Source organism: Xenopus tropicalis, chromosome 2, assembly GCF_000004195.4.
Source record: "Xenopus tropicalis strain Nigerian chromosome 2, UCB_Xtro_10.0, whole genome shotgun sequence".
NCBI lineage: Eukaryota > Metazoa > Chordata > Amphibia > Anura > Pipidae > Xenopus > Xenopus tropicalis.
This window is the reverse complement of record NC_030678.2, coordinates 90,349,783-90,466,804: the sequence shown is the minus strand read 5'-3', so window position 1 is coordinate 90,466,804 and position 117,022 is coordinate 90,349,783. Positions and strand designations below refer to the sequence as shown.

At 40.0% G+C, this 117,022-nt stretch overlaps 5 protein-coding genes across 10 annotated transcripts; 1 reads left to right on the top strand and 4 right to left on the bottom strand.

Moving 5' to 3' along the window:
- Positions 1-3,993: 3,993 nt before the first annotated feature.
- On the bottom strand, positions 3,994-8,812 carry ndufs5 (NADH:ubiquinone oxidoreductase subunit S5). 2 transcript variants are annotated; one of them, XM_012957036.3, is made up of 3 exons: positions 8,707-8,812; positions 4,741-4,958; positions 3,994-4,230 (listed from the first exon to the last, which is right to left on the bottom strand). In XM_012957036.3, the coding sequence occupies exons 1-3, from the start codon at positions 8,792-8,794 to the stop codon at positions 4,132-4,134; spliced, it is 405 nt and encodes a 134-aa protein (XP_012812490.1). In that variant the 5' UTR covers positions 8,795-8,812; the 3' UTR covers positions 3,994-4,131.
- Positions 8,813-12,694: 3,882 nt separating this feature from the next.
- On the bottom strand, positions 12,695-32,780 carry LOC100498433 (ornithine decarboxylase-like). Of its 3 annotated transcripts, none has more exons than XM_031896931.1 (9): positions 32,585-32,780; positions 30,827-30,960; positions 29,481-29,654; positions 29,199-29,371; positions 21,872-22,006; positions 18,727-18,793; positions 16,528-16,675; positions 15,755-15,873; positions 12,695-13,526 (listed from the first exon to the last, which is right to left on the bottom strand). In XM_031896931.1, the coding sequence occupies exons 1-9, from the start codon at positions 32,607-32,609 to the stop codon at positions 13,308-13,310; spliced, it is 1,194 nt and encodes a 397-aa protein (XP_031752791.1). In that variant the 5' UTR covers positions 32,610-32,780; the 3' UTR covers positions 12,695-13,307. The 3 variants fall into 3 exon arrangements, with proteins under 3 accessions (XP_031752791.1, XP_031752790.1, XP_031752792.1); XM_031896930.1 differs by having other exon boundaries at positions 18,628-18,793; positions 32,585-32,776; XM_031896932.1 differs by lacking the exon at positions 32,585-32,780 and having other exon boundaries at positions 18,628-18,793; positions 29,481-29,626; positions 30,827-30,916.
- A 1,219-nt stretch (positions 32,781-33,999) lies between these two features.
- LOC100498594 (ornithine decarboxylase) lies at positions 34,000-60,596 on the bottom strand. Of its 2 annotated transcripts, XM_031896929.1 has the most exons (10): positions 60,475-60,596; positions 58,086-58,247; positions 52,312-52,472; positions 49,998-50,171; positions 49,350-49,522; positions 47,724-47,858; positions 46,316-46,481; positions 37,616-37,763; positions 35,881-35,987; positions 34,000-34,922 (listed from the first exon to the last, which is right to left on the bottom strand). In XM_031896929.1, exons 1-10 carry the CDS (start codon positions 60,491-60,493, stop codon positions 34,644-34,646), a joined length of 1,524 nt encoding a protein of 507 aa, XP_031752789.1. In that variant the 5' UTR covers positions 60,494-60,596; the 3' UTR covers positions 34,000-34,643. The 2 variants fall into 2 exon arrangements, with proteins under 2 accessions (XP_031752789.1, XP_012813617.2); XM_012958163.3 differs by lacking the exon at positions 58,086-58,247 and having other exon boundaries at positions 60,475-60,594.
- A 10,963-nt stretch (positions 60,597-71,559) lies between these two features.
- On the bottom strand, positions 71,560-77,789 carry azin2 (antizyme inhibitor 2). Its single transcript, NM_001015993.3, has 11 exons — positions 77,666-77,789; positions 77,445-77,543; positions 76,404-76,559; positions 75,206-75,379; positions 74,876-75,048; positions 74,619-74,753; positions 74,186-74,351; positions 73,815-73,977; positions 73,605-73,717; positions 72,180-72,394; positions 71,560-72,016 (listed from the first exon to the last, which is right to left on the bottom strand). Exons 3-11 carry the CDS (start codon positions 76,500-76,502, stop codon positions 71,878-71,880), a joined length of 1,377 nt encoding a protein of 458 aa, NP_001015993.2. The 5' UTR covers positions 76,503-76,559; positions 77,445-77,543; positions 77,666-77,789; the 3' UTR covers positions 71,560-71,877.
- A 21,902-nt stretch (positions 77,790-99,691) lies between these two features.
- On the top strand, positions 99,692-112,108 carry ak2 (adenylate kinase 2). 2 transcript variants are annotated; one of them, NM_001004791.1, is given in 7 exon segments: positions 99,813-99,946; positions 108,499-108,624; positions 108,705-108,815; positions 109,646-109,740; positions 109,954-110,026; positions 110,785-110,980; positions 111,592-112,108. In NM_001004791.1, coding segments are annotated over 7 exon segments (708 nt in total). In that variant the 5' UTR covers positions 99,813-99,847; the 3' UTR covers positions 111,600-112,108.
- The last annotated feature ends 4,914 nt before the right edge of the window (positions 112,109-117,022 follow it).

The window sequence follows — 117,022 nt, the reverse complement described above, 5'->3', positions numbered from 1 at the left end:
GAGCAGCTTCCCAGGGTCTGGTTGAAGTTCATGTAACACTGGGAAAACGTGTAAAACTTGTTTTCTGCTTCAATGACTTCTAGGTGTTTTTGAGAGAGAAATAAATGGTCTTTTATTTTTGTATGAATTTCTGAATACTAGCTGGGATGCCTTTCTCTTTTCATAAGACACAAACAACTATTTTTGAAGTTATACATTAACTCATTTCCCAGCTAACCTGCAGCAATAACAAACTGGAAAATGTTAAGGTTAGTGTCACAAAGGTCAAATATGGCACCACAATAATTCATAACAGAATAACAGATCTCTAGTGAAATTTAAGACATGTGGTTTTCTGTAAAGTTGGCAGGAAAGAAACAGTATTCCACAATACACAGTCTTCACTAGTCTTTAAGCACACACAGAATATAACCTTTGTGAACCAGAAAAATATACATTTTCAATGGCCAGAAGGCCCACCATCACAGGGGGTTACATAGTTAAATATGGCTATAAAAGACCAAAGTCCAAGAAGTTCAAACCCCCCCAAATAAAACCCAGCACACATATATACACACACTCCTACTAATCCATCTATATACTCTATAACCTATATATACCAATATTTGTACTAACTGTATATTACCAATAGCCTTCGGTATTATGCTTGTTCAATAAATCATCCAAGCCACAATGCATTATTTCACCCAACCATCAACTTTGTCCCATCAGTCTTACCAACTGCTACAATGTTTGAACTATGCATCTCTGCCTCAAAGGACAGACCTCTTATTTTAATGAGATGGGAGAACTTTAACAGGACTTTTTTGTCCAAAAAAAGATACATTATTTCATGTAGTAGAAGTGCAGTTCATCATGTAGGGTACAGACACTACATACTGTAGCACTATGAACAAGAAGCCCTAATAAAAATAGAATCTTTATGTACCTTTTAAGATACAGCACCTACTGGTCAGGGTGAACTCATTCATATTTCAAATATTATATTTTATTTACACAGCTCTTAGGCTAATGCTGCACAAATACACTATATGGCCAAAAAGTATCGGTATTGCTGCTGGTCCAACATCTCTTTCTTAAAGGAAATGAATATAAATTTGGTACTCCTTTGTTGCTATAACAGCATTTACTTTTCTAATGTCTTTTCATTAGATTTGCTGCCATTCAGCCACAAAAGCATGGGTGAGGTTGGGCACTGGGTTTGTGGATCAGGCCAGGTCACAGTACGTGTTTCAGTTTGCTGCACAAGCGTTCATTTGGGTCGAGGTCAGGACTATGTGCAGGCCAGTCAAGGTCCTCCACCGTATTTCAGTAATTTTTTTTATGAACATGAGAATTATTGTGCTTAGAAAAGGAAAGAGCCTTCCACAAAGAGCCACAAAGTGTGAAGGACAGAATTGTAATGTATGCCATTTTAAACAGTAGCCTTAAGATTAGCTTTTTACTGGATGAAGAGGACCTAGCTCAACATATGGAAAACATCCCCCCCCCCGCCAGATAATTAACCCCAGTCCACCAAAACTCGTAAATGCCAGAAGTACTACGTCTATGAAGATTCTCATTCATCCTGGTCGTGATAACAATATCTATTAGAATTAAGCCTAAAACAACTGGACTTTTCAGAGTTTTTCTTGAAAAAAAGTTTTTCCAGTTGTTTTAGACTTAATTCCACTAGATACTGCCTGAGGTGCTGTTGTAAGATTCCATAGACCAGGGATCCCCAACATTTTTTACTCATGAGCCACACTCACATGTAATAAGTGCTGGGGAGCCACACAAGCATAAAAACAGTTCATTGAGGATGCCAAATAAGGACTGTGATTGGCTATTTGGTAGTCCCATGTGGACTGCTAGCTTGCAGGAGGCTCTGCTTGGAGTAACACTGAATCTGTGTTTCTAAAACACAGCCAGAAACCAGAACGGGCACCTGCTTTAAGGCCACTGGCAGCAACATCAGAGGGGGTAGTAAGCAACATGTAGCTCAGGAGCCACTGGTTGAGGATCATTGCCATAGACATTCCGCTGTTTGGGCTTTTGTATACTTGAAATGCCAGGGCCTGTTTTGAATCCCAGTCCAGATCTGTAGTACACTTCTCCTGGCATCCCACAAACCCAGATTGTGACCATTACATCACTCCAGCTAGGAAACCCTATTGGGCATGGTCATTTTAGGCTTGTTAGTGCTGCACTTTTTGTTCCCATGTTGCTTTCAGAGGTAGGTTAAAACTGAGAACTTGCTATTTAAAGAAGACATGTTGGATAAATGGAAAAAAAAACTAATTTTGTAGGCAGTTATGAATAACATATGGTGCTGGTTTCACTTTGGGCTAAAAATGAATCCTATCTGTAAAATGGCCCCTTATAGATCCTATAGGTCCTATCAGTTCTCTGTCTGTGTTTCAAATGAAGGGTGGGCGTGCCAATCACAGCTCTGCAGTCACACAAGCAAAGACAAGCTTCTGTTCTCTATCTGGTCAGCCTAGCTGCTGAGAATTCAGCCAGCATGAAGTGGAACAGATGGGCGGGACTAGTGGGGTTTTGGTGGAATTTTTCAATAAATCAGTCCAAAACACAACTTTTTTTTTTAAGCACAATCCTTCTATATCTTAAAGAGTATAATTCACTGGTACATTCTTAATTATTATATATGTTAACTTTAAATGTAGTGTCGGAATACTTTTGGCCACATTCCCTAGATTAGTATTTTAGATTTTATTGTTTCCCAGGAAGCAAAACTGAAACCTGTTATATAAGCCACCTACAAGCAGGACTGCTATTCTTTTGTGATAAGACTGTATGGCCTTATTTATTGCTTGTACAAAGTATGTTCAACACAAGCCCTATTTGTAAAACTAACAATAAAAAGAACATACAGTATAATGCCCTAATTATTTAGAATTGGCTGTTCTGTATCTTTTCAAAAGAAATTCACTGATAAGGTTCTCAACAAAAGATTCCCAGCAATACCAGTATGCAAAAAAACTGAAATGGATGTGAGGTGAAATCGATTTTTTAACAATGATGCACAAAAAGCTATAGTTTCAACGCATGACATCTGCCACTGCACCCACCAGGACAACCAAATACTATATGATCCTTCTGGGCTGTATAGAGTTTGTAGAAATGTCACACTGCTACTTCTTATGCACAAATCTACCCTTATTACTAGATTCTGTATTTCTAAGTTAGTATAGATACTGTGCATCCACATAACCCAGCCAGCTTCAAAATGTATAGTAAAGGACAGGCCTGGTTCAAAAAACTTTCTGCCTAAGTCAATTAGTCTATGAAGATTCATCCAGGTCATGATATACAGTATCTAGTGGAATTAAGTCTAACATCTGACTTTTTTCTTTTACCACTCACCCGAATGGCTTTTTCAGTTTGAACTGAAGAAGCCACTTGGATAAGTGGTGAAACGTTCTCAAGAAAACTCAGAAAAGTCCAGTTGTTTTAGACTTAATTCTACTAGATACTGTCTAATTCAATTAGATTTCCCCAATGGCTTTAGTGGAGGTTTCATTTTACACCCTAAATCCGTCCCATTATTTCTTACACTGGATAGTTCATCAACAGCTGAAGAACATACATGGCCAGAAATCAGTATAAAATGGGGTATTTTGATCAAATATGAATAGATAATCCCACCAGATCTATCTAACTACGCAGCTATGTTCACCTGTATTTAATGTTGCAAGGGAAATTCAAATTTAGTTTTTTTGGTTCGTCATATTAAGAATAAAATTAACATTGTGTAGTATGCATTCAGCCTAATACCAAAAAACACAATGTACCAGTGTTAATTTTGTCTCTCAAATTTAAGTTGGCCTCTATAGGCAGAAATGCTATTTCATACAAAATTAATTACAGTAGAACCCCGATTTCATGTTTCCCATGGGACAGCATCAAAACTGCATTGAACACAGAAAATAGTGAGATAGAAAGTACTGAAAATTCCCCATCCACATGCTGAAATAGTTCAAACAACACATGGACCAGTAAGGATCAATTTAATAATTTCAAAATGTAATGCAAGTTTTGGGATTCACAACATAGAGTGAGTAATTGCTTTAAAGCGCTGTGTAACTTGTTGGTGCTGTAATGAACAAAAATTGATGGCTTTTTTACGGATTAAGGACTGTTGTCATCTTTGCTGAAATCTGGTGCCTTATATTTTCCTTCTTTCTCCAGCTTCTTCTTTTGTTCTTGGATTGCCTGCAATCTCTGTCTCTGTAAGAGTAACAAAATAAAGTAAGAAGGCTTTTTAAAGGCCAGGGACACTCTTGGGTAATTTGGAACTTCTGCTTGGATTCTGAGTGATTATTTATACAACACTATCTGTCATATTATGTTTGGGAGTATACCCATTTGGGATTTTATTTTTTATTAAAAATATATACTTCACTATCCAGTTCTGCTGTTTTATTCTGAACATTTTGGAGACTTCATGTATTTGTTTGGCGCATATAACTTGTACATCTTGTGAAAGATTTATTATCTTAGAAATTCTGCCCAGGAAAATTATTTTGCTCTTAAACACTCTTAACATCTTTTGGGAAAGTGAAGTATGGGAGCCAAAAGTGAGCTTTACCTCACTGCTGGCTTAGCGCTAATCTCCACACTACAATTATGTGAAAGCATTAACATTATCTTTCATCTAACCTTAATCAGCATACTGGATATGGATACTACAGACACACAAGCTCAACAACTCAAACAGTATAATAAACACCTACTCACCAATTTGTTTCTGCTCATGCACTCATAGAAGTCTTCATATTCCAACCTGCATTCCTTTCGTGCTCGGATCTGTCCAATTCCATGGGAGCATTCCACCCACTCTTTCTCAAATGCCTGGCATGAAGAAACCCAGCGATATGGTTGCTGTGAGCTCTGCAGTAACATCCATTTATCTATGTTGATTCCAAGTTTACTCTGGACGTCAATAAACGGCATGCCTATAGGGAAAGATCAGCTGGAATTAGCAAATTTGTAATGAATACCAACTATTTCTTGCCCAGAATAACAGATTTGTTTACCTGTTGTTACACCCTTTCCCCTTCCAGAGCCAGACACACTGCATCTTCTCTACAGTGTTAGTGAAATATCATATATGGCTATACCTTTGCATACATAACTAAGACTTGTGACTAATTTCATGAAAGCAAATGTCAGCTAAAAAAAAATGCTTCTTCATGTTGCTGGCTAGCTCTTCTTGGTGTTCCTTAAATGTTGCTAAAGAATTTCTAGTTTCTAGTTGCTGGTAAAAATGTTTTACAAAACTTTCCGTGAAGCAGGTACAATAAGGCCAGCTGATGTACTGTAAATTCAACTATCAGTAACAAGATCCTGGAATTTACCCAGAGAAAGTCAACTCCCAGGGTCCAACTGCATGCTGACTATATGAACTGATGTAAAGCAGAATATACAGCACTGGTGTGCAAGTCAGTACTGATGTTCCAACTATAACACAACAAAAGAATGGACAGGTAATAACAAGCACACTCATTTTCTGTTTTCAAAACAAATCAGAAGTCCACTGAAAAGCCCTCTGTATAAACAAACCCCTGTCTTTCCCCAACAGCAGCATGTTGGGCAACGCAATAGAGTTACATTCAACACTAATAAAAACAGATCATCATGCATCTAAAAGTTGCGACATTTTGCGAAACAGTCGTAATGGCTACGAAAAAGTCGCGTCAATTTACGAAAAAATCGCAAAATACCGATCATTACGAAAAAAACGCATTCGGACGGTTCGTGGATTAGTAAATCAGCCCCTAAGTGTCTCTTTAATCATTTATTTAAACTGCACAATATCATACACACAAATATCTTGTATATTACAAAAACCCATCAACAAAAATAAATATTAGAAACATGTATTGTACATATAAATATATAATGTAGGAGACAATTCATTTGTGAAGGAAGGCTTGGTTATTGGGTATATTACTTAATATAAGCAGTTGAATAGAATGCAAATTCAGTTAAAAAGAAAAAGCATCTGCATAACCTGCAAGCTTAGTATGTAGTGACAGTCTAATAGTTTGCTAGTGGACAACCTTTAGTTTGCTTGTAGCCCCTGTAGACTTATTACATTACCAGCAACAACAGTCATTTGCAGACTATTATCAAAGCACAGATCAACCAGGGCTGCGTGCATCTCTCCATCTCTCAAATGAGCATTATGCGACTGTGCTTGACCTGGGAAACATTAATCCACTGCGATGCATGTAAAGACATTGAGATGCCTGTATTCTTGCGACTCTGTTTAACTAATCATACAGCATTCACCTCCATCACTTGCTGCAAATCACAACCATACTTTCAAACCAACGTGCTTCACTGTCCACACCGCTCCACCAAGGAGTCACAGGAATGCCATTATACAATAACCAAGCCTTGTTTCACTGATTTTTTTTTTGTTTATTTTTTTTTATTGTTTATGGGGTTTTGTAAATGATGTGACAGCCAACATAACTGTTTGTTTATAATATGATATATTTTCTAAACTAGTGCAGTTTTATAAATCAATAAATAATAAAATAATTCAGGGATTAAATGGGATTTTTGCAGTTCTGCTTCGGTGTGACTATGCACTACATTTAGGTTTTTGTATCATTGAAATGACAGCTTTAGATAATACAAAGTAATGGGCAACACAGACATTACTGAACACCTTTTTTACTTTAAAGTAGAACTTTCCTAAACATGGCCCTACTCAGCCAAAAATCAATTGTGGAGGAGTATTACTTCAATTAAAGGGCAATCACTGTCTTGCCCTACTATAACTGCTATCCACCATTCTGCCACCTCCTGGTAGTGTCACTATGCAGGGAACACATATTGGCAGCTTCTGCTCCTTGTGGTATTCTGCAGCTGCGGTACAATATGCTAAATACTGGCACCCTCTGAGTGTGCCTCTTGCATTGCCAGCGCTCTTTAAAGTGGACCTGTCACCCAGGCATAAAAAGCTGTATAATAAAAGCCCCTATCAAAACCCAAACTCATCTTTTTATTAACACACCCATACCCATTATAAAAGCAATTAAAAATCATAACTGTCAATCATTGCCTGCCCAGTCTCCATGGCTTAGGCCAGGGATCCCCAACCTTTTTTACCTGTGAGCCACATTCAAATGTAAATAGAGTTGGGGAGCAACACAAGCATTAAAAATGTTCCTGGGGTTAAAAATAGGGGCTCTGATTAGCAATTTGGCTGCTCCTATGTGGACTGGCAGCCTACATGAGGCTCTGTTTGGCAGTACACATGGTTTCTATGCAACCAAAACCTGCCCAAAAGCCAGGAATCCAAAAACTAGCAACTGCTTTGAGGCCACTGGGAGCGACATCCAAGGGGTTGGGGAGCAACATGTTACTCACAAGCCACTGGTTGGCGAACACTGTTAGGCATAGGGGTGGGGCAGACAGTTACTTTCACTTTCAGTTCAGAACTTCTTAGATGTTGCTGCACTCCTCACTATCTCATTTTGTACCCAGTGCATGGACATGGGTATATGGTCCCCTCATACTGGCACAGAAACAAGATTTTGGCATGATGTAAAGCTTGCCTTAAAGAAGAAGGAAAGGCTAAGTCACTTGGGGGTGCCAAAATGTTAGGCACCCCCAAGTGACTTAGATCGCTTACCTTCTATCCCGGGCTGGTGCCCCTGTATGGAGAAAACAGCACCAGCCCGGGGTAGCAGCGATCGTTTCCTCCTTCCTCTCTCGCCACGCGTGCATGCGCAGTAGAGTGAAAAGCCGAACTTTGACAGAGAAGTCGGCCTTTTTACTCTACTGCGCATGCGCCGGACTCGGAGTCTAGGGGAAAGGAAGGCGGAAGCGCATCGCCCCAGGTGCCCTGGGCTGGTGCTGTTTTCTCCTAACAGGGGCACCAGCCCGGGGTACGAGTTAAGCGATGCAGGTCACTTGGGGGTGCTTAAAATTTTAGCACCCCCAAGTGACTTAGCCTTTCCTTCCCCTTTAATAACAGTGTCCACAAAATGGTGCCTGCCTGCTTGCTGCAGTTGTGAATTCCAAGGCTGAAGGAAATAAGATAAATAATTTATATAGTGTAAGTGAAGTTTATTTTGCTTGACAATAAAAATTCTGTCTTCTGTTTTTTTCCAGTCCAGTCAGGCGCACATGCTGAAGGCAAAAGCCGGCTTTTTCCCTCTACCTGCTCAGGGCTGGAGAAGACCTAACAGGAAGAAGTTAGTGGCAAATTAGCTTCTATGGAGCAACCCTGGGCCAGTGGTGTTCTGCTAACAGGAGCACAGGACCAGGGTATCTTATAAGTACTTAACATTTTGGCACCCCTCAGTAATTATTGCTTTAGTTCGCCTTAAATATGTGAAGGCTGGTAACTAATGCGCCTGGAAGTCCCAATTAGAATTGAAAATTTTCATGTTCATAATATACTGAAAAAGTCGGCAACATGTAAGAAAAGTTTTTGTAGCGAAGCACACCGGTAAACACAACTCACGCACGAATTATGAAAGTGTTCACTACATAATCGTACAGTTTGTAGGACACAAGGTGCCCTCTGCCTCAGTGCACTACAGACAGACCCATGCATATATACAGCTGAATCACATATCCATATATTCTCACAACTGCGAGCACTCGAGTATAAACAAGACACGTGCGCCGATAAACAAGCGAATGAAATGTAGGGATTCGGCTGCCAATTTAAGCTCTCACCTGCACAGATTCGGACGTCCTCTACACAGAAACTACTTCCTGTGGCGCACGCTGACGCGCTCCTATCAGCGGTGCCGTGCTGCAGCATGTGACCAGTGCGACAGTAACACGGAAGTACTGCTAATTCGCACGGGAACTGAAGCAAACCGGTAGGCGGCAGATTTGATTAATGGATAGCTTTTAGGTAACAATTTTGTAGCAAGACAGATGTCAGACAGGTTTTCTTGAGGCTACTGATACGCAAGGGACATTTTCTCCACTCTGTTTTTTTTCTATAGTTCTGATATATTTTGCTGCGCTTTGCAGGGATTACACGCCGCTCGCATAAGCAATGTTCACTATACTTCCTTCTCGGATATGTGCACAAAATAAATTCTTTTGAGCGTATGTTTTAAACTTGTGTGCAGATTTGTAAAAATGGTGTGCTCAGTTAAGAATAAATGCAAAATGTTGTTTTTTCATGTAGAATTCTTCTTGTGTACAACAATTTGTGTGTGCTTGCCTAAAGATTTGTGTGTGCGCACAATAGCTTGCAGTTTCGGAGGGACATTGCAAGTGCAGCACCTGCTTACTATATGCCCACATAACATGGCGATATCCGGCTAATTTGATTGTTTTGCCCTAGGGCCAAACGATCAAATTACAACGACGGGCATAGGAGCCGTCGGACCGAAGACCATATCAGTGAGCTAATGTGGTCCCCAATCCGATGGCAAAATCAAACTTTACCGATTGTCGCCCAGATATCAATTGGGGAGGCCTGCCGGGGCCCCCATAGACAGGCCTAATTGATCTAAAGGACTTGAATCGGCAGTTTAAATCTGCCTGTGTATGGCCACCTTAAAGGTCCCCATACACGAGGTGATTTCACTCGTTGTGCGACGAACGATTATATCGACAAACAATCGTATGGCGATCAGGTTTTCATACGATATGCCATCCACGGGCAACGATAATTTGCAAAAGATTTCATCGTATCATTATAGTAAAATATGTACAATCGTACATCTACGTACGATCCAATGTTGTGGCGGAAGCAGTATTTATTTATTTATTTATGTTCGTTGACTTCCGCTGCTGGCAATCATGGCATGCGCAGAGAACAATCGTTCGAAGACAAATGTCTGACACTCATACCAACTGGCAGATTTTATCGTTAAACGACTAAAATTTTTAAACCTGGCCAATCGATTTTAGGGACAATAATGTCGGGTCGATTAGTGGGCTGACGATCGTTCGCACACCATCAACTATACGATAACTTAACGATAGTATCGGATCGTTCGGGAATCGGTCGTTTGACAGTAAAAAATCGGCCCGTGTATGGGGGCCTTAAGGCTTTTTTTTATTGTCCATCTTTTTACCTAGAACCTCTCCTATTTATCTTCCAGTCTGTTTACAGGGTAACCCTTTTGAAATAAAAAAATAACAAAAATGGTATAAAGGTGATACCTTTATTGGCTAACTAAGATAATCATAGCAAGCTTTCAGAACATTTTAGTTCCCATTTCAAGCTTAAAAAAGGAACTAAAATGTTCTGAAAGCTTTCTATGATTATGTTACTGTAGCAGCTCTAGCAGCCGCTGTAAAGGGCGAGCTACCCAGCTACAGGTCTGCCCTAAGGAGCAAATTCTGAGTTTATGACCCTCTCGGGTCTTTTTTGGTATCTTTGGCTCCTAACTCTCGCTGCCGCGGCGCTGTAAAGGGAGCAATATCTTTTATATACTAATAGCCAGTGTTGCTACGGTACCGACCCTAGTTACCCGTGATGACCTACGGTGCATCGCACCAAATTGAGGCGCACTGAGCTGATGTTGCATTGCACAGTTGACTCCGCTCTGGGATACAAAGGATTAATCATCTGAACCCAGCACCCTGATGAGCAAGGCTACCATTTATGGCTACCAGATTCGTACAGCAGAGCGTGCAAATTACCGCTGCCACAGCCGCCACCTCACCGATGGGTGTCACAGGTCTTACCTACTTTTTTATTTATTTTTATTTACTTTTTGGGCAAGGGAGTTTGTGATGCACTACATCCTGGCAGGTTGGGGGTAAGTAAAACATTCCTGCAATAACCACTTATTTCCCCGCATGGTCCTGGGCTCTGTTTTGGTTGATGTTCGCTTCACTGGTGGTGGTCCTTGACATCTAGTTTTCTAGTTCTTCTCTCTTTTTCTCTTTTTCTCTTTCTTTCTTACACTCATTTCTCCTCCTTCTTATTGTGTACACTTATTTTATGTTATGAGGTTTTTCTGGAACATCATAAATCCCTGCTATTTGTGGTGTTTCCGGTAATTCTTTATTTAACATACAGGATTTCACGCAAATCAGCACCAGTGACACTGAAATTTCAGTTACTAAGAATTGATTTATTGATTTATTTATTTTCCGTGTTTATGCTTGTATAAAGGAACACACCTGTTGGCTTGTCGACACACTTAATATCACCTTGTAGACAGGAAACGGTATAATGTTTCTTATTATATGTTACCTTTATTTATGTGCTTAATGTAATGACAAAAAGTGTCTACATGATGTTTGATTTTTTTGTTCTTTTTATTTATTTGTTTTTGATATGTCTAAGGGGATATATATATATTAGTAAATTAGAAAACATGTAACAAAAGGTCATGGGCAAGTAAACACTTATATATAGTATAAAATAGTATAAACATTTAATGGATAACACAGGACATGACATAATTAACGATTAGTTTAAAATACTGATTTTAACCCCTTTTTGTTTCTTGAACAAAAATACCCAGAAGCAAATTATCTGTTATATGCCTCAGAAATGTCCTCACTTTCCTTCCCAAAGCTAGAGGTTAAAAATCAGAATAAAAACAGTGGAACTGTAAATTAAAATATTTAATAAGAAAACATACAGGTCTTAGTCTTTATTAAGACTATGAAGGGCCACTGTATTTAACTGGTGAATCCATCACACTTTTTTTCCTCATCTAGATGGGGGGGGCACATTCCAGCATCATATATTTTAGATCAGTGCTGTACAACTGGCAGCCCGCAACCCCCCACCTGGCTGGCTGTTATGACTGCTTACCTTTGTATAAGGTTTAAATGGACCAGTACTAGATCAACTGGCCCCCTGCATTGCTCACACCTTTAAGCCCCTGTAATTGTTCACATCTTTAAGCCCCATATTGTTCATAAGTCAGTATGTGTATGCCCAGTATGTACTGTCTATACTGTGTGTGCCATACTCTGCCTGCCCTACCTTGCCTCTGTGTGCCATACTCTGTCTGCCCTTCCCTGCCTGTGTGTGCCATACTCTACCTACCCCATGCTCCTTGTGTGCGCCATATTCATTCTGCCTGCCCCATGCCCTCTGTGTTTGTCATATGCTGTCTGCCTTATGCTGCCTCTGTGTGTCATACTTTGCCTGCCCTATGCTCCTGTGTATGCCATACTCTGCCTGCCCTATGCTGCCTGTGTGTGCCATACTATGCCTGCCCTCTGCTGCCTGTGTGTGCCATACTCTGCCTGCCCTATGCTACCAAATAATGTGTATATGTATTTATATACTATACTGTATTTGTAATAATGTGAGCTAATGGCCCTGGCCCAAGAGTTAGGCTTCAAAAATGCTCATAAGGGAGAGAAGATGTGGCATTTTCAAGTCTTGCCCAAGGACCCCTGTTAAAGCATTTATTAAAAGTCCTGTACAGTTAAATAAAAAAAAATAGCGATGAAGACCAATTTTACAAGAGCCAGATTTAGGGGCTGATTTACTAACCCACGAATCCGACCCGAATTGGAAAAGTTCCGACTTGAAAATGAACATTTTGCGATTTTTTCGTATGTTTTGCGATTTTTTCGGATTCTTTACGAATTTTTCGTTACCAATACGATTTTTGCGTAAAAACGCGAGTTTTTCGTATCCATTACGAAAGTTGCGTAAAAAGTTGCGCATTTTTCGTAGCGTTAAAACTTACGCGAAAAGTTGCGCATTTTACGTAGCGTTAAAACTTACGCAAAAAAACGCAATCGGACTCATTTCGACCCGTTCGTGGGTAAGTAAATCAGCCCCTTAGTGTTTTTTAGATAGAATGTTGGGCACTTCTATTATTGTAGGTTAAGAAACAGAATATTAAATTTGTCATTAGGAGTATTTGTTTTATATTTATAGTTCCAATATATTCTGCAGCACTTTACAGAGGTTATGCATCATTTACAGCAGACAAAGGTAAATTAACAGCAGTAACCATAACTTTTGGTTATATATTACAATAAAAAAGCAGTATTTTTCGTGGTTTCAGGCACTGGTAAACTGATAATCAACCATTCAGAATAGATGTAAACGTAAATGGGTTTTGCTAGACTGGGATTAAAAAATGTAATTGAATAGTAGTTTCTCCTTAGCCTTGATTACCACCTTATGCTCTTTATTAGTCAAAAGACTAGAACTAGAAGCCATATCAAATAAAAATCCTGGAAATGCTATTTTCTTTATTTTCTTATGTTTCTCCTTTCTTGCACTGTACATCTACTGTCTTAATCTGTATTCCCGATGGTGATTCTGTAGCAGTTTATTGAGCTGTGCACATTTTTCTTTTTTTAGCTAATTCCTGTGCAGTAGTTCACTCATCCCCCTTGCTTAGCACAAAGTACACCTTTGGTTGGGGAAACCCATTGAATGTAGTGCTCATGGAGATGGAGTAAGCCCCCATGTTTGGAAATATAACCCAGTCTCCTGTTTCTAACTCTGGAAGATAAAATTCATTCACTAGTTTATCCACATTCGTACAGGTGGGACCCCAGAGATTGCTGGGAAAGAGCTCTTGTTCAGTGGCAAAATCCTTACAGAAAAAAAACAAACAAAAACACATTATTGTTGAATATTCAGATGAACTGTAAAGGATATAACAATATTTTAATTTTCACTTTAGCATACTTTTGCCATTGCATAACTGATCTATGTTTTCATATTAGTGTTACTAGACACATCTCATGTTCTAAAGAGCATTTTGTATGTGTTTATATGTGATATATTTAACAAGTCTGAAATAACTTCCCGGTGCAGGCCCAATGTTTCCTACTTTTTATAAGACGAAAATCTTCCTCCTGTACTGTAAAACATATCTTAAAATGACACAATAAGGTTTGGTTATAGTCTGAATTAAAACAGTGTATAATGAATAGCTTTTAACAGTAATATATCGGTACTTCCAGACTTCTTAAATGGCAAATAAAGTCCATTAAGTTTAGTATAGAAATTATGCATCTTATGTAAGGTAGTTTTGTAACAGGGGCAATGCCAAACTCTGAAGTAGTTGATTCTAGCTTGCCATTTATCTGATTCTGGTCAGCTGTTCCCTTAGGGCTCGTACAGACAAGCGCTTTCTCCTACATTTCACTGCAGGGCAGTGCAGTACAAACACAGGTGGAACACTGCATGTTGTGAGTACATAAGAAAGAAGGGGATTGCGTCTTGTCCTGCTGTCCCCTGCTGTGGAATGCAGGAGACCATCCCCACAGGGGAACGCAGGAGGAAATGCTGGTCTGTACAAGCCCTAAGGGTGAAAACACATGGAGCTACTAGTAGCAGCTACTTGTCACAGCTACTAAAATAGACAATGATGATCATTTACTGATAATTTTCCCTAAGTGTGTTTTAGCAGAGGCAATTCTCAGTATTGTCTATGGCAGGGTATTTTCTGGAGTTGAGTAGCCACAAAAAAGTAGCAGCTACTAGTAGCTCAGTGTGTCTTCACCCTAAGTGAAAGAGGCACAAGCTCATGATTAGCATGGTCTGGGTTGCTGCAGGTAAGTAAAGCTGAACAGAAAGTTACATTTACTTGTCAAATACATCTACCCTAAACAAATAAGCAATATGCAAAGCAGTGTGAGTTAATATTAGATCCTATCTTAATTAGTCTAGAGAAACTTTTTCTGCATGTAAAGATTCTTATCAGTTTTGTATAGATAAGCACATGAAAACTGCTGTTGGCTGATCATAATTGTTTTAATTTGATCACTAATAAATTCAGTAGCATGTGGATTTAATAGTAATGAGTTTCTTCTAATGGACAATAACCAGTTAAAGTAAAAATATCTCAGGTGTATTAAAGACCAGTGCTATCTAAATTAATTTCTCGGGAGCTGAATGTAAACTGCTCCATTCTTCAACTATCTTGCAAGAAGTAAAAGAGCAGACAGTACACTGGAAACTGCTATATGAGAAACCCTTTTAACCTACATATTTTTTTCTTGACTGATTTATACAACACAACCTAAAAAAGAAGTAAATAAGAAATACACAACTATGTATGTCTTTAAAAAATACAGTGTGGAACATAAGTATTTGGACACCCTGCGATTTTGCAAGTTCTCCCACTTAGAAATCATGGAGGGGTCTGAAATTCACATTGTAGGTGCATTCCCACTGTGAGACACAGCATTTTTTTAAAAAAAATCAGGAAATCACATTTTAAAGAATGCAAAAATTGCACAAATACTTATGTTCCTCACTGTATATTCTAGTTTTATATTCCTTGTGTAGACAATTTGGACCTGGTAGAGAAACATTTAAAACAGTAACACCAAAAATTAAGGTTTTTAAAATTCATGAAAATATAATTTGCTGTTGCCTGCAATGATAAAACTGAAGTGTCTGCTTATAAAAACATTACTATGGCTATGCAGTGGCATTTGTATATACCTGTACTATACTAATACTCTACTTTAAGAACTAACTCATTTTGATTAAAATCAAAATGTGAGATTAGTTTACCACAGAAAAACTCACCCACTTTCTACTCATTCTTATGGGATTTTTAGAATTGTATTCATCAACAGGTGAAAGATAGAATTCACCATTTGATAAATATGCTTCTAAAAGTCCCATAGGAATGAATAGAAAGTGGGTGAGTTTTTCTGTTGTAAACTCTAATCTAACATTTTGATAAATCTGCATGTGTGTGTAGAACACTAATGCCTTGAACCACATTCTTGTCTGGATAATGATTATTAAAGTTTATTCGTTTATTGTAATTTTGCAAAGTGGGAAATTACTTTGATCACATACCTTGCCCAATAATGGCTTCAGTTTTTGTTTTTCTTTTACTAAATAAAAGTCAAGAAAAGTTCCATACACCCCATCATTTAGTATATAGGAGAATTTCCTTCTGCTGTTTCCATCTGCACCTGTAGAGTAAAGGAAAAACTATGGCTTTTTGGGCATTAATGTATGAGGAAATGCTAAAAGGGTCATTGAATTGCTTTGTTGAGCAGTGTTGGACTGGGGGAAACCTAACCGCAAGGGCCCCTGTCCTTCCCCCTCCCCCCACGAAGCATACAGGGCCAAACGATCGAATTTAGCCTATCAAATTTAGCGATCTCGCCAAGCAAGTTAATCTTGACGTGTATGGGGACCTTAAGTCGATAGGACAGGTTACAAAATTTCAGTCGGATAACGATAAAATCTGCACATGTATTGTGTATCTGATGATATCCTTGGGGGTCCAGGAAGTCACTTTTGTACAATTGGTGTCTGACAACTATTTCATGTTCAAAACATCCTCCGATTTGTTATTTTTAGGGCTTTATCATACAATTTCAGTCTAAATGTTAATTTTGGATTGAACAATAGAGCAATACCTACAATCAACATCCAAACGTTTGTTGGAAGAAGACTATAATCTGGACATGTATATTGTTCCAACAGCCCAACTGTTCTAAATTGCTTTAAATCCTGATCAAGTATAAAACTAAGCATCTCTAGTGACCAGTGTTCTAAATAATATTGTGGCAAACACAAATACACAGAAGCCTTAATATTTAGTACATGAAATTGTAGACCTTTTTCATACACCTCTTTCTTGGTTATAATATTCAAAGCAACAGTGAAAGCCGATTCCACATAATATCTTCCAGGTTCTGAAATAATCTCTACTTCCTTATTATTAGGAAAGTACTGGTTCAGAGATTGACGGATGACATCTGCAAACTAAGAACAAATAGATTAAGTTTTAGTATATCTTGCAAGGAGCAAGTAAGACCAAAACACAAGATGCAATGGCTTTCATATTCCATTTGCATAGTTTTTGTAGTGCTTGCCATGATAATGTGAGAAAAAATGTTGTGAATATATTCATATACATTAATTTAATTTCAAACATACAAACCAAAACAATCATCCTAACAGCTTTCATATATTTTACTTTAAACTTAAAACAGTGATAGTCTTATAATGTGTTGTACATTTTTTTAATTGTTGTGGGTCACTAGACTTGGGTAGAATTTGGTTAAATATTACCATTTAACCAAGTTAAGGTGCCCATATACCTTCAGATCCGCTCGCTTGGCGATGTCGCCAAGCGAGCAGATCTAATCCCGATATCCCCCACCTACGGGTGGACGGTATCGGGAGAATCCAGGCTAATTTGATCGTTTGGCCCTGGGGCCAAATGATCGTATTATATTGACGAGTATAGGCAAAGTCGGTCCGGAGACTGCATCAGCGAGCCGATGCGGTTCCCGATCCAACTAGATTTTTTAACCTGGTCGATTTCAGGCCAGATATTGGTCGGGCAGGCCAGACGGCAGTGCCCATACACGGCCAATTAGCTGCCGAAACGGTCTAAGGGACCCATATCGGCAGCTAGAATCGCCCGTGTATGGGGAACGTTAAGGTTGAATGTGTTTATGCAGTATTCTGTACAGTCCTAGCATGCAGCAGAAATAACACATTCATATTTAACTTAGAGCTAAACAATAAAAAAGATGTCTAGAAATGCAATATTCAATATTCCTTGCTTACCTTATGACCCCAGAGATAATTATGCATGTCTTTAAATTGTCCACAGCAGCTCTCCATCTTATATCTTTTTAGATCATTGTTTGCACATGCGCAGTGTGCCTTGAACTGCTGTTAAGAACCCGAGTCAGAGAAGCTGGTGCTATACAGCTGATTACTAATAAAATCTAATACCAAATCCACTGGTTCCATCCTGGGATGGAAACCAAAAACTCTGGGGGTGTTATTAAAACTGTGTAAACAAACTAAAGTGAATACATCAACCATTTAGATTTGTCATTATTTTATTTGAATGTGTAACAAGTGTATACATTTACCACTCCTGGTAAAAATATGTGAGCCATTAGCTGTAATAGATTATATATGTAATGGTTGGAAACTTTTTGCCTAGAGAGAAAAGAGCACTAATAGGCCTTTAAAGGAGAAGAAAGGTAAAAAGCAAGTAAGCTTTAACAGAAAGGTCTATGTAAATACAGCCATAAGTACTCACAGAAACACTGCACTGACTTCTCTGTCAAAAGATTTATTGTGTCTGTTTTCCTGTGCCAGAGACACACAGCTCTCTCCTCTCACTCCTCTCCTGCTCCCCCTCCCTCAAGAATGCTAAGAACTCACTCCCCCCCTTATGAATGTGGATCTGAGCCAATTAGCAGGAAGCTTCCTAATAGTCTTACAAACTGAGCATGTACACTTGGTCTGGGTCTCGGTGCAGTAGTGAGGCATTGTGGAAACTTTCTTTACACAGCTCAGTGTTTTTTCTTCCTGTTTGACTTCTGATAATCTGAACGGGAGAAATATGGGGAGACTTAAGGGCACTATTGAGACAACTGAAGGTATGCCTGCAGCTTGAGATTAACTCTTTTATTAGCCTTTCCTTCTCCTTTAAGCAGCAATGCTGACCCACACTCATTACAATTTTTACTACACTACATTTGGCATAAAATAGACTACATAACTGTTTAAATTTGCCCCTGGTGTATTACTGTGTCCTTGGTTGCAGTTGAGTCAAAAACAGAGCACCCGGTCTATTTTACGTTTTAACTGCAAACATACATGTACTTGTCATATGTGCTATCACCTGTCTAGTAGCATAGTTAAAGTAATTTGGTAAAAATGTTATTGTCTTTCCTAGTACGTCTCACCTCTTCAAATGTTGGTCGAAATTCAGAGTTCCCAGAAAACCCCCCTCCAATATCCAGGAGTCTCATTTGATATCCTAACTTCTTCCCAATTTCAAATACCTTTCTAGCATCTTCAATGGCTTTGCAAAAGGAATGAGTGTTCTTGCATCCAGAGCCAGTGTGAAAACTGCAGCAGGCAGAATAAATAACATTCATGAGAATAAATTAATGATATATATTACATATTTGTACCACCTATACTCTTCAGATAAACTGAACAGCAGAATGTGAAGTCAACATTTTACCATTTAAAAATATTGATCTCTACATGCCAGAAACCCATTCTATTTTGGTTATTTGTATTAGTAAAAATGTATTTTTTAAGTATTTTGCTTCTCCGCATACAGTCAACTGATTTAATTATCAGATGACATTAAGGTGAGTGCTAAAATCAGCAAGTATGACTATGACTAAAACTGGGTGCAAACCACTGTGTATTTTTGCATCCTGCCCTGCAGAGCTCCTTATGGGAACAGTGTATTTCCTGTTTAAATCCTCAGTTATATATCAAGGAGGTAGCTTATGGAAGCTTATCGGAACAGCAGTGTTCACCTCAAGAACCTCCACCAATCAGCAGAAATGCCAACTTACAGACCCAAAATGGGAATATCTCCCATAGAAACTTTACATATGTATATGTGATTGGCTCCTAAAAACAAAAAATGCAATATCAGCCTTTGTTAAATCTACCCCTTAGAATGGAAAAATGGAGGTCTACACATTCTTGCAGAGCTTAGTAACAACTTTATTCACAGTCTATACCACAGCTTTTCCAGGTCTCAGTAGTTTGGGTTGCCACCTTTTAGAAATAAACCTACCAACCAGGGATCGCTGGTGGGCAGACCAGTATTGTAGGGGTTAGGGCCAGTGACATAAAGGAGTAGGACTTGTCAATGATTCTGGACCATTCTGACACAAAAGAGATAATCAGAGTTTATGTAGGCAGGCCAGGGGCAGAACAAGAGTATTACAAATTTATAGGCAAGTACATTACTGGTAAGTCTGTAATACTGGCCTTGGCTTTGGCTGGTGTTTTACCAGCTAGGCCAGTGAAACGCCGGCCAGTTGGCAACCCTATCAGTAGTTCATACAGCTCACAATATTAACAATAGAAAAACAATACAATAATGCTTGGCCCTTTCCTTCTGTATTCCTTTTTGATGTGTTTCCTCAGATCAGGTTGCTCTAATGGAACTTAGGTTTCTGGCACATGCTTACAAGCTTACATTTGCCAATAAAGAAATGTCCCACTGGGTTCCCTCTTATATAGACCACTTTTGGAAGGGGTAATAAGGGATAGGATACTTGATTACATTGCAAAACACAATACTACGAGTTTGTGCATGGTTTTATGCATAACAAATCTTGCCAGACTAATTTAATTTCCTTTTATAAGGAGGTGAGCAGTAACCTTAATGCTGGAATGGCAGCAGATGACATCTACTTGGACTTTGCTAAATACAGACACTTAATGATAAAATTGAGAAATATTGGCCTGGAACATAATTTTTGTACTTGGATAGAAAACTGGCTGAAGGATAGTTTACAAAGAGTGGTGGTAAATGGAACATTTTCTAATTGGACCAGTGTTGTTAGTGGAGTACTGCAGGGGTCTGTCCTTGGTCCTTTGCTTTTTAACTTGTTTATTAATGACCTGGAGGTGGGCATAGAAAGTACAGTTTCTATTTTTGCTGATCATACTAAATTGTGCAAAACTATAAGTTCCATGCAGGATGCTGCAACTTTGCAGAGAGATTTAACAAAATTGGAAAACTGGGCAGCAAAATGGAAAATGAGGTTCAATGTTGATAAGTGCAAAGTTATGCACTTGGTAGAAATAATATAAATGTGAGTTATACATTAAATGGTAGTGGTTTGGGAGCATCCTTAATTAAAAAGGATATGGGGATTTGTGTAGGTAACAAGTTGTCTAATTCCAGGCAGTGTCATTCTGTGGCTACTAAAGCAAATAAAGTGCTGCCTTGCATAAAAAAGGGCATTGACTCAAGGGATGAAAAAATCCATTTGAAGCAGCGTAGGTTGTTTTTCACGTTGAGGGCAGTGAGGTTGTGGAATGCCTTTCCTAGTAACGTTGTGATGGCAGATTCTGTTAATGCCTTTAAGAGAGGGGCTTGGATGATTTCTTGAACAAACATACTGTATATACTCTAGTATAAGCCTAGTTTTTCAGCACCAAAAATGTGCTGAAAAAGTCACCCTTCGGCTTATACTTGAGTCGGGTGCCATGGGTCCTTTCAGATGAAAATTCATCTTCACCTACCATCCTCACCTTTCCTATTCTGCACTAGACACTGCACTTTATATTCTATATAAACTATATATAGTTTTAAAGGATCGTGTTTTAGCTTGGTTGCTGATTGAGCTAAGGGGGTAGTACTCTTACAGTATTATTGTTGATACGATATTGTTTTTGTTGACCCTCTTCTCCACTTACAGAGCTAGTTAACTGTTTTTCTTTGAAATAAATCTTTAAAAACATATACCCCACTGATGCCTCATTTAATGTAATTTTATTGGTATTTATTTTAATTATTGAAACTTAACAGTAGCTGCTGCATTTCCCACCCTAGGCTTATACTCGAGTCAATAAGTTTTTCCAGTTTTCTTAGGTAAAATTAGGTACCTTGGCTTATATTCGGATCGGCTTATACTCGAGTATATACGGTAATATCCAAGGCTATTGTGATGCTCAAATCTACAATTAGTATTGATGTTGATATATATGGTTTATTTATGTGCTGAGCATGTCTATGGTTATTGTTATTCCTTGCACTAAACCAGAAGTTTAAATCAGTTTCACTTAGCATGTACTGGTCCTACAGCGCACAGGAAGAGCTGATAAACTAATTACATGTCCTCTGAGAAGCCGGAAAATCGCCCCGCCGCGTCTGCCATCCCGCCGGCGACTTACATGTTCGCCGGTGGGATGGCAGGGGTAGGCAACTCGGGGAGATTAGTCGCCCGCGAACAGGGAGTTAATCGCGGGCGACTAATCTCCCCCGTGTGCCAGAGCCCTTAGATGTAGATTGAGCTACAAGGATGAATCAAGAGATGGGAAGGGCTGGAAGTTATGAGAGGAAACTGGGACAGGATTAGGTCAAACTAGGAGGAAAATATCAGGGACAGTGGAGAAATCAGAAAGGACATTAGAAAACTGGAAATGATTCTGTTATAATGTAAATACCTCACGCCAATTACTTGGATATTGAGGTTCTTTGCTGTCTTTAGAAGATCCTCACATTGCTCCACAAGAGCACCGTATTTAGAACTGAGGGCACACCAAGCGTCTCTGTCATCTGTTGCAATGCGGAGAATCATCCTGCATTTAAATGAAATTGGTTGTTGAATACAACAGTAGAGAGGCACTCAATTGCATTTTTTTCAGTAGGAGAAATCTAGGGATTTTATTGGTGGATTGTATACAAAGGACCACGATGAACAGCATACAGCAACTTAATATCATGAGAAAGCCTTTATTAAAGGACATGTCAACCCCAAAAATAATTTTTTGCCTAATGCCACATGGCTGGACCTCAGATACAGCAATGTTTCAGGCCCCGCTTGGCCTTTTATCAAGCTTACCAACCACGGAGTAAGCAAGCTTTTTATAGACAACATTATTTCGCCATCTACTGGCCACATGTAATGCAAACTTTAGAGGGGATATCCAAATAGTCTGTTACAGAGACAAAGAGAACAAATTAAGAGAAAAGAAAGATCATATATGATGCCGAATAAAGATACAGAGTAACCATGTTCCCTTTGTAACACGCTACAATGTTTTGAGCCATCACATGGCCAACGTTGTTTGAAGACACTGGGGTTTATGAGAGATGGTATACCAGGGGTTACCAGTTTTAGGGAACCTCCACTTATTTACATAGATAGTTACATAGTTACATAGGGTTGAAAAAAGACCAGAGTCCATCAAGTTCAACCCATCCAAGTAAACCCAGCACACACAACCCACACCTACCAATCTATACACTCACATACATAAACTATATATACAACCACTAGTACTAACTGTAGATATTAGTACAGGTATCGGACCCCTTATCCGGAAACCCGTTATCCAGAAAGCTCCGAATTACGGAATGCCCGTCTCCCATAGACTCCATTTTAATCAAATAATTCAAAATTTTAAAACTGATTTCCTTTTTCTATGTAGAAATAAAACAGAACCTTTTAATTGATCCCAACTAAGATATAATTAATCCTTATTGGATGCAAAACAATACTATTGGGTTTAATTAATGTTTTATTGATTTTTTTTAGTAGACTTAAGGTACTGAGATCCAAATTACGGAAAGACCCCTTATCCGGAATACCCTTGGTCCCGAGCATTCTGGATAATGGGTCCCATACCTGTACCACAATAGCCTTGGATATTCTGATTGTTCAAGAACTCATCCAGGCCCCTCTTAAAGGCATTAACAGAATCTGCCATTACCACATCTCTAGGAAGGGCATTCCACAACCTCACTGGCCTAACCGTGAAAAACCACCTACGCTGCTTCAAATAGAAGCTCCGTTTCTCTAATCTAAAGGGGTGACCTCTGGTGCGTTGATTGTTTTTATGGGAAAAAAGAACATCCCCCAACTGCCTATAATCCCCTCTAATGTACTTGTACAGAGTAATCATGTCCCCTCGCAAGCGCCTCTTTTCCAGAGAAAACAACCCCAACCTCGACAGTCTAACCTCATAGTTTAACTCTTCCATCCCCTTAACCAGTTTAGTTGCACGTCTCTGCACTTTCTCCAGCTCATTAATATCCTTCTTAAGGACTGGAGCCCAAAACTGCACTGCATACTCAAGGTGAGGCCTTACCAGGGACCTATAAAGAGGCAAAATTATGTTCTCATCCCTTCAGTCAATGCCTTTTTTTATACAAGACAGCACTTTATTTGCTTTAGTAGCCACAGAATGACACTGCCTGGAATTAGACAACTTGTTATCTACAAAAACCCCTAGATCCTTCTCCATTAAGGATGCCCCCAACACACTACCATTCAGTAGATAGTTCGCGTTTATATTATTTCTACCAAAATGCATAACTTTGCACTTATCAACATTGAACCTCATTTTCCAGTTTGCTGGCCAGTTATTTAAGGAGAATCGAACAATAGGCTCGAGTCAGACTTGGGGACTGGAAAAGGTGGTCAAAGGGTATTGAGTACTGTGAAACATGGCACATTTCCATGTTTGAGCTGCAACTGCTGTTCATATTACCAAAATGGAGGGGTGGTGTACCACCCCTGAAAGGGTACACCTATAAAAATTCAGGGTTATTATACATGTGCAACAGCATTTGTGGTATATGTGATAAAATGCCCCTGTGGTGCCGTCCAGTATGTGAAAGAATTAGAGAATATTAATCAGCGATAAAAACAGAGAAAATCTAACAAGCAGCTGTGGCTCATTTTGTGGAGATGTGCCATGGCGTCCAACAATTAAAATATCAGGTAGTGGAGGGGGTGGAGACATGACCAAGGTTTTGTTGAGAAAACAAGCAATGTGGATGAGGAGACTAGAGACCAGAGACCTTAAACCCTTGGTATGAATAGGGAATATGATTTGCAGGCCGTTTTCCAAGTTTAGTTGATTTTAATGAGGTTTTTAATGTTTTATATTTTACAGTGATTTTGTTAACATTGTATAAAGTTTGCATAACATGTGCCCAGTAGATGGCGAAATAATGTTGTCTATAAAGCTTTCAGCGGGACAGTCCCGATATTTATAGCACTTCCCTCTGTCCCGGATTCATTGATAGATGTCCCACTTGTCAGCATTGCCATTTAATTGATTTCTGTGCCTGCTCTGCTCTGGGGAATAAAGCCCGCCCCCTTAACTCTTGAATCTCCCCTGCTACACTCAAGCTCACAGGTTTACCTTGATGTTTAATCGTCCTTGGAGGAGCATTTGTGACAGGCAAGGGTCAACTATCGGCATTGGCTCGCATTCCTCTCCTTGGTCTTGCTCACCCGGGTCAGGGCCTGAGGGTGTGCTCTGTTTTTTATCAGGCAGAAGAGGCTGCTGTCTTTATTTTTGTGCTGGACAGTTTCACCTTTCCACCCCTAACATATATCTCTCACTCCTGGGAATCTCTGGCAGAGCATAGCATGCAGGAAAAGACAGAGGTATCGCTGATCCATTAATAAAATTTTGCAGACATTTAAAAGGGGCCCTTATAAGTTTGGGAACCTTAGGCTGGCCTTGTTAATATGGCTAGAAATTCTACTGGTACATTACTATTGTTTTCTTTCAACTGATTAAGAATGGAATGAAATGACATAGATTTATGTACCACTGGAATTGGCCCTGTTTATAACTTTGGAAAATGCACAGAACTGTTGGCATGTCTGAAGTTGATATGCCCTTTATCAGTTTCATTTAGTAATTTTACTGGCATGTCTGGGGTTAAAGGGAAAGGAAAGGCTAAGTCACTTGGGGGTGCTAAAACGTTAAGCACCCCCAAGTGACTTGAATCGCTTACCTCGTGCCCCGGGCTGGTGCCCCTGTTAGGAGAAAACCGCACCAGCCCGGGGCACCTGGGGCGATGCGCTTCCTCCTTCTGCCTTCCTTAAGCCCTGACTTGGAGTCTGGCGCATGCGCAGTAGAGTGAAAAAGACGACTTCTCTGTCAAAGTTCGGCTTTTCACTCTACTGCGCATGCGCGCGCGGCGAAGGAAGGAGGAAGAGCTACAGGTACCCCGGGCTGGTGCTGTTTTCTCCATACAGGGGCACCAGCCCGGGGTAGGAGGTAAGCGGTCTAAGTCACTTGGGGGTGCCTAACATTTTGGCACCCCCAAGTGACTTAGCCTTTCCTTCTTCTTTAATATGCCTTTATCAAATTAATGTAGTCATACTGGCACGTTTGAAGTTAATATGTCCTTTATTCTTTTTATTTAGTGATTATACTGGCACATCTGGGGCATGTAAAGTGGGTGTGGCATGTGGGGCGTGGTCACAAAGCAGGCGTGGCCAAAACATTTTTTGCCGCACTACTCGCGTCACATATTTTTGTCCCTCTTTCTCTCAATGAAATGTTGGGAGGTATGAAAAAGGGCTTGCTTACTTAGTGGTTGGTAAGCTTGATAAAAGTCCAAGTGGGGCCTGAAACCTTGCTGTATCTGAGGTCAAACCATGTGTACTTTATAATATGATATTAAGGTGCTGTATGCTGTTCATTGTGTGGCCATTGAAGTTACGTGCACCTGCCATTGCCATTGAAGGGAGACAGAGGAGCTGATTATATGAAATTGTATACCAGAACACACTAAACTAACTTTTTAGTTTATGAGGCACAAAACAGACCCTTTTTCCAGGACAGAATGTATCTGAATCCCAGTGACTTTGCCTTACCCAACTGGCAAGTGAGGCCATAGATCAGGGGTAGCAAAATGTGTTTCTCTGTGTCAGTATGGGTTTCACATGGGCAGGACATACTTGCTTGCTTTTCAGTTCTTAGGTACAAAAATAGAGAAAAATGTATTTGTAAAAATACAATTCATTTTAGTGCGTGCACTTTTTCAGACTAAGAATGTATTAATCCTAATGCTGCAGGTGCTCACTCACTGAGGAGTTCTATAGCCATATAAAACCACGAGGCTGTTAGATATGTTAAAAATGTTAGTAATGTTCTGTGCACACAAGCTTTACCATCATACTACGCAGGTTAACAAATGCAGCATAGTAGCTCCCACCCATATGCAAATACCTACAGTGTACAGACTACTCTGCTTTTGTTGTCCAGTTATTCCCTGTGCAGGCTATTTTGGCCCAATCATATCTGACATCTGTGACCACACCAGTGGCAATATTGAACTCCAGTTGAGAAAAAAACTGCAGAGTGGTGTAACTTCTGCTACATGATTCACTGAAACATGCATATTATAATACATAATGTATCCTCAATTGTAAAATATGATATTAGAAGTCACCTCTGAAATCCATGACCTGTATAAAAGCACTTGGCCTTGGACCTTTATATGGCTGGTGATTATTATTATTATCCTTGTATTTTACAACAGGGGGTACCCTATTCACTATATTATCTATATTTTTTTTACCAGCAGGGCGTAGATGTTGCACCAAAGTGGGGGGCTGAGTAGATGTGGCAGCCAGGGCCGGATTTCCAAATTGGCCGCCCCGAGGCCGCCCCCGGTCGAACGCCCCCCCCCCCCAGTGCGCATGCGCGATACAGGGGGAGAGGGGTTTCCGTGCGCATGCGCGAACAGGGGGGCGGGGCGCCTTGCACGCACATGCGCAGTGGGCCAAACTTGGATACGGAGCAGTGGGGAGAAGTCCCCCCATTGCTCCGTATGGGTAAAAAACTTTTTAGATTTTGGTGCGGCGGGGCGGCATGCCGTCCCCAGGTTTCTGCCGCCCTAGGCCCGGGCCTTTGTGGCCTCTCCACAAATCCGGCCCTGGTGGCAGCCAGGGGTAGTAGTGCCATGACCAAAGCAGGACCAGACTGAGATTTAAAGAACCCAAAAGCCCAAATAACCCCCCACAGGCACAGTAAATAGTGACTATCTATGGCATCTTACAGCAACCCCTCTGGCAATTGCTAGAATCCATAGATTGCCTGAATCCATTGTCTGGGCCTAAGTAATAATCATAATAGTATAGCAAAATATAGCATAATAGGTCTCTTTTATGGTGCATTCTGATGTCAGAACATTTATAAGGATATAATACATACAGTCTATAAATACAAGCATTTATAAGGATATAATACATACAATCCATGTAATGTCACCAGTTATAATCCATGCTTAGTGATGTAATTTCTGTCACATGACTCACTGTGTCAAACTTGTGTATTATAAGACATAAAGTACCACCTTTATAGTGAATAAAGTACCCCTCGTTGAAAAAATATGAGGATATTAGAAGTTACCTCGGAGTCCTATGACCTGTATAAAAGCACTTGGCCTTTGGCCTCCTGCTTTTATATGGTCAAGGAATTTATCAATGAGTTATAATATACTTATATTTTACAATAGGGGGTACTTTATATACAATATAATTACCAGTATGGGTCACTGTAAAAAAAAAAAAAATAGGTAATATAGTGAATAGTGTAACCACTTTTGTACAATACAAGTAATAATCACGGAGGAGTTCCATGACCATATAAAAGTACAAGGCCAAAGGTCAACTGCTTTTATACAGGTCATGGAACTCCAAGGTGACTTCTAATATCATATTTTACAATATAGGATACATTTTATAATACACAGGTTTCAGTGAATTATGTAACAGAAGTTACATCACTAAGTGCTGAATATACCTGATGACATTGCTAAGCAATGCTTATATGGATATAATTTACAGAATATTAATAACTCTTGTGTATTATATATACATATATTTTTTTCCTGGGGTGATGGACATAGAAGTCCAATGTCCAATTTCAGTATCCCTAGGTAGTGGCTGAAATGTTGCAATACATAACACAATGTCAGACCCTGTGGGCCCAATTTGGTGAAGTTTATATTTACTGGATGCCTACTTTTCAGTTGCTTTAAATATATCATATTATTACCATATTGCTACTATTTACCAACATTTTCCTGTCAGAATGATTATCCTGATAAACCAAAAAGTATTAAGGATTTGATACATTTCCCAAAACCAGTGTGTTAATTTGTCTGAGCAGCAGCATTGAGTACTTACAGTATAAGTAAAAATAAAAATGAAATAAATATCTTTGCATTGTGCTTTGCTAAGCTATGGTGCAGCAAATGTCAGTGGTTAGTAATCACTGCTGCTCACATTGACAGCAGTAGCCATGCTTTGCTTAGACCTACTCATATATATATATTATTATTATTTTTTTTTTTTGTATATTAAGATGATCCCTGGCCTTTTGGTCACTGCAACACATTTAAAATAAAAATGCCCTTTTTTACTGTAGCCTTAAATTAGACACAAAATAACATCCAAACTTACTAATTTCCACTTATGCTGCCTTAGTTATTTACTTAATGATATCCTCCTCCCAGGAAACTGCAATATTTCTGGTTTATGTTAGTGTTTTTGTGTATATTACTGTGAGTGCTGTCAGGATCAGATATGGCTTACAGCAGCGTTTTTCAACCACTGTTCCGCGGCACACTAGTGTGCCGCGAGATGTTGCCTGGTGTGCCGTAGGCAGGGCACCAATGTACTAGGGGGGCACTGCTCTTGGCACCAATGTACTAGGGGGGCACTGCTGCTGGGCACCAATGTACTAGGGGGGCACTGCTCTTGGCACCAATGTACTAGGGGGGCACTGCTGCTGGGCACCAATGTACTAGGGGGGCACTGCTGCTGGGCACAGAGTTAAATTTTTTAACATTTTCTAATGGTGGTGTGCCTCGTGATTTTTTTCATGAAACAAGTGTGCCTTTGCCCAAAAAAGGTTGAAAAACACTGGCTTACAGGACACCATGGCCAAGATGGCCTCCTTAAACACAAGGACATGGAAAATGAAATGTAGGCTACACTTGCTGTTAACTTACTCTGCTTTTGGGTGAAAGGCTGCTATCTTAAACAGTTCAGCTTCACAGTCAAATGTCATTTTGCACACACCATGCGCAGCAGCATATTTGATATGCGATACCTGCTTACAGGGGTTGGCATAGACAATGTCAGCAGCTGGCACTCCCATTCTCAGCACCATATCTATTTCACCCTGAAAGAAAAGACAACAATGTCTTCTAATATGGATTTGAAAATGTCTGCATATGAACCAGATAATTAAAGCCTGCTATGAAATCAGAATGTTTAACAAAGTATATTACCATACTGGCGCAATCAAATCCTGTACCCAGAGTTGCCAGCATTTGAAGCACCTCATTTGTGCTATTGCACTTCACTGCATAGAAAGGCTTAACTCGAGGTAGCTCCTTCATAAAACGCCAGTGTTTCTGTTTTATATCTCCAAGGTCTGCAACATAAAAGGCATCTTGATGTCCCTGCAGAGCAAAAATTAGGCCCTTTAATACTTTTGACACTACACACTTGGGGTCATTTATCAATATTAAGCAGATTTGCATCTGGGCAGTAACTCATAGTGACCAATCAGCAATTAGCTTTACTCAGCCAGCTCCAGGTAGAGCAATGAAGGCAAACATCATGTTTACTGCTACTTAGCAACCCATGGCAGCCAATTAGATGTTTGCCTTTATTGTTCTACCTAGAGCTGGCTGAGTAACGCTAATTGCTCATTGGTCACTATAAGTTACGCTCAGGTGCAAATTTGTCTAGTACTGATAAATGGGCTCTACTATGTCTGTTGTTATTTGCCATCATACACAAACAGAAAACAAGTAGAACAGCAACCATAGTAAACGAGTGAGAATGCATAGAGACCTGTACTTTAGGCAAACATTTACTTTTCTGCTAGTAATTTGAGTGTTCATATTTCTTATCACAGAATTTTGGCATACTTTTAATTAATGAATCCGCATGTGGCTTAATTGATGAAATTTGATTGATTTGATGAAATAGAACTTGATTGGATATTAGGGATTGTTGGGATTTGTGGTTTAGATCAATTTTAGGGCTTAGGGCCGCAGCCTCCAGGGGGCAGCAGTGCACATGGTATTTTTTTTTTTTTTTTGTGAGTGTGGTCTACCCTGCTGACTTTAGAGGTAAAACTGGTTACAGACTAGGGGGTGTTCCTGCAAACAACTTGCCAAGTTTCATCCCTTCGCTTTAACTTTCAATTTGAAATGCCATAAAAAGTCCCCTTCCTGCCCTTTGTACTGACTGAGGAGAAGCAGCCGTTCTGTCTCCTGTGCTGTTATTCTCCTGCTGTTTGCAGCCAGCTGAAGGCTGCCTATTAGGAGAATCCTGTGCCGCAATTCTTGCAATTGCAATTGCTGTTTGCAGCCAGCTGAAGGCTGCCTATTAGGAGAATCCTGTGCTGCAATTCTTCCCCCCCATCCCCAAATTTCACTCTGGTGACATTATTATAGGTTCATAAATAAAAACAATGTCAAACTAGGGGGCTGTTGAGGTTGTTATCAATCAAGAGTCAGCACAAACTGTAAATACACCCCTGTATTTGCAGGGCCCCATGCTTGATACCTATTAAACATAACTACACACTGCTGTAGGAATAGGTAAGAGTACTGTTACCCACCTGTGCTATGTTATTGCTGATTTTCTGCTGGAGGAACTGCTCTGCTGATGTTCCAGTGTCTAGTAACGTCAGATTGTTCCTATTTAAAAGGGTGACAGGATGCAATCCATTTCTTGTGTCTGGATGAATGTCTCCTTTCATCAAGAAAATGGGTTTTATCGTTTGAAAAACCGCCATAAATAAATAGCATAGTAAATAATAGAATTAGCTAGAAATTCACATGTAAGTGGCAGGGATATGTGGGCTTGATACAGCCATGGTCTTTGTGCCCCCTTCCCATTAATAGTACTCTGCTGTTCCCCCACCGATGTGGGCTGCATGCCCTCCCTAGGCCCCACAGTTTGGGAACCACTACAGTAAAGCCTACTGTAAATAATACTTCTTTGTATGTCAAGTCTCATGCTGGACATTTACATCAGTCAGATTCCAAATATGTTATTTGTCAGCTAACTTACACAACAACAGTGATCAGATTCCAGTTAAAGTGCTCTAAGACCAGTTGTGCATCTAAATTATCCAGACGCTATTTTTTTTTTTTTTTTTACAATTGGTATGTGTTATGTGTTAGTTTGCATGCTTGACATCAATCTAGATCTATCTATCTATCTATCTATCTATCTATCTATCTTGAAAAAACATTGCACTATATAATTTTATATCAAAAGAAGGTATGTTTATTGCTGGCTGTCTGGGAGAAAACATTTGTTGCCAGATTATTAGATTAGATTATTATTGTGCAGTCACAGAAGAAGGAATATGACAAGTGCTATAAAGACACAGGACACTCCTCTCACATTGAAGGAGGCAGAAGGGACATAGACAGTAGAAAACAATTGACAACAAAGACAAACCTCAATTGCCATGACATTTATTGCTACAACAGACCATGATAACATTGGTAATGTTTTACAAGGCTACTAAATTAGACAAAACCTTTTGAACACTGGGCAAGTTTGCACCACTACACTAGATATAGCCAATTGCACAATAAAAGCTAAATAGTGGCTGGATGCTATGGGTTTCTTGTCCACTGAATCTCCGGTGACTCCCACAGGACAAGGAACAGCCAGTGACTAATGCAGAAATATATGCTTATATAATAATAATACTGAGAATACTGCATTCCTTAAAGCATATTTTCCCATTAAACTTAAAGGGAAAGAATACCTACTTGTTCAACATATAATTATTTATATTAGATATAGATTATAATTAGATTACCAGTATACGAATAAACAGAAGTCCATTAAGCAGGAAGTTTATCTGTGCACTGGCCAAACCAAATAGCTTACCATAGCTATATATAGAGATAGAGGTTTACCAGCAATTCAGTATACTACAGTTTTTACACAGCAAACTTCTATACCATAATATAGGATTATTGTTAAATAAATATCCCATAGTAAAGTTGCTACTTGTAACATTAACTTTTATAATAAAATAATATTCTGAAAAAGTGTCTTTAGTTCCCACACCTTGATATATAGACAAATGTGTTATTCAGCTCTTAGAGTTGGCACAGTTAATTTAATAGTACTGAACCCATAGCTAATACAAAATAATTCCTCCTGTGAAGGTGAACTAACTAGAAGGATACACAGGATTATCACTTGTAAAAAAACAAAGCGTTATCATCTTGTAATACTGACCAATTATGTAAATATATATTGCATTGATTTATAAAATAATAAGTCCTAACAATCATAAAAGTATCTTATAGCTATTGAGCTATATAAAAACAGACAATGTGATACCCACTGGCTGGTGACTGTAGCTTTTCCATAAGAAGAAGATCTGTGTATGCTGCAGGCAAAAGAAGAGTAACTAGAAAGTAGAGGGCAGCACAAGCATTTAAAATAGGGCTCACAGCAGACAGCCAGTCAAGAAAGGTAAAAAAAAATCTGCCCAATCAGCTTGGCGTATTTGAATTTATACAAATAAAAAATACTGCATATGCATTTACAGTTTCTGATTTTATCTGATCTTGTCATGCAACAGCACGTAACACTGTGCAACAACGCAAGATTTTGTAGGATCCTACAAAATGTAATCTCCACAGATAAAGTAAGATGTCAGATGGAGTGTTGTTCCGCCATTTACATCCGACAGTCACTCTATTTCAATGAGAAAAAAAAGTCTTTCAGACACCATTACATTTTGTCTTGTCAGTGTTCCCTTCCAACGGGTGCATCATGTTGGAAGGCAATCCTTTCATGTAGTTTACACATTCAATTTTTGTATTAGTCCCATTATATTTAAACCCATACAACTACTTCCTGATTGTAGGATGCTTTTGGCTAACGCCATCCCACAAAATGTCCCATGGAGTTTAGCCCTTAATGATTAATTACACTTCATAGTGTACTCATTCAAAATATTCATGTTTGTCTATTGTTATGCTGTCTATAACTTGCCAGAGAAAGAATGCCAACAGCACTCTGATTCTAGTTTAGTTTATTGAACAATAGGATTATTAGGATGCTTGTTGCAAGAACTCACATTTCTTGCAGCCCTACTGGCAGGTGTAGCCTGGCCTTTTTTATTTAGAGTTTTTGTAGCATGTCAGTTTTATCCTCAACAACAGGAAAAGACAGTGGCAATTGCCTCATGGCGGGAGTGAGTGGCCCTGGGAAAAGAGCACTCTGACCAGATTAAGACTGGGGACCAGATCCCTTCTCTGGGCCGCTGATCTTCCTACCCTAAAGCTTCCGAAGGTAACTATATTGTATGTGTGCTTAGGGGAGGGTGTTGGTCGGGCAGCACCTGGGGGTGTGTGGGGGTATGGTGGGCTGTGCACCCCCCAGTCTGACCGTGCCTCTGACCCAGGACAGTCACTACAGAAGGGACATTACAGATCCTACATTACAGATTCATGACCTATTGGTCATGCAGCCCTACTGCTACTCAGGCATTACATGGGTAAATCTTGCAAGGCTGTGGGGTGCTGAGCCAGGACACTACCTGCAAGAAGTTTATTTGTTCTCCCTGTGTCTGCATAGGTTTCCCCTGTGATAGGAACCTCAGATTGTAAGATACAGTGAGGCAGGGACTAAAGTGAATGATGTATATTCTTTGTAAAGCACTGCAGAATATGTCAGCGCTATATATAAGGTAATAATGAAACCATTCTGATATTTAACAACTTTACCACAGACAGAAAAGCAGAGAGTAGCAAAATATAGACCTTTAAAGAAATATCTGAGGGACCCCAGTGCAGAGATTGAAGAAGGAGGTCCTGCATGAAGGCTAAAGGTACACCTATATTTTTCTGATGGCAGAAAAGCACCAGGCATCTGTGGATGAGTTGATCCATCAATGTGGCAGAGAAAGTAAATGCTCTAAAGACGTAGAGGGTGTCAGCTTTTAATGCATAAATAACTCATTCCGTGGGGATTATGTAATATAAGTTTGCTACAGTTCTTATCACCTATAGTTACTAATTAAAAGGTACTATTTCATTGGTTACTAATAGTTAATGTACCTGGACAAACGCTGTGCTATTTATTACATATAGGAATGTTGTATGTTATAAGCCAAAATCTTAACCATTATATAAACTGAAAATCTATATTTTCGTAATGTTTTCAGACAAACAAATACAATATTTTTAGGAAGATTTTCTCACATTCAGCCCACTACTATTACTTTGCAAAACGAAAATAGCACAAGAACTGATAAAAGAAGCTTTAACCTAGTATTTTTTTATTTTTAAAATTACTACTTATTTGCAATGCCTAAATATTTTAAACAATTGCGTACTCTGCAGTCAAGCATTTAGTAAATAGCTCAGTAAAATAAATTGCTGGTTCTTATTGTATTACAAATTATTCTGAGGGTGATTCTGCAGTAACTTTTCTTTTTTTAGGATCTGTCCAACAGTCCACATTTTCCTGGTGAACACAAAATATATTTTGGGTGTAGAAAATGCATTGAAATTGGAAGTCATTGACATGGAGTAAGCCCCCATGTTTGGGAAAATGATCCAGTCTCCCATTTCCAATTCTGGGAGATCTATATCCTTCACAATTTTATCTTCACTTGCACATGTTGGTCCCCAAAGTATACTGGGAAAGAGCTCCTGTGCAGTGTCAAAGTCCTAAATGGAGAAAGATATACTATTTTAGAAACTGTGTAACAAGACCAAAACTTGTCTGTAGCTGTAGCTTATTAGTAAGAGATAACTGAACAAATACAGGGCAGTTATGTTGCACTACATATGGCTAGATGAAGAATGAGATTGTGTAGTTCAGGACATTGTTGTAGTTTATTGAATAAGTAAATAAATAATATAAGGGTTAAATGTGTGTTGGAATTTTAAAACAAAAGAAATGGAAATGTAAAATATGTATGCAGCTGATCTAGGTAAGCATCAGTTTTGTGGTTATTGCCTAAAAATTAAAAATTGTAAGCAACTTTCACAGGATTGCTGTTTTGTATACAAAGATGATGGAGTTGCTTTTAACGTTAGAAATGTGATGTTCTTCAGGTACAGGTTTGTTTAAATAAAAGGGATAATATTCGTCTATTCTAGTAACTCATAAAACCATTCCGTCTAAGAAGTAAGAACAATAAAAGCAAATATTTGATTTGATGTTGTCCTTACCCCCCTTTTCCCACCTTTACATTCTCTACCAAGGGCCACTAATTCATTAATAGCTATCACCTTGTTCCCTCCTTTTTTCCAATATATCCCCTTTTCCTTTCAGCACTAGGTCCCCCATGTGCCAATCTGTTTCCCTTCTGCTTTCCTGTTATGCAGCACACTCCCTAGTACCTGCTACCTGCCATAACCTTATTGCTAAGCTGTAAAGTCTAAGTGGGAGAGCAAGCTAGTATAACTCTGAAACAACTATATTTCATGCACCTCCACTGACACACTTTGCACCTTTTTTCTGTAATGATATTACAGAAAGTTAGGCCAATACATTTAAAAGAAAAAATGTTTCTGTATTCCCTCAGGCTTTAGGATACATAGCCCCTGACATTAGTAACCGCTGAGGGTGGCCCTGTTTATTTCTTTTTTAAAAGAAAGTAATTCTCATCAAATCATTTACCTTCCCTACAACTGGCCATGTCTCTTCCATTTGCATATAATTAAGAAAAAATGACCCAAAAATTCCATCATTTAGGACATAGGAGAATTGTCTTCTTTCCTCTCCATCTGCAAATAAGAGAAAACATTTAATGATCTATAGTGTAATAGTAGTCCTCGTGTAGTACTAGAGGCAAAAGAACCTTCTTTTCTCATTTTTTTCGTTTTCTAAAACTTTCATTAAAAATTTAGATTTTTTTTTTAAAAAAATGTATAAATTCATTTCCATGAATGTCTGATATTTATCAAAAAGTCTGAACTGAAAAAGCGGTGAATTATTTTACTTGTCACACGATAACGAGACACAAGACCTTTGTTGAACTGACGCACAAAAACTAGTGCCAGCAATCACAAAACCTCTAAAGTTTCAAAGCAAAGAAAGATCTTTCAGGAAAAGGGTAGGGAGATCTGCCACTGACTTCTACATGATCTCGACAAGTTTTACATGGCGTATTTTCAGATTCTAGTGCTAGAGAGACCACACTAAAAGTACTCCAATGAATAAGGCAAAGAAATTTAAGAAATTGATTTGCGGAATGGTTTATTACCCAACTGAGAAGAGTTCCAAAGGAACCAGGGTTTTTGTTTTTGTACTGGCTACATTGGAGCAAATGCCACTCTACAAGAAAAAATGATTTCCTGGCGCCTCCACTGTTGCATTGGGCCTATTTTATGCTTATTTAGCTTTGGAACTAGACACAAGCTGGGAATCCCCCCTTCCCAACCACTATCTGGTCCCCAAGCTATACAAGAATTATGCTCTAAAAAGTTATATATCTTTAGTGGGCACCCTTTCCCTGACACCCCCAGCAGTTATAAAGTCTTCTCTTTCTGCTTACATCAATAGAAGTAACTCTGAAGAATATAACACTACTTTTTGCAAGATTAAAACTAAATGCAATGCAGTCAGGAGTCATTTAAGGGGATTTTTATAAAATGTCATACCTCCCACCATTTAAAAAATGCAAAAAGGGACAAAAAGAAATGCTGTGTATAGCGCAACAAAAGTTTTGTTGATCACAACCATTTTTGTAACCACATGCACTAAATGCCACCCCTATTTTACAAAATTTGGCAGGTTATGTAAAGTTTGATCACATTTATGGGGATTTTGAGGTTTTGTTTTATCTTATTAGTTACAATTGTATCTATGTGCAGGTGTCAAGTATTCTGGGCTCTCTGACAAAAGCCTGCTTATCTAATTAAGGTTGAGAAACCTTGTATCTTTTTTAGCGTTCAGGGCAGGAGATCACAGGGAAACTTTTCATCAAGAATCAGGGACTGCGTGCTGAGCTGTTAAAATTGGGACTGTCCCATGAAAATTGTGACATTGTGACACCTTTAAAGTGTTGATGATTTTTTGTTAATTTGGGGTGTATCTGACATAATCACAAATAGTGAACCTCTCCCTGCTTTGAAATAAAAGCATATTGAAACATGCTCTCATGAAACTCTTTTTTTCCAAGCACCTTACCTTTGGGTCAAGCTAAAAGAGTTTGTGGTTCCTTTTTAAACATTTTTGCCTTAGTGTGATCAATGAGTATGCTGTATAATCACTCTCCTTACTATTGTGTTTTTGGTGTGTGCATCAGGTAACTGAAACAAAAACATAAACCTATCTAGCACAAATCCCAAATTATTTTTTATGGTCCCAGGCTGATGCATAATTACATAGCATAAAGAATCTTATTAAGGACCTTTCTTAGTCACCACCTTCTTAGTAACAATATTAAGAGCAGCTGTGAAAGCAGATGTCACATAAAATCTTCCAGGTTCTGCGATAATCTGAACATCCTCATTGCAGGGAAAGCTTTGGTCCAGAGATATGCGGATGACTTCTGCAAACTAAGAACAAAAAGGTTTAAACTTATGTAGGATGCAGTGAATCAACCAAACCCTTAACACCACGTGACTTTAAAATATTGGATAACAGAAGGTAACACATTTAGGTTAACATTAGGTTACTGATTCCATTTAGTATTTAGTATTCAGCCAAATCCAAAAATTATGAATTGAACTATGTTTCTGTTGTACAATTTCTTCAACGAATCTGTGAGAACCATGGGTTTTACAAATAACAAAAAAAAAAATGTTAAATATATCCTTAAATACTGCAGTCCTTATATCTTAGCTCATAGCCGATAGCATTTCAGAAATAAGATGTTCCTGTAGTAGTAAATACTAGCTGGCTTGTACCAAGGCTTCCTTTACTTTTGAAAAGATGAGAGTCTATTAAAATCAAATGTATCAAGGACATAAAAAGAAAAACTTATAGTCATAGGAGTGCAGTACACATTCTATTACAGTTATACTACACAATCAACTCATTAGAACATTTAAACTCTATTTTCTTTTCTTTTAAATACAATAGAATATGTGGTGTTTAGCAATTGTTTTTGCTTTTCTTAAAAACAAACACATCAACAAAGTACTCTCACTATACTTCAGCAACCTCATACAGAAGCCCAGAGCCAAAATGTATTTAACCTGGCCTTGGGGAAGTGTGGACATTTCAGGAACACATTTTGGACCTGAACAACAGAGAGTACACTGAGTTGGGCTAAGATTCCCATTACTCTTTACCCATACCCTCTTTGTGTAGATAGTAATTGTGTATTTATTTAAATTATTTATAGCTGTCAGGAGGTCTGGACTAGGATTTAACATAGGCCCTGGCATTACAAATACACAGAGGCCCAAACAGCCCCCACCAGCCTGCTAAATAGTTACTGCCTATGGCTTCATTTTCATCTAATAGCAGCCCTTTTGGCATTTGCCAGAATCCACAGATTGCCAATCCAGGCCTGGCTGTTAGCACACCATCTTCAAGCAGAGAGTTGAACAACAGTTAAAATAGGTTAGCAACAATATCCTACTGAGGAACATGCCCAGGGCTAGTTCTTGTGTAATTTACAATTGCTAATATCCGCATCACGCATAGTTATGCAAACAGGTTTTTTTGTGTAAATTTTAAATGACCCAAGCCAATTATTAGGAATAATACTGTTAGTGATTGTTTATATAACTGAGATTAGAATTATAAATAGTGAAGAAGCAGGATGTACTGCCAAGCTTGCATCTGCTGGTGTTGATTTAAAAGGTTCTTATGACTTTCCATCAGATGGTTGATGGTAATGTACAGGTATTGGATCTCTTATCCAGAAATCTATTATCCTGAAAGCCCATTCTAAGCAGGTAATTTCACTTTTTTTTCATTTTACTCTGTAAAAATAAAACAGTACCTTGTACTTGATTTCAACTAAAAGATCATTAATCAATACAGCGGGTTTGTTTGATGTTTAAATTATTTTTTAGTAGATTTAAGGCAGTGATCCCCAACCAGTGGGTCGTGAGCAACATGTTACTCCCCAACCCTTTGGCTGTTGCTCCCAGTGGCCTCAAAGCAGGTGCTTATTTTTGAATTTCTGTTTAGGAGGCAGGTTTTGGTTGCATTAAAACCAAATATAAGCCAAACAGAGCCTCCTGTAAGCTGCCAGTCCACATAGGGGCTGCCAAATTGCCATTCAGATCCTTTATTTGTAACTCCAGGAACTTTTTTTCATGCTTGTGTTGCTCTTCAGAACTTTTTCCATTTGAATTTGGCTCACTCGTATAAAAGGTTGGGGATCCCTGATTTAAGGTATGATAAACTACATTCCAGGTCCCAAGCATTCTGGATAATAGAGTCCAAGATAAATTATTTATTCATATTCCGGTATCTAGACTAAAACTGCATATTAATATTATTCATAAATTATTTCTTCCATAACCCTTTGCCTTAGGTCACTTAGTAAACCAGCATTAGGGTTAGGTTAATAAGTTACATAGTTACATAGTTACATAGGGTTGAAAAAAGACCTGTGTCCATCAAGTTCACCCCATGCAAGTAAACCCAGCACACCTAACCCACACCTACCAATCTATACACTCACATACATAAACTATAAATACAACCACTAGTACTAACTGTAGATATTAGTATCACAATAGCCTTGGATATTCTGATTGATCAAGAACTCATCCAGGCCCCTCTTAAAGGCATTAACAGAATCTGCCATTACCACCTCACTAGGAAGGGCATTCCATAACCTCACTGCCCTCACCGTGAAAAACCACCTACGCTGCTTCAAATGGAAGCTCCTTTCCTCTAATCTAAAGGGGTGACCTCTGGTGCGTTGATTGTTTTTATGGGAAAAAAGAACATCCCCCAACTGCCTATAATCCCCTCTAATGTACTTGTACAGAGTAATCATGTCCCCTCGCAAGCGCCTCTTTTCCAGAGAAAACAACCCCAACCTCGACAGTCTCACCTCATAGTTTAAATCTTCCATCCCCTTAACCAGTTTAGTTGCACGTCTCTGTACTTTCTCCAGCTCATTAATATCCTTCTTAAGGACTGGAGCCCAAAACTGCACTGCATACTCAAGGTGAGGCCTTACCAGGGACCTATAAAGGGGCAAAATTATGTTCTCATCCCTTGAGTCAATGCCCTTTTTTATACAAGACAGCACTTTATTTGCTTTAGTAGCCACAGAATGACACTGCCTGGCATTAGACAACTTGTTATCAACAAAAACCCCTAGATCCTTCTCCATTAAGGATGCCCCCAACACACTACCATTCAGTAGATAGTTTGCGTTTATATTATTTCTACCAAAGTGCATAACTTTGCACTTATCAACATTGAACCTCATTTTCCAGTTTGCTGCCCAGTTATCTAATTTTGTCAAATTGCTCTGCAAAGCGGCAGCATCCTGCATGGAACTTATAGTTTTGCACAATTTAGTGTCATCAGCAAAAATAGAAACAGTACTGTCTATGCCCACCTCCAGGTCATTAATAAACAAGTTAAACAGCAAAGGCCCAAGGACTGACCCCTGCGGTACTCCACTAACCACACTGGTCCAATTAGAAAATGTTCCATTTACAACCACTCTTTGTACTCTATCCTTCAGCCAGTTCTCTATCCAATTACAAATATTATGTTCTAGGCCAATATTCCTTAATTTGATCATTAACCTTCTGTGAGGTACTGTATCAAACGCTTTAGCAAAGTCCAAGTAGATGACATCAACTGCCATTCCAGCATCAAGGTTCCTACTCACCTCCTCATAAAAGGCAACTAAATTAGTCTGGCAAGATCTGTTACGCATAAAACCATGCTGGCACAAACTAATAGTATTGTGAACTGCAATGTATTCAAGTACCCTATCCCTTATTACCCCTTCCAAAAGTTTTCCTACTACTGATGTCAGACTAACAGGCCTATAGTTTTCAGGCTGAGAACGGGATCCCCTTTTAAATAACGGCACCACATTAGCAATCCGCCAGTCTCTTGGCACCATGCCAGACCTCAATGAATCCTGAAAAATTAAGTGAAGAGGTTTGGCAATCACAGCGCTCAGCTCATTTAATACCCTGGGATGAATCCCATCCGGCCCTGGACCTTTGTTTACCTTTACATGTTCAAGTCTCTTTTGAATTTTCTCCCGAGTGACCCATGCGTCAGTAGCTAAATTACTAGAACTGGGCATATTACAAGGGAAGCCTTCATTATCTGGCTCCTCAGATGTATAGACAGATGAAAAATAAGAGTTCAAAATTTCAGCTTTTTCCCCGTTTTCATCAACCAACGTACCCCCCCGTGATAATAAAGTTCCCACCCCTTCTTGCTTCATTTTTTTACTATTCACATAATTAAAAAATAATTTTGGATTCTTTTTACTCCTAGCTGCAATATCCCTTTCCATCTCTATTTTAGCTTGCCTGATAGCTTTTTTGCATGCTTTATTTGCTTCCTTGTACCTGATGAAAGTTTCCGCTGTCCCAGCTAACTTGAATGCCCTAAAAGCACGTTTTTTCTTACCAACCTCGACAATAACACTTTTATTCAGCCATAAAGGTTTCGCTTTGCGATGCCTCTCCTTGCTTACTAGGGGGATATACTGTTGTGTATACCTACAAAGCAATGTTTTAAAGATGTTCCATTTTCCTTCTGTGTCTAACCCCATGAAAAGCCTTTCCCAGTTGACACATTGCAGAGATGCCCTTATACTGGCAAAGTCTGCACGTCTAAAATTGAGTGTTTTAGTTACTCCCTTATAGCGCTGTCTCTGCAGCATTATCTCAAAGGAGACCATGTTGTGATCACTGTTCCCCAAATGCTCGCCCACACAAATGTTAGAGATAAGTTCATTATTATTAGAAATCACCAGGTCCAAAATAGCGTCATTCCTAGTGGGTTCTTGAACTGCCTGAAATAAAAAGTTGTCATTTAGCATATTTACAAACCTACTAGCTTTTTCTGACTTAGCCACCCCATTACTCCAGTCAATGTCCGGATAATTAAAGTCCCCCATAACAACAACTTGACCCAGTTTTGAAGCCTCCTCCATTTGCAACAATAGCTGGGCCTCATCCCCCTCATCTATACGGGGTGGTTTATAACATACACCAATGATCATTTTCTTTGTGACCTTCAGCCTTACTGAAATTTCTACCCAAAGAGATTCGACGTTTTCATTGGTAAAAGTGATGGAAAACCCATTTTTATACTGAAGCCAAGCCCAAGTACTTAAAAATCCACAAAAAAAAACATGCAAAAAGTTCAAAGGCTGCAATAGAGGAATAAATAACTAAAATAAAAGCTGATAAAAAAAGGGTCCCTGTCCACTCCCAGCCTAATGTCTGAATTATAAAAGTTCTAATTGCTTTAGCCAGAAGGCCTGGCCAAAAGAGCTAAGTGCAGCAGTGCCAAAGAAAATGTGCACAGTGCTGTCTGTTCACAGTGTGCCTATTCACATTGATTTTGGGCACTGCTGGGGGCCTAACATTTTGATATCCCATTAAACTAGCCTTTTCTTATCCATCATACCAACTGGATTTGCTATAATGCTGTAGAAAAGGGCCTTATACCCAGGGGTGTATGTCTAGAGCCGCCCTAGGCACCTGACCTAAATACGCCCCTACATCGTGCACGTGACGTCACACACACCAATATAGCAGTGACAGCAGAGGGGTTATCAAATGCAGGCCTGGATTTGTGAGAAGGCCACAAAGGCCCGGGCCTAGGGTGGCGCGATTTTAGTGGCGGCATGATGACCAGCCTCATTTGTTTTTTGCCAGAGCACTGGGGAAATAGGTGAACAGGAGATTTGTTTAATTCTCCTGCATGTAAATTCCTCAGTACTCCGGGTCCAGAGGAGAAGCGAAGGGGGCAATGGTGGAGTGGTAGAGGAGCGGGTAGGATTGCCACCTTTTGGCAACAATAATAATGGCTGGGATGAGGGCAGGATTGTGAGGGGACGTGACTGTAATGTGGGGCGTGGGGTTATGACTCAAATGGGGTAAAGTCGATTTGTCACCAGCCGGATCGCAGAAGACCTTCATGAGTAGAGCAGGCTTCTGAGGGATAGAGAGGACACTGGGTGAGGGGATTTGGGGCAGCTCAGAGGCATGGCTGGGGTGAAGAACTAGTCATTAAAAAGATTTACCGGCAATTTGTAGTACTTGCCCTGGTCTTGGCTAGTATTTTACCAGCTATACCAGTGCAACATTAGGGTGCAGTGTAAGGTGGCCAGCCTAGGGGCACGCAAACTGGAAATCAGGGGCTGATCAAATGTATGGTGGCACATAGGCATTTGTATTTAATTGCTTGTAATCTGGGTAATTTTGAGTATTTTGTATTTTTCATTCACTATTGGGCAATTTTATATCAATTATTATTAAATTACGTTTTAATTTCCTTCCACAAGCACCACAAGGTTTTAATAGTGTCTGAATGGCAGCAATTTAAATTTCCCCACTAAAAGTCAAAGATTGGCATCTGATTGGCAGTTGGTGGCTCCACCCACTTTTTCTGGTTGGTGGATGTGCCCACTTTTTCTAACCCTGAATACGTAGTCAGCCAGTGACTGACTGTGCAAAGTTTGGGAACCCTTACATAAATAGTGTGAGAAAGGCAGCATTTTAAATATAAACCAAAAAATTTCAATAGGTAAAGTCTGATTGGCTGTTGGTGGCTCCACCCACTCTTTAAAACCTAAAAATGCAGCCCCCTAGTGACCCTGGTGTTAATACTGTGAAAATGGCAGCAGGTTGAATTTCCCCGTTGAAAATCAATAGTTAAAATCTGATTGGCTGTTGGTGGCTCCACCCATTTTTTCTAACTCTGAACCACAGTTACCTGGTGACTAGCTCTGCAAAGTTTGGAGACCTTAGTTTTAATGTTTAAAGAATGGCAGCAGTTTAAATTTAAACATATTAAGTCTATAAGTGAAATCTGATTGGCTGTTGTTGGCCCCACCCACGTTTCTAAACTTGGAACATAGTCACCCAGTGACAAACTGTGCAAAGTTTGGGGACCCTGACATTAAACATGTGAGAATGGCAGCAGTTAAAATTTCCCCACTGAAAACAATGAAAGAAATGTGACTGACTGTGCAAAGTTTGGGAACCCTGGCATCAAACCAATAATATTCAATAGGTGGATGTTGGCTCCGCCCACTTTTCAAAACTAAAACTGTTGTCCCCTAGTGACCAACTGTGAAAAGTTTGGGGACCCTGGGGTTAATACTGTGAGAGTGGAAGCAGGTTGAATTTCCCCATTGAAAGTCAATAGGTAAAATCTGATTGGCTGTTGGTGGCTCCGCCCACCTTTTCTAACCTTGAACTGCAGTTACCTGGTGCCCAACCCTGCAAAGTTTGGGGACCCCGGTGTTATTACTGTGAGAATGGCAGCAGGTTGGATTTCTGCCAAGTCAATAGGTAAAATCTGATTGGCTGTTCACAGCTCCACCCACTTTTGGGCATCCAACAATCATAATATTTTAATTCAGACCCCATGACTATGTTATTCAAGTTTGGGGAGTGCAGCCTCAAAGCTGTAAGATTGGCAGCAGTTTCAATTTCCCCATTAAAGTCAATGGGTGACATTTGATTGGCTGTTGTTAGCCCCTTCCACTTTGGGTCATCCAACAAATGTCGCTGTTTCATTCGGGGTGACCCCATTATTATGTTATTCAAGTTTGGGGGGTGTAGCTTCAAAGCTGTAAGAGTGGCAGCAGTTTGAAAATCTTCCCTGTCAAAGTCAATGGGAAAATTGGGGTGTTCGGAGCGGCGCCACAAAAAGACAGGGGGCAGGATCGCTTAGAAAAGCACAAACAACCTGCTCCGCTATAGGGCGAAGAAGTATGGATAGTTTGGGTGTTGTACCCCTAAAACTGTAGGAGGAGTAGCGTTTAGAAAATGGGGGGAAGAAGAAGAAGAAGTGGAAGAATAAGCTAAAGTCGAAGAACAGTATGTTGGGGTTTTCATCCCAACACAATTAGAGGAATCAGAGTGGGCGGGAGCCAAGGACAGATTTTTAGCTCCATCCTGTCCAAAACCCAGTATTGTCATTGCTATTAATATGTGCCAAGAACACTGGGTTGTATACAACCCTCCCAACAATTTTTGTACTTGATCAACAATATGTTGAACGTGAGCATTTTATAGACAATATGAAACACTGGCCCTGACTTGCAATCTGTAGATTCTGGCAAATCCCAGAGGGCTAAATAACAACCTCTGTGTACCTGATCGCAAACCAGGGCCTGTTATGAATCTCAGTCCAGACCTGAACACACCTACCTTCTTACTGTTACATAGTCCATCACCACTAGTACTTGTCTAGGCCTCCTGCTATTGAGATTCCTTACTGAACTGAGGACAGTACCATCTTACATTCGTAAGGCATCTCTCAGATCTAATAAAACATGTAAATCCATCAGAGCCATTACAGGACTGATAACTGGCCAACTGGGCATCTCTAATTCCTCCATTATCCCAGCTACACGACACTGACAACAATAAATGAGCAGACTCTTTGATTTAAGTAAGTATTGCTTGATGTTACCAATTACACATTTAGGTCCACAATCTTACAGGTTACAACTCAAGTTCAGAGATTTGGGCTTTGTACTTTGTAAGTAGAATGGTTATTTCTAAATACTTTCCTTTTTTCTGTGATAAAATATGTATCGCAGTTATTTTAGTAACATGTGTTTCTGGTAAACTCTCAGGGTCGGACTGGGGTGACCAGGGCCCACCAGGGCTACCACCCCAGGGCCCCCCCACACCCCCCTAGGGGACCCCACTGCCTACACACACCCCACCCCTCAGCAGGGGAGTGCCGGCAGGGGTCAGCCTGGGTCTGCGGGGGTCACAATGGCCAGGGCCCACCAGGTTTTTCCCAGTGTCCTGCCTGCCCAGTCCAACCCTGGAAACTCTTTAATGTGTTTCAGATGATAATAATAATTTTTGTATAGAAAAACAGAAATTAAAGAAAACCTAACAAACAGCTCTACAGCACCTGCTACAGATACACTAATAGACCACTGTTCTTGAGTAAGTCTCACCTTCTCAAATGTTGGTCGGGACTCAGAGTCCCCAGGAAAACCCCCTCCAATATCCAGGAGTCTCATTTGATGTCCCAAGTTTTTCCCAATATCAAATACCTTTCTGGCATCTTCAATGGCTTTGTGAAAGGAATGAGTGTCCTTGCATCGAGAGCCAGTATGAAAACTGCAGTGGACAGAATAAAAGACATTTTACCTTCGTAATAAGCAAAAGGAAAGGAAATTTCTATCTTCCACAAATAATTTATGCACTAAACCATATATGTCAAACATAAGGCCCGGGGGCCAAATACGGCCCCCCTGGCTGTTTTATGTGGCCCTTGGTGAGTGTGTCTGACCATCCAGCCTGATCAATTTCCATTTTCCTCACATAGTAACTAAGACTAAGGGGTATATTTATCATGCTGTGTAAAAAGTGGAGTGAAGCATTACCAGTAATGTTGCCCAAGGCATCCAATCAGTAATCAGATTTCAACAGTAGCAAAGCATCTATTGGCTGCTATGAGCAACATCACCGGTAATGTCTTACTTCACTTTTTACACATTGTGATAAATATACCCCTTGGTATCTTACTAGCATATGAATAAAAAATTTGGTCCGCGACTTAGCCTGTGTTTTAGATTTCAGCCCCCTTATGTGATTGAGTTTGACACCCCTGCACTAAACAGTAGTATGGAAAAAGTCAGTTTCATGTAAAATGCTTAGGGTTATGTAATTAAAGGCACAATTTTTCTCAGGTGCAGTAACCCATAGCAACCAATAAAATATGTGGTTTCAAACAGGTAATCATTAAATGTCATCTGCTGATTGGTTGCTATGGGTATTGGGGAGGCAATTACATGTAAACATTAAAGGAATACTGTCATGGGAAAACATGCTTTTTTCAAAAGCCATCAGTTAATAGAGCTTCTCCAGCAGAATCCTACATTGAAATCTATTTTTCAAAAACACAAAGAGATTTTTATATATTTAATTTTGAATTTTCACAATCTGGGGGAGCTTGTGAGTGACAGGTGGCAGGGGGGTTAACACTAGGGGCAGGAAGGCTGCGTGTTGGGTCTTGGGTGTAGGGATGTTCCTCACCCCCTGGCCACCCCAGGTGTGGGCTAGGCCGACCAGGCACCATAGGAAACCCGGTCGGCCACATTGCCCCTGCAAAAAAAAACACCCCACATGTGTGCATGAAGCAGCTTTTTGCCACCTCTTAGTAACTTGCTAGAAGTGAGTTTATCAGCTGCCTTCCCATGGGCAATTGAGTGAATCACTGGTGGGAAGGCATAAAAACGATATACATTGCTTCGTTTTTATGAAGTTGCATGCAGTACAAATTTTATGTAACTGTACCACTATCATAATAAAATGTTACATGTTCCCAGAAACTCATTTTGTAATTTATTTAGTATATACCTCACACCAAATACATCCATGTTAAGGCTTTTTGCTTTCTTCAGAAGATTCTCACACTCACTGATGTAGACACCACAAATGCCACTGAGGGTGTGCCAAGGCTCTTTGTTGTCAGTTACAATTTGAAGAATCATCCTGCATAAAAAGGAAAGTGTCCACTGAAAAGCATATCATTCCAGTGCAATGGTGATCTTTCTGCAAAACTTCTTTTCCTTGTTTGGGCTGATCCAACATTCATTATTATTAATTCACAAAATTAAAAGATGGATATCAATGAAGAGCATATTATATATTTCCGTTCTTCTGCAGCAGAATGCAGAATCTCAAATGATATGGCCAATCAGATTGCCATATCTAGAAAGTGATACAAGATGGCCAGATTGCTCCCATTAATTATGTTATAGAAAGTTTAATATTTTAAAGGGGACCTGTCACCCAAACATAAGAAACTGTATAATAAAAGTAATTTTCAAATTAAACATTAAACCCAAAGCACGTGGATGCCCTGATAAGTTCGAGGTCATCTGGGGAGCATGACTTGAGGCAAATGAACCATACTAATTGTGTTTCAGACACTAGAAAGGAACCTCTAGTCAGTGACGTAATTGCTTTAATGTATTTATGTATGTATGTATATCTTTATTTATAAAGCGCTACTTATGTGTGCAGCGCTGTACAGTAGAAATGCTGACAACCCTGATATCTTCCCCCTCAGCTCACCCCTTTCTCTCCCTTCTATCTTCTTCCTCTTGTTTTCCAAAGGGGATACTCCCCCCTTAAAAATTCCAGCTGTTGATCATATATTGCCTTCCTCACCTTAGGCATAGAGGCAGGGCAGACAATAACTTTCACTTTCCATTCAGCACTCACATTCCCCCCCACCCTCCTCACCATCTAATTGTGTATCTAGTGCATGGATGTGTGCATCAGGTCCCCCATTCTGGCACATAAACAAGATTTTGAGGTGATACAAAGCTTGCCTCAATAACACAAAATGGTGCCTGCCTGCTTGCTGTGATTGTGTAATTTCAAGACTGAAGGAAACAAGGTTTATATTATTTAAATAGTGTAAGTAAGTTTATTTTGCTTGACAAACACAATAGAAAAGGTTTTGGAATGACAGGTCCCCTTTAATCTCTTTCTCCACTCAGCGTAAGAGGTAATGTTTATATATATATATATATATATATATCTATATCTCAAACTCAACAGTAGAAAGCACTCACAGCTACAGCATCAATCAGGTCAGTGATTTATTTCAGCATACCATCTATGCGTTTCGATCACCACAGGATCGTCATCAGGATGACGATCCTGTGGTGATCGAAACGCGTAGATGGTATGCTGAAATAAATCACTGACCTGATTGATGCTGTAGCTGTGAGTGCTTTCTACTGTTGAGTTTGATGCATTATTTTTGTCAGCACCCAGCCTGTGCCCGATACTGGTGAGTGCCGATTCTTTACAAGACTATATATATATATATATATAGATATATTATTTACATGAAGTAATTATAAAGCAGATATTTAAGCTGCTGATTTAGTGAGTTTGAGGTGATTCAGGTGTTACAGTTCACTCAAATTATTGAAAATTCAGCTCTGTGACATTTTTTTGGTTACTTACTCAGCCTGTGGGTAAGATGCTGCTAATTTTAAAAGTTCTGATTCACAATCAAAAGTCATTTTGCGCACACCATACTCTGCAGCATATCTGATATGAGATACCTGCTTACAGGGGTTGACAAAGACAATGTCAGCAGCTGGTACTCCCATCCTCAGCACCATATCTAACTCTGCCTGAAAAGAAAAACAAAGATGGGTAAGGTTACAGGCCAGAGCCATTTAGATGGCTTATTAAAGGGGTGGTTCACCTTTAGGTTTTTCTATTTTTTATAGTTTTTGAAATATTTGCCTTCATCTCCTGACTCTTTCCAGCTTTCAAATGGGGATCACTGTTGCTCTGTGAAGCTACAGTTTTATTGGTATTGTTACTTTTTATTACTTATCTTTCTATTTATGTCCTCTTCTATTTATATTCCTGTGTCTCTTTTAAACCACTGTCTGGTTGATAGGTTAAATTGAAACCTAGCAACCAGAAAGCTGCTGGCATTTCAAATTGGAGAGCTGCTGATCAAAAACTAAATAATTAAAATTCACAAATAAAAATGAAGACTAAATGCAAACTGCTTCAGGATAGCACTTTCTACATCATACTAAATGTTAAAGGTGAACAGCCCCTTTATTTAGCACACACTCTCACACATGATATTACCATACTACAACAAGCAAATCCTGTTCCCAAAAATGCCAGCATTTGGAGAACCGCCCTTGTACTGTTGCATTTCATTGCATAGAAAGGCTTTACTCGAGGTAGCCCTTTTGAGAACTGCCAGTATTTCTTTATTATGTCTCCAAGGTCTGCGACATAAAAGGCATCTTCATTTCCCTGGAAAGCAGAATTGTAACATAATTAGAAACCAGGTTTAATAAAGAAATAAACATAAATCGGGTAAATAAGCAAGTAGTGTTGCATATATTTGTATATCTGTATATTTTTATTTATATACTGCTACTTTTGTACTCAGCTCTGTATAGCAGAACTATAAATGAATAGAGCAAACAGTGGTCAATGTAGTAATAGATACAAATAAATGTACGATTTACGAAAATTCGCATTAAATACGAAAATTTCTGATGTGTGTTAATTTTGTAAAAAGTAGCTTAGTAAAGTAAGCTTTATCAGAAAGGTCTAAGTAAATACAGCCATAAGCACTCACAGAAACGCTGCACTGAGTTTTCTTTCAAAAGATACAGGATTTCTTGTCTGTTTGTTTTCCTCTGCCAAAGACACGCAGCTCTCTCCTCTCTCCTGCTCCCCCATCCCTCAAGAATGCTAAGAACTCACTCCCCCCCCTTAGGAATGTAGATTTGAGCCAATCAGCAGGAAGCTTCCTCATAGTCTTACAAATTGAACATGTACACCGGTCTTGGTGCAGGAGTGAGGCATTATGGGAATTTTTTCCTATGACAACAGAAAAGACCTTCCTCGCACGCCCTTAATTCTCCAGAAAAAACAAGCACCCGGTGCTCACTGCCAGAGGGATCGGCACCCTCCCAAAATTGCAATAGTGTCCGTAATGCAATGGCACTCAGGGCTACAAACGGGATAAACCCTTAATTCAAATTTTTATTGCGGTAGTGCACTACCGCAATAAAAATTTGAATTAAGGGTTTATCCCGTTTGTAGCCCTGAGTGCCATTGCATTACGGACACAATTTTTTCCTATATGGCTTCTGATCTTCTGAACAGGAAATATATGGGAAGACTTAAGGGCACTATTGACAGAACTTAAGGTATGCCTGCATTTTAAGATTAACTCTTTATTAGCCTTTCCTTCTCTTTTAATGTAAGTAATTTGCCATAAATCCATAGTCTATATTAAGTAATGTCTCTAGACCAGTGCTGTCCAACTGGCGGCCCGCGACCCCCCTCTGTGTGGCCCCCCACCTGTCTGGCTGCTTTGATGGCTTACCTTTGAGTAAGCATTAAATGGTATCAGTACTGAGATTAACTGGCCCCCTGCATGGTTCTCACCTCAGATTCAGGCTGTAATCCCTCTGTATTGTTTAAAATTGTAATCCCCTGTGTTTTTCACACCTTTTAATACCTGCATTGTTCACCCCCTGCAGTGTTCACACCTCAGGCTCAGACTGTAATCACTCCCATTGTTTACTTCTTCACACCTCAGACATAGGTACTGTAGGCAGAGTATGGCACACACAGGCAGCATAGGGCAGGTAGAGTATGGCACACACAGGCAGCATAGGTCAGGGAGGGTATGGCACACACAGGAAGGGTAGGGCAGGCAGAGTATGGCACACACAGTCAGGGTAGGGCAGGCAGAGTATGGCACACACAGGCAGGGTAGGGCAGGCAGAGTATGGCACACAGAGACAGCATAGGGAAGGCAGAGTATGGCACACAGAGGCAGGGTAGGACAGCCAGAGTATGGCACACACAGACAGCATAGGACAGGCAGAGTGCTGCCTGTGTGTGCCATACTCTGCTTGCCCTATGCTGCTTGTGGGAGGTGAACTTGGCAGGGGTTTGTTGTGGGAGTTTGTTAGCAGTTGGAAATAGCCATTAAATAGTCCCAAAGGTGTGTAATTATGTACTGGGGGTTGCTCTGCTATCCACAGGGGAGGAGGAGGCATATGGAATTTAAGGGTATATCTTAATATGACATAATTCTTTCACATATGAATGATGGTTGATATCCCCACAGTAAGGACCAAGCATTTGGGATTTTGCTGTGCTACCACCATTGTGATAAAATAGGTGTGGTTTGAAGTGGGTGTGATTTCAAAAAGGGGAGTGGTCAAAACTGGCTTCCATTAGCGGCCCTCCACCATGTATGCTAGAGAAATTCCGGCCCTCGGCACCGTAGAAGTTGGACAGCACTGCTCTAGACTATTTAAAGTTTTAATAAACTGCCTTAATTTTAAGAAACTGTTGTGGATTTCGCAAGCTTACACTAGCTGCTAGGCACTGCAACAGTATTGTTGGCTGGTGTACTTATACTTACTGATGCTGAATTACTGATGGATTTCTGCTTCACAAACTGCTGTACTGACATTCCCTTGTCCAGTATGGTCATATTCATCCCAGCTAGAAAAGTGCAAGTATGCAATTCAGAAATGTCCATTGTCCTGTCTCTATCTCTTTCCTGTAGGTGACAGGCGTTACCTATTTGGAACACACCAAACCACAAATAAAAAGGCTTTAAAATGTTGGAACTAGCTAGAAATAAATGTGCACAATTAGTAAAAACAAAGAACAGAACTATTGTTTCACAATTAATATTAAAATCTCACGTTTCAATAGCAAAAAAAATCCAATGATAAAACAAATTGCAAGTTTCCTTTCAGATTTGCTAATCTTATTTGAAGCTTGGTAGATTAATGTTCCACCTTGTAGGACTGAATAATACGCATTCCTGTGGCACTCACTTCAAGCCATCAGGTGTTTCTTAGCCCCATTACTAACAAAATGCTCCTGGGTAGATTTTATTGGTAAACTAGGCCAAAGGAATATGTGCCATTCCTCTATTACAATACTACTTCTAAATTATTATGTAAGGCTTCCAGAATGCAAAGGGCTACTGGCCATTATGGGTTCTAGCGAGAGGTGAAACTCCTTGAACTCACCTGTGGGAAGGTCAGATGTTGTATTGTGCTGTATAAATATTGTTTTTCTTTCATTTTTATGAAAAACTATTACTTAGGTGATATTATTGTAGCAACTTTGTTGTGTATCTGTATACTTAACACAGGATAACCTTTTCCCATTCAGGTTACCTAGAATCTGCTTGTAATGGGGCTATCCGTGGCTGATAGACCCCCATCAAAGGGTATGAAATAGGCCTTTGCTGTAAGAAGTAGACATTTCACGCTGTGGTGCGTTGAACCAAGGCAGCCTTTATTGAACAGCTCTTTACAGGGATGACAGATTGCAGACCAGAGCATCGGAAGCTGGACTCAGAGTATATCAGTACACTAATAAACACCTCTCCAGAGGATCCTCACACATCCTCATTCACATTCCCTCTCCAGAAGCTTCCAGTGTCACTGTCATGTGGAAATGCACCAGCCAAGTGCAATTAGCCATTGAGCTTCTCCCCAAGCTGTCTACAGCTCCCATTGGTTCCCACTAACCTACCTCTGAAAGCTCCAATCCTTAACTGGAGCACAGTCGCCTAGGGCTCTGTCCTTGCTGGCTAACCTGGCTATCTCACTCCTAAAGTGAGCTGATAGCAACCTTCCACTAACCCTCCTTCTAGCCCTCACAGGATATAGCGCCCAAACTTGGTCTGGCTCTGCGGTCTCTTGTTCTTTGATGTAGATGTTCTTAGGCCAAAGAAAGTTTCTGGCGCCTGCACTTCCTGTGAGATTAGAGCTTACCACAGACAAATTCCCCCACTTTCTATTCATTTTAGGATTTTCAGAAGTTGTATTATCAATGGATGCCCTGATTTCTTTCATTCAGGCCAGGGAAAACAGGACAAGTGTCGCTCACTTAATTTTACTGGATACTGTATATCATGACCTGGATGAATGAGAATTTTCATAGACAGGTGTAGGCCAGGTTTCATTCTGTGCATTGCTTTTTTTTACTGGGGGGAAGGGGGTGTTATCTATGGGGTGCCGTTTGTCCAAAGTACATTTTGTCTACATAAATACATTCTATAAACAAAGGACAATCCCCAGGACACAGAATAAATGTGTGGCCATATACACTGGTTACAAATATACAAAAGACATAGTTCTCCGAAAATAATCAATTTTATGCACAAAAGAATATAATTATATTACAAACAAGTTTTTTACAGAATGAATTATGTAAAACAAAACTTTGCACAAAATATATAATGGTGTAACTGACTAGCATATTCCAAGCTAGATTTTATGACAAAATAGATGCTTGTTACAAAAAGGAAGATTCTATAGCACAAAAATCATTCTATCAACAAAATGAATACTCAGTTCCACAAAACTGATAAAATATCCATTCTGTGAAACAACACTGTCAGTGAAATTACTGAACCAATAGGAAGCAAGTATATTCATTATCCAATAACATGCAAGTTTTAACTGAAGTCCATGTACTGGTCACACACACACACACACACACACACACACACACACACACACACACACACACACACACACACACACACACACACACACACACACACACACACACACACACACACACACACACACACACACACACACACACACACACACACACACACACACACACACACACACACACACACACACACACACACACACACACACACACACACACACACACACACACACACACACACACACACACACACACACACACACACACACACACACACACACACACAAGGATTTGTTTGTAGGATTTATTTAACAAGGTAAAAAACTGCCAGCTCTGCCCCACATGGCTGCACCATCCCCAGTGTATAGATGTGTGGCCTGATATAGAGACGCCCTCTAATGGCTGCTGTGCTGCATAGCAATAACCATTAACAAAGAACAAACACTCTTAAAAGGGCAGCTGTTAAACTCTACAGGTTCATAAATGGAATGTCTTACAGGTGGATGAGAACTATAAGTGTGAAGACACACCGAGCTAATAGTAGCAGCTACTTTTTCATGGCTACTAAACACCAGAAAATCCCCTGCCATAGACAATACTGAGAATTGCCTCTGCTAAAACACATGTTGAGACAGTTATGAGTAAATGATCAGCATTGTCTGTTTTAGTAGCCATTACAAGTAGCTGCTACTAGTAGCTCTGTGTGTCTTCACCCTAATTCTGTACTGATTCTGTGGCACAAACTGATCTAATGATGTTTCTCTGGATTGTGCAGCTAAAAATGAATCGAGAATAAAGCATTTTAAAACATAAATATAATACCTTCAGGTAAGTATAATAGGCCTAATTATGATTGCCCCCCCCCCCCTTTTTTTTTTTGTAAAAAGATTCTTGCTCAAGCTAAGGGAGTGGGAGTAGGACCCTGAGGGGAAAATGGGAAAATTGGTGACATGGAGGGGGTGGGACAGCAATGTAAGGGGAGGAGGAGGAGGAGGGACCAGTGATATAGGTGGGCAGGCTGGGGGCGGAGCCACAGAAACCCTGTGTATGGGCAATAACAACCTGGCTTGATTAGGGATTTTGGGCAGGTTAAGGGTAGGCTGGAGAATGACCGGTAGACTGGTAAATTCCCAATACTGGCCCCGGCCTTGCCTGGTATTTACTAGCTAGACTGGCAAATTACTGGCCGGGTAGGAACCCTACCCCTGACAAGTCAATAAAACACAGGATATAAATAGCATTATTTCAAATAAACTCTAACATTAGCAGAATAACCACTCATGTGGGGGCCCCTTGATATAGTACAATATACAGATATTTATGGTAGCAGTGTAACTCAGTATATGTGAGACACTTACACCAGTGAGTAGAGCACAAACCCATAAAACATAAGCTCCTCCCCCCAAGGATACCAGCTGACTCATATCGTTACACTGCAATATAAGCTCCTCCCCCCAAGGATACCAGCTGACTCATATCTTTACACTGCAATATGAAGTTGCACAAGTTTGTATAATTCCCCCACTGTAGTAGTGGCCCTAATAAGCTTTGTAGGTGATTGTTAGGCTCCAATGTCTGCCCTCCTCCTAGCTGTAATATTGCAGCATTTAGCACTCTATTAATAATGTGCTTAGCTATAGTTCAACTACTACATAATATGATGCAGACAGGCTGGTTGTACAGTATGATGTGTAGGCCTTATGAGCAGTATCCTAGTTAGCTACAGTTTAACTACAACATAAATGAGTACTATGTGCAAACAAAAGGGATCAGTTACATATTGGTACTTCAGGAGGATCATCAATTATTTATATGATGTATTATGTGTGTGCGTGGTGTTGCACTGGGGTGTCCAGGGTCCAGCAGGGCTGCCCCCCCAGGAGCCCCCCACCTCAGTTGCTAACTTCTCCCCTGCTGCCAGCCTTCACCCCCACCCTGTGTGTAATGCACACTGCGTACCCCCTTCTTCCTCCTTGCAGCCACTATTGGGGTTGGGGGTGGTGCGCCCACTGGGATTTTTTTTTCCCTGTGGCTACATAGTGTAGTAATTGAACTATGGATAAGTAAATTATTAAGAGACTGCTGTAAGCTAACTAGTACAATATGTATGTATGTAGCGTGTGTGTGTGTGTGTGTGTGTGTGTGTGAACACTTTATAGACAAATTAAAACAGTGGGCAGATCAGTAAATTGACTCCAGTTAAAACCTGCATATTATTGGATAATGAATATGCTTGTTTCCTATTGGTTCATGAATTTGATTGACAGTGTTGTTTTACAGAACGGATATTTTATCAGTTTTGTGGAACTGTGTATTCATTTTGTTGATAGAATGATTTCTGTGCTATAGAATATTGCTTTCTGTGACACGCATCTATTTTGTCATGAAAATCTAGCTGAAATATGCTAGCCAGTTACACCATTATATATTTTGTCAAAGTTTTGTTTTACATTATTCATTCTGTAAGCAACTTTACACATAACTTTTTTTTGTATGGATGTTATACATTTGTGAGACAGAAAGCTTGTTAAAATTTAAAGAATGGAGTTTGTAATATAATAATATCCTTTTGTGCACAAAATTGATTTTATTCTCATTCTTCACTAGAAATATATCTTTTGTATATTTTTTACCAGTGTTTATATCCACACTTTAATTCTGTCTACTGGGGATTGCTTTTTGTATATAGAATGTATTTTTATAGACAAAATGTACTTTGGACAAACAGCACCCCATAGTTATCTGCCCAGATATTTTGTAATAATGTAAATATACATATATACATTTAAAGGTGTCCTGCATTTTTTTCTGAGTTAATAAAGCCATGACCTTTTTTTCTATCCATAACTTTGGTGTGTGGTATATTTATTTTATTTTTTTTTAATTTATGATTGATTCATACTTATATTATTAGTTGGTGACTAGTAGGAGTTAGACAATAAACCCTGATGGGGGTTTATTTGCATACCTCCTAACAATCTTGCCTTGAAAACCAGGAAGGTTTTCTTCTATGAGCCAATCTGCCCAAACATACCCTTGCTCCACTCTTACTTTTCAAGTCTGTGAATCAAGGCTTTGCTGTCTAAATAGAGACAACTGGCAAGTATGTGTTTTTACACAGCAAATTAAGATTCTTTAATAAATAAACAAATTGTTAATGAGGGACCAAAGGAATAGAAGAAAAGGTGAGCTTTGCCTTTAATATCTCTGCAGTGGGAGACTTAAGGTGGTCATACACGTAGCAATTTCTATCTTTTGTGCAACTATCATTCCCAAGCCTTCACTGACATTCAGGGCTGAATCATCAGATAAGGAGGTAGAAACAATAGAAATTCTATCTCCACCTGCCGATTCAGCCCTGAACGTAGATTTTGCTCAGGCACCTTCAATGGCGCCCAATCAAAATCTTTTAACCTGGCCAATCAATGAGTCAACCGATATCCGCAGCCTTTTGCAATATTGGTTGCCCCTTTGAGAAGCCATACACGCACTGAATATCGCATGAAATGAGGTTTTGTACAATATTATCGGTGCATGTATTGCCAGCTTTAAGCCAGGGGAGGTGTTTTCTCTGTTCAGAGAACAAGGCTGGACTAGAGTGTGCGAGGCCCACTGGGATTGCTATCCCAGGGTCCCCCACACTACCATGCCTGCCCACTCACCTACTGCCAGCCCCTACCCCCCCCCCAGCATGCACCTTATACTTACTTTTGCTGTGATCTGGTGAGGGAGCACAGCAGGGGAGCAATGGGGGGACAGAAGGCAGGGATTGGGTCTGGGTTGGCGGGGCCCAAAAAGGTCGAGGCCACTGGGTTTGTTCTTGGTGTTCCGCCGGGATTTTCCTGGTGTCCTGCCAGTCCAGTCCCAACCCTGTCAGAAAATCTTTATTTTAGGTCCTAGCAGAAGGAGCATTTTGAAAGTTCTTTTTAAATAACTTCCTTAAAGGAAAACTTTGCACTGAAACAATGTAGGTCTGTATAGAAAAACATCACAACACAGTATGGGCCTGATTCACTAAAGGGCGATAAAACGTGCGCTATTTTTAGTGTGCGCTAAAATTTTTACCGCGTTTTAATTTTGTCGATTTTTCGCACGATTCACTATAAGCATACTTGTGCTTTTTTACGAGCGATATTGCATGCGTTATTTAGACTATTTCAATGCGGTATTTGCCGGTACATGCGCTAAATTACGCGAATAGTCGCCGCATATGAATGGTAGCATAGAAATAGTGTATAAAAATTGTCGCTGCATATAAATGGTGTATATAAATATTAGCCACATATAAATGGTAGCATATAAATGGTAGCATATAAATAGTAGATGCTTATAAATAGTAGCCGCTAGTGATGAGCAAATGTGTTCTGGTTTCTTTAGTGAAAAATTAGCAAATCTTTCGAAAGATCCACGAAACGGCAAAAATGTTGTGCGGGCAAAAAAATTGTTGCCCGTGACTATTATTATCAATTTTTGGATGTGCGGTGAATTTTTGCGTGGCGGATTTTTTCATGCGTTTTGCCATTGGCGGATTGTTTTGCGAAACGCATGAAAAAATCAGCCGCGAAAAAATTCAACGCACGTCATAAAATTCGCTGCGAATCCATGCCTGGCGAAACATTTAATCACTTGCAGCCAAATATAAATAGTTGCGCAAATGAACGCACGCCATGTTAGCCATACACGCCAATACTTGCAGAAGATTACTGTATTAAAAATGAACATTTCGCTGCAAACTGGCGGCTGCGTCACTCTAGGGGAAACACATACTTGAATAAATAACACTGTAAGTCCATATTTTATTGCAAAAAATAATTTACTGTACTTTTGTATAATTTTTCGCCTGCCTGTAGTAGGTGTTAATTTTCGCATAGCCGAATGCGATATTTAGCGCGCAAAATTTATAGTGAATCATGCGATCGTATTCTTTTCAGCACGGAAATTAACGCATGCGGTAAAACTAGCGCAAGAAATAACCCATGCGAAAATGGCGATTTATCGCACGCGATAATACTATGGTGAATCGCGCACAAATTTTTTACCGCAAAAAAGCATGCGATAATTTTTATCTCACTTTAGTGAATCAGGCCCTATGTCTTGACAGGTGATCTCTGAGGGAGCACACAGCCTAAAATGGTGGGTCAAGGGAAAAATGTAAATGGGTAATGTTAATGGATATATATATATTTCAATTTGGTGAGATACTTTAACAGGCCACTTCATATGATATAAAATATCATAAGTAAATAAATATCAAAAGTATTCATTCTGGGGGTATAATTTTATGTAAAACTAAAGAAGGTCATGCTTGCTTTTAGGTCTGTCTAAATAATTAGTATTCCGTCATGAAGAATATTTGTATATACAACAGTGACCTACAACACTCCAAATGTAAAATAAAATCTTTGTATGACATTTAAAGAGTAAATTATATTAAAAAGCAAGCTGTTAAATTTTATTATGAAAAGTCAGAAACAATTCAGTGTTTGTCATAACAACTTCCAAATCTGTATACAGGTATGGGATCTGTTATTCGCAAACCCATTATCCAGAAAGTTCTGAATTATGTAAAGGCCATCTCCCTCAATTTCAATCAAATAATTCACATTTTTAAAAATTATTTCTTTTTTCTCTGTAATAAAAAAACAGTACCTTGTACTTCATCCCATCTATGATCTAATTAATCTTTATTATTTTGCTGGATCTCAACTTAAAGAAATAAAAAGATGTAAGAATTTCTGCACAAAGAAGCATTTAATGGAGAGTGCCTGTGTTTCTCTAACAGGTAAGGTATATTTGCTCAATTTTTGCAGCTGAGCTAAAACAGAGCACCTCTGCATAGCATGTTCTGATTACACAGTTCTTCCAGTAAAAAGGGACTAACAAAGCCAATATTCAATTCATTTTTAGTAGACTTAAGGTGTAGAGATTCAAATTACCGAAAGTCTCCTTATCCAGAAAATCCTAGGTCCTGAGCATTCTGGATAAAAAGTCCCATACATGTACTTTATTTTATACAGTAAAATAATACTGTGATATTAGCCCTTACCCAACAAAAACATCTCATAACTATATGAAATAAGGACATTGGTATACATACAGTGAAGGTTCCTTTCCATTTGCTAGAGATGAATTCTTTACACAAAGGAATAGAAACAACAGCTGACTACAAAACTGTTGAAACATACCAAGCAGACATACTGAAGTAAATGTATATATATATATATATATATAAAGTCATACATGAAAGGCAGTGCAATATCTGGCCAATCAGCTTGAAGTAACCTAAAATCTACATATTGCGTTGAGGCGGCAGAAGTTGGAAGATTCTAAGGTCACATAACATTGTGCAAATAAGAAAAGAATTTGCTTCGAGGAAAAAGCATTAACATGCACTATCTTTGTTTGTACATTATAATAATGTTTCTGAGCCAGGTACTATCCAGTTGCATGCTGTTTCTGAAATGGCTCCACACTTGATTCCAACTTATTGTGATACTTTATTTGTTCCATTATGTACTAATGAGTTTCATTTCTGTTTGTCCCTGGGGTCCCAAGGCCCCCCAAGGGAGAGGGTACTGTTACGTAGTCCAGGGTTTGGCAGTGCAACTCCATCACCAGCGATGATTGATTCCTAAAAAATCCTGGACGTGAAATTATTGTGCCTAAATACCGCTGATGCCATTGCTTTTTGCCAGTTCTTAATGCTTAGTCCTGCTGGTCACTCTAACAGTGGTAGGTGCCTTGTTACTGGCATTATCCGTGTCTGTCTGACTTTGTTTGAACCCTTCCAGATCTGCCGTGCACAGGCTACACAATTAGATAGAGACATCTAGGAAGTACTGAACGGAAAGTAATTGTCTGCCACGCCTCTATGGCTAAGCCTAAGGTACAGAGGCAGGGCATAAATCAGCAAGAATCAGCTTCAGTCACACACCAGAATGCAGTCTTTAAAAGCTCAACCTTTATTCATTTTCTTAAAAGCAGTGCGCCTGATGCAGTACGCCTGTGGCAGAGCAAACAATATAAAACTGACAGCTGGGATTTTTTTTTAATGCCTTTATAATGGGTATCGATAAGTTAATGAAAAAAAGGAATTTGGATTTAACTGGAAAAGAACATACAGTATACAGCTTTTGTCTGTGTGATAGATCCCCTTTAAAAAAAAAAAAAAAAAAAAGCAAATCATCTGCGAAGGCCACATGTTTGGTCTACATCTGACCAATAATCATAATCCTCTAAGGTAGGCAAATGTTTTCAAAATCCTAAGTAGCACTAAATTACTACAGACCAACATATCAGCCACCCCTAAAACACTGTAAGTCCATTTGTATCTGTTGCATATGCATCAGTACCTAAGATTGTGCAGCTCACATTAATAATTTTCTACAGTGCAGCTATTCCTGCTAAAAACTTTTCCAAAAGGGAAAAGCAGGATATAGAGAAGAACGAGAGACTTGCAGAAAGCCTTTTGCAGACATTTTTAACCTATACGTCAGGTCTCAAAAAAATAGGCTTACATGTTTTGGACCCACATGGTGGGTCTCCATTACCCCCCTTTAATACAATGACATTCTCCTACAATAAAACACTTCTAATGATTCTAAACTAATTCTGGCAAGAGATCCTAGATCATGAGTGTAAACTGAAGTGACCGAGGATACTCTAGGCCAGTGCTGTCCAACTGGCGGCCCGCGGGCCGCATGCGGCCCGCGACCCCCCTCTGTGTGGCCCCCCACCTGTCTGGCTGCTTTGATGGCTTACTCTTGTGTAAGCATTAAATGGTATCAGTACTGAGATTAACTGCCCCCCCTGCATGGTTCTCACCTCAGATTCAGGCTGTAATCAGGCTGTATTGTTTAAACATGTAATCCCCTGTGTTGTTCACACCTTTTAATCTCTGCATTGTTCACCCCCTGCAGTGTTCACACCTCAGGCTCAGGCTGTAATCACCCATATTGTTCCCCTGTTCACACCTCAGGAGCAGTAGAAACCCACAAATAATCCCTGCATACTACAAAAAGAACATATACTGAGGTGGTACTGCAATTAAAACGTTTTTTAATATATAGTTATTGTGCATACTGTAGGAGCAGTGCCATATTGTGTCACTGTAGGCTGCCTGTGTGTGCCATACGCAGAGTATGGCACACACAGGCAGCATAGGGCAGGCAGAGTATGGCACACACAGGCAGAGTATGTCACACACAGGCCAAGTATGGCACAAACCAGCCAAGAATGGCAAACACAGTGAAAGTATGGCACACGCAGGCAGGGTAGGGAAGGCAGAGTATGGCACACACAGGCAGGGTAGGGCAGGCAGAGTATGGCACACACAGGCCAAGTATGGCACAAACCAGCCAAGAATGGCACACACAGTGAAAGTATGGCACACAGGCAGGGTAGGGAAGGCAGAGTATGGCACACACAGGCAGGGTAGGGAAGGCAGAGTATGGCACACACAGGCAGGTTAGGGAAGGCAGAGTATGGCATACACAGGCAGGGTAGGGCAGGCAGAGTACTACAACCATTAATATGGGTATGGTCATGTGATAACATGGGTGTGGTTTCAAGTGGGTGCGGTTTCAAAAAGGGGAGTGGTCAAAACTGGCTTCTATTATCGGCCCTCCACCACGTAGGTCAGAAAAATTCTGGCCCTCGGTACAACAGAAGTTGGACAGCACTGCTCTAGGCAATTTAGGACACTTTGGGGGAGATTTATCAATCCACAAAAGCTCCAAATGTGTCCGAATGCACTGTTTTCGTAATGATCATTATTTTTGCGACAATTTAGTTGCCGTCGCAACTTTTTCGTACTTTGCGATAAAATTTTGCGTCAAATTCGTATTGTCACGCCGAGTACGAAAGTTTCGGATTCATTCAAGCTTGGGTATTGTGACTTTCCTTGGGCCAGGTTGGAGCTGCAGAGTCCTGAGGGAGGCTTCCAAAATCATGCAAAGAAGGTTAAAAGTCGGAAAGGTTTTCCCACTGTTTACGATCGCTCAATACGGAAAAGTCGCGACGGCGACGAAAAATTTTCGCAAGATATGAAAAAGTTGCGACGGCGCCGAAAAAGTCGCAATCTTCAGAAATGATCGTATCCAATACAAATTTTTCCCATTCGGGATTCGAATTCGTGTCTTAATAAATCTGCCCCTTTGCCTTATTTTTTTAAACTGCAGTGCAGCGTTAATTCACAGAATTTCAGTGTAATTGCAAAACTACTGCTAGTCAGGATTGCATAATTTCCAAAGAAAGGTATAATATGACTTATGCCACAAAATGTTTTATAAAACTTGTGCATTTGTAGAAAATATATTTGAAATAAATTTTAATCAACCTGCTGGGCTGTTTTTAAATATTTTTTTCTTTTTTTTTTAACTCTTTTACTGCCAAGCACGTATGGCATACGTGCTGGCAGTAAAAGGGCTTAAACGCCAACGACGTGTCTCATACGTCGTTGGCGTTTAAGCGCTGCCCTCTGCAGCGGCGGCATGTGCCGCCGCTGCAGAGGGCTTCTAACAATGACAGCCCCCCTGGGCAATGTGCCAGGGGGGCTGTCATCAGGGTCCTGCGAGCCGATCGCTCGCAGGACCCTCCAGGAAGCAGCAGATGCGATCGCATCGCATCTGCTGCTTCCTGCTTCCTCCCTCTCCCCCAGCGCCGGCCCAAATGAGGAAGGAGGCGATCGGTCTTCAGGAACAGGTAAGGACTTTTTTTTTTATTGCATTTACACACTTTTACACACTTATACACACATTTACATACATTTATACACACTTACATACATTTACACACACTTACAGCACACATTTTAGCATTTTTTTATTTTATTTATTTATTTTTTTTTTTCATTTTTCACACTTTTATACACTTATTTACACTCATATACACACTTACACACTATCACACAACTTTTACACATGTACACACATGTATACACAAACACTTTGGTTTTTTTTTGTTTTGCTTTTTTTTTTTTTTTTTTTTCATTTTACCACTTTGTTTTTATTTTCTTTTACCTAAAAACTGTTTATTTTGACAGCGTAACTATTGGATCAAATATTCTGGCCACTAATTACACTGTCATGTAACTTATTTTGTTGTTTCACTGATTTGCACAATTTTTGTGGTTTTATCACATTTTATCCCTATATAAGTGTTCCTGATCTGTTTTTAGAGTAGCTTTGCCAGGTGTAACTTTGGTGTACAAAAATAACTTTACCTATTTTGAATTCATCAGAATGTGTACTTTCCAAAAATATATGGTTTTCTGGGGGTCACTGTATAGTTAGGGGGGGGTTACTGCACATAATACACTGACAGGGGGCTCTGTGTGCAAAAGCTGAGCTGGCAGGCGAGAAATCCTTATGCGCTATTTTCATTTTGGGTTCAGTACATACCGCAGACTTTGGTATATCTATGCATATTGGGCATCAATCTGTTCAGTAGGCCTCTGGTGTTCCTATTTGGGGTGACTTGCCTTTGTACGCAAGAAATTGTGTGAGATAAATGCGACAAATTGCAACATTTTTAGGCAATTTTCTGAAATGTCATAAAAACCAATAACTTTAGGAAAGCTCTGCAGATTGGTACTTTGGTGTAGAAAGGACTCTTTACCCTTGTTGGATTTGTCAGAATGTGTACTTTCCAAAAATATATGGTTTTGTGGGGGATCTGTATAGTTAGGGGAAGTTTTGGCACATAATACACTGACAGGGGGCTCTGTGTGCAAAAGCTGAGCTGGCAGGCGAGAAATCCTTATGCGCTATTTTCATTTAGGGTTCAGTACATACCGCAGACTTTGGTATATCTATGCATATTGGGCATCAAACTGTTCAGTAGGCCTCTGGTGTTCCTATTGGGGGTGATTTGCCTTTGTACGCAAGAAATTGTGTGAGATAAATGTGACAAATTGCAACATTTTTAGGCGATTTTCTGAAATGTCATAAAAACCAATAACTTTAGGAAAGCTCTGCAGATTGGTACTTTGGTGTAGAAAGGACTCTTTACCCTTGTTGGATTTGTCAGAATGTGTACTTTCCAAAAATATATGGTTTTGTGGGGGATCTGTATAGTTAGGGGAAGTTTTGGCACATAATACACTGACAGGGGGCTCTGTGTGCAAAAGCTGAGCTGGCAGGCGAGAAATCCTTATGCGCTATTTTCATTTAGGGTTCAGTACATACCGCAGACTTTGGTATATCTATGCATATTGGGCATCAAACTGTTCAGTAGGCCTCTGGTGTTCCTATTTGGGGTGACTTGCCTTTGTACGCAAGAAATTGTGTGAGATAAATGCGGCAAATTGCAACATTTTTAGGCGATTTTCTGAAATGTCATAAAAACCGATAACTTTAGGAAAGCTTTGCGGCTTGGTACTTTGGTGTAGAAAGGACTCTTTACCTTTGTTGGATTTGTCAGAATGTGTACTTTCCAAAAATATATGGTTTTGTGGGGGTCTCTGTATAGTTAGGGGAAGTTTTGGCACATAATACACTGACAGGGGGCTCTGTGTGCAAAAGCTGAGCTGGCAGGCGAGAAATCCTTATGCGCTATTTTCATTTTGGGTTCAGTACATACCGCAGACTTTGGTATATCTATGCATATTGGGCATCAATCTGTTCAGTAGGCCTCTGGTGTTCCTATTTGGGGTGACTTGCCTTTGTACGCAAGAAATTGTGTGAGATAAATGCGACAAATTGCAACATTTTTAGGCAATTTTCTGAAATGTCATAAAAACCAATAACTTTAGGAAAGCTCTGCAGATTGGTACTTTGGTGTAGAAAGGACTCTTTACCCTTGTTGGATTTGTCAGAATGTGTACTTTCCAAAAATATATGGTTTTGTGGGGGATCTGTATAGTTAGGGGAAGTTTTGGCACATAATACACTGACAGGGGGCTCTGTGTGCAAAAGCTGAGCTGGCAGGCGAGAAATCCTTATGCGCTATTTTCATTTAGGGTTCAGTACATACCGCAGACTTTGGTATATCTATGCATATTGGGCATCAAACTGTTCAGTAGGCCTCTGGTGTTCCTATTGGGGGTGATTTGCCTTTGTACGCAAGAAATTGTGTGAGATAAATGTGACAAATTGCAACATTTTTAGGCGATTTTCTGAAATGTCATAAAAACCAATAACTTTAGGAAAGCTCTGCAGATTGGTACTTTGGTGTAGAAAGGACTCTTTACCCTTGTTGGATTTGTCAGAATGTGTACTTTCCAAAAATATATGGTTTTGTGGGGGATCTGTATAGTTAGGGGAAGTTTTGGCACATAATACACTGACAGGGGGCTCTGTGTGCAAAAGCTGAGCTGGCAGGCGAGAAATCCTTATGCGCTATTTTCATTTAGGGTTCAGTACATACCGCAGACTTTGGTATATCTATGCATATTGGGCATCAAACTGTTCAGTAGGCCTCTGGTGTTCCTATTTGGGGTGACTTGCCTTTGTACGCAAGAAATTGTGTGAGATAAATGCGGCAAATTGCAACATTTTTAGGCGATTTTCTGAAATGTCATAAAAACCGATAACTTTAGGAAAGCTTTGCGGCTTGGTACTTTGGTGTAGAAAGGACTCTTTACCTTTGTTGGATTTGTCAGAATGTGTACTTTCCAAAAATATATGGTTTTGTGGGGGTCTCTGTATAGTTAGGGGAAGTTTTGGCACATAATACACTGACAGGGGGCTCTGTGTGCAAAAGCTGAGCTGGCAGGCGAGAAATCCTTATGCGCTATTTTCATTTAGGGTTCAGTACATACTGCAGACTTTGGTATATCTATGCATATTGGGCATCAAACTGTTCAGTAGGCCTCTGGTGTTCCTATTTGGGGTGACTTGCCTTTGTACGCAAGAAATTGTGTGAGATAAATGCGACAAATTGCAACATTTTTAGGCGATTTTCTGAAATGTCATAAAAACCAATAACTTTAGGAAAGCTCTGCAGATTGGTACTTTGGTGTAGAAAGGACTCTTTACCCTTGTTGGATTTGTCAGAATGTGTACTTTCCAAAAATATATGGTTTTGTGGGGGATCTGTATAGTTAGGGGAAGTTTTGGCACATAATACACTGACAGGGGGCTCTGTGTGCAAAAGCTGAGCTGGCAGGCGAGAAATCCTTATGCGCTATTTTCATTTAGGGTTCAGTACATACCGCAGACTTTGGTATATCTATGCATATTGGGCATCAAACTGTTCAGTAGGCCTCTGGTGTTCCTATTTGGGGTGACTTGCCTTTGTACGCAAGAAATTGTGTGAGATAAATGCGACAAATTGCAACATTTTTAGGCGATTTTCTGAAATGTCATAAAAACCAATAACTTTAGGAAAGCTCTGCAGATTGGTACTTTGGTGTAGAAAGGACTCTTTACCCTTGTTGGATTTGTCAGAATGTGTACTTTCCAAAAATATATGGTTTTGTGGGGGTCACTGTATGGTTAGGGGAAGTTTTGGCACATAATACACTGACAGGGGGCTCTGTGTGCAAAAGCTGAGCTGGCAGGCGAGAAATCCTAATGCGCTATTTTCATTTTGGGTTCAGTACATACCGCAGACTTTGGTATATCTATGCATATTGGGAATCAAACTGTTCAGTAGACCTCTGGTGTTCCTTTTTGGGGTGATTTGTCTTTATCTGATCTTTATCAAGAAATTGTGAGAGATAAATGCCGCAAATTGCAACATTTTTATGCGATTTTCGAAAATGTCATATAAATCTGCAAACTTAGGAAAGCTTTACAGCTTGGTACTTTGTAGCAATAAGAAATATTTACCCATTATAGATTCGGGGGGATGTGTATTTTCCAAAAATATATGGCTTTCTGGGGTGAATGTACTTTTTTTGTAGCATTATCCCACATAAAGGATGTAAATGTGTTGATTTTGCAGGAGCTGAAATGATAGATCATATGGGGGTATGTTCCCATTGGGGCCCCTACATGCCACATACTTAGGTAAACCTATACATATTGGGCATCAAACTGTTCAGTGGACCCCTGGCGTTCAAATTTAGGGTGTTTTATCTTGGTACCTAACACTATGTGGGAGATAAGATGCTGCAAAGTGGAAGCTTTGAGGGGATTTTTGGAAATGTCATCAAAATTGCTAACTTTAGAAAAGCTGTGCGGCTTGGTACTTTGGAGTAGAAAGACATGGGTACCCATTTTAGATTCGGGGGAATGTGTACTTTCCAAAAATATATGGCTTTCTGGGGTGAGCGTACTTTTTTGTAGCTTTATCTCACATATAATGATGTAAATGTGTTGATTTTGCAGGAGCTGAAATGACAGAAATGACAGTATATATGGGGGTATGTTCACATTCGGGCCCCTACATGCCACATACTTGGGTAAACCTATACATATTGGGCATCAAACTGTTCAGTGGACCCCTGGTGTTCAAATTCAGGGTGTTTTATCTTGGTACCTAATGCTATGTGGGAGATAAGATGCTGCAAAGTGGAAGCTTTGAGGGGATTTTTGGAAATGTCATCAAAATTGCTAACTTTAGAAAAGCTGTGCGGCTTGGTACTTTGGAGTAGAAAGACATGGGTACCCATTTTAGATTCGGGGGAATGTGTACTTTCCAAAAATATATGACTTTCTGGGGTGAGCGTACTTTTTTGTAGCTTTATCCCACATATAATGATGTAAATGTGTTGATTTTGCAGGAGCTGAAATGACAGAAATGACAGTATATATGGGGGTATGTTCACATTCGGGCCCCTACATGCCACATACTTGGGTAAACCTATACATATTGGGCATCAAACTGTTCAGTGGACCCCTGGTGTTCAAATTCAGGGTGTTTTATCTTGGTACCTAATGCTATGTGGGAGATAAGATGCTTCAAAGTGGAAGCTTTGAGGGGATTTTTGGAAATGTCATCAAAATTGCTAACTTTAGAAAAGCTGTGCGGCTTGGTACTTTGGAGTAGAAAGACATGGGTACCCATTTTAGATTCGGGGGAATGTGTACTTTCCAAAAATATATGACTTTCTGGGGTGAGCGTACTTTTTTGTAGCTTTATCCCACATATAATAATGTAAATGTGTTGATTTTGCAGGAGCTGAAATGACAGAAATGACAGTTCATATGGGGGTATGTTCACATTGGGGCCCCTACATGCCACATACTTAGGTAAACCTATACATATTGGGCATCAAACTGTTCAGTGGACCCCTGGCGTTCAAATTCAGGGTGTTTTATCTTGGTACCTAATGCTATGTGGGAGATAAGATGCTTCAAAGTGGAAGCTTTGAGGGGATTTTTGGAAATGTCATCAAAATTGCTAACTTTAGAAAAGCTGTGCGGCTTGGTACTTTGGAGTAGAAAGACATAGGTACCCATTTTAGATTCGGGGGAATGTGTACTTTCCAAAAATATATGACTTTCTGGGGTGAGCATACTTTTTACTAGCTTTATCCCACATATAATGATGTAAATGTGTTGATTTTGCAGAAGCTGAAATGACAGAAATGACAGTTCATATGGGGTATGTTCACATTGGGGCCCCTACATGCCACATACTTAGGTAAACCTATACATATTGGGCATCAAACTGTTCAGTGGACCCCAGGCATTCATATTTAGGGTGTTTTATTTGGTTACTTTATGACCTGTAGGAGATAAGATACTATAGACTAGAAGCTTTGAAGCGATTTTTTAAAAAAATCACAAATTTTGATAAAAACCAATAACTTTAGGAAAGCATTGCGACTTGATAGTTTGGAGTAGACAGACAGTTGTGCCTATTCTGTATTCCCCAGAATCTGTTCTTTCCAAAAATGTACAATTTTCTGGGATAAACCTTCTGTTAGTGGAATTTTGGCCTTGAAATCCAAAGTATGCAGTTTTTTTGGAGCAGTGCTTTGGGAATTTGGTAGTGTACTGCTGGGAGTTTTTGACCTATACAAGTGAGAAATCTCCATAAAACTATATATATTTGGTATTGGCACGTTCAGGAGACATGGGACTTTCCAAATCAGTTGTATATTCGTGCATAAAATAATTTTTGTTTCTAGTATGTGTGATTATATTATGGAAAATTTGATTTTTTTTGCATTTTTAGACATTTAGAAGCCTATATCTTGTTACAGAATTGGAATTACACAAAAATTCTACCATATTTTGAAAGCTTAGGTTGTTCTGAAAAAAACAATATATTGTTTTCCTTGGTAAACTAAAAGTCCCCCCGAGGAAAGGCCCCTAAAGTGAAACAGTGCAAAATCTTCAAAAACTGTCTGGCAATACAAGTTCCGCTTTGACCAAAATGGCTGGCAGTAAAAGGGTTAAATAAAGTTTTTAGAAAAAACCCACCTACATTCTATGTATTTCAATGGGATTTTTAGAAGTGTATTTATTAAATGGAGAATGTGGGGATATCCCTCTAGTGGATTTTGTGGAAACTGCATAAATTTCTTTCTGTACTTGCTTTAGAGTTCTGGCATCCCAACCTTGGCAAGAATGTATATCTTTATTGCTAAAGCGCTACTTATGTACGCAGCGCTGTACAGTAAATAATGATTTTTTCACTGCCCTGGTGTTCTAGATGGCTACAAATCTCCACATAAAAAGGTCCTTTACCAAATATGTTCTATTATTTTGCGCTGCCTTGAAGTGCAAATCAGTTTACAAAATTACTTTAGAACCACTGAAAATTAATGTTTAGCAGAAAGTTGCTTAGAGTTACATTTTCTTTTTGGATGAATAACACCTTTAAGAAATGCACATAATTAAGCACAGATTTTTTTTATTTTTTTTTTAAGTTTTGGAATAGACAGAACTGAGACACAGTGTAAGGTGGCCATACAAGTGGACCATTTGGCAAACTTGATGAATCGCATATATGGGGGTGTAGGCCATCTGGGCAAATAACATATCAAGGAGTTGATGTCCCCCTCGCCTGAATGGGATCTTTAAGCCTGTCTGATTCACATCTGGCCTTCTTGTTGAGTAGGCGCATCTAGGGGCCCCAAACACTGCCATTAACCTGCCGACATGGTCTGTCAGCAGCTTTATTATCCTGTGTATGACTACCTTTAGTCTTAATGCCAGATAAGCAAAGAATCCCACAGCCACCCTTTTTTGTGTAGTCAAAAGAATAATTGAGGTCTGCCTGTCATTATGCACTTCTAAGCATTTTCTTCCCAAGAAAAAGCAAAAGATTTTATAAAAGGAATAAATTACGGCTTTAAAATAAATAGAATTTATTATAAATGAATAAGATGAACTATTTTCAGTGCATAAACTGTTCCAGCATGGATGATCCAGAAACAAAATACTGTTTGTTGCATACTTAAAAACAATGAGATAAATAAGGATTGGTCCAAAAATAAATATCAATATGTGTTTCTCCCATGACACAAAAATTTGGATGATGATGGCTGCATGCAGAGGTAAGAATGATTCCATTAACAATACAATGAACTACTTAGATGAGCTAATACTATCCCATTGTTTAATGGCAAAACATTTGCATGTCACTCCCATGGTGCAGGAATTCAAATAATGCTGGTGGCTGCAAAGGTACGTGTGAAGCACAAGGAATCCGAAATCTCCCAGCCACAAGACATTGGGGTGCAAACAGTTTCCTTATCCTCAGTTCGCTGTAATCCCCTCTGCAACAACTCAACTGCTTTCCTGGAGAAGGAGAACACAGATTATTGTACATGCAGCCTTATGAACAGGGGCACAAAAACGTTTTTTTAAACCTATGAATGATATGATTTTATCTTAGTTTGTATTGCTGGTAGGATATATATTAGACAAAAAATACAGCCTAAAAAAAAAAAAATGTACTTACCAAGCAGCACGGGGCATGGCATAATGTACTGGAGATTGCTGGAAACCGTTAAAATTAGAAGATGCTGCTATGGTGTATGCACCCATGTTTTCAAACAAAAGCCAGTCTCCAACATGATGCTCAGGGAGCAGAAGGTTCTCTGCAATTTGATCCAAGCCATCACATGTAGGTCCCCAAAGGCTACTGGTGTATAATGGCTGATCTGGAGAAGGTTTCTAAACAAGGCAAGATAAGGTATAGATTGGTATATGGTCATGTCATGTTTTATCAACATGGTATGCATGATATGCAAACATGATATGCAAAGTTTAGCACAACTGATGTAATTTGCGCCCATAAAAGATTCCAGATAAGTGCTTCATAAAGGATGAGTTTGTTAAGTAAAATGTTTATGGCTAAAGTCAAATTTCAGTGTTGAGAAGGGTAAAGCTTGAATTCATAGCTTGGATTTCTTCTTATTTATAATCACTAGGGATGCACAGAACCAAGTTTTCCGTGTTTGGCTGAACCCCCGAATCCATTGTAAGGGATTTGGCCAAATACCAAACCAAATCCAAATTAGCATTTGCTAATTAGGATACGGAAGAGTTAAATGGCGCCGCAGCAAATTTTCCACTTCCGTGTTCACACGCTGACATTTAAGCCTTCAAATCCTAATTAGCATATTCTAATTAGGATTAGGTTCGGCCAGGACCGTGGATTGAGCTGAATCCGAACCCTGCCGAAAAAGGCTACATCCTGGCCAAATACCGAACTGAATCATGGATTTGGTGAATCCCTAATAATCACTAAACTGTCCCTGCAAAATGAATAATCTAAAATACTATGTATCCAGTGCCTGATTTTTCTGTCGCAAGGTGCAGTGCACAGTCACTATATGACCCACTGGGGGATTTTTCCTTGGCATTTTGAGCTTGGCATATTTCCCCACTGACTAATTATGACTGCCTGGCCACACTGAAACATAAGGTTTTTGGGATAAAAATTTACATTAGAGGGCCCCATAGTTGTTGCTGAACTACAACTCATAATATGGAGTAAAAGTATGCCAAGGTTAAGAAACACATGCCTAACAGAAAAAAGCAAAATAGCAGGAGATAATAAGCAAAGAATATGCAATATTCTGAAACAAGTATATCATAAGTACACAGCACCATTGGACCATTTACTTCGCTAAACGTAAAATCAAGAATACAGACAATACTTTGGCTTCAAGCTAAAACACAATTTCATGATTGTATTTCCAACTACAAACAGGGGTGTTGGGTTTGTATTTAATATAATATGCCTCTAATTTCTAAACAATTTAACAGAGTACCGTCTAGAGTACAGCAAGAGGCAAATAAGACTCAATGATATCATAAAGTAATGGTGGAAGGATGAGGACTAGGGATTTTTTTAAAAAGACTTCAAATTAAGTTATACCTTATGGAGGATCGGTTTAGGGTGAGCATGATCAAAGACCAAGCAATTAAAGGATCCATATACTCCATCATTAACATAATACATAATGTTCTTATTGGGCCCATTTTCCTCATCTGAAAAAGAGACATTGGTTTAAAGGTCAGCATTAAAATGTATGATCTTTATATAGATAAAGAAAGTGTCCATTAACATGAGGAAAGTTAGACTTACCATCAGACCCAGAATGCTCCATTAGCACTTCTTTCTTAGCAATAATGTTAACAGCCAATGAAAAAGCAGATGTTACATAGTATCTTCCTGGTTCAGCAATAATTTGCACATCAGAGCCCTCAGGGAAATACAGGTCTAGTGCTGGATTTATAACACCCGCCATCTGGAAGAAAGAATGTGGTTTGGTCCTGAAAATCTTGCAATTTTTGCCTTATGATAGGCCATATAAGCAGGAATATAGTCTGATAATTAGAGATATTTTGGCATTACAATCCAAATATCACTGAATTCATAAGCTGATCAGGAGGCAGACAACATAAAGAATGATCTTTGTCTGGCCATTATTAAATCAAACTCTGAAAATGCCTTACCTCTTCAAACCTAATCTTGGAATCCTCTGTTCCAGGGAAGCCACCTCCAATGTCCAGCAGCCACATATTGTACCCAAACTCGGATGCCATTTCAAAAACCAAGCGTGCATCAGCAATAGCCTGAGTATAGGCCTTGGAATCTGTGCATCCACTGCCAACATGGAAACTGCAATGAAAATGTTGAAAATCTGGATTCGATATTACAGGTAGTTATTGATGAAATAAAGTCTTTAAATATACATACATACATAGTACTGCCCATTTTCAGGCACTACCTTTTCAGACTACCATTCATGCCTTGCTCAACCCCACCCTGGCTATTGCTAAGGTCCCTATTTCTTAAGCATGCTTGTTTCACACGGATATTGGAATGAGTTCTCCATACTCTTTGGTAGAGAAGCAGGTGCATAAATCACTTCCAATGATAACTTACCTAACACCAATGACATCCACACTGAGGTTTTTAGCCATTTCCAGTAACCGTCTGCAGGATTTTAGGGGGGCACCAAACTTTACACTTAAACGAGCAGAAGATTTAGAGTCGTCTGTAGCTATGCGAAGTACCATCCTGCAGATTTAAAAAAGGCCAACATTAATATCTGCTACAAGTTTGTTTGTTTTTTTAAAACAAAAAGATTATTCATTCTTGTTCTGCAAGGTAAATCTGACTGCACGCAAGAGAGACAATACCTGGCATTTGGATGGTTTCTTGACACCTTGGACAGCTCTACCTCATTGTCAAATGTCATCATCTGGACACCAGTTTTAGCTGCAAACTTAATCTGGGAAATCTGCTTGCATGGGTTGGCATAGATAATTCGTTCTGGTGTCACACCAATGTCCTGGACCAGCTCAATCTCTGTCTGCAAATTAAGGAGAAAATAGGTTATTTAGAAATAACTTTACTGCTGCTCAAGACTAACAAAGATCCCAGTCCTTATTATAGTCTGTGGTAGCAGCAATCTTTTCCCACCTCCAGGTTTTTCCCTACTAGAAGCTTGGACTGTAGTAGTCAGTTACCTTGCTGGCACAGTCAAATCCAGCTCCCAGCTCAGCCAAGATCTTCACCACTCCCCTGCTGCTGTTACACTTCACTGCATAGAAAGGCTTCACACGAGGCAAAGCTTTCAGAAAACGGAGGTGTTTCTTTACGACATCCCCAAGATCAGCCACAAAAAAGGCATCGCGATCCTCCTAAAAAAAAAAGTAATTATAGTTGAAATTGAATAATTTGAATAGCAGAATTAAAATTAGAGATTTGATACTCAAAGGCCGTTAACGCTTATCGCATTGTTTTTTGCGTTAAAAAGTGTGCGATAATTAAGTACCGATTCATCAAAGTAATTTCCCATGTGTTACTACTCATATCGCATGCGCAAAAAAATGCATTATCGCAAATCGTTATTTTTATCACATTGACTTAATTATCGCATAGAAATTATACTAACGCATAATTCACAAACATATTTGAAGCGTTAAAAGCATAAAATGTGGCGATAATAACTGTGAAACTTAACGCCTCCCAGGAGTAGGTGTTACTAAACAAAATTGCAGCTGGTGATTGTGGCGACAAGATGGAGTTTGCAGTGGGATTTTTCTAAGTATGTGATCATCCTAGAGTGATGCATCCTCCAGTTTTCAGGGAAATGGTAATTTTCAGAACAGTAGTTTTCAGAAAGTAACTGCTACGTGCATAATAGCGTGTGCTAATATCGCATGCTACGAAATAACGCATAAATATATTGCATGCTTTAAAATAACGCTTAAAAATAATGACAATAACATCGCTGCTTGATTATGACAAGTGTCCATTTAGTGAATCGATCGTTAAAAAAATAAGAAGTGATAATATTTTTAACGCATGCTATTATTATCACTCTTTTTTTGGACTTTAGTGAATCTGCCCCAAAATGTTTTATCATTCCGCTGTCCTCTATCTTTGCCTTGTTCTGTGGCAACATGGCTCTGTGCACTGACTGTTTGCTAGTGGAATTTAAGGATGCTTGAATGGTGGGGGTAGGAGGGCTGAGCCAGGTAACACTTTTCTAATCTGATCAACCACCAGAAATATATGGTACAATAAAGGGCTAATAAGCCCTTAGCCAGCTAGTATGCAAGAAAAGGAAATATAGAAAGCAGCAATGTATTCCTTACAAGCACAGTAGTAAATTACTGGGTAATATCTATAAAGATTTTAGAGTTTTTATTTGATACTTACAGTCTGTGAGACTTCATTAATGATCTCCTCCATCAAATCTCTGGCCATAAAGCCTTCTTCAACCAAGGTAAAATCTGACTCCTGGATATATCCTTGCATTGTGAAATCTGGGATTTTAAGCCTTTTTACCAAGATTGTTTTTAAGTATGCAACAAGCTAGAAGGAAAGATAAAAAAGCTTCCTGTAAGAAAGTTAAACTAACAAGAAAAGAGTGTGCTCAATCATATTCTCTATATTGGTGTAATAACCAGTGTAGTAACTAAACAACAATGGAAATCACATACAAAAACATAAGTTCCCCAATAAAATGTAGCTGATGCAGGAGAAAGGGGGCATAATAGATAGATTTTGGAATTGTTTTTGGTTCCTTCATGGATTGTATATCAAGCAATAATGTAATGATATTCCGTTGAGTTCTAAGATGGTTAATAAACTGATAAAACGGGTTTCAAAGGCCTTAAAGGTTCTGGGTGCAGCACAATATTAGGTTTATAATCCTCATTTACTATAGGCTGGGACTCTATAGTGCCCCTTACAGCCTATTCACTAAGCATCTGTGCTACTGCCATAAGTAATTCTACTGTCTACTTTGACTTGTTCCTTATTGAAAACCCAGAGCAAGGCACAGAGTGATGTGCTGACAAGTTCAAGACTGCCCAGTACTTAATGCCCGCCCTGTGCGTTCTGGACTTAGGCCAAAGTAATGGTGTCCCCTCCACAATGCTTGTGTTCAGCCACATCTCTCTGTGCTCCACTTTTAGATAAAGGTACAAATCTGGGCTAGCAAGGCGTACTATGAGCAAACTAATGGCTACAGATTCTAGTCAGGATGGATGGTGCATGTACCCAATGATATGGTACAGAGATATAGCCCCCCAGACCTGGAAGCATTTATAGGAGGCACCTTTGAGCTCACTAGAAATACAGATAACATCATAAGACTGAACCATGAACATCACTGGGAGCCTGAAGCTCTCCCCAAGCCGCTGAACTACAACTCCCACTCTCGGACAACATCCCCCTTTTCTCACCCTGACTCACCTTTTATCAGAGGAACCAGGGGGGCTCAGCAGTAAACTCGGAGATTTTGCAGCACCCCGGGCTGTGGATGTTGTCGCCGCTGCTGGCGTCTATCGCTTTCTGCAGGAGAGAGAAATACATATTGATATAGCACAGCATACAGCAAACTGCAGTCCTACCCAGAAATACGCAGCGTCAACATCCTGTAGTAACGCAAAGCAAATACATTTCCCGTCACTCACCTTAACATGCATTGACACGGCCGTTGCCCATTAATGTAAATGTGGAACTAAGCCTAGAAACCGCACCAGCTCTGTGTACAGTGTATGCGCTACAAATCCATTCCCCACCATCCCTTTATATACTAACATGGGCTTGCCGTGACGTCACCTTATATCCAGGCAACGCTGCATCATCAAGGAAAACAGTCCCGTGGTCTGTCTGGCCACGCCCATCCTTTAATAAATGTTGTGCTGTAGGTTAGCTACTAGGGCAGTGTTTTTCAACCTTTTTTGGGCAAAGGCACACTTGTTTCATGAAAAAAATCACGAGGCACACCACCATTAGAAAATGTTAAAAAATTTAACTCTGTGCCCAGCAGCAGTGCCCCCCTAGTACACTGGTGCCCAGCAGCAGTGCCCCCCTAGTACATTGGTGCCAAGAGCAGTGCCCCCCTAGTACATTGGTGCCCAGCAGCAGTGCCCCCCTAGTACATTGGTGCCAAGAGCAGTGCCCCCCTAGTACACTGGTGCCCAGCAGCAGTGCCCCCCTAGTACATTGGTGCCAAGAGCAGTGCCCCCCTAGTACATTGGTGCCCAGCAGCAGTGCCCCCTAGTACATTGGTGCCAAGCGCAGTGCCCCCCTAGTACACTGGTGCCCAGCAGCAGTGCCCCCTAGTACATTGGTGCCAAGAGCAGTGCCCCCCTAGTACATTGGTGCCCAGCAGCAGTGCCCCCCTAGTACATTGGTGCCAAGAGCAGTGCCCCCCTAGTACATTGGTGCCCAGCAGCAGTGCCCCCCTAGTACATTGGTGCCAAGAGCAGTGCCCCCCTAGTACATTGGTGCCCAGCAGCAGTGCCCCCCAGTACATTGGTGCCAAGAGCCAGCACCCCTAGTACATTGGTGCCCAGCAGCAGTGCCCCCATAAGTCAGTGTGCCCCGTGGCCCCCCCTAATACATTGGTGCCCAGCAGCATTTTACTCTTCGGCGGCTTCAGCAGCATCTTCCCCTCACGCGCGCCGCCTCTGCACTTCCCCTCTGCACGCCTACACGCGACCGCACACAGGCCCTTTTATAACGTTGCGCCCCGTGCGTACTGACGTCACCCGTACACACGGGGCGCAACCAATGACAGGGCCCGGATTTTTTTTGAAAGTAAAAATTGCGGCCCTGCCTACGGCACACCAGGCAACATCTCGCGGCACACTAGTGTGCCGCGGAACAGTGGTTGAAAAACGCTGTACTAGGGGCTCGCGTTTCCCATAGTAATTGCAATGGCTGGTATCGGTGAAACAAGATTCCTGTCTACAGACCGGATGTAGACGGTGTCTGTATCACGTTTACTCTATTTTATGAAACTGTATAGAACCTACTGTGTTGTCCTTTTTTAGTAACTCCATTTGCCTCAAATGATAACCTTTGCGCAGTTTATAAATTATGTGACAGGCTCACACCTTTACTATTACTAGCAGTACACATAGGGGCACATTTACTTACCCACGAACGTTCCGACGGCGTCCGAATGCGTTTTTTTTCGTAATGATCGGTATTTTGCGATTTTTCGGAAATTGTCGCGACTTTTTCGTAGCCGTTACGAATTGCGCGAAAAGTTGCGACTTTTTTGCAGCTTTTGCGCAGAGTACGAAAGATTCGGATTCATTCAAGCTTCAGTATGGTGACTTTTCTTGGGCCAGGTTGGAGCTGCAGGGTGCCATTGAGTTCTATGGGAGACTTTCCTTGGACCAGGTTGGAGCTGCAGAGTGCCATTGAGCCCTATGGGAGACTTTCCTTGGGCCAGGTTGGAGCTGCAGAGTGCCATTGAGCCCTATGGGAGACTTTCCTTGGGCCAGGTTGGAGCTGCAGAGTGCCATTGAGCCCTATGGGAGACTTTCCTTGGACCAGGTTGGAGCTGCAGAGTGCCATTGAGTCCTATGGGAGACTTTCCTTGGGCCGGGTTGGAGCTGCAGAGTGCCATTGAGCCCTATGGGAGACTTTCCTTGGACCAGGTTGGAGCTGCAGAGTGCCATTGAGCCCTATGGGAGACTTTCCTTGGACCAGGTTGGAGCTGCAGAGTGCCATTGAGCCCTATGGGAGACTTTCCTTGGGCCAGGTTGGAGCTGCAGAGTGCCATTGAGCCCTATGGGAGACTTTCCTTGGGCCAGGTTGGAGCTGCAGAGTGCCATTGAGTCCTATGGGAGACTTTCCTTGGGCCAGGTTGGAGCTGCAGGGTGCCATTGAGCCCTATGGGAGGCTTTCCTTGGGCCAGGTTGGAGCTGCAGAGTGCCATTGAGTCCTATGGGAGACTTTCCTTGGGCCAGGTTGGAGCTGCAGAGTGCCATTGAGCCCTATGGGAGGCTTTCCTTGGGCCAGGTTGGAGCTGCAGGGTGCCATTGAGTCCTATGGGAGGCTTCCAAAATCATGCTAAGTCTGAAAGTTTCGCCATCCGCTTACGAGCGCTCAATACGAAAAAGTCGCGACAAGATACGAGCAAATCGTAACGGCTACGAAAAATTTGTGACTTTTCGCGCAAGTCGCAATGGTTACGAAAAAGTCGCGACAATTTCCGAAAAGTCGTAAAGGCGACAAAAAAATCGCAAAAAATACAAAAAAGTCGCAAAATGTTCGTTTTCCAATCGGAATTTTTCCAATTCGGATTCGAATTCGTGTCTTAGTAAATCAGCCCCATAGGGAAACTGAAGGATACCAACCAGGCCTGCTATCCTGGGGAAGAGGGGTTACAACTGTGGCAGCAGGTGAAAACTTCTTCTCCAAGGGGGCCCAGTTGAAAGTTACACTAAAATGTACACAATTTACATAACATCCCCAAAAACTGCTTAGAAAACTACCTGCCTAGAGATTTAAGTAAAGGTGGGCTATATCGGGCTCGTTCAGGATAATTCGGACGTTTGGCCCTGGGGCCAAACTATTGAATTAGAATGACGGGTATAGGCGCAGTTGGGATCAACGAGCCAATGCAGTCCCGGATCCGATTACATTTTTAAACCTGCTCAATCAATATATGCCCGATTTCAGGCCAGATATCGGTCAGGCAGGCCCGTCGTTAGTGCCCATACACAGGCCGATAAGCTGCCGAGTCAGTCTAAGGGACCAATATCGGCAGCTAGAATCAGCCAGCGTATGGCTGCCTTAAGGTAAAAACCACAGGGAACAAAATGAAATTTCAGCTCTTTTAGTGCAGAGAATAGTGTTGTGCTCCCTGCACCAGATTTGCAATCCCCTTCCATGTCAAACTGTAGTAAGAGCAGGGAGAAGTTTCTTGCTTTGTTCCTAGAACCTCTCTAAATGAAAATGTATTATTATTTTTATTTATAGTAACATAAAATAGAATCATATTTGATTAAAAGCTGATACAGTACGCTGTGAGTATAAATTTACCAGTATAATACAATATTCAATGTATATTTGGAAATAGTGGCTATGTGGCTAAATATACATAGGGCTAGCATCTGGGTAGCATTTTACTGTTCCTGACAGTAACCCTAATTATAATGAGTTGTCTGGACAGAGGCTGCAGAAGTTCTGAGCCAGTATTGGTCTCCCATGCCCATTATAATCTACTAATAACCATAAATCCAAAAGTAATTCCCTATCATATATCTCATAATGCATACAAAGTTATCTCTACACTCCCCAGTCTTTTTGTGTAAGCAACATGCACAAGTGCAAGCTTTGAAATTAAAACACAGGTTACCAAACAAAGTCAGATAATTCATCACAAAAAATACTGTAGATGAGTTGTTTTTGTATTACTGTTTTAATATCAGTGGAACTTGAAATAGGTTTATGTTTTCCACAGTGGAGTTTATTTTCTCTTTGTACACATTGCTTAAATCTAGCTAGATAGTAGACTGATTAATATTTTATATGTCTGTTTAGAAGTGTCACATAAGTTCCTCCTCCTCAGTTTTGTTTTTCAATCACCTTAAGCTGTAGTAATATATATACTGTATTTATTTTATGGGCTGCTACAGCAAAAGTGCAAGGTTGGGAATGGCTTTTAGCCCATGTGATGTATACTTTCTCAGTAACTCAAAGTTAAAAACGCCAAGCAAAAACTCCAGTATTGTTTTTGTTTTGAGGCAGTTTAATAAATGTGAATTATCACATACATATTAGATCTGATATTGCTATGGTCCATTGCAAAGTTTTGTTGTAGGTAACCATATTATGCATGTCTATGGGGCACATTTACTTATCCACGAACGCTCCGAGCGTTCGTTCGATCGCTCCAATGTTATTTTCCACAACTTTTTCTACGCTTGCGCGACTTTTTCGTATTTTTAACGTGAAAACAATCGGATCTGTTTTGCTGCTGTTTACAATCGTTCGGTACGAATATTTTGTGACTTTTCGATCGCCAATACGATATTATCGTGACTAATACGATTTTTTCGTAAGCATTTTCGTGATATTTGCTTTCTTTAGAAATTTTCGTTTCCAATCTGAATTTTTCCCATTTGGGATTCAAACTCATGTTTTGATAAATCTGCCCCTATGTGTCCATCCAGCATCAACTGGCTGTAACTAGCTCCTGTTGTATTGTCTTACTAATGACTATAGCATTTTATGTGGGGGAACAACCTCCAGCTGTCTCATTGACTGAAAACTAGATCCAACCACCCAGAGAATGAGTTTTAACAATGCCTAACCTAGATTCAGCTGGTCACACAACAAATATTTTAGAGGTTAATCACACCTTTAGCTCCCAAATAAAAAACTTTTGTAATGGAAACAAAGTGCAGGAACATGTGAAATGACTCAATCAGTGTATATATAAACATAGAAAGCTCCCATTCAGGGTATTGTTTTTACAGATGAGTCAGTGTATTTTACCTTTCTCTTTTAGCAAATTGCAAATATTTCTTATATAATAAATATTAAAAAAAATAACTTGCAAGTATTTGCAAGAAGTAAGGCAGCGTAGCTAATTAAGTAAAAGTTCAGTAAATGTTTTGTCTGGCTACAAAGAAACCAAGTAACAAAACACTCAGAACTTCTACTAATGCCCTTAGAATTAGTGATATGATACATGCCAGTTACAACCTGGGCAATAACCCAGGGCAAACCAATCAGTGATGAACTTTTTTCAGCTATCATAAAATGCAAACATTTGTTTGTTTGTCATAAGTTATTGCCCAGTGTTAGCACACATAGACCAGTTAACGTCTTTTATAAACACAATTGGAGGAACCAAAAATAATTTTATTAATAAATTATTCATGATTAATAATAAAAATAATAAATGTTATAGTCAAAGCAAGATAATTGTACAAGGTGAGAGAAAACACTGCTGCTGCTTGTGCTGGATAAAAGGACAGTAACTCTAATTACTTAATAATAAACAACCCATTAATGTCTGCTTAGAGGTAGTTAGTGTAGTAGGAATGTCAGTTCTTGGCACAGCGCTTTCATTTCCTCTGGATGTAATATATTATGACCCAAACTTACAGGAAAAACAACATCATCCCATAGCAGTAAATTCTCTTATGTAATTTTTTTTTTTTTAACCTCAAGGCACTTCCTGTCCTGCCAAGAAAAGTTGTGCATTTCTAGCAAGTGACATCAGATCACCCAGCTGAGCTGGTTTAAACCTGCCTTTGCTCAGCAGCAACAGTAATTACATAGCTGTTTGTGTAACAAGTACAAACTGCATTGTGAAAACAGGAAGTCTACCTCTTGCTAGGACTAGCACAATACGTAGGGAGCAAGGTATAAAGGACACCAGAATTAGTTATGTGGGAAATATTGGGTACAATCTGTTCTATTCAAGAGACTGTATTGTGCAAAGCAGTCCCCAAAATACCTGGCAGTGTCCCCTATGACGAAAGTAAGTAAGTCAGACAAGCATCAGGTACTTCCTAGTGAAGACTATAGGCTGTACTCCTGTAGTAACACTACTATTCATTATGTTCAGATACAAGCATTGAATGTAACAGTAGAGATAACAAACTCAGTGACTGCTAGATAAGCCAAAATGTAGGTGGCTCAAGTATGACTTATGACTAGTATATGAAGCATGTCATCTTCCTGAAGGTTTGGCAGTGCTTAATATTTTGTTATAGGGCCAAAAGTTTAGTGTAACATTAAGTTCTAGTTTCCATTGCAAGCCATAACCCACTGCTGGAGGTTGGCCCAGCCTACAGGATTGGGAGTTAATCTTATCAAAATATTTCTGCTAATATTCATCCCTCTAATTGCTTTAGGGGTCCTAAGCCAGGGTCATTTTACTGTCAAATTCAAAATATGTGCTTGCCACAAACTAAAAGGTTCAGAAGTGAAAATGTAGCTTTCTGTCTAAGGAGTCTCCTTAGTTTACCTCAAACACACATATGAAAGTGTAAATGTCTTTCTTGAAGCAAATCTTCCTTTTTTATTTGTTATACATATTTGTGTGATATTTACACACTCCAAAGTACGGGCTACACAATTTTATTACCCCTTTATTGCCCCTTCTCCTCCCTGTGTGTTACTTGTTACATTTTGACAACATCATGAAGATCTCTCTTTGTTTTAAACAGCATTTTCCCAAGAATTAAGAACTGTCACTCGCAAAATTAAACAAACCACACCTATATTTGTAAATTGCATGCAGTTTTTGTGCAAATAGGAAAAATTCTGGTTTACATTATTAATAATGACAGTAGATGCAAGTAGCAGGGATGGAACTAGGGGTAGGCAGAAAAAGCAGCTGCCTAGGGCGCAACAATTTGGGGGCGCCAGGCAGGAGCCTCTCCTGCCTACCCCTAGTCCGCACTTTTGTCATTGCCCCTGCCGCTTGTCATTACGTGGTGGTGGCAATGACCCATCGCACCAACCCCCCCCGACAGTAACCGGGATACAGAGAAGTTGGGGCCAGTGTACTGGTAGTAAAACTAATTATAAAATAATTTGCCTGGGAGGCTTAACACACCGTTTAAATAAAGGTTTATACAATACATTCACTCAAAATGCTAATATTGTAGCAAAATAATGCAAATGTGAGTTAAAAACAAGTTTTGTCACCTATTTTATGTTAGCAATAAGCTACTTCTATATATAAAATATAACATTTGAAAAACCGTAAAGTATACTTTTTTTTGTTTATAAAAATGCTAACAAGACTTTTTACATCTTTTGTTAGTCTAATCTGGTTATACATAATTAGGTCTGGTACCATTCTATACTGCCCCTAAAATAGGGGTGAATGGAACTGTATGAAACAATACAGAGCTGAGGGACAGGGAGAGGTATGCTAATCTGTATTCTGTTTTTAAAATGTCAGGTGAAAATGTAATCAAAATTATATTTTTCTGTGTTTGTTGTTTAAATAACATATTCATAAAATTGTCTAATACTGTTTTTCTTTCACCAAAAATTTAAAAGTTGAGGTTGAACTGGAATTTTGGCAGATTTCTGTTTGTTAATATAGAAATAGTATTTGCACCAGTTTTAACACCACTTTACTCCATAAAAATGCCTCTTATACTTCTGTGAATTCCTCCTGAGGGGGAAGTGTATGGTTGAGGAAAAGAAAAGGAGGATCTGTGCACTGGCTTAAAAACTAAAAATTTGCCAGGACACTTAATGAATATAACTTGTCGTGCTGCATTCATCAATTGAGAGAAGAGAAAATTAACTCAAATTAATAAAGTAATAAAGTGCACCCAGGACGAACAGGTATGAGCTAAAAGTTCAAATTTTGTTAAATACGTTAAACACAAATGTTTCATTTTCTACCACTCTATTACCTACAAGACATGAATGTAAGATAACATATCACCATAAATGTTGTAATAGAAATATTTGATGATATGGAAATAAAAACAAAGTATAAAAAAAAAGTAATAAAGTGTGTCTTTTCCTATATGGGTCTTTAAAAGAAACAGGGCATCTCTTCTCTGAAAGGCTTCAGAAGGATCAGACAACATTGGTGCGGGGGCAAAAGGCATAGACAGAGAACATTACTGCATGGTAGTGATGAGGGAATTTTTTCGGCAGGCATGGATTCGCAGCAAATTTCAGCATTTCGCCATTGGCGAATTGTGTCGCAAAAAATTGGTGCAGAAAAATTTGTTGCGCAGAATTTTTGTCGTGCATCAAATTAGACGTGGTTGCGTCAAAAAGGGGCACTGTCGCGTCAAAAAAAGCGTGGTTGTGTCAAAAAAGGGCACGATTTTTTTCCCATTTTGTGAATTTTCTTGCCATCTCGGGAATTTTATGGCGAAGCGAAACGGGACAGATTCACTCATCACTACTGCATGGTAAAAACTGCAAAATACCAAGGAACACAGGGTAAATATATAATCACTGGATCTGACTCCACTTTAACTGCAAGAAAAACAAAAGGGGATTTCTTTTTGTACTGTTAAGTTCCTTGATTATGTCAAATTAGAACCGGAAATGTTTTAATTCTTTAGGTCTGTAAGATAAAAAAGCCAGTTTAAGGATAAAGATGCTGTTATTACAATATGTCCTATATCTACATTTACAGGAGAAGCATTGGGATTAAAACCCCTAAACCAATATATGCCAAAAAAGGAGAATTTGTTTCTGAAGACTTATATCCAATGTGTGAAACGGTACCTTAAACAATTAGAGGAAAGATATTGGTGGGGATATACACCAAATGCCACGTCTTGTAACCTGTTTTAAGATAAATATGGGAGTGGAGACAGGAGTTAATAAAACAGGAATGTTTTGGTGAAAGTTGCTGATAAGGGGGGTGCAATATTACTTATGAATAAGGAAGATTATGGAAATGAAATGTCATGCCAACTGAATGATGGCAGCACATATAAAACATTGGGGGTTTAATCCAGTATTTGGAACAAAGAAAAAATTATGCATTTTTTTACAGAAGCTCAGAATTTGGGATTGATAGATTGCCAGTTAGAGTGCCATGCCCTGAAAGAAGTCTGACACAGAAGAACATGTGTACACAAAAGAAGATAAGTGTGTTTCTTTTGATATAGGACTGAGTGTTTATGGTATTATTATTTACATAGACATTTCTAATAAAGCTTACTTAGTTTTTACCTTTCCTTCTCCTTTAAGACGACAGACCATAATACATTGCTCCACTATCATTTTTTTCATCCAAAGTCAGTGAAGAAATCATTGGCCAGATGCCAATTCAAGCAAGCAGATACACAAAAAATGATGTATACATTTATTGTGAAAGGCATATGGAGAGGAAAATAGTGTAGCAATCTAGCAGAGAGTCTTTACTTGTACTACTTGTACTCTGTACTTTTGTAAGTCAATATGATACGTTAAAGGGGTTGTATGATGTAAAGAGTAATATTCTGAGACTAAAAAAGTGATACCTGGGGTCTATGTTAATGAAATCTGTCTAGGCCCAGGGAGATCTTTAAACTAAGCAAAGTATAAAGGGCTGATTTGTATGTCCCCCCAGGAAAGGTACATCTATACAGTTATATGGACACTTCACATGTGCTACAACTTTTGCAATATATGTAATAAAATGCCCATGTGGAATATTATATGTGGGTAAAACCTACATTTACTTTATTTATTATAAACTCAACTTGGTATTTTTCAGTTTTGGATACAGTTGTGGGAAGTTTTTGTTACAAAATAAAGGACTTTTTAGCAAGATGGATACAAAGGGGCTGATTTACTAACCCACGAATCCGACCCGAATTGGAAAAGTTCCGACTTGAAAACGAACATTTTGCGACTTTTTCGTATGTTTTGCGATTTTTTCGGATTCTTTATGAATTTTTCGTTACCAATACGATTTTTGCGTAAAAACGCAAACGCAAAGTTGCGCAACTTTTCGCGTAAGTTTTAACGCTACGAAAAATGCGCAACTTTTTACGCAACTTTCGTAATGGATACGAAAACTCGCGTTTTTACGCAAAAATCGTATTGGTAACGAAAAATTCGTAAAGAATCCGAAAAAATCGCAAAACATCCGAAAATATCGCAAAATACCGATCATTACGAAAAAAACGCAATCGGACTCCATTCGACCCGTTCGTGGGTAAGTAAATCAGCCCCAAAGTGTTACTTTGCCTGATATATGAATCCTTTGTTCTTTGTAATGAAATGTAACATTAAAGTGGCCACTAGATGGTGCTATAGCACACACTATACATTATGGAATCAAGTCAAGTCAGAATGTGTAAAGTGGTTAGCTTAAAGGGGTTGTTCACCTTTGAGTTAACTTTTAGTATGAGGCAGCACCGCCTCAGGGGTCCTAGCCACCTGAGGAAGCCAAGGGGGGTGTACATTGCTAGTGCAGAGAGCACTATTGTGCTTTTGCACTATTGCATAGCCCCTAGTATGAGGTAGAGAGTTATATTCTGAGACAGTTCATTTTTATTATTTATTTTGTTTTATTAATTATTTTTCTATTTGTTTAGTAACTCTCTAGTTGTCTGGTTGTCTAAGGTAGAGCTGAATATGAATAGGAGAGGGTCTTAATAGAAAGATAGGTAATAAAAAGTAACAAAATTGAAGCCTTACAGAGCATTACTTTTCAGCACAAGCGCTCTGCTGATTTAGGGACTCTAGTGTGATCACTTGTTGTTAGGTGATCATCTTTGATGCTTATAGCTCTCCTGCATTCCTGTTTTTGCTCTCTTATTGAACAATTGACTATTTTGACCCAAGCAGTTAGGGATCTGCAGAGCAGTTACCAGCAGATTCAAGCCCAGTTGCAGAATTACCAGGCTGAAATTATTTCTGCTGCTTCTTCATCTGCTGCTACAATACCTTTAGCTGCTTTCTCTGGACCAAATTCTGAACCCAAGATTCTTCTTCCTGATGTATTTGCTGGGGACAGATCTGGGTTTTTATGAACTCCTGCCAACTTCTGTTTTCACTAAAACCCCATTCTTACCATTCAGAACAAGTGAAAGTTGGAGCCATAATTTCCTTATTTCGAGGTGAACCCCAAATTTGGGCTCATCTCTTAATGGAACAATGAAACCCAGTTCTTAATGACTCATTTTCCTTTTTCCAAGCATTGGCCAAACAAGGTGCTACGGCAAAAGCACCCTTAAGATCTCTTTGTCAAGGACGGTGGCCAGTCAAGGATTATATTACTAAATTGCAACGTTGGGCTATTGACACGCAGTGGAATAACATTGCTCTTAAGCATCAGCTTCACTTGGGGCTATCAGATGCTCTTAAAGATGAGTTAGCTCGGGTCAGAGTACTGGATCAACTTGAAGACCTCATTGCACTGGTTGTCCAGATTGATCGCAGACTGAGAGAACTTTGCTGGGAAAGCTCTAACCCTTCTGTGCCTATGTGATCTCCACCTAAAACTTCTTCAGCTGTTGTATCAACTCCAGCTTCTGAATCTTCTAAGCCTATGTAACTGAGTTTGATTCGGCCATCTCTGTACCCTGAGGAAAGCTCGAAGGAGACAACTCAACATATGCCTCTACTGTGGTAATTCTGGCCATGTCCTCAGAACTCGTCCTGTTCATCCTCAAGACAGGTCTGTTTTTGTTACCTTTTGGGTAACATTTTTCTCTAACTAATTTGTCCATTTCTCTATCCTTTCAACTTCCAAGAAGAATTTGTCCATTTCTCTATCTTTTCAGCTTCCAAGAAGGATTGAGACTTCAGCCATCATTGATTCAGGGGCCTGCAGCTGTTTTGTGGATAGAGATTTTGTTGAACTTCATGAATAACCATTCAAAACAAAGTCTGTTCCATTGGTAGCTATATTGGCCGATGGCTTGATCCTGTTGCCTGGGCTAATCACTACTGAGACTGTTAAGGTGTGCTTCCCTTGTGGATATTTTGAAATGCTTGTTTTTGACACTGTCTCTTCTTTCATGTCCCCAGTCATTGTAGGCTTACCCTGGCTCAAGAAGCACAACCCTTAAAGGAATACTGTCATGGGAAAACATGTTTTTTTCAAAACACATAAGTTAATAGAGCTTCCCCTGCAGAAAATACTGCATTGAAATCCATTTTTTATGTTTAATTTTGACATTTCACATGGGGCTAGCCATATTCTTCATTTTCCAGGTAACATGTGCTCTGATAAACTTCAGTCACACTTTACTGCAGCAAGTTGGAGAGATATCACCCCCTCCTATCCCCCCCCCCCCCAGCAGAACAATGGGAAGGTAGCAAGATAACAGCTTCCAGTAGATATCAGAATAGCACTCAATAGTAACAAATCCAAGTCCGGCTTGGGACTCCTCCAGCTCCATGGGAGTAGGAGAAACAATAGTTTTTTTCAAAGCAGTTCTAATGAGTAGCATTGGCTCCTTCTGAAAGCTCAGAATCAGGCACAATGCAATGAGATGGCTGCCTACACACCAATATTACTGTTAGAAAAATATATATTTATTGGTTCAATAAATAAATAAAATTTCAAATGGAAGAATGAATTGGTTGCTTCTTTCTGTTGGGAGCATTGCTTGATTCCTAATTCTTTTCTGTTGCAAGTCCATTGCCTTCCTTAACTGGTGACTGTGGAGAAATTTCAGGTCAAGAGCATTTTGGATTTCCATTTCAGAAAAAATCAAATTCATATTTTACCCATTGAAAGGGCTCCAGAGGAAGTCTCTTGGGAAACTTTTTCCAATATCCATCTAGATATTGGAAACAGATATCAGCTCCAAATTGATTTCTGGTCTTCACAGTCGTCACCCCAACAAACCTGCTATTTCTTGCATCCAGAGGCCGCTTCTAGGGAGGGGGCACTAGTTTAGAAGACCCCTGGCATTTAAACTTTCCACTTGTCTGGTGCGTCCTTAGTGGGGCTCGCATGTGCAAGAAATGACACTGCCCGTTGTGTCCCGACGCTTGGTCAATGTGCATTGTGATGCTGGAGGGGTTGTGCATGTGCTCTGCTGATTTAAGTACACCAGTGTGATCACTTGTTGCTTAATGATCATCTTTAGCGCTTCTAGCTCACCTGCATTCTGTTGCTAGAAACTGTTTTTTGTCTGAAATTTCTGTATTCTGCCTGCTATTCCTCAGTTTTGACCTTGGCCTGTTCCTTGACCTGCGATACTTGTTGCCAACCTCTAACCTCTGCCTGTCCCGACTACAGCTGTTGTTGTTGCCTTGCCCTGACCTGGTGATTTCACGGTTTACCTCAGCCTCTTCTCAGATCTACGATACCTTCTGCCTTCCTCTGACCTTGCCCGATTGACTGATGATTATTGTTACCTGACCACCGGCTCGTTTGACACTATCTTCTAATGCTCTTGCTTACTCTCACTCGCAATCCCGTCTCACCTTCAGGGGTCACTGTGTGGTGAATCCGAAGGAGTAGCCAGTCACGTATTTGGGAATCCTGCCTTAACATGATAAAATCTCACCCTCACAAGTCAAAATTGTTGCAGCTAAACATTTTCTTAGGGCACAACTCCACTTAGATTATTATTATGAAACTGCACTCTCTTTTGAGTAGAGTGAAAAGCCAAACTTTAACAAAATAGTTGGCCTCTTCACCCTACTGCACTTGCATTGGAACTGGAGGATTAAAGAAAAAAGCGAAGAAGAGGATTGCTCCGTGGTGCTCTCTAAGAAGAACCCCAGGCCAGTGCAAATTTTCTGCAAACAGGAGCACCAGCCTGGGGGGATTTACACTTTCCTTCTCCTTTAAACTGATGGTAACTTGTACCTGCACATACAGCTAAATGGATTCCACAACCTCAGCTGCTTTAGGTGTAGTCCCAAGCCAGGCACGATTACACATATTTGGTGGCATTGTGCCAGGGCCAGGCAACTGGTGTAGAGCATAAACAATATTACATAAACACATTTCCCTCAGAAGAAACCCATGCGAAGCCTTACTCAATAAACCCATACAAGGCCTATCCTCAGACTGACAACTCATCAATCCTGTGTTATAGACACTTACCAGAGAGCACAAGCTAGTTACAGCTTCTTTTGTACTTTAGTATTAACTGTATCAGTTAGCTTGCTGTCTGCTGAGCAGGGTGACACTTTTGGTGGCCACAGGTTTACTAATATTGGCACAGAATAAAAGGAGGCACTGCAATACAAAATCTTTGCACAATGTACCTTCTTAAAGAACATGTAAAGTTTTTTTCCCAGGCTGGTGATCCTGGGAAAACTGTACCAGCCTGTGGAAAAAGCTCACTAAGCACTGCAACAGCATTTTACTTACCTTCCTACCGATGTCTCAGGGATCCCTTGAGGAAATCCGTGCTCGCACATGCGCAGTAGAGTAAATCTGGCAGATCTACTCTACTGGTATGTACAGAAAGCCAAGTGCCAAAGGACAGAAGATCGAAGATGCAGAGGTCCCAGCACAGCACTTAGGTAGCTGTTTCATGGGCCGACAGGGGCTTATTTATAATAAGGCATCCGAGGGCAAGTGCCTATATTTTTGTGTGTGTGTGTCCTTTGTGTGAGGACAGGTGTTTCTCAAGTGCCTGCTACGTTGGAGCAACTGCCTTTCCAAAGGGAAAGGTACTCTGGGGCAAGTAACGCTACCTGGGGGGACAAAAGAGCTCTTGGGGAAGGGATTGTACTAAGCAGGGGTCTTTGTCTGCCCAGATCAGAATGTGGGACTGTGGCACCTTAAGAGACTGTGCCAGGAGTGGATAGACCAAACGGGTTCCCAAGGCAAGATTAATATTTATCATAACAGTTGTTCATTTCAGTTTATCTTTGCTGCAAAACTGTGTGTGATTATTTCCTAGAGGAATTCCCCTGAGGTGTGCTCCTCAGTGTCCACTAGGTGGAGGCACTGTGCTGTAAATTCCAGTTCCCAGTAGCCATTCAAATAAGCAAAGGGGTCTTCAGGGCCTGTGATTGCAAAGTAAAGCAAGCGTAATTACATTTCTGAGGAAGTGTGCCAAGAAAGGGTTACAATAGATTCTGCAGAATCGTCCAGCACAACAGCAGACACAAACTAGAAAGGGAAGTTTGAGAACAAACTTCATGTTGGGTTGAAAAACATGAAGTCACTGAATGGGCTCTGCCCACTTTCTCTGACCTTGGAGCACAGTTATACAGTAAAAACCAGTGTGCAAAGTTTGGGGACCCTGGTTTTAATAGTGTCTGCATGGCAGCAACTTAAATTTCCCCACTAAAAGTCAATGACATCTGATTGGTGGCTCCACCCCCTTTTTCTAACCTGGAACTGCAGTTACCCAGTGACTAACTCTGCGAAGTTTAGGGACCCTAGGATTAATAGTTAAACAATGGCAGCAATTAAAATTTAAACCAATAAAAGTCAATAGGTGAATTGTGATTGGTGGGTGGTCCCACTTTTTCTAACCTTGAGTCGAAGTCACCCAATGACAAATAGTGGGCACCCTGGCGTAAATAGTTTGAGAATCACAGCATTTAAAATTTAAACCAATAAATTCAATGGATGAAATCTGATTGGCTGTTAGTGGCCCAACCTACTTTTCCTATTTTTGAACTGCAGCCCCGCAGTGACCAACTTTGCAAATTTTGGGGACTCAGGCATTCATTGTGAGGCTGACAGCATTTTACACTTCACCGTTGAAAATAAATAGGTGAAATATTATTGGCTGTTGGTGGCTCCGCCCACTTTTTTCTAACTTTGAATGACAAATACCCAGTGACTAACTCTGGAAACTTTAACAACCCTGGAATTAATATTTAAATAATGGCATCAGTTTAAATATAAACCAAGGAAATCTAATGGGTGGAAATGGATTGGCTGTTGGTGGCTCCTCCCACTTGTTTGGGAACCCTGACATAAATAGTGTGAGCAAAGCAACATTTTAAATATAAACCAAAAAAATTCAATAGGTGAAGTCTGATTGGCTGTTGGTGGCTCCACCCACTTTTTAAAACCTAAAAATGCAGTTCCCTAGTGACCCTGGTGTTAATACTGTGAGAATGGCAGCAGGTTGAATTTCCCATTGAAAATCAATAGGTAAAATCTGATTGGCTGTTGTTGGCTCCACCCACTTTTTCTAACTCTGAACTGCAGTTACCAGGTGACTAGCTCTGCAAAGTTTGGAGACCTTAGTATTAATATTAAAAGAATGGCCGCAGTTTAAATTTAAACATATGAAGTCTATAGGTGATATCTACTTGGTTGTTGTTGGCCCCACCCACTTTTCTAAACTTGGAACATAATCACCTAGTGACAAACTGTGCAAAGCTTGGGGACCCTGACATTAAACATGTGAGAATGGCAGCAGTTAAAATTTTCCCACTGAAAACAATGAAAGAAATGTGATTGGCTTTTGGCGGCCCCGCCCACTTTTTCTAACCTTGAGTACAAAGTCACGCAGTGACTGACTGTTCAAAGTTTGCAAACTCTGGCATCAAACCAATAAAATTCAATAGGTGAAATCTGATTGGCTGTTGGTGGCCCCGCCCACTTTTTCAAAACTAAAACTGTAGTCCTCTAGTGACCAACTGTGAAAAGTTTGGGGCCCCTGGTGTTAATACTGTGAGAATGGCAGCAGGTTGAATTTCCCCATTAAGAGTCAATAGGTAAAATCTGATTGGCTGTTGGTGGCTCCACCCACTTACAAAAATACAAAAAACCTTAAATGCGTAGTCACCCAGTGTCTGACTATGCAAAGTTTGGGAAGCCTGGCAACAAACCAATATAAATCAAAAGGTGAAATCTGATTGGTTGTTGGTGGCTCCGCCCACTTCAAAACTAAAATTGCAGTCCCCTAGTGACCAACTGTGAAAAGTTTGGGGACCCTGGTGTTAATACAGTGAGAATGGCAGCAGGTTGAATTTCCCCATTGAAAGTCAATAGGTAAACTCTGATTGGCTGTTGGTGGCTCCGCCCACTTTTTCTTTCCTTGAACCACAGTTACCTGGTGCCTAACTCTGCAAAGTTTGGGGACCCTGGTGTTATTTCTGTGAGACTGGCAGCAGGTTGGATTTCTGTCAATAGGTAAAATCTGATTGGCTGTTCACATCTCCGCCCACTTTTGGGCATCCAACAATCATCCTATTTTCATTCAGGCTGACCCCATGACTGTGTGATTCAAGTTTGGGGAGCGTAGCCTCAAAGCTGTAAGATTGGCAGCAGTTTCAATTTCCCCATTAAAGTCAATGATTAAAATTTGATTTGGCTGTTGTTGGCCCCTCCCACTTTGGGGTCATCCAACAAATGTTGCTGCTTCATTCGGGGTGACCCCATGATTATGTTATTCAAGTTTGGGGGGTGTAGCTTCAAAGCTGTAAGTGGGGCAGCAGTTTGAAAAACTTCCCTGTCAAAGTCAATGGAAAAATTGGGGGGTTCGGAGCGGCGCCACAAAAAGACGGGGGGCCGGATCACTTAGAAAAGCACAAGCAATCTGCTCCGCTATAGGGCGAAGATGTGTGGGGAGATTGGGTGTTGTACCCCTAAAACTGTAGGAGGAGTAGCGTTTAGAAAATGGGGGGCGCTAAGAAGAAGAAGCGGAAGAATAAGCTAACATAATAATGACAACTAAATGCAACTAGAGTAAGGGATCTGGCACACGGGGAGATTAGCTGCAACAAAACTCCCTGTTCGCGGGCGACTAATCTCACTGGATTGCCATCCCACCGGCGAAAATGTAAATCGCCGGTGGGATGGCATACGTGGCGGCGCGATTTCAGTGAAATCGTGCAAGTTGCCTTGAGAGGAAACTTGCGCGATTTCAGTGAAATTGCGCCACCGCGTGTGCCATCCCACTGGCGATTTACATTTTCGCAGGTGGGATGGCATTTTGGGGAGATTAGTCGCCCAAGACACAGGAGATTTGTCGCGGGCGACTAATCTCCCCGTGTGCCAGAGCCCTAAAGGGTAAGTGAAGACGTTTACACTACTCACGTATAATACATTTTGTTGCTGGGGGTTTAAATGATTAAAATACATCTTAACATTTAGTACCCTGGTAGGCAGTATATGACTTGTGTAAAATGAAGTACCTTGATATAGTTACATAGGGTTGAAAAAAGACCATTGTCCATCAAGTTCAACCCATCCGAGTAAACCCAGCACACAACCTATACTAACCAATCTATACACTCACATACATAAACTATAAATACAACCACTAATACTAACTGTAGATATTAGTATCACAATAGCCTTGGATATTCTGATTGATCAAGAACTCATCCAGGCCCCTCTTAAAGGCATTAACAGAGTCTGCCATTACCACATCTCTAGGAAGGGCATTCCACAACCTCACTGCCCTCACCGTGAAAACCCACCTACGCTGCTTCAAATGGAAACTCTGTTCCTCTAATCTATAGGGGTGACCTCTGGTGCGTTGATTGTTTTTATGGGAAAAAAGAACATCCCCCAACTGCCTATAATCCCCTCTAATGTACTTGTACAGAGTAATCATGTCCCCTCGCAAGCGCCTCTTTTCCAGAGAAAACAACCTCAACCTCGACAGTCTAACCTCATAGTTTAAATCTTCCATCCCCTTTACCAGTTTAGTTGCACGTCTCTGCACTCTCTCCAGCTCATTAATATCCTTCTTAAGGACTGGAGCCCAAAACTGCACTGCATACTCAAGGTGAGGCCTTACCAGGGACCTATAAAGGGGCAAAAATATGTTCTCATCCCTTGAGTCAATGCCCTTTTTTATACAAGACAGCACTTTATTTGCTTTAGTAGCCACAGAATGACACTGCCTGGAATTAGACAACTTGTGATCTACAAAAACCCCTAGATCCTTCTCCATTAAGGATGCCCCCAACACACTACCATTCAGTAGATAGTTCGCTTTTATATATGACATGTGAATTTACATATTTTGGCCAAATTTGTTGTACACATTTGTTTGTAATATTTAATTGAAGAAACCTACACAGGTTGAAATTCTACTCTGGCAATAATTTCCCCTTTTTTATATATACAAATACTGGCCTGTAAACATTTTGTGTACAATATTTTCATTTTAGGGTCTATATATGAAATATATTTTTGTGATCTCATGCCTTTTGAGCAAAAAATACTGTTTAGAAGACCCCATTTATATTTATAATCCTGAAGGAGAAGAAACTGCATTTTGACATTTTATTGCCAATAGATTAGTCACAATAGTGTAAGCTAGAACGCTATATTTATTCTGTAGAAAGCTTTACCATACCTGAGTAAACAGACCTAGAAGCTTCTTCTATTTGTTTAAGATAGCAGCTGCCATTTTAGCTTGGAGAGAGAGATGAGATGGGAGGGCGAGTAGGAAAAGGGAGAGAGAAACAAACTAAGCAGACTCCTACCGTGCCCTGAAGAATTTTTCTGAGAGCAGGAAGTCTGACACAGAAGAACATGTAAACACAAAAGAAGAAAAAGAAATCCTGCATTTCTTTTGATAGAGGACTATTTTCTGTAAATGTTTATGGCTGTATTTACATAGACCTTTCTGATAAAGCTTACTTTACTAGTTTTTACCTTTCCTTCTCCTTTAAACATATGCATGAGATAAGATGCTGTAAAAAGCAATCATTAAGGTGATTTTCACAAAGTTCATAAAACATTTTTAAAATAATTTTTGAGTTTCTTTGGTGCAAACTTACTGTTAGCAGCTCTAATGACACATAAAATATACATGGTATGCTTGTTTTAAAGCAGCCAAACTGTCAGTCATGAAAATATGCATCTACTATTTTGATTTAGAGTCTCTACATTGTTACACACTGTGGTAATCCTGCGTACATTTACTCATTTAAAATTTGTCAGAATGCGTTTCCAAATGTAATGAAGAGGTAATAATCTTGAAAGCTTGCACTTTTTGCTGGAAAATCCACAGGCAATCCGTAGACATGGTTGTCCACAGATAAATTTCAAGGGATGCAAGTAGGTGTGCCTAGGAGGCTAAAAAACTTGAAAGAAAAATCTATGGGACAGATGAAATGGTCATGGAAATTATACTTTGCTTATTGTTGGATGAGGGAGCCTCATCTGCTTCATTCAGGGGCCTTCTGGACATTCACCTTATCAGCCACTTACTCAGTTCCATATTTAATTCTTCTCTGCTTCATAACTTAAGTCACCTGTATTTTTCACCTACTTTACCACTTTTTACTTGAGCAATCTTTTCTACCACTTGATGCTATAGCTTCACTGTACTCTCCCCATGTGCTCTTTTCGACTCTTGCCTAAGGTTTTATTATTTTCTTAGAGCACATTTATTCAGCTTAGCTCAACCTCCCTCCTTTTGTATGCATTTTTACACCAATATTCATTCTGTGTAGTGCCACACAGGCCGACATGGGTCTGTCAATAGAGTTGCATGGGTGTGTGCATAAAAGGTGAATCAACTTCCCTCCGTGTCAATAAAAACACCAGTTGAGGAAAGTGCTGAATTTGCTTAGCGTGCCCTTGCCCTTAATGCAAAAAGCAATAACTCCAAAGAATTTTGTGAACACTGGATGACTTGATTAACTAAAACTACACTTCACTGAAATTAAAATTCTAAACAAGATGAATACAAAAGGTCTCGCTTAGGGGGAAAATCACAAGTTAGAGCGAATTGTTTTTGCTTGTTGCACACAATGTCCTTTGTGTCCCCTTTGCTCAGCCTAATGATGTTGTTGGCAAAGTGCACCTACCAGTTAGAGGAGTACATTTTGGTGGTCCATGGGCGTCCACATGCATACCCCACACTTCTGTGTCATTCATGAAACACAAGTAGTACTGCCAACAGCAGGCACACCTAAAGCCCTGTACCTAATGTAGGCGGTAAGTAAGCTCTTGCGAGTGGGGCCCTCTGATCCTAGTTTTTACTCTGTAACACTTGTTTGTTAAATTATTTCAAGACTCCTGTAAAGCGGCCATACACGCACCAATATTATCATACAAAACCTTGTTTAGTGTGATATTTGGAGCATGCATGGCAGGTCGAAGAGGCGACCGATATCGCAGAAGGATGTCAGTCAACTCGACGATCGGCCAAGTTAAAAGATTCTTATCGTGCGCCATTAAAGGCGCCTTAGCAAAATCTACTTCAGGGTTGAATCGCCAGGTGGAGGTAGAATTTCTATTGTTTCTACCTCCATATCTGACGATTCAGCCCTGAATGTCAGTGGAGGGTGGGAACGATCTTTCCTGCGACCAATAGTCAAACGAAAGTTAGGAATTGCTACGTGCCACCTTTAATTATAAAATGTAAAGTGCTGTGTAACTTGCTGATGCTATATAAACAAATTATAGTGACAAGTACAGGGCTCCACTATTGCTCACTTAAAGTGATACTGACACCAGAAATTAAACCTTTTTTACATCTTTCATAACATTGTCTTTGCATGAGCTTTATAATTTTGCCATAAACGTATTTCCTGAGGCTTTTACATTACCTATCTGATCCCCCATGTTCCTCTATGAGGGGGCGGCCATATTTGTGCAGCAGGGGGCCGTTAGCATTAGAAGCTATAACTGACAGGCTGAGAAGGGACAGTCAGGTTGGCAAAACAGTCAGGTTTAGGAACTTCAAGAACAATTACTTACAAAAGCAGCCCTATCAGTGAAAAATGATCAACACGACCTATAGGTAACTTTTTATGTAGATTCATATTTTAAAAAGTAGTTTTTTCGTGTCAGTATCACTTTAAGTGCTGCACTTCCTTGTATTATACTATGATTATGGTGCAAATGCCTAATGTTTGATGAAGTGAGAAGAGATTTTGCGCCACTTAGATCTCCAGCTCTTGTAATGCACCCAAAATATATGGGCCCTTAAATGTGATTCCATTCAACATATTTCCTTTTAAAGTGTTTACGTATTATATAAAAAAAATATATCTATTTAGTGAGCAAGTATAGTATCTCTTCATTTTCCCAGAATCCTCAGACAATCATTGTAGGCTTAGAAAACTTTTTTTAAACATGTTACAGCACCAGTAGTAAAGTTCTCTGTTTAGGATGCGGGCACAACCTTCATACATGTCGCCTATTGCTCTACTTAATCAAACAGGTAAACTTGTGACCTCCAAATTGGGGAAAACCAGCTCCGCCCACCAAGTGTAACGTGTCTAGGTGAACATGTGGAGGTTAGAAAGACTGCACATTCACTACTTTATCTGACCAGGGACGATTTGTCCTTCCGCTTCCTGCCTTCTAGGTACTACCCCGTCCCTGAATATAATCCAATCAGCAGTTTCCTGGCTAAATAGGGCGCTTGATAAACTCACCCCTTGTCCAATAGAAAAAGTACAACCCGCCTTTCGCACTAGCAGGTCAGAGCCTGACTGGGCGGAGCTTGGTGTTAACGTGACCTGCTGTGGTGCTGAGGGTTCTGTAACTAGTTATGGCTCCTAGGGAAGCTGCGCCCGCAGAGCGGGGATCGGTGATGGAAGGGATTCGTGCCATCTTGCTAGGGCCACCGGGGGCCGGGAAGGGGACCCAGGTAAACCGGTTGCAGCGTTTGTTTTATTATAATACTTTACGTTTGGTGGTTGCCCTTTCATTTTCCCGAGTCAACAAATGAGTAACCAACTTAATGGCATATCTATGAAGTGCGTCGCTTGTTCTGCTAAAAGCAGTGCGGCATGGTCTCCCTGCAGCGTATCGTAATGGTACGGTCTGAGAGCTGTGTGGGCGTGTTCTCTGTGGCGCCAAGAGAGCAGGTTTCATGTTACCAGTGTAATAGTATGACAAGGTGAAGTCATGTTGCTATGTATCTACGAATGTTGAAAGTAAGCTATGACTACTGTAAAGGTAATACCACTTTTTAAAAGGACCACATGGTACAATATTACACAAAACCTTATACTAGTTGCTGGCCCCAGAAGGAAAGGTGGGGTTCAGGTTCTGGTGCTGTCGTGTGCATTTATTTATACTGCATATTAAGTTATAGTGACTTTCATAAATAGGTTTGAAGCAGCTATCTGGTTGCTAGGGTTTAATTTATGCAAGCAACCAAGCATTGGTTTCCGTGAGAATGAACAAAAAGAGTAGGCGAGGGCTTGATTGCAAAGATGTTCTAAAAAGTATCAATACGAATAAAGTTGTAGCTTCACAGCAAAAGTTTTAGTTTGCCCAGGACAGTGACTGTGCAAAGAGGCAGAAGAAACACAATAATCCAAAACTATATAAAATAAAAATAACCAATTGGAAAATGACCTGTCTCTCTAAAAGAAATGTGTTGCTTAGATTTGGAGTATGAAAACACTCATGTTCTAACTACTTGAAAGGGAAGTACAGTGCAAACCTGCTGCCATGTTATGAGCACTAATTGGAATGGACTCTGCTGTGAATAGCAGAAGAAGCATTGGCGTTGACCCCCAAATAGCCTTTCTAAACATTTCTGTGATCCATGAGAATGAAAGTCACCATTTATACATAGACTTATATTGTTAGAGCTTTATATACTGGTGGAATTGCAGCAAGGCAGTAAACTGTAATTTAACTTGCATATGTACATATCCAAATATTCCTACATGTTTTAGCTGGGGGGCATAAATGTCTCTTGAAGGGACACATCCACCTTATGAACCTCAAGGTGAACAGTTGTGCTTTAGGAAAACAGCATGCTTTGTAAAATTGTGCTATACATAATTATGCTATTCTGTTATAATGGAAGCTAGTACAGCACCTAGGTTAATGGGATTCATACAGAAATGTTTGACTCCTGATAAAATTGACCTTTGCATGTGTTTTGGGGCCTTAAGGTCCCCATACATTATAAGATCTTCACCCGATATCCCCACCTACGGGTGGGCGATATCGGGTAGCAAGTGGCTTTAAAAAAAAAAATAATCCGATTGTTTGGCCCTGGGGCCAAACGATCGGATTACATTTGCGGCCATGGGGCAGTCGGTTCGGGGACCGCATCAACGAGCTGATGCGGTCCCCGATCCGACTGGATTGTCTAACCTGGCCGATCGATATCTGGCCAATTTCAGGCCAGATATCGGTTGGCCAGGCCCCTTGTTTCTGCCCATACACAGGCCGATTAGCTGCCAAATCGGTCCAAGGGACCGATATTGGCAGCTTCTATCGGCCCGTGTAGGGGGGCCTTTAGATTGTAAACTCCATTGGGGGGCGCAAGGACAGATTTGAATGATGCACCTAATCTTTGCAAAGTCCCTCCGGATATGTCAACTGTATATAAATAAAGGATAATACATATGTTTGTATATTTTTATATTTATGTAGCACTACTTATGTACGCAGTGCTGTACAGCAGAACAGTCTGTTAATAAAATGGATCCATACAAAAAATACAAATAAATATAAAGTACAGTTACATTAAAGATTGAGCCAAGTGCCATTTACTAGTTTAGATAGTAATTGGCACATTGTTCTGTGAATTTATTGAATCCTTGTTTTACCCTGAATACCAGCAAATGGTACATTGCTCAGACTTGTAATATCAAAAACACGGCAGAAACTGCAGCATATCTTGCTTTAAAAGTTCAGTCATAAAGTCAGCAGAATTCCATATTAAAGACACCACTTCCAATGGTGTGAGTAAGCAGGAACCATATTCTGTTTGGAAAAGATTTGTTTGTACAGAGTTCAAGAGATGTTCAAATGACCTTTAGTGTTCTGGTTTCTAAATCTATATTTCAAACTAATGACCTTTTAACACAGTTCGAAGAGAGGGTGGTGTCGGGGGTTGGAACGCAGGCTTTAGAAGGTAAGGTCAATGGGTTTTGTAACATGAATAAAAATAACCTTGTATTGAAGCTGATATTCTCTCTATATTTCTTGCAGGTCATACTGTTTTTATAGAATGCAGGCCATTCTGTTTTTATACAACTGTGCCTTATTTCAGAATTTTTGAGGGGAAATGAGAAGCTTATACAGGAGCAGTGGCCAGCTCCATGTTATAGCTCCCACCATTTCCAGCTACAGTCAGGTGATAACAGTGGAGCCAATAAAAGGGCCACCATTGGGTGCTTTAACTTTAACAGCGAGCAATTTGCAGGTAAAACTCAGTCCCTTTGTTAAAGAAGAACTAAATCCTAAAAATGAATACAGATAGACATGCCATATTTTATATGATGAACTTATTGAACCAACCTAAAGGTTCAACATGTCTATAGTAGTTATAATCCAGTCCTTTTAAAGTTGTCACAGGTGGTGACCATACTGGATACTTCTTTTAGTGTTAGTTAGTTCTTAGTTCTCCTTTAAAGGAGAAGGAAAGGCAAAATCTATTAAGCACACTATTAAAAAGTACTACTATTGCTGTGTAAAATCGCTATATTCCTGGCTTGCCTAATGAAAGATTTACAAAGATACACATGCTAGAACTTACATGCTTGTTTCAGTGAACGGCGCCGCCATCTTATCCAGCATGTCTGAATGGGCTGAAAAGTACAAGCCGGCTCCCTGCTCCTGTTAGAAAGTTTCTGCAGCTCCACAAATTCCCCCTCCATAAACAATCTCCCTGGCAGCAGCAGCCCGCCCTCCCCCCTGCTTGTGAGGAAAAAAAAAAAAACGGAGCTCTCTGCTGTGCACTGAGCATGTCTGTGTCCTGGACAATCTGTGTTCAGTGAGACAGGAAGCTGCACAGGCTTAGAGCAGGTACTGCATTTACTGACAAGACTTTTCCATGTCAGAGCCAGATTAAGCAACAGCACGGTGAGTTCAGGAAATATGTTAAGGACTGTGTTAAGGCTAAGTTATTGAGCTCATGTTGTTTTTAGACTTTCCTTCTCCTTTAACAAAGACAAAATCTCCAGTTAGTACATTTTATAGTTAAACAGGTATGGGACTTGTTATCCAGAATGCTCGGGACCTGGGGTTTTCCAAATAAGGGATCTTTCCGTAATTTGGATCTCTATAAATAAACCAAATAGGATTGTTTTGCCCCCAATAAGGATTAATTATGTCTTAGTTGGGATCAAGTACAAGGTACTGTACTTATAACAGAGAAAAAGGAAATCATTTTTTAGAAATTAGAATTATTTGCTTATAATGGAGTCTATGGGAGATGGGCTTCCTGTTATATGGAACTTGCTGGATAACGGGTTTCTGGGATCCCATACCTGTAGTGTGTATTTGCAGTTTCACTTTTCACAAGATCATGTCCCCATTTCATTAGCAAATGACTCTTTCAGACTCTACAGGTATAGGATCTATTATCTGGTAACCAATTATCCACAAAGCATTGAATGATTTAAAATTAATTTTATTAAATTTCAACAAATTTACATTTTCAAATTCAAATTTTTTTAAAAGTGGTTTGCTTTTTCTCTGTAATGATAAAACAGTACCTTGTACTTGATCCTACTAAGCTGCATGAATCCATATTGGAGGCAAAACAATCCTATTGGGTTTATTTAATGTTTAATTGATTTTTATTAGACATTAGGTCTGGTGATCCAAATTATGGAAAACCCCAAGTCCCAAGCATTCTGGATAACAGATCCTATACCTGTACTACTTTATTAGATGATTCTGGATTTACTGAGACTGCATTTTTTTTCTGTGATCAAAACTTTGTGGAATATCTAGCAATCCAAATCTTCTTACCTAAAACGTAAGCAAGTAATAGGCATGCACTTGCATAAATTGTCCAGCTTAATTTTGCTTCTTCTAAAGACAAAAAGCACCAAGACATGCAGTGTTTGGAAATTTTACTGAACATGAAGAGATTCATATACAGCAGAACTCCCATTTTACATTTTTCCGGGGCCCAGAATAAAAAAAATGGCATAAAATGTAAATTCATGGATATGCATTATAAATTGGTGGGACCACAAAAACCAATGAACAATTAAGAAAAATGTAAAATCGGAAATATGTATTATATATTTGTGAACCACAAATAAAAACATAAACCAATAGCAACCAATCAGCAATTGGCTTTTTAAAGCCAGCTACTTGTAGAACAATGAATGCAACAACGGTTTGGTTGTCATGGGTTACTGTCACGGACAAATTTCCCCAGTGTTGATAAATGACACAACACTGTCTCCATGCTGAGTCAAGTAAGTACACACTTTGCTGTTCAGCTATGGGCTATGTGGCAATTCTGCATCAGCAGCTTGGCAGTCATACATAGCAGAAAAGGGAAAGTTGTGCTCACCACTAAATGTTATTAAGGTAGGGGGTGCTGTGACCACAAAATTCATATAGAAAGCAACAAGAGGTCCTCTGCACTCACCCATTTTCAACATATATAGGACATTAAGACATTCTGTGTATTTAGCTACCAAGATATGCCCTCCACTTTAAGCAAAACAGGGATTGTTTGTACATATATTACAATATACTTCAAGCTGGTCAACTATTGAAAAGTCAACCCTGGTCTGGCAAGTCCTACAATCACTTTTATCCAATTCATTAAGAATTATACTGCTAATATATGATTAAAGGACATGTAAACCCCCTAGAAAAATGTAATTAGTGAACAGCCTCTTTGAAATATTTAAATACTTGCCACTCCAGTTGTTAAAAAGTTAATAGTAAGGCTGCAGCATCCCCTTAAAAGGAGAAGGAAAGGCTAAGCCACTTGGGGGTGCCAAAATGTTAGGCACCCCCAAGTGACTTAGATCGCTGACCTTTTACCCCGGGCTGGTGCTGTTCTCTCCGTACAGGGGCACCAGCCCGGGGTAAAAGGTCAGCGATCTAAGTCACTTGGGGGTGCCTAACATTTTGGCACCCCCAAGTGACTTAGCCTTTCCTTCTCCTTTAAGGGGATGCTGCAGGAAGGAGGAAGCGCTTCCTACAGGTACCCTGGGCTGGTGCTTTTTTCTCCTAACAGGGGCACCAGCCCAGGGTACAAGGTAAGCGATCTAAGTCACTTGGGGGTGCCTAACATTTTGGCACCCCCAAGTGACTTAGCCTTTCCTTCCCCTTTAACATGGAAATTCAGTTGCATTGGTTGTGAACAGACATTTTACCCCAATCCTGCCTTAATATCACAAGGCATGCTGGGTTTGTTGTTCAGCAACATCTTTTTAAAATAGTTGTATGCCAGTGCCTCCTCCTTTTCTGATGTATTTGCATTGCTGCCAGCATATTGTTGTTCCAAAGAGATGAGTGGAAAATGTTCATTAGTGACTATTTCAGCATTGAGCTGGTGGTTAGTGACTTACAAAGTTCCATTTGGGTGTTCTGTAAAATACAAGGACTGATTTGGAATGTGATTGTTAGCCCTACTGGGGCAGAGAGTGATGTGATTGATATCAAATCTCTGTAAAACACTACAGATGTACCTGGTTTATAAGGCTGATGCCACACGAGGCGTAGGGCTGATATTTTCGGCAAGCGGAAAAACGCTTGGTGAAAATTCAGCCCTACGCCTGCTACTTGTGCCTGCACCCGAATGAATGAGATACGCTCGGGTGCAGGCACATGTAGCCAATATACGCATGAAAACTCGACACTTTGCATTCTCTCGCGTTTTCATGTGTATATCGGCTACATGTGCCTGCACCTGAGCGTATTCCATTAATTCGGGTACAGGCACAAGTAGCAGGTGTAGGGCTGAATTTTCGCAGAGCGTTTTTCTGCTTGCCAAAAATATCAGCCCTACACCACGTGTGGCATCAGCCTTAAGGAAAATAATAAAAATAAATATAGTAGTTTTTGTCAGGTACATGTTAGCTGTTTTTTTGGTTTTTTTTTATGTAAAGTTTACATCCCTGCATCACGGAAAGCTGTGTGCATATAATAATGCTTATTAATATGAGGTTTATATAGTGTAAATAAATCATTGATAGTGACTTTTTTTTTTTTTTATGTAAATAATTTTTATTGTATTTTTAACATAAGACAAAGGGATATTCAAGTACAGATATATGCGGTTTACAGTCTTGGATTGCTCCTACTTGTTACAGGATCACATATAATAAACAAGTCTGCATAAAATTGGCTTTTTTGAAACTGCTCAACAAAAAGGATATTGTACATAAGAACAAAGTATTAAACAAATAACCGATATTGGGATCACATAGTAAATATTTTTCTCTTAATTTTAGCTTGATTGTCTGTATTAGTATAAGGTATTGATAGTGACTTCTAGTAGATTGCAAGTTATTAGTCTGTTGCAAGGGTGATACCCATGGGATCATTAACAATGCCACTTATGGTAATTACTGTTGCATTTGTTGCTGTCCTGTCATGTTTCTCAATATAATTTTGTGTATGACAGGTTTCATACCTGATACATGTTAATAGCACAAGGGTAAAGTTCACTCCATCTGCATAATACATTTATACAGTATAATTACCTATTAGTCAGATTAATTTTACCCAACTGTGATCAGTTTGGATGGTGGTAAAAGTAATCTGATTAATAGGTAATTATACTGTATAAATGTATTATGCAGATGGGAGTGAACTTTACCCTTGTGCTATTCTTTGGGATATTGGGCCTTATTTCTGGAAACTGCTTCATAAAAGACTTAATGTTACTGCTTTGCAACACAGATCATTCACTTTTATGTGCCCTTTTACCCTTACAGTGAGGAACATAAGTATTTGAACACCCTGTGATTTTGCAAGTTCTCCCACTTAGAAATCACATTGTAGGTGCATTCCCACTGTGAAAGACAGTATTTAAAAAAAAAAAAAATTCAGGAAATCACATTGTATTTGTATTGCACTGCTGCACATAACACCTGGCAATCCGCAAGAATTCTGGCTCTCAAAGACCTGTTACTCTGCCACCTCTACTTCACTCATTAATCTAAATTAGTAGCACCTGTCTGAGCTCTTTAAAGACACCTGTCCACCCCACAATCAGTCAGACTCCAACTACTACCATGGGCAAGAACAAAGAGCTATCAAGACACAAAATTGTGGACCTCCACAAGGCTGGAAAGGGCTACGGGGCAAATGCCAAGCAGCTTGGTGAAAATAGATAACTGTTGGAGCAATTGTTAGAAAATGGAAGAGGCTAAATGCAAGGCTCCATGCAAGATCTCCCCTTGTGGGGTATCACTGATGATAAGAAAGGTGAGGAATCAGCCCAGAACTACAAAGGAGACGCTGGTCAATGACATGAAGAGAGCTGGGACCACAGTTTCAAAGGTCACTGTCGATAGAACACTACGCCGACATGGTTTCAAATCATGCATTGCACAGAAGGTTCCCCTGCTGAAGTCATCACATGTCCAGGCCCATCTGAAGTTTGCCAATGACCATCTGGATCCTCCAGAGGAGGCATGGGATGATTTTAGATGAGACCAAAGTAGAACTTTTTAGTCTAAACTTCACTTGCTAAGTTTGGAGGAAAAATAAGGATGAGTTGCATCCCAAGAACACCATCACTACTGTGAGGCATGGGGGTGGTAACATCATGCTTTGGGGGTGCTTTTCTGCGAAGGGGACAGGAGGACTGCACTGTATTAAGGAGAGGATGAATGGGGCCATGTATTGAGATTTTGAGCAACCTCCTTCCCTCAGTCAGAGTATTGAAGATGGGTCGTGGCTGGGTCTTCCAACATGACAATGACCCCAAGCACACAGCCAGGATAACCAAGGAGTTTCTCCGTAAGAGGCATATCAAGGTCCTGGAGTGGCCTAGCCGGTCTCCACACCTAAATCCAATAGAAAATCTTTGGAGGGAGCTGAAACTCTGTGTTGCTCAGCGACAGCTCCAAAACCTGACAGATCTAAAGGAGATCTGCGTGGAGGAGTGGGCCCAAAATCCCTGCTGCAGTGCAAACCTGGTCAAGAACTAGAGGAAACGTTTGACCTCTGTAATTGCACACAAAGGCTTCTGTACCAAATATTAACACTGATTTTCTCAGGTGTTCAAATATTTATGTGCAGCAGTGCAATACAAATACATTCTTTAAAAATCATACAATGTGATTTCCTGAATTTCTTTTTAAAAAATGCACCTACAATGTGAATTTCAGACCCCTCCATGATGGGAGAACTTGCAAAATCACAGGGTGTTCAAATACTTATGTTCCTCACTGTATTTTTACCAGCTATTAAAATGAATAGTATATCATGAATCTGACTCTTTACATTAATTGTTCCTTTCAGGCTCCAAAGCTTGCAGAGAAGTACTGTGTGTGTCACCTCGCCACAGGGGATATGTTAAGGGCAATGGTGGCTTCAGGGTCAGAACTGGGCATGCGTTTAAAGGCCACAATGGATGCAGGCAAACTGGTGAGTATGCTCCAGCCATCTGAGCATTTTAGATAAGTGCTATGCTATGCAATAACACAAACTGGAATTTTTCTCATCAGGTCAGTGATGAGATGGTGGTGGAGCTAATTGAGAAGAATCTGGACACACCCCCCTGTAAGAAAGGATTTCTTTTGGATGGATTTCCCCGCACTGTGAAACAAGCAGAAATGGTAATTATCTGTAGATATTGTTAAATATCACTGCAGTCTTGCCAGCATTAATTCATTATTAAAGTTACTAACACATTCAGCCAACCCCTCACTTCCTTATTAAGTATAGACTAAATGCAAGTGATGTAATAATCATAACCTTTAAGGTATTTAGACTAAAATAGTGCAGGCCTTAAAGGAGAAGGAAAGGCAAAGTCACTTGGGGGTGCCAAAATGTTAGGCACCCCCAAGTGCCTTAAATCGCCTACCTTGTACACTGGGCTGGTGCCCCTGTTCAGAGAGAACAGCACCAGCCCGGGGTAGCTGCCAGCACTTCCTCTTTCTCATGTGTGTGCATGCGCAGTAGAGGGAAAAGCCGAACTTTAACAGAGAAGTCGGCATTTCACTCTACTGCGCATGCGCCGACCGCTGGCGTTTGGGGAAAAGGAAGGTGGAAGCGTTCGCTACAAGTACCCCGGGCTGGTGCAGTTTTCTCCTAACAGGGGAACCAGCCCTGGGGTACAAGGTAGACGGTTTAAGTCACTTGGGGGTGCCTAACATTTTGGCACCCCCAAGTGACTTTGCCTTTCCTTGTCCTTTAACAAGTTATAAGGTTGCAAATGCTTACTATGAGTTTAACAGAGTTCGAAACACTATCCATAAATATTCTCCTGCTAACTGCCGTTTAATATCAAAGATATTTTCAAACCTTTCAAGGCTTGTGGATGTTGATGTTGGTTACATTAAACTGCTTAAACTCTCAATGCTAGGCTAACATGCATTGTAATACTGCTCTAAGCATGTTATTAGCACAGTATTACATTATTTCCTGTTCTTGCTTCATTGCATAGCTGGATGAGCTTCTGGAAAAGCGTCAAGAGAAGTTGGATTCTGTGATAGAATTCAAAGTGGATGATTCTCTGCTTGTGCGCAGGATATGTGGCAGGTAATGAAGTAATTCCCTGTCATATGTTATCCCTTCTTAGGCATAAGGTCAGTTGTACTAGTTCGTTTTTTTTTTTTTTGTTCTTTACTTTTGAATTTTTGACATGTAACTTGAGTAGTGATCTGTTTCACAGTATTCTTCATACTTTGCATACCTCCAGTATTTTTCTTTTCTTATCCTGCCTTCCTCATTAAGTTATCATTCTTGCTACAGGCTTATACATGCATCAAGTGGACGTTCCTACCATGAGGAATTTAATCCTCCCAAGGAAGCAATGAAAGATGATGTAAGTGTGCCCTGTATGTCCAAAAATCGTTTCTAAAAAATAAAAGCTCATAAATTATGGCATGCATATTTAAAGGACAAGGAAAGGCAAAAGTCACTTGGGGGTGCCAAAATGTTAGGCACCCCCAAGTGAATTAAATCGCCTACCTTGTACCCCTGTTGGGAGAGAACAGCACCAGCCTGGGGTAGCTACAGCGCTTCCTCCTACCTGCTTCGTGAGCACATGCCCAGTAGAGTGAAAAAGCTGAACTTTAACAGAGAAGTCGGCTTTTCACTCTACTGCGCATGCTCCGGTCGTGGGGTCCCGGCAAAGCAGGAAGGAGGAAGTGCTCGCTATAGGTACCCCGGGCTGTTTTCTCCTAACAGGGGCACCAGCCCGGGGTACAAGGTAAGTGATTAGTCACTTGTGGGTGCCTAGTCTAAAGCAGCGATCCCCAATGTTGCTCACCATTCCATTGGATGTTGCTCCCAGTGGCCTCAAAGCAGGTACTTATTTTTAAATTCCTGGCTTAAAGGAAACCTATAGTTGCATTAAAAATGTGTACTGACAAATTTGAGCTGTAGGTTGCCAGTCCACATAAGGGCTAGCAATAGCCAATCACAGCCCATATCTTGCATGCTTGTGTTGCTCTCCAACTTTTATTAAATTTAAATGTGGCTTAGAGGTAAAAAAAAAAAAGTTCGGGGACCCTCTGCCTAAAGCCTTGTGTTTTATGGGATAATATTTTCAGCCCTTTACAGTCATACTTTCTTATTTAGGTGACTGGAGAGCCTCTAATGCGGCGTTCTGATGACAATGAAACAACACTGAAGTCTCGGCTAGAAGCATATCACACAATGACCTCTCCATTGGTGGAGTATTATCAGCGTCACGGCATTCACACAGCAGTTGATGCAGCTCAGTCTCCAGATGTTGTGTTTGCCAGTATACTGGCAGCATTCTCCAAAGCACGCTGTAAAGACCTTGTTCTGTTTGTGTGATAGTAATGTACTGGCTTTTTGGGAGGAATTTTATGGGAACAGTGGGCCCTCTACACTACTGCTGTACTTGCAAGGGCTCATTTAAAAACTAAAGCACTAGGCACAAAAATTCAGACAAATCGTTGTGCTTTGTGCTGTTGTTTGTAAATAAAGCCATTAGTCTGTAATAAGGATATGTCCAAAGAGCAGAGGGTAACTTCTGACAAACAAGTACAGCCACCACGTAGCTTATTCTAACAGCTAAAAAGGATTTAAATGGTGCAGATTTTCCAGTCTGTGGTGTTTCTATTTATCTTTTGGGTTTATCTGTCTCTGTAAATATATTTTAATAAAATAATTGCCAAATATTTTGGGAAATGGTATATCATAAGACTTGTGTATACTGCATGTATGCTTCTATGTATCTGCATTTCTTCAGTTTTTTCTCTTTCACTTTTTTTTTTTCTGTTGGCCTTTTTTTCCCACTTTTGCTGCACACTCTGTTAATCTTGCTTTCTGATAATTTTTCTAGTCATCTTTTTAGCTAATTTTGGTAACCTTAATTTTTTTTTATTTTTTATTTTTTTTATTTTTACTTCATTTCAGCACATTGAGTCCCAGCCCTCCCAGAAACACTGCTCCCGATGGCCCCAAGAGTCGCATAAAGATGTATGTTTGAATAGTGTCAATTTCAGTACTCGGAATTGCTGGTGTAGACTAAGGACCCTTTCTGCTGGTGCTACTGTCCCCCGTACATTGAGCCCAACACAACTAATAATTGTTTTTCAGTCATTTTAACCTTTTTATGAACTTGCACATACATGTATGGCACTCTTTTAAGAAAAGGAGATTACATGGAAATCTGGACATATTAAATTTGCTCAGGTTAAGGATGGCATCTTATTGTTACAGTCTCTTTAGCTTTTAAAGGATGTGCATCTAACTGTTCTTTGGTAATGGAAAACCCCTATATATCTGAACAACTACAAGTAAGAGATTTAAGTGACTGCTATGTTCATCATATATGTAATAATGATTGAGTTTGGTGCTGGATTCATTTACCCTTTAGCACCCAAGACTGTGCCTTATGTATTCACCCAAGCAATAAAGGGTTTGTGTTGGAGTAGTTTTTCTATGCTTTCCATTTTGCACTATTTGACAGGTGTTCTCCTCTCAGGCAAGGGATCACGGACATCCCTGCCTGTGTGAAATGCAGAAAGCCAAACGAGGAAGTTCAGAACTAAAGCACTGTTGTGAATCTCGAGTGTATATATACTTTTGGACCCCAATCATCCCATAAAATGAATGTCCTCGTGCTAATGTGTATAGGTTTATAATAACCATTTAAGGGCTTGAACCAGTGATGTTAAATGGTTTCCACTCCAGTGAATGGGAGTCGGCAGTAGAAGTATATGAAAATGTTACCAGCAACAGAGAAATGCCCTGTTTGAAAGCTTTATGGACCTTTCCTAGTGACAGTCAAATTAATTTGATTTAATTTATCAATTTACTACATGTTGAGTGATCAGTGTATACTTAAGGGCAGGGGTACACTGGGAGATTAGTCACGGGCGACTAATCTCCCCGCAGTGCCATCCCACCGGCTAGAATGTAAATCGCCAGTGGGATGGCATATGCAGCGCTGCGAGAGGAAAGTTCAGGTGCCACGTATGCCATCCCACCGGCGATTCACATTTTAGCCAGTGGGATGGCATTGCGGGGAGATTAGTCACCCGCGACAATAAAGATTTGTTGCACGGCGACTAATCTTACCGTGTGTCACTGCCCTAAGGGACATGTTAACCCCCCCCCCCCCCCCCAACCAAAAATCTAATAATTAAAAAGCCTCACCTACCACTCTGGTCACTGAAAAGTAAACATTGAGGCTGCTTCATTCCCATGATCTTTCTGCATATCTCCTGTTTGTGCAGTCCCGCTGCCCCCTCCCTTCAGTCTTGGTGCTTGGTGAGGAGTGCATGTGCACTTTAAACCTTCTTTTATTAATCATGCACAATATAAATGATTCTGTGCTCACTTCAGCTAATATTTGTAAATACGTGTGCTTTTAAATAAAGCTTATTTGAAAAACAAACTACTTTGAGAGTTCAGGTGCAAGGGGCTATGCGCACATGTCCATTTAAAATAAGAAGCAAGTGCATGATGCAGTCCTTAATATAGTTATGAAGAAGGCAGTGGTGCAGGACATAGGAAGTGAATTAGGGCACACAAATGATGCAGTTTGTGTGGGGGTAAGGTGCTCCATGTAGACACACTATAAAGTAAAAAAGGGGTTTCCCAGTCCTTAAAAGCCTGTTAGAAATGTGTAAAACTAAAAAAAATGAAGCATTATCACAAAATTGACAGTATACAGAGTGGATTTATGTAATTTGCTTTAGTTTCATAATGAAGAGCTTTGATTTTTTTTTTAACTGTCCAAAATTGATTTGATTGGTCATTGTTGTAGTGAAGGCAACAACTGCATCTATCTTGCTCAAAGTGTAAATCTTCAATCCTGGGGTTATTTAGGAATCTGAAAGTTGTTTGGAATAATAACTGCAAAGCTTGGCAAGAGAATTAAATAAATTCCAAATGCTATTTCAATGTTTATATAAAACTGCATCGGCTCATTCATTCCATTATATTCTGCTAGTTTGTACTCAAGCTTTCAGAATTGCAGTTGTGTTTCATTGCATTGGTTTAGACAAAAATGCTGCATTTTCTTGCACTTGTGTGTAGTCAAAAACCAGCAGAATAGAGTTGAATTCACAAAAATACTCAGTTGCATAGAAAAAGCATATAAATGCAATGGATTTTTCTGTGCTCTTTATGCTTTTGTAAGCACATGAAAAACACCTCTGTGTAAGAACCCTTCTACAACAACTCAACCAGAGGTACTCGGACCAAGAGAAGGGCAGAAAGGGAAGTAACTGGAATGTGCAGGTACAATTTTCCAGTTTATTGATGGATTTCCAAAATCTCTCCTTAAACAAAAATATTCCTTCACATCTAACCTTTAAATCAGTGGTGTAACAACAATGCACCAGCCGCCCCACCCCCCCCCCCCCCCAAAGAAAAAAAAAAAAATTCTCAGAGGGGCCCAGTGCGCATCTACCTGCCTCCTGGAGGAGGGATTTATTTAGAGCTATAGAGGAAGCAGACACCACAGTCAATGCCCCTGTGCCCCCTCAGGGCCACCCGTGACTGAGGGTCTGCTTACCAGGGCCAGAACTATGGGTAGGGTGCAACAGAAAAAAAAATTAAGAGTAACCACGATAATTTCTGATGTTCAAAAATGTCCCGAAAATTATTTTATCGGATGTATGAAAATATTGTGGTTGCGTTCCGAAAGTCACAAATTTTGCGGATCCGAACGTTCGTAAACGGCGCAAAAACATTTCTTTGAAACCTTCGGTGTATGATTTTGGAAGCCTTCCATAGGACTCAATGGTACTCTGCAGCCCCAACCTGGCCCAAGGAAAGTCTCCCATAGGGCTCAATGGCACTCTGCAGCTCCAACCTGGCCCAAGGAAAGTCTCCCATAGGGCTCAATGGCACTCTGCAGCTCCAACCTGGCCCAAGGAAAGTCTCCCATAGGGCTCAATGGCACTCTGCAGCTCCAACCCGGCCCAAGGAAAGTCTCCCATAGGGCTCAATGGCACTCTGCAGCTCCAACCCGGCCCAAGGAAAGTCTCCCATAGGGCTCAATGGCACTCTGCAGCTCCAACCCGGCCCAAGGAAAGTCTCTCATAGGGCTCAATGGCGCTCTGCAGCTCCAACCTGGCCCAAGGAAAGCCTCCCATAGGGCTCAATGGCACTCTGCAGCTCCAACCCGGCCCAAGGAAAGTCTCCCATAGGGCTCAATGGCACTCTGCAGCTCCAACCCGGCCCAAGGAAAGCCTCCCATAGGGCTCAATGGCACTCTGCAGCTCCAACCCGGCCCAAGGAAAGCCTCCCATAGGGCTCAATGGCACTCTGCAGCTCCAACCTGGCCAAAAGATACCAATGCTTGAATGAATTCCGAAATGGTTAGAGTCTTTACGAAAAATACGAAAAAGTCATGGAATTTTAATGAAGTTAGAAAAAACTACAAATTTTTTCTCAAAAAAACGTACTGTATATACTCGAGTATAAGCCTAGTTTTTTAGCACCCAATATTGTGCTGAAAAAGTCACCCTTGGCTTATACTTGAGTCGGGGTCCATGGGTCCCTCCAGACTAGCCCCCTCTGTCCTTTGTGTGCAAATTAGGCCACCCGCAAGCAGACCCTCCAGTGCCCTGGCCCTCTCCCAAATTCATCTTCATCTACCATCCTCGCCTGTCCCATTCTGCACTAGACATTGCACTTTATACTCTACATTAACTATATATAGTTTTGAAGGATTTTAACTGTTTGTGTTTTAGCTCGGTTACTGATTGAGCTAAGGGGGTAGTACTCTTAAGGTATCATTGTTGATACCATATAGTTTTTGTTGACCCTCTCCTCCACTTACAGAGCTAGTTTACTGTTTTTCTTTGAAATAAATATTTAAAAACATATACCCCACTGATGCCTCATTTAATGTAATGTTGTGGTATTTATTTTGATTATTTAAAATTAGCAGTAGCTGCTGCATTTCCCACCCTAGGCTTATCCCCGAGTCAATAAGTTTTTTCAGTTTTTTTAGGTAAAATTAGGTACCTCGGCTTATATTCGGATCAGCTTATACTCAAGTATATACGGTAATCGTGGTTTAATAAATGGGCCCCTAAGTGTCATATGCTCAGAAACACTGGCCCCTGCTCTGAAGAGCATACAGTCAAATTTGGTGGATAACATTGGCCCTTAAGTACGAAGACTGGACCAGGTATTGTTCTAGTTCTCCAAAAAGTAGAGTCTGAGTTTATTTATGAAAAGGTTGAGAAATTCAGGGATGGAAATCCAGAGACCCCTGCAAGTAAGAACAACAAGAGATGGCAATGGATGTAGGTGGCTCTGAGGGCTTTGAATACTAGTAGAAGGATTTATATGCTATAATGTGCTTAACAGGCTGCCATTATAGGGATTTTACCATATTTTTAGATTGATTGCAGGGGAGAAATGGGAGTCTGGAAGGTCGGTGGTTAGACACAAATAAGATGATATAAAGAGCTGCTGGTAACAATGGTTGCTATGTGAGTGCTCCAAAGGGAGTCTTTGGGTTTAGTGCTGAAAAGACTGAGGGGGGATCTCTCCAGAGGAATTCAGGGATGGAATTCCCAATGTAAGGGGCAGCAGGGCAGAAAGGTTAAGGCAGTAGTAGTGGGGGGCGCAACCAAGTGGTTCCTCTGTGAGGAGTAGAGGAGTCGGCCAGGAACATATGGTGACTCAAGAGAAGAGATGGAGAGAGGTGCAGAGGAATAAAGGCCTTTGAAGGTTATAAGAAGGCATTTTTTAAGGTACTCTTGGGGACAGATTTACTAAAACTCCATCATTTCTATTTTTTTTTTTTAATTCAGACACATAGTACAAGTTGCAGCATTTTTTCTCGAGACTTTTTCGAAAAAAATCAGAATCAATGAAAAATTGATGGTCAATAAATGAGCCCCTTAGATGGCCATTTCTAAGCATCTTTTCAATTGGTCTTCATGGTTTATTTTCTATAGTTTTTGAATTATTTCCCCTTTGCAGCATGCAAATGGGGGTCACTGACCCCAGCAACCAAAAAAATATTCCTTTGTAAGGCTCTACTTTTACTGTTATTGTTACTTTTTATAACTTATTTTTCTATTCAAGTCCTCTCCTGTCCATATACCAGATTCTTGTTCAAATCACTCCCTGGTTGCTGAGATAACTTGCACCCTAGCAACCAGATAGCTGCTGAAACTCCAAACTGGAGAGCTGCTGAACAATTATTGAAACAATGAAAAATCTACAAATAATAAAAAAATGAAGACCAATTGCAAGTTATCTCAGAATATTACTCTTGACATCATAACTAAAAATTAACTGATTAATGATTTTATGCAAAATCTGTGGTCATAGTTCTTGTTTCCCAATTGTTTGGCCGCCCACGTAGATT

Bases quoted from the DNA above. Each gene is read 5' to 3' on its own strand.
- LOC100498594 (XM_031896929.1), bottom strand. The intron at 47,859-49,349 runs GTAAGTAACCAA...CTTTTTATGCAG, and splicing joins GCATCTTACCCACAGGCTGA to GATGATTCTTCAAATTGTAA. The intron at 46,482-47,723 runs GTATATACTAAA...TGTCCACTGCAG, and splicing joins ATGGATGTATTTGGTGTGAG to TTTTCATACTGGCTCTCGAT.
- LOC100498433 (XM_031896930.1), bottom strand. From the start codon at position 32,609: ATGGAAAAGCTACAGTCACCAGCCA. The intron at 29,372-29,480 runs GTAATATACTTT...CTTTTCTTTCAG, and splicing joins GATTTGATTGCGCCAGTATG to GGTGAAATAGATATGGTGCT. The intron at 22,007-29,198 runs GTAAGTTAACAG...ATTTAAATGCAG, and splicing joins GCCTTTCACCCAAAAGCAGA to GATGATTCTCCGCATTGCAA.
- ak2 (XM_012956698.3), top strand. From the start codon at position 99,848: ATGGCTCCTAGGGAAGCTGCGCCCGCAGAGCGGGGATCGGTGATGGAA. The intron at 108,816-109,645 runs GTAATTATCTGT...TTCATTGCATAG, and splicing joins CTGTGAAACAAGCAGAAATG to CTGGATGAGCTTCTGGAAAA. The intron at 109,741-109,953 runs GTAATGAAGTAA...TTCTTGCTACAG, and splicing joins GTGCGCAGGATATGTGGCAG to GCTTATACATGCATCAAGTG.
- azin2 (NM_001015993.3), bottom strand. From the start codon at position 76,502: ATGCAAGGATATATCCAGGAGTCAGATTTTACCTTGGTTGAAGAAGGC. The intron at 74,754-74,875 runs GTATTGTCTCTC...TTAAATCTGCAG, and splicing joins AGAAACCATCCAAATGCCAG to GATGGTACTTCGCATAGCTA. The intron at 73,978-74,185 runs GTAAGGCATTTT...TCTTTCTTCCAG, and splicing joins CCAAGATTAGGTTTGAAGAG to ATGGCGGGTGTTATAAATCC.
- ndufs5 (XM_012957036.3), bottom strand. From the start codon at position 8,794: ATGCTGCAGCACGGCACCGCTGATAGGAGCGCGTCAGCGTGCGCCACA. The intron at 4,959-8,706 runs GTGAGAGCTTAA...CTTTCCCTATAG, and splicing joins GGACGTCCGAATCTGTGCAG to GCATGCCGTTTATTGACGTC. The intron at 4,231-4,740 runs GTGAGTAGGTGT...TTACTCTTACAG, and splicing joins GCATGAGCAGAAACAAATTG to AGACAGAGATTGCAGGCAAT.